The sequence below is a fragment of the Diabrotica virgifera genome, chromosome 7 (genome assembly GCF_917563875.1).
Source record: "Diabrotica virgifera virgifera chromosome 7, PGI_DIABVI_V3a".
Taxonomy (NCBI): domain Eukaryota; kingdom Metazoa; phylum Arthropoda; class Insecta; order Coleoptera; family Chrysomelidae; genus Diabrotica; species Diabrotica virgifera.
Genome location: NC_065449.1, coordinates 46,711,623 through 46,855,801, shown reverse-complemented (window position 1 = coordinate 46,855,801; position 144,179 = coordinate 46,711,623). Strand labels below are relative to the sequence as shown.

General features: G+C 32.4%; 2 protein-coding genes across 3 annotated transcripts; both read left to right on the top strand.

The window, feature by feature from the left end:
* Positions 1-30,835: 30,835 nt before the first annotated feature.
* Positions 30,836-83,085, top strand: LOC114334938 (odorant receptor 67a-like). Its single transcript, XM_028285074.2, has 5 exons — positions 30,836-30,984; positions 37,252-37,351; positions 38,706-38,810; positions 46,264-46,419; positions 82,864-83,085. Exons 1-5 carry the CDS (start codon positions 30,836-30,838, stop codon positions 83,083-83,085), a joined length of 732 nt encoding a protein of 243 aa, XP_028140875.2.
* Positions 83,086-89,859: 6,774 nt separating this feature from the next.
* Positions 89,860-135,724, top strand: LOC114334932 (odorant receptor 49b-like). 2 transcript variants are annotated; one of them, XM_028285068.2, is made up of 7 exons: positions 89,860-90,263; positions 91,813-92,035; positions 109,244-109,457; positions 133,597-133,696; positions 133,754-133,858; positions 134,705-134,860; positions 135,557-135,724. In XM_028285068.2, the coding sequence occupies exons 1-7, from the start codon at positions 90,027-90,029 to the stop codon at positions 135,605-135,607; spliced, it is 1,086 nt and encodes a 361-aa protein (XP_028140869.2). In that variant the 5' UTR covers positions 89,860-90,026; the 3' UTR covers positions 135,608-135,724. The 2 variants fall into 2 exon arrangements, with proteins under 2 accessions (XP_028140869.2, XP_028140870.2); XM_028285069.2 differs by lacking the exon at positions 134,705-134,860.
* The last annotated feature ends 8,455 nt before the right edge of the window (positions 135,725-144,179 follow it).

Below are 144,179 nucleotides of genomic sequence, written 5' to 3'. Positions count from 1 at the left end.
AAGCTATACACTAAGTTTCAGACAAATCTGAGATCCAAAAATTTTTGTCTGAGTTATTTGACCTGGAATGTACCTTGTTTATAATCTAATATATTATATTTAATAAAAAGTTTCACTTAAAAAAACTAACCAATAACCAGATTAGTACATTCAAGATATAAAGAACTTAGGAATTACTAAACGGGAGTTTTACAACTTGTTATATGAAGAAATGAATCTATACGGATAGTTTGACTTTCGAACCGGAATAAAGCACTTTGTTACTCCGAGTTCTCGTTAAGGGGAAAGGTGCAAAATGTCCCCTGTCAAAATTTTCAATGTGTTTTAAATGTAGATATTCATTTTTTTTTTCGAATCCTGTATTTTAAAAAAAATTAAACTCAGAATGGAAGATTACATTATTACCGAGGGCCGAAAGTCCCTTAGAATAAATAATATCTAAGTTTCTTTTGAATGAAATATTTCAATTAATAATCACACTAAATTTTCCCTTTTATTTTTACTCTGTAACTTATTAAAATAAACATTATAGAAGTTTTCAGGGATTTTCGGCCCTCAGAAATAATGTAATCTTTCACGCTGCGTTTAAATTGTTCAAAAATATTTATTTGTTTTCTCAGGACTCGAAAAAAATAAATACATTTAAAACACATTGAATATTTTGACAGAGGAGATGTTACGCCTATGCCCTTAATGGTTGCCAAAAAATACTATTTGGTTTATCAATGGACAATTCAAAATAAAAATCATTTTGAGTTTTTATGACTTTCTTTCATTAACAGAGGCATTTATCTCATCGAAATAAACATCTGGCATCAACCTGCAGTTTCCTAGAAAACACGACAATAGAAAAGTATTTCTAAAATTCTAAACTGACCATAGGGTTATTGGTTTTACAGGCTACAAAATAATGTTATGTTTGGGTTTAAATTTTAAATAAATCAATATAGATGCATTAAGTTTTCTTAATTATCCTAAATAGCGGGTTTATTGGGTTTAATTTGTCTGTCTGTGGTTTAAATATCTTCTTCTTCTTCTTTCTCGAAACTTCTTATGGCCCTCAGGGGCGTCGGAGGTTTTATTCATCCTCTATCCATATCTTCCATTTCTTGTGGTCCTTTGCTAACTCTTTCATTTGTTGATGTGTTTTTCCTTTTTCCTGTCCAATTTCTATAATCTGATCGATCCATCTCTTCCTTGGCCTCCCTTTCCTTCTTTTACCATATCTTTTTGATTCCATCACCTGCTTTGGTAGTCTTCCCTGGTCCATTCTGTTAATGTGTCCATACCATTTTAATTTTCTTTTTTTTATATCTTGGTTATTATCGATTCCTGTTTCAGTTTTTGTCTAATATCTTCCTTTCTTATTCTGTCCAATTTCGTTTTTCCTGCTATTTTTCTAATCTGCTTCATCTCCGCTGCGTTTATTGTAGTGTCTATTTTTGCATTGTTTACCCATGTCTCACTTGCATATATTTATTAAAGTTAGTACAGAGATTGCGTTGTATACCTTCAGTTTTATTTCTTTATCTATTTCTTCCTTTCCAAATATTGTTTTATTTATGTATATATGTATGAGATTTCTTGATACATATATCTTTCCATCTTCAGATATTATTACTCCAAGTTATTCATTCAAACGTCGAGACTGTTTCTATTATTTCATTTTTGCACCTAAATATCATTTGGTTTATTTCTTCCATCTTTCTTTTGGGTTACTATCATGGTCTTCGTTTTCTTTACATTTACCTTTATTTTAAAATTTTCTATTTCCTCCACCCAGATATCGAATAATTCTTGCATTTTCTCTTTATTGTCTGCTATTATTACTAAGTCATCTGCATATAGTAATCCCTCCATTCTCACTGGTACTAAATTCCTGTACCCTATTGTTGACTGTAATTGCCTTGACCTTCTTTTAGCGCTCTTCACTACTCTATTCATTACTAATATAAACAAAACTGGGCTGGGACTGTCCTCTTATTTTATTCCTCTCCTTAGGTTTATTATTGGCGATCTGTTTCCGTTTATTTGTACTTTAGCAAGTACGTTTCTGTAATATGTACTTTTTACCACGCTTACTATCTTTTGCGGGATTGGCAAATCTTCCATTACTGACCGTATTACTTCTCTATTTATAGAATCCAAAGCAGCTTTAATATCTATAAACGTAATATATGTCTTCTCCTATTTCATTTTTCCTTTCAATTATATTTCTCAGTATGTATATATTATCTGTTGTTACTCTTTCCTTACTAAAAGCCGCTTGTTCTTCTTCTAGTTTTCCTTCCAGTTATTTTCTGAACTTTCTTTCTATTATCCCGGTGTAGACTTTATATGCCACTGATGATAAGCATATAGCCCTATAGTTATCACATTCCGCTTCATCTCCTTTCTTGTGTATTGGCATCAATACATTTTCTTCCCAGTTTTTCGGTATCTTTTCTGTTCTCCATGCTTCCCTCATTATTTCCAGTAGCCAAAGCTTGACACGTTCTCCCACGTACTTCATCATCTCCAGATCTATGTCATCGGCACCTCCCGCTTTTCCAATCTTTATTCTTGCCAATCCTTCTTCAATATCTTTGATATGAATTTCGTCTACTCGATTGTCCCTATCCTCTTCTCTTGCCTGCTGTCGTCTCTCCTCATTTTGTTGGTTGCTTGCCTCGAATTTTTCGTTATAGTGCTTAATCCATATGGTCAGTATGTCTTGTATGTTTGTTTTCAATTCATTTCGCTAATTTCTAATTCATCTTATTTGTTTCCATTTTGTTCCTTTCATGCTTCTTATTTTATTCCAAAACTGTTTATTGTTATTCCCAAAATCTTCGTTCAATTCTTCACCGAATTCCTTCCAGCTCTTCTTCTTCGCATCTTTTACTAGTTCTTTCACTATATTTCTCTGTCTTCTGTATTCGTCTCTGTTTTGCTCTTCATTTGTGTTTATGTATCGCTTCCACATTTCTTTCTTCTTTTTTACTGCTTGCTTTATTTCCTTATTCCACCATCCAGTTCTTTTATTATTCTTGCCATTCTTTCTTATTTCACATACTTGTTTTGCAGTGTTCCATAACGTGTCTCTCAATTTTTTCCATCTCGCTTCCATATTCCATATTGCCTCATTGTTTTCATGCTGTTCCAGTATTTTATCTGTCTCTCTTTGGTATGTATAACTTCCTCATTTCCATATTTTTCATCTTATGTATTGCTATTCTTGTATATTGAGGACTCTCTGTTATTTCCATTAGTTTCATGTTTATCTCTGCTGTTGCTAGTCTGTGTTGGGTACCGAGTTCGGCTTCGTTCTCTGTTTTTATATTTTGTATCGTTAGTTCTGCGTCTCGAGGATATACTATGTAGTCAATTATGCTTCTTGCATTTCTTTTTTCTGCTGCGTATGTGTATTTTTCGTTTCTCGGTTGATACCAGAAAGAGTTTATATTTAGACATCTATGCTTGGCTTGTTTATTACGTTCGTTTTGAAGTGTGTGCTTTGTGAGATACTAGGGAGTTTTTGTTGCTACGTAACGTACGCATCTCCGTATACGTAAAGCAACTAACGTGTCGTAGAGGATGAATTGTTAAAATAGGTAGTTTTTGTAACTGCCTTAACGTAACGCAAAGCAAATCGTAAAGTCATTTTTAAATTCCGTTGACATTTAAAAAAATAAAACAATGTTCACACAATATACAATTAATATACAAATGTAAAAAAAGATAATTGAATGATAAAATTGTATGGTTTTAATTGCTTCTATTTAAATATAAAAATATTATTTTTCCTTAGGTTAAATTTTTTTTATTTTTGTTTATACCTACTTTTTAGTTGTAAATTATTGTATACCTACATCAGAATTCCAGTAGGTATAATGTAAATAGTGTGGTAATATTTATTTGAAAATTTTACTGAAACTAGGTCATTTGTTTATCTAGTTATTAATTGTGGTGATCACTGTATTTCTTAAATTAATACAAGATTTGTTTGTTTTGCTTTATTAATAGACAACTTAAAAACAATAAAATTTTAAATCTATTATGAAGTTCCAATTTCCAATTACAAACACAGAATAATTATACTCAAATAGACTAAACCAATAACCAATATAACCTTAAAATGTTTATAAACGGGTAGTACGCTGATGAAATGTTCATTTGGTAGGTAATCGGGCAAGATCCTCGTGTGCATTCGGTGACTTTCGGCTCGATAGGGATGCGTATGAACCTAACGTACCAGCCCGTAACCTTAGGTAATACGTATCGCGATACGGAAGTTCAACCATTAATGCGCAAGCGTATATGTCAAAAAGATGCGTTACGTTTACGTATTTGTGTGCACAAAAACTCCCTACTATCTGAACCTGGATATTTTTCGGCTCAGAATAAGTACCAGAACAAATTGAGTCTGATTTTGAAGGTATTCCCACTGCACAAATTAAGAGAAACAATCTGTAGTCGAAGCAGTATTAATAATTAAGAAAAATAAATATACTGATGTATTTGACGTAAGGCAGGTAATTTCAAAACAATGAAAATTGCAAAGTGCGTAATATGTAAAAATAAAGAACAGTGTTATAAAATGACACATAGTGAACTAATACTTTAAAACAAAATTGAAAAGTTGCAAAAAATGCGTTAAACCTACTCTATTAAAAATATTATATTTTGTTGTTCCTTCATAAATTTTTGTTAAAGTAGACTAAATTACACTTGGTATGATAAAAAAACCATTCAAAGAATTCTTTGTTTTAATCTAGTAATAACACAAAAATATAAAGAAGTTATCGATAAAAGGAGACTTGCAAGCAATTCTAAGCATACAACAATTAAATCACTTTTAAGAAATTTATTACCCTGTTTTGACTAAAATCGCTTCCTATATCAAGTTACTTTTATATGGAACTCATTGTATTATTAAATTTCTTATCTTAATTGGCAACTAACATGTCTATCTCAACAAAAAAGTGTATCTACGAAATAAATTATTTTTCAAACTTTATCAAACTAGTTTGACAAACAGTTTGAATTTTCAAACCTGTACGATTGACCAGTTTGACTTGACTTGAATTATTTGTGGGAAGGATTGACTTGAGTTTGACTTGAAATTAAGTCAAACTCAAGTCAAGTTCAAACATTCAAGTCAAACTTGTGCAACTCTATATCTTATTCTTTCTCTTCTTTTTCTTCTGTTAATAGGACTATGTCATGTTTCTTCTGTTACAGTCTCTGCTGCGATCCGGACCTCCAGCTATCGTATTTACCATCGTTCTCTATTTCAGGGTCCATCCGATCTATGTGGTCTCATTCTCCATCTCACTACGTCTTGTTATATGTTAACTATTTGTTATACGTTTATAAATATGTGTAAGGCAATTAGTTTTAAATGACTTTTCTGTAGCTTGTTAGATGTTGATTTGAATGAAGTAAAATGGTGCTTACATGCGAGACGGTAGAGGACAAATATTTTTTTCATACCTAGATAGGTTAGAATTGACAAATGTGAAATTGTAATGAGAATTTAATTAATATTGACTGTTAGTTAAAATGTAATTATATTATATAAATCCATGTTCAGATGTCTCAGATGTTACCTACCTTTTATATCGTAAACAAAAGGAGAAAGCTAACAAATAATTATAAACATATTGTATAGGGTGAGGCGGAATAACGGCCAATTAGAAATATCTCGTGAGCAATAGGTAACTGAATCAGGAAACTTGGAATGAAGGGGGTTTGAAGAGTGAACTATTTAATGAAAATATTTTCATCTATGTGCTACTTCTGCTTATACCAGAAGTTGCTTATAACTTCGTTTTTTTTTTAATGGGACACCCTGTATATTTTTACATTTTTGGATTCTCCTTAATTTCTTCTTTCTTTAAAAATTAGGTTTTGTAATATTGGACGGGGTAGTTTAAAAGATATTTACGTTTTTTTTATTAATTTTGTAGCAATATTCACATCCCGTATAATTGTAGTGATTTGACATCAAAAACTCAATTTATTTTCAAATTATTTTTGATATAGTCATAGTTTAAGAATAATGGATAACGGATGTAAAGCATACAATAATTGACGATAAAAAAACAAAGCCACTAAGATGGTTTGGCCACATACAACGTATGGAAGACTACAGATTACCTAAGCAAGTACTACGATGGGCACGAAAAGGATGGCGGAAAAGAGAGGCTTGAACGAAGACATGTGTCACGATAGAGAACAATTGTGATTGGGAATCAGAAGACGTCGTAGAACGTTATGAACTGATTATATATATATATATATAATATATAGTTTAAGAGAACTCAGAAAATACTCATTCCGAGTTTCGACCAACTCTTTATTATTATTGTAATCATTTTTAACAATAGTAGACTGTATTAAAAATAATTTTAAGAGGAAACAGTAGCGATCAACAGGTAGCAAAAACGCGTTCCAAGATTGCGGCTGTAATTTTGAATATTTTTTCGAGATATTTGGCACACGTATTCGTAATATAATAAAGAATGGCGGTACAGAGCCCAATTTGAAAGATATATTAATATGTGGAAATTACTCTCTAATTAAATATAATATTAAAAAAACGAGCCTGTACCGCAATTAAGAAAAACAAGAAAATACACTTTCTTCAAATAAACTTTTTTATCCGATGCCTAGATTTTGTGTCATTTTGGAACTACTAAAATTTTTTATTTCATTAGTAGTTCTAAAATGACACAAAATCTAGGCATCGGATAAAAAAATTTATTTGAAGAAAGTGTATTTTTTTGTTCTTCTGAATGGCGGTATGGCTCGTTTTTTTAATATCGTATTTAATTACAGAGAAATTTCCACATATTAATATATTTTTCAAATTGGGCTCTGTACCGCCATTCTTTATTTTATTACGAATACGTGTGCCAAATATCTCGAAAAAATATTCAAAATTACATCCGCAATCTTGGAACGCGTTTTCGCTACCTGTTGATCGCTACTGTTTCCTTTTAACATCAATAGAGTTTTTGATATCAAATCACTACAATTCTACAGGGTGTGAATGTTGCTACGAAATTAATAAAAAAAACGTAATTATCTTTTAAGCTGCCCTGTATCATATTGCAAAACTTTATATTTTCAAAAATAAGACATAGATGAGAATCCAAAAATGTAAAAATCTGCAGGATGTCTTATTAAAAAAAAGGAAGTAATAAGCAACTCCCGGTATAACCGGAAGTAGCAAATACATGAACATATTTTCATTAAATAATTCCCTCTTCAAAACCCCTTATTCCAATTTTCATGATTCAGTTACTTTTAGTTCTTGAGATATTTCTAAATGGAAGTTTATCCGCCTCGCCCAGTATAAGTTTACAATCAAACTTTGCCAAATTTAACGAATATACCTATATTTTTTAGTTTTCTTCCTTTTGGTCCAGTTTTTCATAGAAGATATATTACTGTTGTATGTTTTGGTCACTAACATAAGCAAAGAATATTACTACATTAAAATAAGTATAGCATTAGTTTGATTTGAAAATGACTTATGAATAGTTAGGTGACGAAAACTATACTCAACCAATTTTATAAATATAAGTTAATCAATTTTGTTAAGTGTAATAATAAATTGTATTAATAAAATATTTTGAAAAATTTTCATTTTATCCTCAACGTTCTTCCTCTTCTTCTTTCTCTTCTTCTCGACTCATCCTTATACCTATTAAATGTAAAGGGTGATTCATTTCGAGGTACTTTTTTTGGTGGTGATTTAATGGGAGATCGTGAATGAATCGTATCAGCTGACGTTGTGATTTTATTTATTATTGTTTGACATTTCATCCTGGAAAGACTTAGTTCGGCACAACGTCTAGAAATTATTCACCTGTATTACGAAAATAAGCGTTCAATGAGCAATGTGTTTCGTGCGCTTATGGTCCACATAATTGTTTGTCAACGAGGCCCATTTTTGCCTTAATGGGGATGTGAATAAACAAAATGCCCATATATGGGTTGATGAACAACCCGGAATTGGATAAAATGACTAATTCTAAGTAACTTTTGTTGTATAGAGTCTTTTTACTAAGTCAATACCTTTTGAGTTATTTGCGAGTGAATATGTTCATTTTTAACAAAAAAAAACATGTTTATGGACGGTTTTTCGCAGATCACTCAAAAAGTAGGTACTCTAGCGAAAAAATATTCTTAGTAGAAATATAGCTTATAAAAATTTGAAAGAAATGGTGTACGCGTGAGGTCTGTAGACCCAGTATAAGCAGAGTTGTAGCTAATGAAAAGTAGGTTCTTCTTCGTCAAATTCCGAATAGAATATTTCAATGTGAAATAACCAAAAAACAGAGCACTTTTCGGAGAAAATTCATTTACAGTGTTTAAAAAAAGGTTTATTTTTGTTATTTAAAAAAAATTTCTAACATTAAAAATAAGTGAGTTACTCTCAAAATATTGTTGGTCCCTTTCATTTTTTGGTACAAAAATCGCGAAAATCGCCCCCTAATTAGATTCCCAAATAAAATTAATCGTAACCGCTTCACAAGTTACTTTACTTATGTATTGTTTATACAGGGTGTCCCGAAAAGATTGGTCATAAATTATACCACACATTCTGGGGTCAAAAATAGTTCAATTGAACCTAACTTACCTTAGTATAAATATACTCATAAAAAAGTTACATGATGAAAATCGATTTTTTTCAATATATCGAAAACTATTAGAGATTTTTTGTTGAAAATGGACATGTATCATTATTATGGCAGGAACATCTTAAAACAAAATTATAGTGAAATTTTTTCACCCCATAAAAATTGTATGAAGGTTTGGTTCCCTTAAACCCCCCCCCCCCCGAACTTTGGTGTACGTTCCAATTAATTCATTATTGTGGTACCATTAGTTAAACACAATGTTTTTAAAACTTTTTTGCCTCTTAGTATTTTGTCGATAAGCCAGTTTTTATCGAGATGCAGCTTCTTTTTTAATATGTTTACATGAAAATTTTAAGGGAGTTTTGTTCCATTAAACCCCCCAAATATTTGTGTACGTTCTAAATAAACTATTATTGTGTTACCATTAGTTAAATACAGTATTTTTAAAACTTTTTTGCCTCTTAGTCTTTTTTCGATACGTCACCTTTTATGGAGATGTGGCTTCTTTTTCAAAATATACCTAAAAATGTAAATTATAAATAAATTTTCAGATTATTATTAACAGGTCACTACAATCGTACTTAACCATATACAAATATGTGGTGGATTCGACAAATATTCAAAATATCTCGATAAACACTGGCTTATCGAAAAAGTACTAAGAGGCTAAAGAGTTTTAAAAATATTGTGTTTAACTAATGGTGCCACAATAATAATTTAATTGGAACATACTCAAAAGTTTGGGGGGGGTTTAATGGAACAAAACCCCCATAAAATTTTTATGGGGTGCACAAATTTAACTTTAAATTTTTTTTAAGATGTTGCTACCATATTAGTGCCACATGTCCATTTTCAATAAAAAATCTGTAAGAGTTTTCGATATATGAAAAAAAATCGATTTTCATTTTGTAACTTCAAAGGGCTGTAACTTTTTTTGTGTGCATTATTGTATATAGGTAAGTGAGGTTCAATCAACCTAGTTTTGACCCCAAAATCTGTGGTATAATTTATGACCAATCTTTTCGGGACACCCTGTATTATCTATTAGTTTCATTTGTTCAAAGTGCTCAGTTTTGAAAAACATTGGGTTTAAAATAAAACATTTTTTTTTTATTTGAAAAAAAAATGGAATTATTTATGGAATTAACTTAAAAATTATTAGTAATACCAAAAATCTTAAAGAGTAATGAAATGTACGTTTTGCTTTTCTGAATATTTTTCCTTTTTTGTTTTCTTGTTAAACTAAAACTGATTATGCTATGGCTGTTCAAAATTTGCGTAAACTCGTGATTAGTTACTCGTTCAAGCCATTTACCTACAGCTTTTTCAAAAATAAGCATTTTGAACCAATGAAACTTACAAATCATATAAATAATACATAAGCAAAGTAACTTGTGAAGTGGTAATGATAAAATTTATTTGTGATGCTAATTAGGGGGTGATTTTCGCGATTTTTTTACCAAAAAATAAAAGGAGCCAACAGTATTTTGAGCGTAACTCACTTACTTTTAATGTTACAAGTTTTTTTTAAACAAAAATAATCCTTTTTTTAAACACTTTTAAAAAAAGTTGAAATGAATTTCCCCAAAATGTGCTTCGTTTTTGGGATATTTTACATTGAAATATTCAATTTGGAATTTTATGAAGAAGAACCTACTTTTCATTAGCTACAACTCTGCTTCTGCTGGGTCTACAGACCTTAAGCGTACACCATTTTTTTCAGTTTTTTATAAGCTATATTTTTGCTACGAATATTTTTTTCGCTGAAATACCTACTTTTTAAGTTATCTCCGAAAAACCGTCCAAAAACATGTTTTTTTCTGTTAAAAATGTACATATTCACTTGCAGATAACTCGAAAAGTATTGACTTAGGGAAAAAACTCTATAACTTCCAGACTTATTGTGAATATATATTTTTCACCTCCGAGAGGGGGTATTCCCCTCTATTTTTGATAAATGGAGGGGATGTAGAATTGTAAACTTTTTCTTATATAGGGTGTCCCAAAAGTAGCGGAACGGTCGAATATTTCGCGAACTAAACATCGGATCGAAAAACTGAAAAATACGTGTTCAATAATTTTCAAAAATCTATCCAATGACACCAAACACTAATACCCACTACATCCTCTGGAGGTGGGGTGGGGGGTAACTTTAAAATCTCAAATGGAAACCCCCAGTTTTGCTTGCAAATTTGGATTCGTTACGTAAAAGTAGGTAACTTTTATTCAAGACATTTTTTCGAACTGTCGATAGATGGCGCTATAATTGGGAAAAACCATTTATCCTGATACCATAGGTAAATTATAGAAACGGTCTAATATCTGACGAAATACACTTCCAAATGAGAAACCAAAAACAGATTTTTAATCTTTTTCAAAAACCTATCGAATAACACCAAACATGACCCTCCAACCCACCCCCTGGAGGTGGGGTGGGGGTAACTTTAAAATCTTAAATAGCAACCCCCACTTTTTATTGCAGATTCAGATTCGTCATAAAAAATTAAGCAACATTTATTCGAAACATTTTTTTAAAATTTCTGATAGATGGCGCTAATAAATCGTATTTTTCCAATTAAAGCGCCATCTATTAACAATTCTAAAAAATGTTTCGAATAAATTTTGCTTAATTTTTCGTGACAGATCCAAATCTGTAATAAAAAGTGGGGGTTGCTATTTAAGATTTTAAAGTTACCCCCCACTCCACCGCCAGGGGGTGGGTTGGAGGGTCACGTTTGGTGTTATTCGAAAGTTTTTCGAAAAAAAATTAAAAATCGTTTTTTTAGTTTCTCATTTGGAAGTGTATTTCGTGAGATATTAGACCGTTTCTATAATTTACCTATGGTATCAGGATAAATCGTTTTTTCCAATTATAGCGCCATCTATCCACAGTTCGAAAAAATTTCTTGAAAAAAAGTTGCTTACTTTTACGTAACGAATTAAAATCCGCAAGAAAAACTGGGGGTTTCCATTTGAGATTTTAAAGTTACCCCCACCCCACCTCCAGGGGGTGTAGTGGGGATTGGTGTTTGGTGTCATTGGATAGATTTTTGAAAATTATTGAACACGTATTTTTCAGTTTTTCGATCCGATGTTTAGTTCGCGAAATATTCGACCGTTCCACTACTTTTGGGACACCTTGTATAATAATAGACAATTTCAACTACATATTCCCAAATATTCATCTTTCCTTTATTTTTTTTTTTTTTTTTCGGAGTCAGATTGTTCTTTGATCTGGCTATAGAGCACACAGTTAGAAAAGTACAACCAGAAGTAATAAATAGCCTTGCTATCCAGGGAGCGAAGATACTGTTAGCTTTGGCTGGCAATGTTGACAGCATTGTGAGATGCAAAAATAGTTTTTACCCTTTTTGAAACGTGGACAGGGAAATTGGTCATAACGGCAACAAATTTAACACCAAGTACATGGTAGTTACCAAAAATCGAAAATTAGACAAAACTTTAAAGTTATCAAAGAATTAAATTACTTGAGAGAAGTGATAACAGTCAAAAACATTTATGAAAGAAATGAGAGAGAGGAGAATGAAGGTAATTTCTCCCTAGCGTCCCAGATATAAGAATTCTACTGCAAATATATTTAAAAATTGAATTTTGACTTTGTTTATCTATCTAACCTATCAGTGGAATGTGCTTTACAACTGGTTTTAGTTTCGCTATAATCGGAGTTTTGGGAAGATCGTTATTTATAGTTTATTATTTGTTGTTTGCGGTTGTGGACAATATACGCCACAATTATAGTAATATAAGTACATATTTCAATTGTTTTTTAGTCATTATGGCACAAAATATATTTATCTACTCTATGTCATATTATGTATAAGTTTTTGGTTTGTGAAAGCTGTCATTATAGATATCAGTGCGTGAAGGGTTTAAAGTGTGCGTGAAGTAACAATGTATTTTAAATGGTATTTACTTTTTCGCACACTTTCAGTGGATTTTTTGGCACACTTTCATATAATCAAATATCCTTAACTTTTGCGTTGTCATGGTGATGACACTATGAGCAATGACTTACAACAACATTTTTGACAGTTTTGTGGTTTGAAAGTAGTTAGGATTTTTAAATGTCAAAGTTCTAAAAATTGTAGAATAGAAATTAATTCCAGTGAGGAAGAGTTACAGTTTTTTTATTTGTTTATCGTAGATAAAATATTGTATGAAACTGTGCGTGAAGTACTTTTTGCGAACTTACGCGATGTATAGCACTCGCTCCGTTGTCGCTCGTGCTCTAAAAATTGCGTGCGTTCGCAAAAAGCATACTTCACGAACTGTTTCATAAATAACTATTTTCTTTATAAACAACACTTTTTGTCATGTAAAAAATCACATTTCAAAAAGCTTTTTATTAGTAATTTTATTTATCATGGAATCAGATTCCAGTTATATGTAAATACCAATTGGCTTACTGAGAAGGAACTACAAATATTTGATGATGCCGAATAAGGTTTATAACAAAGAACTAAGTGTATTTAAAAAAAAATAAACAAATCCGCTGTTTTTAAGTGTATTTTCTTGTGGAGTATAAAGTACGCCACGCGTGTAGTTATCTTATAACTTGATGCACGGGTAGTTAAAGGTTAAATCAAAATTGCTCTAAAATGCAGCTAAAACCGAGGTATATAAAATTATATTCGCCTCATAGGTAATAAAGTAAGGAAGTAATTCGTAAAAACTGATCCAGCGTAAAACAACAAAATTATTAGTCTTAGAGCGAATCTGGATGATCTTTGGGCCTTGTGGAGACGAGTAACAGGTGATGAGAGACGAAGACATACTTAAAAAAATCTATGAAGACAAAAATATAATACGATATACGATACAGCAAGGCAAATCGTAAAAGATGGGCAGGACTGAAATCGGGAGATGAAAGACTGGATACTAAATAACACCCTCTGGAAAACGTCAAATGGTAGAAGATAAGTTGGTCGCCCAAAGAAAAAATGATAGAATGCCGTAAGGAGTGATCTAAGTAAAAAAAGTAGCAAGTGCGGAGAAGACTTAGAGTTGTAGAGCAAGAAAGAATGAGAACACAAAAAAATATTTTTACGTCAAAGTTTTTGATTTAATTGATATAACAGTCTCAATGAATTCTAAATAGTTCAAGTAATGAAGCTTAAAATAGGACAAAACCTCGCAATTTTTACAGAATGGATAGTGGATATTCCATGGATCAAAATCTATATCATGCCAAAAGGCGCTTTTACCATGGGGGGTGGTTGCCACCCTATCTCGCGGGTGGAAATTTTATTATATTTTGACCGTAACAGTTGGTAAAAATGTTCATTATAAGCAAAAAACGTTCTATACATTTTTTTGATAAAATTAATAGTTTTCGATTTATTCGCTATCGAAAGTGTTAGTTTTATATCGAAAAAATCAAAGTTTTTAATCAGTTTTCTGCTAATAACTCAAAAAGTTTTCGTTTTATCAAAACAACTTTACTTCACAAAAATGTACCTTTTGAAAAATAAATAAATCCTTTTTTTCCTATTTTCTTTAAGACCAATAGTAATCGAGCTATACTTTATTATATATTGGCTCTTCTTCGTCAAATGCTAAATATTGTAGTTTCAAAGTCAAACGACGGGAAAACTATGCATTTTTCGAAGATAACTTGTTGATACTAATTTAAAATATTTAAAAATATGTATCTCCAGCAATAAAAACAAATCTCTAGTTAAAAAAATTAAGTGACTTATAATGAAAAGAATGTCAGTCCCTATTTTTTTCAGCAAAAAAGTGATTGTAAACAACCCCTTAATCACCACCCTAATTAAAATTTGTCATTGACCTGATTTGATTTTCTTGATTTATATATTGTTAATAGGTTCTAGAAGTATAATCGGCTTAAAATGATTGGTTTTAAAAAAAATGGAGTTAAAAGCGAATAACGAGTTGTTGTAGTTTGGTAAAAAATGCCCTTTTCTTCAGTATAGAAAGATTAGCATCAGAAATACGAAAAAATATTTAAATATGAAATTGTAACTTATTTAATTCCCAAGAACTTGGTGTGCAAAAATTGAGTGAACCATTGATAATTAAAACTTGTAATATCATGCAAAAACCACCTTTACCAACCCTTTCAATGCCACCTCTTTTTGTGACAGAATTTTAAAAGGATTTAATATTAATAGCCTTATAGATCTTGTAAAAACCTACAAAAATTTTTTAACGAACTATTTAAGATAAAAATTAAAAAAGTTGGAGTTACAAAATTAATATATTTTTTTGAAAAAAAAAAAGGAGAAATCCAATTGGAAGCCAAAATAATGTAAGTTAGCGGTGTTTTTAGTCATTGGCCTTATTTATTCTTTATTACTTATGTATTAATTATAGATTCTAGAAGTTTAACTGGCTTAAAATGATTAGTTTGTAAAAAAACTGAAGTTTAAAGCGAATAACGAATATTTGCAATTTGGTAAAAAATGCCATATTATTCAGAATAGAAAGATTAGCATAAGAGATACGAAAAAATGTTTAAATGTGAAATTGTAGGTAATTTAATTTCTAAGAACTTGGTTTAATAAAATTTGTTATACGGCAAAAATTGAGTGAATCGTAAATGAGTATACCATCGAAAAACATTGATTTTTTAGATATAAAACTTTCGATAGCGAATAAATCAAAAATTATTAATTTTATCAAAAAAATGTATAGAACATTTTTTGCTTAGAATGAATGTTTTTATTAACTTTTGCGGTAAAAATATAATAAAAAATTTCCACCCACGAGATGGGGTGGCAACCACCCCCATGGTAAAAGCGCCTGTCGGCATCATATAGATTTTGATCCATGGACTATCCACTACTTATTCTCAAATTTTCAAGCAAATTGATCCATTCTGTAAAAATTGCGAGGTGAAAAGTTTTGGTTCCTGGACTAAGACTGTATTATTTTAAAACTATTTTTATTATTTTTGTATTTCACCAACAAAACATGGGCGAACTTTCCGAACCAGTACAGATTTATTGATTAATATAAATGACACAAATAATTCAAATTCACATGTCTCAATAATTGTATACTCTTTTGTGCAGCAGAATCGTCAAATTAAAAATGTAGAACTTAAATATATGTTAACACTCATCTAAATGTTTAATCAATTAAAAAGACGTTAGTAGGAAACATAAATAAATAAATAACAATCATTGAAACAAAGTATGGAACATCAGGTTTATAAATATTTAGAATAGAATACTTAAAGGTGTCCTATTTTATTTTGTGTATTTCTCTCTGTATCTCTTACAAATGCGAAATACTTCCTTATAAGTTATTTATTCTTATAAAGTCGTATTTATCTTATCTAGAAATACAGTGGAACCTCGATGAGTCGGATTAATCGGGACCGCGTCCGATCCGGGTTATCGAAAATCCGGGTTACCCGCAGAATATGGTAAAAATTAATAAAACACTGTATAGGTACTTACAAGTCAACTCTATTATAATTGTGAAAACGTGAAATACATAAATATGGACAATACATCTAAATTACGTACAGTTGTATACAGTATTGTTAATTTCTTGGTAAAAAACTCAGTCAAACTGAAAAAAAGAATGTGTGTACTTTGTACGCACGTAAGAAGTTATACTTCTATTATATGATTTCAACGAAATCAATGTACTTTAAACAGTTTCTCTACTACTTTCCAAAATTTTTTATTAAAACAATACCAAAAATTAAAAAAATAAAATATAAAACACACTAACACATTGGAAAATGCCACAAATGATTTCTGAACAACAATTGTTGTCAAAAATTTTAATTACGTATTTTCTGAAAAAAATTATATAATAATATACTTACAATCATAAAATCTATAAAAAAAATTAAAAAAAATGATATAATTTGCATTGGGCTTGAACCTACTTCCCGTGTATCCCGCCGTACGAGAGTCGGAGCGATTTCAAACTGCACCACCTTCGCGTATACGTCATGTGGGAATATACACAAACTGAACAACTTTTTGACATTTTGTTTATATGAATTTTTATTAGTTTGATTTTTGTCGAATTAAAATACAACAATATATAGAATAAGAAAACGATACATTAGATGAAAATTTGTAGAAAGTTTGTTCGTAATCAGATTATGTAAATTAAAGCATTGCCTACTAGGGGTATATCATAGCAAGTACTAGGTAAGTACATTATTATTTTTACATTTTCCAAATTGGTATGAAGATAATTTTTTATTGGAATACAACTGAAACATTTAGAATTACGTACCGGTGGCTTTTCAAAACTATTTAAAAAGTCACTATAATTATAAATTTGATTTTATTTCTGTCCTTACAACAATAAAAACTAATATATTATACAACATTTTTGTTTACCGATAACCTCCATATTGAACAATTATTGACAGATCATTTCAACACCCAATCAGAGCCCGTATAAAGACTAATACCAAACTGTCGGTGTGCGCATGCGCGCAGATCAATATAAATTCACCCTCAATCTCAATCGCGCCTAAAGAAGTATAACTTCAAAAATGTTTGTTTTGTCTGATGAAAATCGGTCCGGGTTAGCCGAACTTCCGGGTTATCGGAGGCCGACTTATCGGGGTTCCACTGTACTTTTAATTAATTCAAAACACCAGAAGAGACGACGAACGAAGAAATAAACATTAAGGAGGGAGATGTAAAGGAAGCATTAAGGTAATAAAAAGAAGCAAAAGAAAAAAGTGTAATTATATCAGGATAACAGGCCTAGGACAAACTAGTTTGTCCTGAAATCGGGTTTGGCCGGTAACATATCTATCTTCTACCGAAAACTTAAAAGAGTATCTACCTGATATCCTTGATATTTTTTAGGGACATTCTATCAAGAGCAGTTCATATAGTAGTTTGAATAATTATTGAAAGAACGGATATTTAATTACTAGTATAAACTAGTTTAATGACAGGTTTTGATTGCATGTAACGTTTTATTCCTCGTATGGTATTTAATTATACAACACCAACCTATACCGTATAAGTATCTAAACAATAATTTTAACACACAAACGGCTTCTGTCGTTAAGTGAGGCAAAATGTACCCAGATACAGATTTGAACTGTCATAATTATCCAGACAACGTATTTCACGCAAATGAAATATGTTATAAAGTCGCAGGAATCTGGATCCCACCAAAAACCTGTCACATTTTTATTAAAATAGCGTGTCTGATTTACTCTTTAGCTCTATATTCATTTGCGTTTTATTTTTGTTTCTGCGAAATTTGGGTTTTCTTTAGTGAAGCCATGATGGTGAGAGAGAAGATTAGTCATCTCGGAAAGCTTTTTACGCATATTGTTGGAATAATAAAGTTGTTTGTTCTGCTTTTCAATAATGAGAAAATTCATTTTATAATGGAAAGTTTACAGAACAAAAATTTCTTTTACGAACAACTGAGGAAATTTTCGCCTGCGAATTTTTTGATGAAAGAGAAAAATCGAAATGCAAAATTTGCAATGACGGTAAGTTGTGTGTGAGGGTGTTAAAGCCAAAGTGGTGTAAGTCATATTTTTGTCCAGGGCGCATCTGTTTTAAGATGGACATTGAGAGGTGACTCATATTTTTTTGCAAAAATGGCTTGGAATTGACTCATATAGTAATAATTGATTTATCCTCCTACTCAAAAAGGTCCGGAACACTTAAACAATCAAAATGTCAAAAAATTAAGGGAAAATTTGATTTTTTTCTTCATTTTTCGATTATAACTTTAAAATAATTTACTTTCGAGAAAAGTTGCACAACATAAAAGTTGCTTAATTAAATTTCCTACAATATAGGATTGCTTAAAAATTTTAAAAACTGTCACCCTTGTTGTAAAATAGCAATAATTGCGAAAAAACCATAAGAACCAAGTATTCGCATATTACGTTTTTCAACCATTTACGCTACACTTAGGACCTTCATGTTGTACCCAGAAAAACTTTATGATACAGTAAAATAATACTGTAAATTTCATTAAATTAGGTTCAACAGATTTTGCACAATAAATTTTGCAATCCAGCTTTCGCAAAAAAATTCATTTTTTCAAAATGTTGCAGGACTGAAAATAAATCAGATACAAGTTGAATTTTTTTACATATAGAAGAAAACCATACATTTCATTTGCAATTTGTAAAATTAAAATCGGTTAATTACGATGGCGTCAGGAATTTTTTTAAATAACCATTAATTTTTGGTGCCTCGCGCAGGACAGCGGTGTTCGATTCACACAAGTTGATTTCCACCAAAATGTCTTCCAATCTTTATTTAATATATTATTTTCTTACTCTATATTTTGTTGTATTTTAATATTTTAATTCCACAAAAATCAAACTAATCTTATTATTATTTGTGAAATATTGTTTAAACAATTGCATATTTTTAAAAGTAATAAACTATTATGCTCTAAGTTACAATATATGGACAAATAAAGTTTTTGCTAAATAAGTGTGATTTCAAAGGACATAGTATATGTTTTTATTTTGCAATAAACAAATTTATTTATTTATATCGAAATGTACTAAAAATTAAAATTATCAATTATTATCAAAGGTCATTAGAATGCCTAATCAGAGCAAACGTATCCGCGTCCTGCGGGTAGCACCAAAAATTAATGTTTATTTAAAAAAAAATCCTGACGTCGTGGTAGTTAACCGATTTTAATTTTGCAAATTCCAAATGAAAGGTACAGTATTCTTCTATACGTAAAAAAATCAACTTGCTGTCTGCTTTATTTTCAGCCCTGCAACATTTTGAAAAAATGAATTTTTTTGCGAAAGCTGGATTGCAATATTAATTTAACCGATCTTAATTAAATTTACAATAGTGTTTTATTATATCATAAAGTTTTTGTGGGTTAAATTAAAAGGTCCTAGGTGTAGCATAAATGGTTGAAAACCGTAAAATGCGAATACTTGTTTTTTATAGTTTTTTCGCAATTATTGCTATTTTGCAACAAGGGTGACAATTTTAAAAAATTTTAACTAATCCTATGTTGTAGGAAATTTAATTACGCAACTTTTATGTCAATCCAACTTTTCTCGGAAATAAAAACTTTTTAAGTTATAATCGAAAAACGAAGAAAAAAATCGATTTTTTCCTTAATTTTTTGAGATTTCGATTATTTAAACAATGTTCCGGACCGTTTTGAGTAGGAGGATAACTCAAATATTATTATGTGAGTTATGTTCAAGTAATTTCTGCAAAAAAATATGAGGCACCTCTCAACATCCAAATGTACTAATATATTTACAGATGCCCCCTGGTCTATTTTGAAATGATGTAGTCTTGCTTTAAAATTTTGCTATATAGACTTCTTGTCATCAGGAAAATCAGAAAAAGTGGTGTAATTTTTTTATAATAATGCACTATGGGGGAAAAGGTGTGGTCAAAATAGTAAGAGATAAATCAACAATCGGCAGAAGAACCTTCCAGTGACAACCTTTCATAGGGGCCATCAATCCTACAATTTACCAACAGAATTACTTATACAGATAATGAAGAAGAAGAATTAAACTCCCTATATTATTCAATTTTGAGATTGTTGAGAATATTCTAGACATATGTCATGTGCAATGTCCTATGCTAAACCTATCTTAACTCTTTCTGAAATAACTCGTGTTTTCAGATTTATTCAAAAAGGTAACATTAAAAAAAGAAGAAAATTATTTGAGTGCAGAAATTTGCTACAACCCACTGAAAATTTAATAAGTGATACTGTTTATGTCTTCATAATATCTCTTTATGTTGTTTATTTAATGCTAAAATCTAGTTGACACGTTGACGGACAAAACGTCTAATTTCCATTGATGTAATGTAACACAACGTCCATAGATGACATTTTTAAAATAAGGAGTTATTACAAAAAGTCGTGTCAAAAAATGTTACATTACATCTACAGATGCGTATTAAATGTAACACGATGTCCATGGTCGTCGTCCAGATGTTTACAAAAAATGTTAAAAAGCTCATTGTTTTCATAAACCATTAGGCAGGCCGCACATCAAAGAAACATGAAACGTAAATTACGTTTCATGGAAATAAAACACTGCTAAACAAATATACGTCCGGCCATTTATGAAACTCTCCGAAAATAAAAATGTGTCATGAGCATGAATCACACTTGTTTCATTGGTAGGCGGGCTTTGAGATTTGTTTAGCAGTGTTTTATTTCCATGAAACATGTTTCACGTGTCATGTTTCATGTTTTTCGTTTCATGTTTCTTTGGTGTGCGGCTTGCCTAGGAGCTAAAATAAATTCAGCAATTTCCCTATTCTACTTTGCAAAATACATTATAGTGTCACAAAACTTGCTTATACATTCGACGTACTGTCCGTCAACGTGTTAAATACCAATCAGTAACTTTTTTATAGTGGGTGTCCACGTATATTTTCCTCCATTTTATCTGCCTATAACTTCTAAACGGCTCAAGATAGAAATATGCGGTTTTAACTCAAATGTTTTATTTTAGTAAAAGTTTTGTCTAAATAGATTCAGTTTTTTATATTGCTTTCAATTACGAAAAAAAAATGAATGGCGGGTTTTTGAAAAAAAATTTGTTGACTTTTTTTTAATGGAACACCCAGTATATTCTTTTGGAAATTGAAAGAACAGTCATTCACCTATCAAGCGATATAAAGTTTTTTAGATCGGTTGTCAAATGACTGAGTAATTAATTTTTAAAATGAGAGGTGCAACGTGTATATCACATAACTAAATAACATAACTAAGCCAATTGACATTATGTTATGTGATTTCCACATTGCATCTCTCATTTTAAAAATTAATTGCTCAGTCATTTGACAACCGATTAAAAAAAAAACTTTATATCGCTGGATAGGTAAATGATCGTTCTTTTAATTTACAAAAAAAATACTGGGTGTTTCAATAAAAAAAGTCAACAACTTTTTTTCAAAGATTCTCTATTTTTTATTTAAAAGCGATATAAAAATTTCAATCCACTTAAACAAAACTTTTACATGCTTTTACTAAAATAAAACATTTCAGCGAAAACCGCATATTTCTGTCTTGAGTCGTTTAGAAGTTATAGGCAGTTAAAATGGGGGAAAATATAAGTGGACACCCGGTAGATCCTAACTTAACATAATATGTTATATTATATTTCAATCTAAGAATTACCCAGTGGTATACTCCTAGCTCGTTATAGTGTTTAAAGCACTTTTTTCTTATGCGCCAATCACAATAGTTTTTACTTTCAACTCGGCTAAATTGGTTTAGACCAGACCGTACTAGTTAATCCTGAAGTGGGAGTCTTTATTATATCATGATAAACTAGTTTGGCCTGAAGTGTGTGTATTTATATCAGGATAAATTAGTGTGGCCATAACATTACTGTGAGCGGCCGTGGAGTAACGGCATAATCGCTGGCCTCATACGCCAGTGCACGTGGGTTCGAGCCCTGCCAAAGACAAACCATTTTCATTTCCAATAATGATTCGAGCCGTCTCACCATGCCTCGGAGAGCACGATAAGCCGTCGGTCCCCCTGGGCTAGTGTACATCGGCACTAGTTACTTAACCCGCGAGTAGTCGCGCCGTTAGATAGAATCTCACATTTTATCCTTTTTCGCTATTACTTGATGAAAAATTTTGCAATTTTGAAAAAATTTCGTAAGTGCCTCGAGGACGGGTGTAGTAATGCGTAGGAATGTTTTTTTTCTTTTTTTTTTTTTTTCTTCTTCTTCTTCTTCTTTTTGTGGAATTTATGGCTTTGGGGAGAGCCAATTAGCTTTGATAATTGTTAGAAATAGTATTTCTAACATAACAAGTAAATAAAAATACTATAAAATAAAAATTTGTTGTAAATTCGTATTTAAATTCGTATTTTGAGATAGAATCTAACACGCGACTATTCACGTTACAGAAGTGAGCGCGACTATTCCCGGGTTAAAACGGGGTTAAAGATGTAAATGGCGCCGGAACTGTCCGAAAGGATCTACCCGGCAAAAATGCCATACGATATTATTAATATAGTGTGGCCTAAGCCATACTAGTTTATCCTAACGCGCTTAGGATAAACTAGTTTGTCCTTGCCCAAACTAGTTTGTCCTGAAATCAGGTTTGGCCGGTAACATACACTCTCTAATGATTTGTATTAAGAATGAAACTTGTTAGGGTGTTTATGGGGCTCTCTGAACGAACTGAAATATAATACGTATCTTGTTTTCGTTTTCTTGTTATTATATGTAATATTAAATAAAAAAACCAAATTATATCATAACTTTTAATCATTTTAGCTAATGACCATATATACTGTTAATGGAATTCTGTCACATATCGCTTCAACGCTGATTCTGAATTTAAGTATTAAAGGAGATTCTTTTGAGGGAACAAATAAAACATGTCTAGATTTTATGGCTTACAAAACTCACGTCCCATTTCCCCAAGAAAGAAAATCGGACTGTCAGATGACTTTTCTTTTCGTCGATATTGGCCTAAGTGTCTACGCTTTTCTAATAGCTTGTAAGTACAATATTTTTATTTTTCACTAAAGTGGCTTCCACAACGGCGCATCGCATATCGCACCGCAGCTACCCTTGATCACCTTGACCATAGCCACGCTAACGCAAAGTAAATGCAGGCATTGCCGTAAATGCGCGTGGCCACAACGACGCACCGCACCGCCCTTCGCACATCGCCGGGTACAAATGCCTCGCCTACGTAAATTTAGCTTATAGTGCAGTCACTGAAGGTTTTCACCTCCGATTTCGTTGAACCTCCATCGATATTCATGAAAATTGGTGAGCAGTTAGAGAATACCTCAAGGAACAAAGGTGACATGATGCCAACTTGGGCTTTTACCCTGGGGGTGGATGCCAATTCCACCCCTTTTCTGGGGTGAAAATTATTTTATTAAAAATGATACCATAAATCGATAGAGGGACAAATTCTAAGCAAAATTTGTTATATTAAGTTATTAACATAAATCAATACTTTTTGAGTTATTAAAGATCAAAGATTTTATTTTTTCGTAAAAAAATGCATGTTTTAAAGCTGTTTTTCACGTATAACTCAAAAACTATTAGCTTTTACAAAAAATTTGATGTTTCTCAAAATTGAAGACAATAAAAAACTGAATACACTATTTACTCAAAGTACTAAACTAATGTTAATTCAAAGTGAGTTACAGGTAATTGAATGTATATTTTTTTCGACGAGTACTCAAATCTAAGTATTCAAGCTTAAATGACGGGAAAACGATGCATTTTATAAAATATACCTGTTAAACACTTAGCTGTTTAGCTAAGCTCCAGAAGAAGTTAATGGCAACAAAATTAAGCAAGTTATGATGAAACTAAAAGAACTCTTTCGAATTTTTTTGGAAAAAATGAAAAATAAAACATACGCCATTTCCACAACAATTAAAATGTATAGTAATCCTTACAAAAATTTCTTTGTATTAGCATAATTAATGATTTTAACAATTTTCACCGGTTTAGAATGCATATTTAAAAAAAGATATAATTTAGAAAAATCAGAATTTTAAAATTATCGTCATTTTCATTCTCTTTGGATAATAGATATAAAAATACCCAATATACGTAAAAAATGGTAAATAACCATATTTTAGTTCTTTCTATATAAAATATTTTACCTTTTTTACCATTTCTGTAGGGTGAAAAGTAACCGAGATAGAAACGTTTAAAGCTTAAATTTTGCTGCGTGAACCATGTAACAGTGGCCATTTATTCTTTGATTTTTTAAAAAGTTAAGTTGAACCTGATATCTCAAAAATTAACGAGGTTAACGTATTCAATTAACGTATTCAAACATATACGATCAACTTGATACCAGGGAAGGCGAAACGAAGATATATAAAATAGCCAAACAGAGAGCAAAGAAAGCAAAAGATTTTAATCAGATTAGATGTATCCGAGATGAAAATAATAAAATACTAGTTCACGAAAGGGATGTCAAAAAGAGATGGAAAAAGTACTTTGACAGCTTATTAAATGAAGAATTTGACAGGCAGCCTGTAGAGTCAACGGAGACAGTAGCAGCAATGGTCACCAAAATAACCAACGAGGAAGTAGCTCAAGCGCTTCAAAAAATAAAGAAAGGAAAAGCGGTAGGACCAGATGATATTCCTGGGGAAGTATGGAGAGCATTGGGAGAGACAGGAACAAGGTGGCTAGCAGGTGTATTTAATAGAATTATGGAAGTTGGACAAATGCCAGACGAATGGAGAAGCGGTATACTGGTACCTGTTTACAAAAACAAGGGAGATATACAACAATATACAAACTACAGGGTCATAAAACTGTTTAGCCACACCATGAAAATATGGAAAAGAGTAATTGATAGACGGATACGTGAAGAGACCGAAATATCCGAGAATCAATTTGGCTTTATGCAGGGTAGATCAACAACAGATGCAATTTTCATTATAAGGCAGTTGATGGAAAAATACAGGAGGAAAGAAACAAACGCTCATATGGTATTCATTGATCTTGAGAAAGCATATGATAGAGTTCCTCGAGAGATTCTGTGGTGGGCACTCAATAAGAATGGAGTCCCTGGTAAATATGTAAAGATTGTGAGGGATATATATCAGGAAGTAACGACTAGTATTGGGACAGGTGTGGGAGAGACTGATAAATTTCATGTGAAAGTAGGATTGCGTCAAGGTTCTGTGCTTAGTCCGTATTTATTCTCATTAGTTTTGGACCAGATAACAGCGAAACTGCAGGGTAACATTCCATGGTGCTTAATGTATGCTGATGATGTCGTGTTAGTAGGAAATAGTGAAAGAGACTTAGAACAAAAACTGGAACAGTGGAGACAAGCCCTGAAGGAAAAAGGTAGAACAAAAGGAAAGGTAGAACAAAGGAAAAACTTAGTAGAACAAAAACAGAGTAAATGGAATGTTCATTTAAAGATGGAGCTACTACAAATAAAATGGTATCTTTGGATGGTGAAATGATTGTGAAAAGCAATAGTTTTAAGTACCTAGGATCGGTATTACAAAGTAATGGAGAAATAGATGGAGATGCATGCAGTAGAATTAGGGCTGGATGGATGAAGTAGAAAGAAGCGAGTGGTGTGTTGTGTGACAGAAAAATCCCAATGAAGCTGAAGGAAAAATTCTATAAAACAGCCATAAGACCAGCTATGATGTACGGAACTGAATGTTCGGCAGTGAAAAAGAAAGAGGAACAACGAATGCATGTGGCGGAAATGAGAATGCTTAGATGGACGAGTGGAGTGACAAAGAAGGATAAAATTAGAAATGAGTATATTAGGGGAAGTCTAGGTGTGGCACCAACTGATGCCAAAATGAAAGAGCATAGGTTAAGATGGTTTGGTCATGTTCAACGTTGAGACGTTAACCATCCAATACGGAAGCGGACCCCGCATAGGGATAAGGCAAAGAGAATGATGATAAGTAGTTCGGGTATATGCTTAGAAACTACATATATGAGACGCAAAAAGATATGTAACAAAAATTTGGAAAATTGAACTTTGCACATTACGAACAATACCATAAAATTAGCGAATCAAAATATCCATTAAAAGAACACTTGATACATTTGACACCTACCTACTCAGAGGTCATAACTACAATACAAAAATAATAAAATATTTTGTACATTCTATCCCAGCAGATGATTTCTTCGCTCTGAAATGAATTGTCCATATTTTGAGATTTGCAGCCCTCTAATCATAAAAAATAAACTTCTTGAGTTGCGAAGCCGCGCCGCGCCGACAGTAATATCGTATCGAAACTTTCTTAAAATAAAAATCCACAAGGAAAAAGTTTTCCTGTAGTTGGCTGTATACCATGTAATACAAAAAACAGTAAATCCTGTATAAAAGGTATATATTTAAAATACCTAAAAAGGGCTACACCACAGTCACATAACTAGTTTTCGACTGGTTTACCAGTCATCATCAGTGCTTACCTAAAATGAATATAACCTGATAAACTAATGCAAAGACATTGAAATTTTGACTATGGTTAAAAAAGCTGTCGGTTATACTCACGTGAAGTTTACATGCTAACCACCAAGATATAGTTTAACAAAAAATATGTGGGTCAAAGCCCTGTATAAGTGGTCCGTTAAGGAAACATCGGTGAAAAATGCCAATTAAAGCATGTTTAAAGTTTAAAGGATGTTTAAAATATTTTAGTATTATGCCCCAGGTAACATCTGAGCTGTGGTTTGACTTGATTACATGGTGAAAGTCTGGCAGCAAATGACAATGAAATGGGTGGAGACCTCAGAACGATGACAAGACAGAAATTACAGTTTCACAGGAAAATGAAAAATTAGCCTGTCATATTTAAAGACTATGCTGTACAACTTGTTAAAATTAGAAATGATGTAACAACACACTCCATTGTGAAAATTATCGTTTGAAATTCAGTTAACTGAATGTTGTAGTTAAAAGTGTATTTGCGTATACTCTTAGTGGAGGTGGATATGCAACCCACATTACACAAATGTTATTACATATTCGATAACTGAAATCAGTAATAAAATCTTTTTGTCAAAAAAACCTAAGATTAGTTATCGAATTTATTTAACTTATTGAGAGCTGTTGGGATTTGTGTAAATTTAAAAGAAATCACAACGGAGGTGACTGAGGTGTAAAAATGTCTTAAATAATCTAGGGGGATGTATCATTAAGAAAGCACAAGCTCAAACTTAGGCGACTAATTCCTGAAGACTTCGCAGGCTGCCCGGATCCCTACGGGTCCAAAAACCAAAACCGACGTCATCTTACGCTCATGATCGAGATAGTGCACCAAAATTTGGGAATAAGTAGGTCATGACGTAACTAAGTAAAATCTCCATGGGCGAAAAGCTGCATGGGCGAAAAGCTGCGTGGCCGACAAAGAGGTGGGTGTAGGGGTGAATATAAAAATTATAAGGGGTTTTTTGTGACGTTCCTGATCGAGATAGTGCACCAAAATTTGGGAATAAGTAGACCATGACATAACTAAGTCAAATCCCCAGAGGCGGAAACCAGAGTGGGGGACGAGGGTAGTTATAAAGGGTCAAAGTCGCCGTTTTTATTACTTTTAGTAACCATACAGTATAGTGGACCAAAATTTGGTAATAAGGTCATAATGCAACTAAGTAAAATCTCTAGGGCGGAACGCTGCGTGGCCGACAAATGGGTGGGGGCAGGGGTGAATATAAAAATTATGAGGGATTTTTTGTAACGTTCGTGATCGAGATAGTGAACCAGAATTTGGGAGAAAGTAGATCATGACGTAACTAAGCAAAATCTCCAGGGGCGGAAACCAGAGTGGGGTACGAGGGTAGTTATCTTCTTCTTCTTGTAGTGCCTATCCGTTTCGGATGTTGGCGACCATCATGGCAGGGTAGTTATAAGGGGTCAAAGTCGCGGTTTTTATTATTTCTTTTGTGACGCTCATGATCGAGATCAACCAAAATTCGGGAGTAAGTAGATCATGGCGTAACTAAGCAAAATCTCCAGGGACGGAAACTAGAGTTGGGGATGAGGGTAGTTTTAAGGGTTCAAAATCGCCGTTTGTATTATTTTTTATGTGACGCATCACAACATTTGTCCCCCACGCATCGTTCCGTCACTGGAGATTTTACTATTTAATAAGTAATTAAAATATAACTAATGTCAATATTATTATTTATTAGTAGCCAACTTTTATTTTTCGTTGTATACACAATATTTTCATAAAAATATTTACCTATTGATCAAACAACCGAAAATAAATTAAGATCAGCAAGGCTTATGTCAAAACATATGCCTTCTAGATCATATAGCAGTTATTCTCCAATATATGGTACAAGAGACGTAAATTGACTTAAGTCTTACTGCCATACCATATTGAACAATCATGTTTGTGACCTTCATATCATCGTGAATCACTTTGAATTATAATGTGGTAGACTTAATCCGTCTGTACCAATAAAAAGAGCTGATTTTTTGGTCCAGAAGGCATCAAAAAAATTTTTTGCGAAATTCTGAGTTAAGCCCTTTTTCCCAAACATCAGAGAGATATTATAATATACTATATGGGTGATTCGCCAAAGTAGACGGCAATTTCGAGGTAGAGAAATTTAATTTAAAACATGGTTTAGAATTAGTTCATTTTTAAAAAAATATTTTTTATAAAATGAGCTATTCAACTTACCCATGATACCAGCAGAGATCATTTTTAAATATTTTCCGAAAAACGGAAATGTGAGTTCGGAGTCGACTAAGTGTCCACGGTGTTGACGTAATTCTCTGTTAATTGAAATTTATGATCGTAACAATTAAATAAAAATTGGTATGTAATAAAACTATACAAAACACTTGCATTTTAATATAAACTACTACAGAAAAACATGAAAAATGGGTAAAATATCAATTGCGTCGGAGTTGATTTAGACCGGCCTTCGTGTTGACAAAACTTTCCAATATCCGTGTCTTCTCCGTTATACTTCAAAAATCTAATCTGCTTTTGAACACAATCTTGGCATTTCCTTTCTATACATTCTTCTGTCTTTTCTGCTCAACATAATGATTTGTTATCCTCTTCCACGCATGAGCTTTATGTTTTCACATAATGTGCATACATAGACAGATGTCTCTTTTATCATCAACATTAGAGAAGACTACCCAAAATGGTATATTCTTACAGAAATAAGCATAGCTGCATGAAATATTACTTTCTTTCATAAAATCTTTATTTAACGATTTTGGGGGGTTTCGCCTTCATTTTTCCGTCGTACTCCAGTGTATACGAGCCATTTTCTATAAAAAGAAGATAATATTACCAAACCGACCGAAACATCTTGAGAGCTTAACCAGTAACCCTTTTCCTATATCAGACTAAATTTAAATTGTATTTTTTTAGTTTAAGAATGACCACTCACACACTTTCAACAACTCCGAGGCACGTGAGTTAACTCCGAGGCACGTGCGTCAACTCCAAGGCACGACTGGGCTTCGGAGTTGATGGCTTCAGTGTTGATGATTTCATACATTTTTAATTCTACTTTCTACAAATATTAAAAATAATTCTGCTTTATTCATGGGGTGTCAAGAAAACTTTATAGCGCATACTCAAAAGAAAAACTTATTAAAAAAATTAGCAAAATTAAGTTTTTACGAAGGCTTCGGTGTTGACTGTATAAAAACATACGCTTAGCTTAAGACACTTTGAAAAATTTTCTATCGCTTAACGATATCATGTTCGTCCACTTTCTTCCACAATTTGGGTTAGACTGAAGCGTTTCTCTCTCTTGTCAAGCTGCCTGCAATACAGTATAGTGTAATTTGGCCTAAATTTGCATATATTTTCATGAAGCCTCGGTGTTGATGCACAAAGTTGGTTACAGTTTTTAGTAGTAAATTTTTATGGTTTATTTTTAAAAATGAAAGTTATTAATTTTACAGTTTTATATTACATTGGGATTTTAATTAATTATTGATAAAATTAATAATCTGCACTTTTGTAACTTTTCAGTGTGTAATACCATAAAACAGGTCAAAAAACAAGGTGGGTTACAGCCTCGGAGTTGATATTTTGACATTAAAATTGCATAAAATGCTTGTAAAAATACTTTTTTTAAAATTAATGTTAAGTGGCTTATATTCATCTATTGTATAACTTAACGTTGGCAACATAATTTGAAACACAGTATGTAAAGGACTTAAGAAAAAAGCGAGTTACACAATATGCCGCTTATTTTGGCGAACCACCCATATAAAGAGTCTACCAGATCAAAGATTTCAAAATATTGCGATTGATAAAATACTTAAAAATTGCAGGAGTACGAATTTTTCTGTAGATTAAGAAACATCCGTCAATGGACAGGGCTAAATTTTGAACAGCTAATAAGAACAGCTGAAGACAGAGAAGAGTTTGCAATCGGTGTAGAAAAATTTTTATGGTGAGAGGGCATTTTAAAAAGAAGAATTCTGTAGAATTAAATTAAACGTTATATACATATGTATGTAGTAGTTAAATATGGCTATCACCAATTTTAGTTACGTACCAGCTTTATTATTTTTTTTTTTTTTTCAATTAAAAGAATATCTCTTCTTAAGAATTAATCAATATTATAAAAATACCGAAAATTAAAAAGAAATAATAATTTCAAGCAATAATAATTTTTTTGCTATTTCTGAAAATCATTCGTAGGTTATGACGGACTAGTGCTCTCCCTATTGAGCATTTTAAAATGTCAACTACTCATTTTGGGCAAGATGTTTTCGTCTGTCAGAGAACAAAGTTTACAGGCACTTCACCTCCCAAGATATTTTGAAATGTTACATGATGAAGAAAACCAAGCATTTGAAAACGAAATGTATCATAGGTTGTGTAAATGCACTGCTCATTTACAATTATTATTTAAGTAAGTATATATTAAGTTTTTTAGATTAGCAATGTAATAGATAAGCAAATAATTTAAAAAATATGCGACTATTTCAAATTGATATTATTAGATCACCTTTTTATTTTTTTATAGCTGTTACAGATTTTGTAACATATTGCCAAAACATATTTCTTTTTTAATTCGGTCCTAATTATAATTCTTCATTACAGAGAGTAAGGAGGTAGTCTATATTAAAAGACTAAGTTTTCAATCTAATAGCATATAAAATAATACCAAAAATATTACTCTACATACCACCAGACTGAAAACAATGGGAACCTTTTCTGGTTACACCTCCAAACCTTCTAAAATTTACAAGCCATAACGGATGCTGAGACTGAAGAAGATGAGGGAATTTTACAATTTATAATTCACGTTCCATCTGCTCAGCGCGGTAAAGTTTCAACGAGAATAGTTCCCTTAGTACTCCAATCAGAGTAAACATGTAAATCAAAAATGAATAACCATTTTCAATTTCGTTGCAACACGAAACTACAGCCGCATTATATTCTAATTCAATCAGAGAGTGCAGCAAGCACCTCTACCGGTTTCGAAACTTATTAGTCTCTCATCAGGAGGCACATATGCTGCTCTCTCTGACCCAACCAGAACAAACGCCGGCGTGTAGTCACGCATTGCAACGAATGAAATGGCAGGGATGCCCTAGCGGCAACTGCTAGCAAAAGACTAAGTTTTCAATACCAAAAATATTAGTCCACATCCCACCAGACTGAAAACAATGGGAACCTTCTCTGGTTACACCTCTGAGGCTCTTCTAAAATTTGCAAGCCACAATCGCCCCCCCCCTCCAATTAAATTGAAACAAAAATTGATCAGTACAAAAGGTAAGTATTAAGTACCTATACATATTTACATACGTATATTATACATTATGTAAATGTAAATATGTATAAATATTATGTGATGGTAATCAAAATGAGAAACGGATATATGTAAAAGAATTGTTAATGGCTTACTTGGGCCTGGTGTCCCCCACATAATTTCTTTATGTCTGGCTCAGTGTTGGTTAATAGCAACCTCAAACCCCCTCTTTCTATTATGTCGAGCCTATTTATTTGTTTGTTTTTCAATATACATAGAGAACTAAAACCTTTCTCCACTAGATGTATTGTGAGGAATTCCAATAAGAATAATTTGATTGCATTCCACAATAGTGGATACACCTCTTTTATGCGCGGCCAAAATCTGTCATACCAACACTCCCGAAACAGACTTTCAATTTCAACATCATTTTTCAAAGCAATCAAGCTTTCTTGAAAAGAAGGACATTCCGTTGAAACTTCCACGCTGAAAGGATTGATAAACCAAGTTTGCACTTGAAGACTTGTCAAATCTTGGAATCATCGGGACTGCAGATCTTCTTCCAATGTTTGAAGGTGGAGGCAATATGTTTGAAGATCCTCAGAATCGCCACAAGAAGATTTAAGGTTGGGGAATTTGGTCAGATCTCTTCTCTGCATATTTTCTTCAAAAATATATAGTTGGTGAATGAATGCTCCAACTGCTCCCTTCGCTTTGACCATATTTATGTTCTTTCCTTGTAATTGTAGGTTCAAATTTCATTTAATTTTTTTAAAATATCTGATAAGTTTTTCTAAAAAAGGAAGTAGATAATATCATTTCGCTTCTCTTGTAATGCTGTACTCAGTGCGGGGTCAGTGGTATTAAAAGATTCAATTACAGTATCTGTTTTGTAAGAGTTTGTCTGGACTAATTTACGGTTTTTTTGATATCAGAGGACTTGGTATTCACACAATGTTGCCAAACTGAATTTCGTTATAATCGGTTTAAATTTTCTAGTCGATTTGCGAAGTGACTATACCTATAGAATTAAATTGTAATATGATTCCTACCTCTCTGTTATTGTAGTCCGTCCCACCTTGACTTTACAGTATAGGGAACATACGCAATGAAGTCCTTATAAGAGTTTTTAGCGCGGTGATGCCGATTTTATCAAAAATAATTTGTAATCGAATATTAGAGAGATTAAATTAAAACTGTTTTAGAAATAGTACGTTCTTTAACGGTAAAATATTTCAAAACCTCTAAATTTTAAAGAACCGCTTGGATTGACATGAAATTTGGCATACGCATAGCTAATAAGTCAAACAAAAAAAGTGATATGTGCCGATGTGTGCTTTTTCCCTGGGGGTGGTTTTCACCCCCTCTTGGGGGTGAAAAAATATTCGTCAAAAGTAAGTCCGGAAATGAATAAACTGACTAATTTTAAGTAAATTTTGTTCCATAGAGTTTTTTCACTAAGTCAATACTTTTCGAGTTATTTGCCAGTAAATATGTTCATTTTTTCAACAAAATAACCACGCTTTTAGACGGTTTTTCGCAAATAACTCAAATAGTAAGTATTTTGTCGAAAACACATTTTTAGCAAAAATATAACCTGTAAAAAAATTTAAAAAATGGTGTACATATCACGTCTCTATACCTAGTAAAAGCAGAGTTATAGCTAATGAAAAATATGTTCATATTCGTCAAATTCCAAATGAAATACTTTAACGTGAAATAACCAAAAATGAAGCACATTTCGGGGAAAACTCATTACAACGTATTTAGAGTGTTTAAAAGAAGCTTCATTTTTGTTTTATAAAAAAAATTTCTACCATCAAAAGTAAACAAGTTACGCTAAAAATAAAGTTATTTAAAGTTATTAAAATTAAAGTAATTAGTATCTCAAATGAACTTAATCGTTACGACTTCACAAGTTTCTTGACTCGCGTATGTATTGTTTATATGATCTGTAAGTTTCCTCGGTTCAAAATCCTTATTTTTGAAAGGGCTGTAGTTAAAAGGGGTTGAACGAGTCACTGATCACGAATGTATGCAAATTTAGAAACACCAAATCTTAATCAATTTTTGTCCAACAGAAAAACAAAAAATACATGACACTCGGAAAAGCAATGCTGACTTTTTTTGTTTTCCGAGGTTTTTGGTATCCCTAACAATTTTTATGTTATTTTGAAAAAAAAGCATATTTTTCAAAATTAAAATATTTAAAAATTTTACTTTAAAACCAATTTTTTTCAAAAATAAGCACTTTGAATCGATGAAACTTACAGATCATATAAACACAACATAAGTAAAATAATTTGTGGAGCGGTAACGATTAATTTCATTTAAGTTGCTAATTAGGGGGTGGTCTTCCCGATTTTTTTTTGCCAAAACCAAAGGGACCAACTTTATTTTGAGCGTAACTTGCTTAAATTTAATGCTAGAAACTTTTTATAAAAACAGAAACAAAGCTTTTTTAAACACTTTAAAAAAGTTATAATGGGCTTTCCCCAAAAAGTGCTTAATTTTTTGGATATTTCACGTCGAAATATTCTATTTGAAATTTGGTGAATACGAATCTATTTTTCATTGGCTATAACTCTGGTTCTACGAGGTCCAGAGACCTAACGCGTACACCATTTTTTTTTACTTTTTTACAGGCTATATTTTTGCTAAAAACGTTTTTTGACAAAATACTTACTTTTTGAGTTATTTGAGAAAAAACCGTCGAAAAATGTGGTTGTTTTGTTGAAAAATGAACATATTCATTCGCAAATAACTCAATAAGTGTTGACTTCTCGAAAAAGCCCTATAGAATAAAAGTTACTTAAAATTAGTCAGTTTATCCATTTCCGGACTTATTTTGGACATGTATTTTTTCACCCCCAAGATGGGGTGAAAGTCACCCCCGGGGCAAAAGCACACATCGGCACAATATCACTTTTTTTCTTTGACATGTAAGCTATGCGTATGCGAAATTTTATGTCAATCCAAGCGGTTCTTTAAAATTTAGAGCAAAAACCGTGAAAGAATGTACTAAAAGGCAATCTTAGGATTCAAATGTATGCGTAATAACTATAATATATCAAATAAACTTAAACGAATGGATAGTGATATCCGATCGACAGTATTGTATTTTTTTCTCAGTTACCCATTTCTCGTTTACCGGAAGCTAAACTCCCCCCTTATCGCTCTCTTTTCTCTATCGCCCCCAATATCACCCCATTCGCTCTATCGCCCCCCTGATAATCTCAAATCGCCCACCGGGAGGCAATTGCCCCCGGTTGGGAATCACTGCTCAACTGCTCTAGCAGTTGGTTTTCTCGTCTTATTTTTGGCCTCTCTTTAGTCTGTTTATTACTGGTTTCCAGTTCGTTATTTTCCTTATTAGTTCGTCTTCTCCTCTTTTTTGTGTGTGTACTTCCAATAGGGAACTTGCACTAAAAATTTTTTTTGCATAAAATTGTTAATTTATGCTTTAAAATGTTATATTCAAAATATTACGTCTTAACAATGAATAGTGTACGTACAACATCTAATCAAAGTTCCGCGCCTAACCGTTTTAAACAACTTCAAAAGCGAGACCTGAGGTCTGAGTCACAGGCCACTCGTATCGTTTGTCCGTTCGGGGTGGGCCATTGCATTTAATGCAGTTTGCCCATAGATAAATAATATAGTTGAAATATCTTGTTTTACTCTGTGGCAAAAATGATTTTTTCTGTGACAGGCAAAATATTAACATTTTATCTCTGTTGACATGTATCAAAAAGTTCTTTTTTATGAAATTACTTTGTTCGTTTCTTGTGTTGAAGAACAAAGAAGAAACAAGTAACTTAAAAATAAACAAAACTTTTACTAATAAAAGTAAGAGTAACTAAAAACTATAGGTGCTACTATAGTATGCGGCCTACAGTCGGGTTTCTACTATAGCTTGCGGTCTACCGAGGGATGCGGTGTAAGTATAAGCTGAGATGAACTTGTAAAATTACAATAATGATTCTTCTTATTTATGCGTATTATTAACTTTGTAAAGAAGGATTTTGTTGCTGCTAATCACCATAATCTTTTCTCAGAAGGCTTTGAACACAATCATAAAGGCTCCAGTAGGTACTAATAAACATTACAATAAAATATAATCTTTATTATAATGCAAATTACACCGTAATCTTTTCCAGGATATACGAAATCCTTCGATTAGAGGTAGGTAGATCAAACCCACGGGGTAAACCGTATAAGTACTATAATATAATGGTACCAAACTATTGTTATAAACGGTTTAAACATGCTTATTAATAACTCTTACTTATTTGCCTTGACACCTCGCATTTCTCCATATGCTTTTACTACTTTTTATGCTTTTAAAAGTTGCCACGATGAAGACATCAACGGTAGGTAAGTTAGTCAGATTGACATTTTGAAAAACCCTCGTCCGTCATATTATGCGTTTTAAACTCTTTACAAGGTAGCACTCAACTTTATCAACTTCAGTTTAAAACTAAGCTGATTGGGGAACTACTTATTACAATATATAAGATGAACATAAATAATACCTAGGAATTTTTCATTAAAGACGATTAAAATGTAATATACCCGTGATACCTACCTTAATCGCGTTGTTTCCGCCGGTTCACCGTGGCCGGTGACGTCGAACCAATAGAAGGACGTTCAAGAGCCTCCTAAGATATTTGAATTTTATAGCATTTTCAAAACGTCGTAATTAGCGTACGGGTTAAAAATATTTGTTTTTTTCGCATGCAAGCGTTTTAAGATCATGTTACCTTATGTTTTTTAATATCATTTTAATATTTAAAAATTTTTGCAAGTTCCCTATTGAAAGATGTGTCAATAGTTATGAAAGAAACTGATAGCAAAAAGAGAAAAATAATAGAAATTGGCGTATTAATAAATGGTGAAGCAAACTCAAAGAAGAAGCTATCAGCAAGAATGTACCTACAATATTGAGCCCTCAGAAGGTTAGCCACACAGAACCAACAATATACCTACACATAAAAACCAGAATTTGACATCAATCAACGGAATAGTAACAGCTTCTAAAAGTTGCAGCTCTAAAAGTACAAACGTAGCTGATATATCGAGCCTAGTAGTCTATATACCGAGATCAAGTAAACTGTCAAGATTTCTTCTCTGTGACTGCCAATTGAGACTATAATTTAAAGTTTATCATTTTTTTTATTTTATTTCAGAATTTTTTTTATATCGATTTCCAGATTGGAAACCAAAACATCAAAACAAAACAAAAGATGTAACTTTTACAATTTATTTTGGTATTTTTGGTATTATTTAACTATAAAACATTTATCATTTATTATGTTGTCAGTAGGTATTTTATGGGAAATTTGATTATGATTCTATGTTTAATTTATTATTAAAACATTTTTTGTTGATATTAGAGGCTTAATTTTTTGTTGTTCTTTTTAGGGTAAGAGATGCAATCGAAGAAACGTTTTGCCTTGTTATTTTGGCACAAACTTTGTCTTCTTTATTGATACTTGGATCATGCTTATATAATGCAACAATGGTAACTTTAATTTAACAAAAAAACAGTAAAATCATATATAGAGGGTATATTTGAAAACCCTCAACAGGGCCACATCAAAATCGCAGCATAACTAGTTTTCGACTGGTTTACCAGTGATCATCAGTGCTTACCTAAAATGAATATAAGCTGATAAAATGATAAAAAGATATTGAAATTTTGACTACGGTTAAAAAAAATATCAGTTATACTCACGTGCAATATACATGCTAACCGCCAAGATAGTATTTAACAAAAATATGGGGGTCAAAGCCCAGTAAAAGAAGTTCGTCAAGGAAACATTGGTTTAAAAAGCTACATTAAATATATAAATCATACCAACGTATGATTTTTTTGTTTAAGATGTTGAGAAAAGGTAGAGGTATTCTCTCTTTTGGTGTGTTCAGGAGAGCGAGAAGCAAGTGGTCTACAAGTTCTTCCTATGTAAGTAGCATCACAGTCAGAACATTGTAGTCTATAAACACCACTACGATTCATGTAATTGATGCTATCTTTGGAATTGGATAGAGAATGTCCTAAGTTGTTGGATATTTTAAATGAAATTCGGATGTTGTCTACTGATCTTTTGATAATGTTCGAAATATCCCCAGATAGCCTATCTTGGTGAAAGAGTATAGAAGCATAAGTAGATTTGGTTGTCGAATCCCTAGGGAACGCAGAATGTCGTAAGACTTTAATCTGTCTTTTATGAATGAGCTTGGCTATGGTGTGTGGATCGTAACCGTTATTAAAGGCTATTTGACGAAGTATGTTTAATTCTTTATTGTAATTAGATTGTGACAAGGGAATGGTTTAAAGGCGGTGTATGTAACTGTGAAAGGCGGCAAGTTTGTGTGACATAGGGTGGTTAGAGGATAGTGGTGTGACATGGTCAGTCTGTGTCGGTTTCCTTAAGATACTGAAATCGAAGTGGTCATTTAAAACCAATGGCTTTTTAAACCAATGTTTCCTTGACGGACTTCTTTTACTGGGCTTTGACCCCCATATTTTTGTTAAATACTATATTGGTGGATAGCATGTACAATGTACATTGCACGTGAGTATAACTGATAATTTTTTTTTAACCGTAGTCAAAATTTCAATATCTTTGTATCATTTTATCAGGTTATATTCATTTTAGGTAAGCACTGATGATGACTGGTAAACCAGTCGAAAACTAGTTATGCTGCGATTTTGATGTGGCCCTTTTGAGGGTTTTTAAATATACCTTTTATACATGATTTTACTGTTTTTTTGTATTACATGGTATACAGCCAACCACAGGAAAACTTTTTCCTTGTGAATTTTGATTTAATAGTATAAAGTTGCATTTAATTTTTATTTGTGTATCTTTTAGGTACCTTTAACCTCGATTGAATTTTTCGTTCAGATGATGTTTTTTGTGTGCGTTTTAGTACAATTTTCGTTATTATGTTGGTATGGAAGCGAAGTTACCAGTGCGGTAAGACAATAGTAGTACCTATTTATATACAGTGTAACAATTTCATGATATCAGCTCACATAAAATATTAGACCAAGAGTGGAACTGATGAGAAAAAATTGTTCGCTGTAGTATTCACTAGTCATTACATTTGTTAACATATGGGCATGTTAATAAATTTATTTGATTCAACTATGTATATGCTGTTATTCCTCAGATCTGAAGGATCTAGGGAGTCAGCAGATTTAAGCTCTATTCCCTTCTGACGCCCAGATGTGTCCACTACTACTCTTGCTGTCAGTATAATATACTATCTGGGCGTGTACTATATATAGTATAATATATAATATACCATCTGGGCGTGGTGACGTAATCGATGATTTTTTAAATAGGAATAGGGTTCGTGTAGTAGCTCATTTAAAAAGTTGTTTAATTCTTTGGTCGGTAATATAAACAGTAACATAATCATAATAGTCTCCCGTTTTATACCGCTGAGACGCGGCTTTGGGATTATAGCAGGGTTGTCTGCTATATCTAGGGCTTACAGTATACAAGGAAGGTAACAGGGCCAGTGGTACGCTTAAAACCGCCTATTATTACCCCTGGTTTTACCCAAGGTAAACATTTTTTTCAGGCTGAGTCGACCTGGGGCTTATAGACATTTTCAAAAATGTCTAGCTGGGTCTCGAATCCCGGCCTACCAGCATGCGAGTTCAAACATCCTACCGCTGAGCTACGCCGGCCCACATAAACAGTAACATAATTAATTATATAGGGTAAATTAGAATATAGGGTAAAGGCAAGAAGAAGAATGTATGTAATTTATTTAACTTAAAGTACATTTTAATGCTGCCAGAAAATAGGCAAAATGTTTATTTGGGAAATAAACATTGCTTTTTGCATAAATTAAATGTTCAAATTGCCAGAGGCAGGTAGGAGGCTGTTTAACGTTTAATTTAAGCGAAAATTAATGTTTATTTTTGCGTGACCGGGCCCAAAACAGCCCAGTCAAAAAGCCCCGTCAAAATAGCCCGGATACAAAATAGCCTCGACCAAATTGCCCGTAAACAAAATATCCCCGACAAAATAGATCGCACACAAAATAGCCCCGGTCAAGTCAGCCCCGACTAAAACAGCCCCGGCGCCCCAATAAAAAGTTTTACCTTTTAACGAAGTACCATTTATTTCAAATCACTTTTCTAATTGGGAAATAAGCCACAATTTAAATTTAAAAAAATGATTTAATTAACGTTTCGACTTCCACTTCGGACATCGTTGTCAAAATACAAAATATTAACAAATTAAAGAAAAATTTTGTTGCTTAGTAAAAAAATTCTAATAAGTTAATATAGTCTGACTCATTCATATCGGCAATTCAGACATAAATATATTATACATTTTAAACTAGAAGACTTTAAAATATTATTGCCATTATTTATGAGTTGCATTCCGGGAACAACTATATTGAAAGATAGTTCATTCAATTATATGAAATCAACTTTAACTTAAGAATATCCGTCACAAAAAATCATAGCATCTGATCTGTCTTTAAATACACAACCATACGCAATGGTGACAATAAAATTCTCGTGTTAGTGATTCCATAATAAATCACGAGGAAAAACAAGGAATTTCTTGTTCCTGGTTTTTCCTAACAGAAGACACAGGGTTCGAGTTTTCTGAAAAGATCATTTTTATTTAATGTGGTTGTAAACATCTGAGTAGAGGATAATTACCATTTCCGAAAAAATGTATTTAATCGGAGCCCTTTTGTGTACGGGATATTATGTCGGGGCTATTTTGTCGGAGCTTTTTCGACGGGGCTATTTTGATGGGTACCTTATTTTTGAAATAAACGTTTTTTCCATTTTATGACTGCAGTAAAATGTATTTTGAGTTAAATAAACGATATGCATTCTTAATGTTGTTCTGAAGCTATTTCCTTGTGGCATTTTTATGATTAATTATTTATATGGGAAATAAGCCACAATTAAAATGAAAAAAAATTTTTTCATTTTAATTGTGGCTTATTTCCCATATAAATAATTAATCATATGCATTCTTCTTTTTACGTCAATTAATTTAATTAAAAAATTATTTTTTTGACCATACTGTATAAAAAAGATAGTAATGTTTATATTACTGAATATAGCATTGAACAACCTTTCAAACGACCTACTACACGACCTCTATTCTCATTTAAAAAAATCATTGATTACGTGATCACTCCCAGAGGGATTACGTCACTGGTACGGCATATATGCCAAAAATTATAATTTAAAAATAAATATCGACCAGTTTCGGGATTTATCTCCAAAATCGCCCATTCTAGAGAAAATGAATTTATTCCGTAATGTTCCCCCTCACTATATGTGCAGACGATATTTTATACAGCCTATAGTGGTTTTTTTCAGTAACCGTCAACAAATTGACTTACTGTAGGCACATCTTTCATACATTTATGATACCCATATCAAAATGGAAAACTTGTACCAGCTTGATCTAGTGTTTGGATACCACATGTTTTGAAAATCATTTCTTAGTTTTGGAAGTTGTCTTTGGATCCGCTTTGGACGTTTTTTTCGGTCACAGGAAGTCAACATCATCATTATCATGGTATCTACATTCATTGTATTAGATTCGTTTGTCATAGGTCATTAGTCCGCATAAATTTTTGGTTTAAGATTTGTTATGACACTTGGCATTCTCTACAATATTTGTTCATTCTTTCCTGTTTTTTCATATGGTTAAAGTTAAAGTCGTTGTTCAGGATTCTTGGCAAATTTTTCAATCGTCATGTTAACAGTATCCATTTCTAGATCTCTGGGTGTCTCTCCAACAGTGTCACCATGGGTGACACTGTTCCTATAGTACCAGGCATCGTTGACAATGCTCCTTAGCACATTATTTTGGAATAGCTGGATGATGCTTACATTACTTTTACTATCACAACCGCTCAGCTACATATATGTCCAAATAGGTTTTAAAATCTTTTTATACAACAGTATTTTTTTGTTAGGTAGTGATCATTTTCTTCTGGTTGCCAATATAAAAGACGTGTATATAAAAGTGGGACAAAGCAAAAGCTAAGCATAGAACATAAGGATTCAAATTATAGGGGGTGCATACAGAGCAATCTCAAAAGTCAGAGGCGGCTTTACCTGTTGTGCAGGGTGTGCGGTGCACACGGGCGCCGGGATGTTGGGGGGCGCCGATCGCCAAAGAGCGAGTCCTTTACTTTGTTTCAACATAAAATATGCTTTAAAACGATTAATGAAAAATTACATTGGCATTTAAGCGCGATTTATAGATTGCCGCCCGCCCGGCTGTCCGTCCGACGCACGGACGGCGATCTTTTGATTCGTTTGAAGGCATACCGACAATGGTTCCGAAATCTGTTGTGGAACCTATAAAGGTCAAATTGCTTGGAACTTGTCGGGCATTTTCAAAGGCGTTTGTACAGGTGTCGCGGGATAATTTTGCGGAATAAGCTTTGACGGAATGGATTAAGTATTTTATTTAAGTTAACATGCAAATATAAAGTAAAGCGGCTTTTCATTTGATTAAAATTATTTAAAAGAAAGATTTTCTTTTATTACTACCACAACTTACCGAAAATGCGAAGAACAAATTGCGCTCAATATCAGTTTGGATTTGTGAACGCTGTTGGTACGAGGGAGGCTTTATTTAGCGTGTAGGTGTTGTTTTCAGAAATGTAGAGATGTCAGCTGTGATGTTTTTGCATGCCTGATTGACTACAAGAAGGCTTTATATAATAAATCATTAGAAGAATTTTTTACTAAGCAACAACGTTTTTGTTTATTTTAGTAGTATTTTGTATTTTGACAAGGACACCCGATTTTAGCGTCGAAACGTTAATTTTTTTTTTCAATTTAATTGTGGCTTATTTCCCCTCTAAATAGTTAATTAAAAAATGCCACAAGGAAATAGCTTCAGAACAACATTAAGAAGGCTTTCGATAGAGTCGAGCATGAACAAATGATGGAAGTGCTGAAGAGGACAGATTGACGGAAGAGACCTGAAAATAATAGCTAACCTGTATTGGAATCAATCAGCAGTGCTCCGAGTAGATGGAGAGTATATAGATCAGGTCAAAATCTTAAGGGGAGTGAGACAGGGATGCATAATTTCACCGCTGATATTCAATCTGTACTCAAAGCACATGTTTGAAGAGGCTCTAAACTCTAAAAGATATCGATGAAGGCATCTGAATAAAAATGGAATTAAGCTCAGTAACCTGAGGTATGCAGATGATACAATAGTGTTCTCCAATACCATAGAAGGGCTGCAAAACTTAATGAACAAAATAACGGAAACAATAGGCCAGGAACCGAAGCTTTTCACCTCGCAATTTTTACCGAATGGATCGATTTACCTGAATATTGAAGAATAAATAGTGGAGAGTCCAAGGATCAAAATCTATATGATGCCGAAAGGCGCTTTTACCATGTGGGTGGTTGCCACCCTATCTCGGGGCTGGAAATTTTTTATTATATTTTGACCGCAAAAGTTGATAAAAACATCCATTCTAAGCAAAAAATGTTCCATAGATTTTTTGATAAAATTAATAGTTTTCGATTTATTCGCTATCGAAAGTGTTAGTTTTGTATAGAAAAAATCAACGTTTTTCGATATACTCATTTACGATTCACTCAATTTGTGCCGTAGAAAATTTTTAGTTTACTCATTCTCAAATTTTCAAGCAAATCAATCCATTCTGTAAAAATTGCGAGGTTTTGTTCTATTTTAAGCTTCATTACTTGGACTACACGTAGAACATATGGACTAGATATAAATACCAGCAAATCCAAGCTAATGATCATCAGAAAGCAAAACATAACTGGAGCAAATCTGTATGTGAACCAAATGAGGATTGAACGTATATCACAATACAACTACTTGAGAACTATAATCAATGAGTCATGGGACAACGCTCAAGAGATTAGATGTCGCATCGGAAAGGCAAAAAGTGCATTCTTGACTATGAGCTCTGTGTTCAAGAGCCATGACCTCATCCTAAAAACAAAAATAAGGCTCCTTAAATGTTACGTGTGCTCAGTGCGTCTATACGGAGTAGAAACGTTGACATTGAAGGCAGAAACTCTATCGAAACTTCAGGCTCGCGAGCTATGATTGTACAGAAGGATCCTGAAGATACCATGGACAGACAAAGCCACCAATGAAGAAGTACTACGGAGGATGAACACAACTACAGATTTAGTCAACATCGTGAACGCCCGTAAGCTGCATTACTTGGGACATATAATGAGAAATACAGGCAGATACGAGCTACTCAATGCATTTTACAAGGTAAAATTGAAGGAAAAAGGGCCCCAAGACGAAGAAGAATATCCTGGCTTGCTAACCTGAGAGCATGGTCTAGAAAGACCTCAACACAACTATTCCGTATAGCAACCAACAAATTCATCATAACCAGAATGATCGCCAACGTTCGGAACGGGCAGGCACCCTAAGAAGAAGACTATCAAAATTATTGCGACTTTCAGCGGAATCAGAGCTCCTCAAAAATTATCCATATTAACAATTTGTTGTTGGTTTTTTTAGGTAATATGTACCGAAAATACGTAGTATGTAGTTTACCATTTTATCAACCTCAACCAATTTTCAACCTTACCTCATAGATAAAAAGTTCATTTTTATTAATGAAATATTTTTAACAGATTTGGGTAAATTATTCTGACGCCGTGAATATCTATTGGCTCTCGACATCATTTAATATTGCAATATTTGCATCTGGATTTTTGTTTACATTATAAGAGTATCTAATACCCTATATACAAGTAGTAGGTAGGTACCTATTCGATTATTCCATTTTGACTGCGCGTCTACCAAAGGGCGCCAGGGCGTCGACTGCACACGGGCGCTACATGGGCTAGAGCCGCCTCTGCCAAAAGTTAAATAGTATCTGCGGTTATCGACTAGTAGAACCCTTTTTTTACCTGGCAATTGGACTTGTCCAATTTATTTACAATTGATGGAAGACGTGAGTAGTCCTGCTTTGACTGATATTATTAAAAATGATCAACAATATGAAGAAGATCAGTTGAATTTTCAACAGGACGATAATCCTCTGCATTATCCTTAACTTGTTCATCAATATTTAGACAATATTTTCCACAGAAGTAGATTGGGAAAAGAGGAAGCAGCGAATGGTTTCCTTGGTCACCAGATTTGTCTTCCTGGATTTCTATTTGCGGAGGCACTTGATAAAAAGTAAAATTTATAAAACACCACCCGCAATGTATGTCAGTGAAGTGTCAACAAATGCCGACGAATCTTCATTCGGAGATTTTGGTAAAATACAGTATAGCCCGAAATAAACAGTACTGAAACTAAAACATAGGTGTCTCTTTGTGCGCGCTGTCATACCCAAATTAATTAGTATAGACCTGTCAAGTACTTCTTAAACAATTAAGTAGTAAGGCCTAATTGTTAGAAATGGTGTTGAATACAGAGAAGGAACTGTTTCTGGTGGAACATTATTTTCGCTCATACGGAATCAGCCGATAATATTAAATATTGAAGGACGGGACAACTTGCCATACTTTTGAACAGTTCATCAATTTCATCAGGGACATTTTCCAAGCCGATTTAGTTCATGATTTACTGACTTGCCTTATCTTTCACATTCTCCAGACGCATCCATCTGAGGCATGTCTAAAACTGCCGTTTTTGTGCCGTCAGAGACCTCTTAGTAAATCTGAGACAACCCTTTCTATAACATGATGAGAAACTTGGAACATCGGTATGAAGTCTGTCTTGAGCGATGAGGAGCACATTTATGTGTTTACCTTCGGATGACCTTCGGAACATGTGTTAACCTTCGGATGACCAAGCGGGGGAAATTGTGACCCCAGCGTATGTTTTTCTTTAATAAATTCAAAAGTAGTTTTAATTTTTAACTCATTATTTTCTTATTTGACTTTAATATCATTCTAGATATCCTCATATTTTGAAATAAAAAAATTCCCTATATTTTACGAATAAAAAATATATTCTGAAGTTGATGTTTAGTAAAATAGCGTCTATTATGTGTAATTACAAGTAGTTTTACGCTAATGACGTCGACTTTGCAAAGTAACAAGACACTTACTCAACATACACACTACACTTGACACTAATACTCATGTTGTGACTGGCTGAATGACATAGAGCCCATACCAAAAAAAAATTAAAAATTAAAAAAAAACTTTCTTTTTTTGTTAATTGCCATTTTTGACATTTTTGACCTGGGGTCATTTTCCCCCCTTGGTCATCCGTGTAACAAAAAAAGGTTGGTCATCGGAAGGTTAATAAGTAATAAAGTGTCAATAATATGTATTTTGTAAAACACTAAAATACATCAGTAGTACCTACTGTTTCATTACTGATGTTCAGTACTGTTTATTTTGGGCTATACTGTATTTAAATAATAATAAGTTTTTCTTTTTAGAGTGAATTGATAAGAGTATCAATATACGAGTGTAATTGGCTAAGTAGCAGCAGACGCTTTAAAACATGCTTGATTATAAATTTAATGAGAACGCAGAAACCTGTTTACCTTACGATTGGAAAATTTTCTCAACTAACTCTCGATACTCTCGTTGCGGTAAATAATGAAACAAACAAATTAGATCACCCGCAGATTATTTTTAAAATATTTTTTTAAAAAATTGATAAAAACCTTATAACCCAGTAAATGAACGGGAAATACTGCGAAACCGTGTAATCTTCAGGGGCAACTCCGAACTGTATGAAAATTTGAATTTAGGTTCTACTTACCCTTCATTCAAAGTTGAATTTGTGCCGTTGGTTGCTTTTATTTGGGCGGTGACAGTCACCCCCTCTGGGGGGTGAAAAACATACGTTTAAGATAAGCCCGGAAATGGATAAATTGACTGATTATAAGCAACTTTCGTTCTATAGAGTTTTTTTATATAATTCAATACTTTTCGAGTTATTTGCGATTGTAAATGTTTATTTTTCGACAAAAAACTACGTTTTTAGACAGTTTTTCGCAAATAACTCAAAAAGTACCTAAATATTTTATCGTAAAAAATAGTTTTAGAAAAATATTGCTTGGAAAAAAACGAAAAGAGTAGTGTATTCTTAAAGTCTATAGATCCAGCAAAAGCAAATTTGTAGCTCATGAAAAATACGTTTTTATTGGTCCAATTCCACATCGAATATTTCATCGCGAAATAACCAAAAAATAAAAAACCTTTCGGGAAAAATACATTTAACCTTTTTTTTTCTACAACCGTGTTAAAAATGCAATTTTTAGCAGTCCATAGGAGCGTTAAAGATGCTACTTTAAAGCACTAGTGCTTTAAAAATTTTAAGGTGCTGCAGTTAAAAGTGAATTGTCAAATTGTGAAACGTTAAAATATTTATATTTCATTTAACATTAATATTAATAGTCCATGCAACTTGCGCAATTTGAAAAAGGTGGTTTAAAAGTTTTTTTAAAATTTAATTTAAACTGTATTATTGAATTTTTAACACGTGTGTAAATTGCGTTAATACCAAACTTGACTGGCTAATTGGCTATGCCAAGGCCATAAAAAAACACGTTTGTAGAAAAAAACTATTAAAATTTGTTAGAATATACCACAATAAAAGTATGTTATTCTATAGTTGTTATGATTTACGTATTGACAATATAGGCAGTTTTGATGTAATGTAAAGAAAAATATACAAATGGAATGTTAGTCAAGTTCAAGTAAAAGTTGTTGTAGGTATTTTTCTGTAATTGAGAATGAATAAATTATAATTGTTGATATATAAGACGTTCGTAGAAAAAATATTGTATGATATACGTGTTAAAAAGTACATTTTTAAGACACTCATGTGAATTGCAGAATTCGCTCGCTCATTCTGCAAACTTTCACATGCGTACCTTAAAATTGTACTTTTAACACTTACATCATTAATAGCTATTAAAGTATTTAAAAAAGCTTTATTTTAATTATTTACAAGAGTTTCTAGTATTAAAAATAAGCAAGTTACGCTCAAAAAAATGTTTGTTCCTTTTTTTTTGCAAAAAAACGTCAAAAAACGTCAACGAAAATCTCTCCGTGTTTAGCGCCCCAAATGAAATAATTCATTACCGCTTTACAAACCATTTATTTTACTTTTCCTTTTTTATATGATCTGTCAGTTTCTCCGGTTTAAAGTGCTTATTTTTGAAAGGGTTATAGTTAAAAGGGCTTGAATGAGTCACTAAACACGAGAGTATGCAAACTTTGAACAGCCATATCTTAATCCATTTTTGTCTTACAGAAAAACAAATTCAAACTATCATATTTATAACAGCAAATCCTATATTTTTTACTGTTTGAGATTGTTCGTATCACTAATACTTTTTAAGTTACCTATTTTGAAAAATGGAAATTTTGCTATAAAACCAATTTTTTTTCAAAAATAAGCAATTTAAACCGGTCGAACTTACAAATCATAAGCAATATTATACATAAATTTAAAGTAACTGTTGAAGCGGTAACGATTAATTTTATTTAGGGTACTAAATAGAGGGAGATTTTCACGATTTTTTTACCAAAAAAAATATGGTCAACCCTTTTTTCAGCGTAACTCGTTTCTTTTTGATACTAGAAACTTTTGTAAAAAACAAAAATAAAGCATTTTTTAAACACTTTAAAAAATGTTCATAAGTATTTCCCAAAAATTGCTTAATTTTTCGGTGATTTCAGGTTGAAATATTCGATTTGGAATTTGACGAATGGGAACGTATTTTTTATGAGCTACAACTTTGCTTTTATCCGGTTTATAGATTTTACTGATACACCATTTCTTTTTTAGTTTTTGTATAAGTTACACACTCTCTAAAAATATGTTTTTCGATAAAATATTTACTTTTGAGTTATTTGCGAAAAACTGTCGGAAAACATAGTTTTTTTGTCGAAAAATAAACATTTTCAAACGCAAATAACTCGAAAAGTATTGACTTACATAAAGAACTCTATAGAACAAAAGTTGCTTATAATCAGTCAATTTATCCATTTTCGGGCTTATTTTAAACACGCGTTTTCTTAGCCCCCGACTGTCGATCCCTCAAGTAAAAGCAACCAACGGCACAAATTCAAATTTGAAGTGGAGGGCAAGTACATAGATCATAAATCCAAATTTTCATGCAATTCGGAGTTGCCCCTGAAACTTACACCCAAAACGGTCATTTATTGGGCTATTAAACAAACCTAAACAAACAAATTGGAGCACCCAGTAGATTCTTTTTAAACTAATTTTTATAAAAAAAAATTAGCACGTTGGCTGCGTTACGAGTCAAATAGACCTCGTACTAAACTAGAAACGGTTGGCTGCGTCGACTGTTTCGTAACGCACGGTGGCAAATGGGGTATACTGGAAGTATGCTTCATAATAGTCTAAGAGCTAGTGAACCCTCCGACTAACGGTCATCCTGTAAGGCTAGAAATTTGTCTAGTGATAATTCATAGCACACCAAGGCTAAAAACCCTGACCTGGCAGGCATCAGCCGTGCACGTGTATCTACCAGGTGAATCGAAAAGTGCAAATTTAGGGGGTAAAATAAACTTTCACCTGTAAAGGCTAAATTTAAATATGTGTTTGAGTAAGTCATTTAGAAGAAATGTGTACAATGACAGGCGATTCTGAAGAGCATAAGACCTTGTCAGGCGAGGGAAAAGATTATGGGTTTTTCCTAAAATTATTTTTTTTGCATCGAACAAAGTTTTTTTAGGTTTTTTGAATCATTCCAAACAGAAAAGGTCTTTAATGACTTTTCTCTTAGGTTAATAGTTTTTGTTATATAAGCGATTAAAAATTTTGAAAATAGCGAAATCGGCCATTTTTAACCCTAAATCGGACATTTAACTAAAAATTTCAATATTGCCAAGGTAGGTGGATATTCTATAAACATTGATTGATGAAATCCCGAAGAGTTTTTTGCAATACAATATCGAAAACCCCTTTGTTTTTTAATTGTCAATCAAGCGGGCGCTTAAATCCTCAGACAGGTCGATTTTTATTCTTAAATTAGGACTTTTTGGCATATATATATATATATATATATATATATATATATATATATATATGTCTTCATATCAAGGCGAGATCCGTTTGTATCATAAGCTATACAAGATGAGATCCGTTTTGCAAGGCGAGATCCGATTTTGGATCTCACCTTGTATTCACGTGTATATAGTGACATCTCGATGTAACAATGGTTAGGGTACAAGGAAATCGATTTCTGTCTGGACCTCATTTTGCACCCCTTTTGGTGAATTTTATATTGCAGTGGTTCCACTAAATCCGCTGTAGAGGGCAGCGCGCGCGATCCGTTGTGTATATGGTAAATATATATTTTGCAGACAACCCGAGATCCGGTAAATTTGGAAACATCGCAAATGAATTTCACGGTCAGCTCTCTCACTCGGCTTATGTCTAGCTTGAATAAGAATGTTTACATTATTTAAGGGCTCTGTCCAGAAAGGCGATTGTCAAATATCTCGAGAACTAGACGGCATATCGAAAAAACTTTGGAATGCTTTTTGAATGGTTTTTCAAAATCTATATACTTATGCAATAGCAGGGTTCTTATTCTGCCTGTGAAAGCGGTGGGTGTAGCAGCTTTGAATTTTCAACTGAAACACTTTATTTTTAATTAAATAGTTGAAATTTAGAATTAAAAATACACAACTTTTGTTTGAATCGATAATAGCTTCTTTAATCCAGTCGGAAGAGCTTCAAAATCGTCGTTTTGATGACATTTTTAGGGTTTAGGGGTACCTCAGGTAGTTAGCTTAAAACGTAAGAAATAAATTTGAATAGTTAATGTTTATTGATAAACAAAGCTCCAATTCTATTTTACTTCAACTCATTTTAAGGCTATTTCAATAAACTAATCGGTTCTTTTTTCAGTTTTTTGGTAAAACATTGTAACTTATAGACGAAAATTCTTAAAATCGGCTATTTTTCATTTAAATTGTCAATAAATAATTAAATTGAGAAAAAATTGGTCAGATGTACATAAATTTTGTTATTCCGTCCATATAGAAACTAAAACAATTGTTACGTAGTTACACTGAGTGTCATAAAAACCGTGTATTTTTACTCATTTCTTTGAGCTATTTCACGTAATATCGAGATATAAGTTGTATTTTTTACATAAGTTATATTAACGACCCGTATTGAGCTGGCCCCCCCCCACTTGCAAAAATTAAAAAACAAATAGCCCTGATTTATGAGCTATTTATGAGCTCTCATATTCCGCAAACTAAAAATTTTGAGCTCGTTCCACTGAGCAGGAATTTAATACCCTAGGCGTAGGTAGAGGGGGGGGCTGACTCAGCCCCCCCTCTACTTAAAAATAGGAATATTGAATCGGTTTTTGCGGCAGAATTACGAGCTATTTATAAGCTCTTGAAATTATATAGTTTAGATTTTTGAGCTCATCCCCTTCACCCCCAAACAACCCTTTAATTGATTTAACTTAAGAGAAAGATGCTGAGAAAACTTAAAATATATCGTATTGCGAATATAATTCCTATAGCTTATATACTCTAAGAATAAACTATTAAATCAAGAGCATTTCGATTATTGAGCTACAACCCCTTCGCCAGAAAACCACCCTATCTTCCCGGCTTAAGAGAAAGTTGTACTTAAAATGCGTTAAACTAATTATTTGGCGACTACATAATATCATTTAATAATTTATAACCTTCCAAATTACGCGCATTTAGATCAGTAAATTGCAATTTATTTTGTATAGTGCAGTCACTGAAGGTAAAAATCAACGATTACCTTCAATTTCGGTGAACCTTCATCGATTTTCACGAAAATTGGTCAGTGGTTAGAGGATACGTCAAGAAACAAAGGTGACATGGTACCACCTTGCGCCTTTACCCTGAGGGTGGATACCGCCCCTTCTCGGGGGTGAAAATTATTTTATAAAAAATAACTGCACAAATCAATAAAAGAACAAATTAAAAGCAAAATTTATTATATAAAGTTAATAAAATAAGTAAATACTTTTTAAGTTATTAAAGATCAAAGATTTTAATTATTTGTGAAAAAAATGCATGTTTTGAAGAGGTTTTTTGTAAATCACTGAAAAACTGTAAGTTTTTACAAAAAAGTTAATAGTAGTTCAATTCGTATAGCTTATATTCTAAGAATAAACTCTAAAATCACGCGCCTTTCGATTATTGAACTACAACCCCTTCGCAAGAAAACCATCCCATATTCCCGGCTTAAGAGAGGGTTGTACTTAAAATAATTTAAATTAATTATTTGTCGACTATATATTGTTTAATAATTTATGAGCTCGCAAAATATACGCATCTCAATTATTGAATTGTCATTTTCTTTCTATAGTGCAGTCACTGAAGGTAAAAATCAACTATGACCTTCGATTTCGGTAAATCTCCATTCATTTTCACGAAAATTGGTGAGCGGATTTTGATACTATCAACTTTTTCTGGATCTTATTTTTCATAGGTATTTCTAAGTACTTTGACAAGTATTTAGTACCTAAGTGTTATAAAATGCATCTCTTTCCCGTTATTTAAGCTTGAACCCTTAGATTTGAACAGTCGCGGAAAAAATATACATTTAATTACCAATAACTTACTTTAAATTAACATTAAAGGGTTTTTCAAGTAAGCAATTTATTATATTTTTTATTAGCTTCAATTTTAGTGATGAAAACTTTTTTGTAAAAACTTACAGTTTTTGAGTCATTTATGAAAAATCGCTCTAAAGCATGCATTTTCTTTCCAAAAATTAAAATATTTGATCTTTAATAACTCAAAAAGTATTGATTTATTTTAATCACATTATATAACAAATTTTGCTTACAATTTGTCACTCTCTCGATTTGTGGGGTTATTTTTAATAAAGTAATTTTCACTCCCGAGAAGGGGTGACATATACCCCAGGCTAAAACCCCAAGTTCTTATTGTCAATTCGTGAAAATAAATGGCGATTTACCGAAATCGAAGGTAATAGTTGATTTTTACCTTCAGTGACTGCACTATAGAAAGAAAATGGCAATTCAATAATTGAGATGCGTATATTTTGCAAGCTCATAAATTATTAAACGATATGTAGTCGCCAAATAATTAATTTAAATTATTTTAAGAACAACTCTCTCTCTTAAGCCGGGAATATGGGGTCGTTTTCTTGCGAAGGGGTTGTAGCTCTATAATCGAAAGACGCATCTGAGTTTATTCTTAGAATATAAGCTATACGAATTAAACTACTATTTAACTAAGTTAACTACTATTTAACTTAAAGTTTTTCAGTGATTTACAAAAAACCTCTTCAAAACATGCATTTTTTCACAAATAATTAAAATCTTTGATCTTTAATAACTTAAAAAGTATTGACTTATTTTATTAACTTTATATAATAAATTTTGCTTTTAATTTGTTCTTTTATTGATTTGTGCATTTATTTTTTATAAAATAATTTTCACCCCCGAGAAGGGGCGGTATCCACCCTCAGGGCAAAGGCGCAAGGTGGTACCATGTCACCTTTGTTTCTTGACGTATCCTCTAACTACTGACCAATTTTCGTGAAAATCGATGAAGGTTCACCGAAATTGAAGGTAATCGTTGATTTTTACCTTCAGTGACTGCACTATACAAAATAAATTGCAATTTACTGATCTAAATGCGCGTAATTTGGAAGGTTATAAATTATTAAATGATATGTAGTCGCCAAATAATTAGTTTAATGCATTTTAAGTACAACTTTCTCTTAAGCCGGGAAGATAGGGTGGTTTTCTTGCGAAGGGGTTGTAGCTCAATAATCGAAATGCTCTTGATTTAATAGTTTATTCTTAGAGTGTATAAGCTATATGAATTATATCCGCAATACGATATATTTTAAGTTTTCTCAGCATCTTTCTCTTAAGTTAAATCAATTAAAGGGTTGTTTGGGGGTGAAGGGGATGAGCTCAAAAATCGAAAGTACATAATTTCAAGAGCTCATAAATAGCTCGTAATTCTGCCGCAAAAACCGATTCAATATTCCTATTTTTAAGTAGTGGGGGGGCTGACTCAGCCCCCCCACTAGGGTATTAAATTCCTGCTCAGTGGAACGAGCTCAAAATTTTTAGTTTGCGGAATATGAGAGCTCATAAATAGCTCATAAATCAGGGCTATTTGTTTTTTAATTTTTGCAAGTGGGGGGGGGCAGCTCAACACGGGTATATTAACGTTAAACTGACTTAATTTATAGTTTTATAAGCAACAATTAAGTATAGCGAAATTTATAAAACCTTGTTTAAATTGTTTTACATGCTCTATAATGCGGTTATCTTAAATTTTGTTTTGAATGTTTTTCTTCTTACTGGTAGACAAAAAATGGCAAAATGTGCATTTTTGACATCAAATTGTTGATAACCAACATAGTTACTACTCAAAATATTAAAAAAACTAACCGTCGGTATAACAGGTTGCCTGGAAACCAGATGCAGAACAGTACCATAAATGTTTTAGACTTTTTAGCACTTTCTTTAAGTGAAATTTAAAATCATTTACCACCCATGTACACTCATTACGGAATCTGTTACAAGAATTTCAGCGATTTCAGCCATTTTTTCAAAATGTATTTGGATTTTCTCTAGTAATCCTTCCAAAAGACAATACATAAATGGTGAATACCTTTTACACCAACTTCAAGGAGGGTAATTTATACAGGTACATACCTGGAATTATTATATGGACCGTTCACTCTTGTTAGAGTATAGTTCGATCAAATATGAGCTCTTTTAATCCATTTCACGCGGTAAGTTAGTCCGCTTTTCCTTTAGGTCTTAGTTCATAGGTTGTGATGTTTTTTTGCCCTCTCTACTATCTTCTTCCACTCTCTCCGGTCCTGAATCTTTTCTCTCCAGTTTGCAATTTCCATCTTTGATATATCGTCTAGCAGTTGATCTTCCCATCTAATTTTTGGTCTTCCTCTTGGTTTATTTTTTACTGGTTTCCAGTTCATTATCTTCCTGATCAGTTCTTCTACCCCTCTTCTTTGTGTGTGCCCAAACCATCTGAGGCTTTGTGCTTTAATGAATTTTACTATATCTTCTCCTTTATTTATATTTATTATTTCATGGTTCATCAGCTTTCAATATTCCCCTGTTTCTGTCTTTACTGGGCCATGTATCCTTATAATTTTTCTCTCAATTATTTTTAACTTTTCTTCGTCTTTTTTCGTAAGGCACATTACTTCTGCTCCATAGGCTATCACTGATCTGATTGCTGCTGTGTATATTTTTGATTTTGTTTTTTTTTTGCTCAGGTTTTTGTCCTTGAGTAGTTGGTGATATTTCCAATATACTCTATTACCTGCTTTAATTCTGTCGTTTATCTCTATACTCCTTCCGTTTTTGCCGTCCACCATCACCCCCAGGTATTTGAAGCAATCTACTCTCTGGAATGTATTTTCACCTATCTTTATTTCTGCTATTCTGTTTACATTGTCTCGTGTGCTTATAAGATTTTTTGTTTTATTCTGATTGGTTATTAGTCCTCTCGTCTTTGCTTCTCTTACCAGGGTTAAAAGTGCCTCTTCTAGTCTCTTTTTATCTCGTGCTACCAGTCCCAGTTCATCTTCATATCCTATGATCTGTGTTGAGCTTTAAATAATTGTCTTTTTCAGCCCTGTGTCCCTAATTACTCCTTCTAGAGCGATATTAAATAGTGTCGTTTGTCGTTGACAGACTGTCTCCTTGTCTTACTTCAAGTTCTAATTTGATGTCATTTGTATCGCCCTCATTTGTTTTAACTTTTGCTGTTGAGTCTTTTATTGTCATTCTAGTTAGTCTTATTAATTTTGCCGGTATCTCCATTTTTTTCATTTCTTTTAATAATTGTTGTCTGTATATGCTGTTGAAGGCCTGTTGGAAGTCGATGAATAGTGTGTGTAATTCTATGTCATGTTCATAGCTTTTTTCAATTGTTTGTGCCAGTACGTGTATTGCATCTATTGTTGATCTTCCTTTGATCTATTGTTCTAAAACCCTGTTGATATGGTCCTATAATTTTTTCTGTGTATTGATTTAGTCGGTTTCTTATAATTGTGGTCAATTTCTTATACGTTGTATTTAGTAGCATAATTGGTCTGTAGTTGCAGCACTTAGTTGGATCTCCTTTCTTAAAGATTGGTGCGATGTGTCCGTTTTTCCATTCTATTTGCATGCTTTCGTCCTTCCAAATTGTAACCATTAACTTGTGCATTCGCTTCGTGAGCTCCTCTCCGCCGTTGATGATCAGTTCGTTGTTGATTTCATCTGGCCCTGGCTATCAACAATATGTGGTCAGTGCCTCCATTTGTCCCTCTATATGACCTTACGTCTTGTACTATTTGTGTCCACTTTTTCGAAATTAGAGTATGATTTATTTGGTTTCCATCCATTCTTCCTGGTATCATCCATGTTATTTTGTTTTCTTTTTTATGTTTATGCCCAGTACTAACTATATATGTATTTGTTGCTGCTGCTAGGTTGCAGATTTCTCCTCCATTATCATTCGTAGTTTCATGAATAGTTTCTTTGCCAGCTACATTACGATTATAGTCCTCCTTTCCGATCTTTGCATTGAAATCACCCAATTTTATTAATATCTCATTCCTCGGAATATTTTCACAGGTTTCTTCCAGGATGTCTTAGAATTCTGTTTTATCTTCTTGGTTTGCTTCTTCGGTGGGTGCATAGCAATTGACTATCGAGATGTGGGCTTGTTTATTTTCTTATGTAAAATATCCTTTCATTAACTGCTTTGAATTGTATCAGTTTTTCCCTCATTTTTTTGTTCACCATAAATGCCGTACCATTCGTTCCCTGTTTGTTTTCTCCCGAATAATACATGCTAAAGTTTTTCTTCTCAATTTTTCCTTCTTTCTTCCATCGTATTTCCTGTACGGCTAGGATTTCTAGTTGGTATTTTTTCATTTCAAGAGCTATTTCTTGCATCTTACCTGCTGCCAGCATGGTTCTAATATTCCAAGAGCCCATTCTAATGGGTTTTGTTCTTTTCTTCTTATTGAGATTCTTTCTTTATTTTGTGTGCGTTATTTTGTTTTCGTTAACCGTTTGCATTTCCGAGTCTTTTTTTGCCATGTCAATATCATATTTCAGCCGCTGTTCTTCGTTTATTAGTTTTTTGAATTTTCTATCAGCTGTTCTCTCTCTTCGTCCCATATCTAGATTTTGCCGTTCACTATTAATTTCTTGTAGCCGATTTTCGTTTGCTTACCTTTGCTTCTTTCGTCCTTTGCTATTTTAGTTATTTCCTTTTGTATTTCTTTTTCTTTCGATGTCCAATCGTTGTTTATATAGATACGATCTTTATGCTGTTTTAGTTTACGTTTCTTGTTTAGGATTTCCATTTTATCCGTGAGGGCTTCTGTTTCTATTGCGCATACTCTTTCTCCTATTTTTTTTGCACTTCTTAGTTTTATTTGTATTTGCAACTCTTGGGCTCTGAAATTTTTCATTTCTTCTTTTAATTTCTTATAATCATTTGTTTCTACTTTCAACCCAGTTACGATCAAGCTTTTCTTTTTGCTAAATTTCTCCAGTTGCTCCATTCATTCATGTAGCTGTTTTACTTCTTTTTTTTAGTTTTTGTTTCTCTGCTTTTACACCCATTAACTCTTTATTGGTTTGTTGTTATTCTTTCCTTATTGGTTTTATTTCCTGAAGCATTTCATCGTTTTTATTCATTGGCTCTTTCATTATTGTAATCATAACATTTTCCATGTCTTCCTTGTTTTCGTTGCCTGCTTTGCTTGGTGACCGTTTTTTAATTTTACTTCTATTAAAACAATCATCCAAGTTTTCTCTTTTGCGTTTCGTTTCATCATCGGTTTCACTTCCTGTGACATTTTTTCCATTTTCTAGGAGTGCAGCGCTAAATACCTGGAATACCGATATTAGATTATCAACAATACTTAAAAAATGAAAGTTACCAATTCACCGGTAGTTAATGCGTTATTTAAAAATTACCTGCTCACCAGAGTTGCCAGTTGGTCTGTAATTAGGATGGGGATTAAAATAGATACGAATTCACCGGGACCCGGAAATATGCACACCCTGATATTCTAGTTACGTAAGCTCGTCCGATTGGCGCATGACGTTAACAACAGAGTAAAGCATAGTCCCGTCTATGCGTTCGTAATACGAACGCGAATGAAATTTGAGAATAGCACAAATGAATGAATTATGACTAAAAGAAACTAACAGCCGGTTTCCGAAACGTTATTCAAATCTCCGATCATCTAATCGGCTGTCAGATTTGATCAACTGTTAACCTGTGATGGGTTTCTCAAACGCCAATTATTGTAAAATTGCATGATCATAGATCATGTAATCGATGATCTGACATACGATTTGGTAGTGATACTGTCACAATTGGCTGTTATCCTTCAAAATTTCAATTATATTAACCTCTAAATCCAAACTTGTATCTTTAGATTCTAAAGGTGCATTCTCTCTTACGTACTGTCACTTTTGTTTGGAGCAAGAATTGAACGAGAGCATTTTAAAAATGAGGCTAGGTATTGTGACGAAAGTTGGAGATATAAAATAGTTTATTTATGATCTATAATATTTTATAATCTTATTTTTATTTTTGGTCTATATATTTACTTTTTATATTTATTTTTAATTTATTTACCGGCTGTTTTATTGTCTTCAAAGTTAGCTGATATAATTTCTCACACGTTTTCCCTCTTATTTACATCGCTATAATCATTATGTTCTGCTTTTTAGAGCTCTGGCCTCTCAAAAAATAGCTCCATGAGTCTAGCATCCTTGTTACCTTACATTGTTAAAAGAAAAAAAATATAAATTATATAATCAAATATAAAAAATGTCCGAGATATCCATGTTCTGCAAGTTAAATAAATATTTTAAATTATTTCTTCCATAAAAAATCTTATTTTTATTGAATAATATGATTTATATCATTTACATATGTGTTATTTGACAATTTTTTCCCGGAATTTGTTAATTACAGTAATTAAAAAACTAAAAACACTCTTAACAGCCCGTTAATCGACGGATAGTCGCAGATTAGGTAACAGTCCATTTTTACCGCCGTTTGACAAGCGAAACTGGTTAATCGATCTTTAGCAGACTCAAAACACTCATGATCGGCTGTTAACTAACGATTAATCTTTTGTCAGGTGATCTACTGTTGTAACGCCCGGTTTCCGAAAGGATGATCATCTCAAAAATTATGTAATCGACGATTAACAATAGATTAAATGCGTCAGAAACGTCAACCAAACTAGTTTTAACAATAGTCGATCACCTGACAAAAGATTAATCGTTAGTTAACAGCCGATCATGAGTGTTTTGAGTCTACGAAAGGTCGATTAACCAGTTTCGCTTGTCAAACGGCGGTAAAAATGGACTGTTACCTAATCTGCGACTATCCGTCGATTAACGAGCTGTTAAGAGTTTTTTTTTTTTTTTAGAGGCTGGATGATGAAGAGTTTTTTTAGTTTTTTAATTACTGTAATTAACAAATACCGGGAAAAAATTGTCAAATAACACATATATAAATGATATAAATCATATTATTCAATAAAAATAAGATTTTTTTATGGAAGAAATAATTTAAAATATTTATTTAACTTGCAGAACATGGATATCTCGGACATTTTTTATATTTTATTATATAATTTATATTTTTTTTCTTTTAAAAATGTAAGATAACAAGGATGCTAGACTCATAGAGCTATTTTTTGAGAGGCCAGAGCTCTAAAAAGCAGAACATAATGATTATAGCGATGTAAATAAGAGGGAAAACGTGTGAGAAATTATAGCAGCTAACTTTGAAGACAATAAAACAGCCGGTAAATAAATTAAAAATAAATATAAAAAGTAAATATATAGACCAAAAATGAAAATACGATTATAAAATATTATAGATCATAAATAAACTGTTTTATATCTCCAACTCCCGTCACATAACCTAGCCTCATTTTTAAAATGCTCTCGTTCAATTCTTGCTCCAAACAAAAGTGACAGTACGTAAGAGAGAATGCACCTTTAGAATCTAAAGATACAAGTTTGGATTTAGAGGTTAATATAATTGAAATTTTGAAGGATAACAGCCAATTGTGACAGTATCGCTACCAAATCGTATGTCAGATCATCGATTACATGATCTATGATCATGCAATTTTACAATAATTGGCGTTTGAGAAACCCATCACAGGTTAACAGTTGATCAAATCTGACAGCCGATTAGATGATCGGAGATTTGAATAACGTTTCGGAAACCGGCTGTTAAACTAGTTTGTTTGACGTTTCTGACGCATTTAATCTATTGTTAATCGTCGATTACATAATTTTTGAGATGATCATCCTTTCGGAAACCGGGCGTAAGTGATTTTTATAGTTTAGAGGAAAATTATTAAACTATTTACTTTTATTTAAATTGATTTTCAGTTATTTGTAAAGTTCCCAGTTTCTTGATTATATTGGTATCCGGAAAATAAAAATATTCATATAATCGATATCTACTAAAATTATTATATTTCGTTAGTTGGCAAAAATTGATTAGTGGCCTACACATTAGTAAATATAATTTTTACCAAGGGGAAGAAAAGCCCAAAAATAAAACCATAAATTTAATGGATTGATAAAAAAACAAAATTTTTTACTTTTTGAATAATGTATTTCATCAGATTTAAGTAAGAGGCGTGGAAAAGACAAAAATAAGTTTTACAGTTTTCATGCCATGCACTTTATTTAAATTTTGTGCATGTGAAATAGACGTACATACAGCAACTATGTAGCAGTTTTCATAATTTTTCTTTTACGCAATGTCAGGTTGTTAAGAGACTTGTTTAATTCTTTAATTCGGAAGTACATCCGAGACCTAAAAAATAACTTGTTCGCTTTGTTAGAACAGTCTACAGTTACACTTTTGGACATAAGGTTTTCTAAATAATTTTTAGTTACCAAAATGGAATCACCATTCATGTGGAAGGAAAAATTGTCTCCAGTTACTTAATATATGACAAGAGAGTGTCTGATGGTTTACATAAACCACACTTACTCAAATGATCAACCCACGTGTACGTTGAAACATCTTCGGATTGAATACTGGAGTCCTTCAATTTATGGCAGATATAACCAGCCAAATTATCCAAACCATCATACTCGAGGTCACTAATGTTTTTTCATTCTAACTCTCATTGAAAACTTGAAAATCCACAACTGTTTCGTTGTTAGAATCCAGCCTTTGGATCAATTGTCCAGAAATTGGTAAATCTGGGATGTCGTCTGTTTAAACGTTCGAAAATTCGTTCCGTTGTCTCTCCTACCCGTATATAACTTTTATAAAATAAAATAAAGCTTTTTGTTAACACTTTAAAAAAATTGTAATGGGTTTTCCCCGAAAAGAGCTTCATTTTTTGGTACTATGTATCACGTTAAAATATTTGATTTGGAATGTGAAGGATAAGATCGTCTTTTTTATGAGCTACAAATTTACTTTTACTGGTTCTATAGACTAAGAATATACCATTTTTTCGTTATTTTTATATGCTACATTTTTTCCAAGAATATTTTTTCGATATAATACTTACTTTTTGAGTATTTGCGAAAAACCGCCGAAAAACGTGTTTTTTTTTTGTTGAAAAGTAAATATTTTTAGTCGCAAGTGACTCTAGTACCTACTACTAAATTAACCTAGTACCTAAGTTAAAAAAACTCTATAGAACAAAAGTTGCTTAAACTTAGTCAGATCTGTTTCCGGACTTATTTTAAACGTATATTTTTTCACCCTCCAAGTAAAAGCAATCAACGGCACAAATTCAACTTTGAAGTGGGGGATGGGTAGAATCTAAATTCAAATTTTCATGCAATTAGGAGTTGACCCTGAAAATTATGTGTGTTTCTTTTTATCTTGTAAATCATTTTACTTAAAATCATTTTTTAACTATCAAATAATAATTACATATTTAGTTATTTTATTTTTTAAACTTTAATAATATTTATAAAAAAATTTACTTTCTTGTAATGTATTTTTAAAACAAGCAATCATTTAAATAATTATTTTGTAACAATTTGTATTATTTAAGAATATAATAATTACATTTTGGTTTCATAGTAAGTGTTTTTTAAGAATATTAATGTATAGTTTTAAAATATTGTATTGCAAATAATTATCATTATTAAATGGTTATTATTTGTCAAGTATTCTTTTTCTTTTTTCACACCCTTATGTATGTAATAAAACTAAGGGACTTTCTGAAAGGTCAATCGTAGACTTTAAAGACACAAAAGAAGCGATACTTAAAAGTTACGCCCATTATATATCTTTATATCGTGGGAAATATACAATACAACACGAGCTCCAACCGCTCGACTAATACTCTTTAGAGCTGGCATCAGTGTGTGATCTCGCGTTGAACGGTAAATATCTAAAATTTCGTATATAAGTCCTCCCCTTTACTTTTCAGCGACGGATCTCGTTTCGCTGTAAATTTATCAGAAAAATTTAAGTACAAAAATCTTTTCCCCTCTAAGTGTGCCATGATTAATATGTTAATTATAAAGATATTTCCTATTGGTGGATCTCGGGTTGTCCTCGATTTAGTCGGATCTCGCCTTGATATGAAGACGTATATATATATATATATATATATATATATATATATATATATATATATATATATATATATACGTCTTCATATCAAGGCGAGATCCGACTAAATCGAGGACAACCCGAGATCCACCAATAGGAAATTAATTATTGGAGTATATTGTTCATAAGTATCTTTATAATTAACATATTAATCATGGCACACTTAGAGGGGAAAAGATTTTTGTACTTAAATTTTTCTGATAAATTTACAGCGAAACGAGATCCGTCGCTGAAAAGTAAAGGGGAGGACTTATATACGAAATTTTAGATATTTACCGTTCAACGCGAGATCACACACTGATGCCAGCTCTAAAGAGTATTAGTCGAGCGGTTGGAGCTCGTGTTGTATTGTATATTTCCCACGATATAAAGATATATAATGGGCGTAACTTCTAAGTATCGCTTCTTTTGTGTCTTTAAAGTCTACGATTGACCTTTCAGAAAGTCCCTTCGTTTTATTACATACATAAGGGTGTGAAAAAAGAAAAAGAATACTTGACAAATAATAACCATTTAATAATGATAATTATTTGCAATACAATATTTTAAAACTATACATTAATATTCTTAAAAAACACTTACTACGAAACCAAAATGTAATTATTATATTCTTAAATAATACAAATTGTTACAAAATAATTATTTAAATGATTGCTTGTTTTAAAAATACATTACAAGAAAGTAAAATTTTTTATAAATATTATTAAAGTTTAAAAAATAAAATAAGTCAATATGTAATTATTATTTGATAGTTAAAAAATGATTTTAAGTAAAATGATTTAAAAGATAAAAAGAAACACACATAATTTTCAGGGTCAACTCCTAATTGCATGAAAATTTGGATTTAGATTCTACCCATCCCCCACTTCAAAGTTGAATTTGTGCCGTTGATTGCTTTTACTTGGAGGGTGAAAAAATATACGTTTAAAATAAGTCAGGAAACAGATCTGACTAAGTTTAAGCAAATTTTGTTCTATAGAGTTTTTTTTTTTAACTTAGGTACTAGGTCAATTTAGTAGTAGGTACTAGAGTCACTTGCGACTAAAAATATTTACTTTTCAACAAAAAAAAAAACACGTTTTTCGGCGGTTTTTCGCAAATACTCAAAAAGTAAGTATTATATCGAAAAAATATTCTTGGAAAAAATGTAGCATATAAAAAAAAACGAAAAAATGGTATATTCTTAGTCTATAGAACCAGTAAAAGTAAATTTGTAGCTCATAAAAAAGACGATCTTATCCTTCAAATTCCAAATCAAATATTTTAACGTGATACATAGCACCAAAAAATGAAGCTCTTTTCGGGGAAAACCCATTAAAATTTTTTTAAAGTGTTAACAAAAAGCTTTATTTTATTTTATAAAAGTTATATACGGGTAGGAGAGACAACGGAACGAATTTTCGAACGTTTAAACAGGCGACATCCCCGATTTACCAATTTCTGGACAATTGATCCAAAGGCTGGATTCTAACAACGAAACAGTTGTGGATTTTCAAGTTTTCAATGAGAGTTAGAATGAAAAAACATTAGTGACCTCGAGTATGATGGTTTGGACAATTTGGCTGGTTATATCTGCCATAAATTGAAGGACTCCAGTATTCAATCCGAAGATGTTTCAACGTACACGTGGGTTGATCATTTGAGTAAGTGTGGTTTATGTAAACCATCAGACACTCTCTTGTCATATATTAAGTAACTGGAGACAATTTTTCCTTCCACATGAATGGTGATTCCATTTTGGTAACTAAAAATTATTTAGAAAACCTTATGTCCAAAAGTGTAACTGTAGACTGTTCTAACAAAGCGAACAAGTTATTTTTTAGGTCTCGGATGTACTTCCGAATTAAAGAATTAAACAAGTCTCTTAACAACCTGACATTGCGTAAAAGAAAAATTATGAAAACTGCTACATAGTTGCTGTATGTACGTCTATTTCACATGCACAAAATTTAAATAAAGTGCATGGCATGAAAACTGTAAAACTTATTTTTGTCTTTTCCAAGCCTCTTACTTAAATCTGATGAAATACATTATTTAAAAAGTAAAAAATTTTGTTTTTTTATCAATCCATTAAATTTATGGTTTTATTTTGGGGCTTTTCTTCCCCTTGGTAAAAATTATATTTACTAATGTGTAGGCCACTAATCAATTTTTGCCAACTAACGAAATATAATAATTTTAGTAGATATCGATTATATGAATATTTTTATTTTCCGGATACCAATATAATCAAGAAACTGGGAACTTTACAAATAACTGAAAATCAATTTAAATAAAAATAAATAGTTTAATAATTTTCCTCTAAACTATAAAAATCACTTAGTTTCTTTTAGTCATAATTCATTCATTTGTACTATTCTCAAATTTCATTCGCGTTCGTATTACGAACGCAGAGACGGGACTATGCTTTACTCTGTTGTTAACGTCATGCGCCAATCGGACGAGCTTACGTATAGTCGCCTCGTATTTCCGTGAGACTGTGTAAAAATATATTGTATCTGTAATAAAAGCGAGCCATAAAAATGAAAGCAAAAGTACCCTACCAGGAGTAGTTATTAACTGCAAAACTATCAATGACTAAGATGTGTAAAATATAAAAGTTTTAAGGTCTACATTCAGATACTCCTGGTATGATATTTTAAAATACGGGCAATCACCTAGGTAAGTTTTCATCGAACTGTTGATCGGTCCACGTGGACAAAGAGCCACTCAAAAAATCGGATATTGCTGTTATGACCAATCATAATGCGTTATCTTTTATCGGAAGAACTACTCACCCTTCGCTCAAGATATAACAATATTTGGCTGAGCGAGGCCATGCTATAAAATAGTTTATCACAAAGTGTCATCTTTCGGCCGCCAGCAGCCGTCCAGTGGTGTGCACGTGGTTAGGTATATTATTTTATTTTTAAATTGAGGCAGCGAAGCAGATTTTGCCAAACAAGAAACTGAGTTGAATTCAAATAGTGCATTGCAAGTGAATTTAATTGTGACTTCATCAGTGTTCTTTCTAAATTTCTTTTAACATTTTATGAAGACACTTTCCAAATGTGGCGTCTGTGGTGCAATAATAATTCTGCAGCTAAGAGCCACTGGACACCTCTAATCAATTGGAAGATTTACAAAGCTGTGTAATAAAACGTAAGCGACGTTTTCAATAACTCTATGATGATGTCAAACAATACTTCGATTAATTTTTAAAGCCAATAATTTTAAGTAGGTACAAAACTATATAGGTCTGGATCTCGCGCATGAAAAAAAAGTTGATTAATAGCAAGCTGAAAATTTGTTAATAGCTTAAGGGTGTCTAGTCGGATAAACTTTCGATATATGGGAACACTGGAATAGGGGCAGTTTTAATTGTGGAACAGGTTAAAAATTTGGGACGGTCAGACCACGAAAACGGCACATTTATTTTGTCCGACAGAATAGACTTAAACTCCCCGAACAGAGATTAAACTCTCATGCAAAAATCAGACTGCTATTTATCACCTGTCATAATTCCTGTCATTTGACATATTCTACATGTTCCACTCATTAAAACGCCTATTTGGTGATAAATAGCAGTCTGATTTTTGCATGAGAGTTTAGTCTCTGTTCGGAGAGTTTAAGTCTGTTCTGTCGGAAAAAATACATGTGCCGTTTTCGTGGTCTGACCGTTCCAAATTTTTAACCTGTTCCACAATTTAACCTTCCCCTGTTCCAGTGTTCCCATATATAAAAGTTTGTCCAACTAGACACCCTTAAGCTATTAACAAATTTTCAGCTTGCTATTAATCAACTTTTTTTTTCATACGCGGGATCCAGACAGATACTAATAGGCTAATAGATAAGCACCAGACTATTGAAAAGTATTACTAAGCTTTGTTTTTAAACCAAGAGGAGTACACTAAAAAGACATATTCACACCCAAGAAAGTCACTAGAAATATCACCAAACACATCTTCCTTTTTGGTTAATCATATCGGCCTTCGATGGTTATCCATAAATATTATATTATACTAATACGTCGCTAAAGAGTTACAATCTAAAGGTCGATAAAGGTATATCTATCAATGGAGAATTTTGGAACAACTTACGTGTTGCAGATGATACAGTAAAGGCCGGGACTCACATATCCGCACCGAGCCCACACCGAGCACAGACAGCATGCCCAGCCTTGCTATCTCTGCTCGGTGCGGGCGCGGTGCGGACACGGTGCTGGTTCGGTGCGGATATGTGTGTCCCTGCCTTAATAATAACGGATTAGGACAATGATTTAGAGAACGTAATGCAACGCCTTAGTGAACGCTGTCATAAGTACGGACTGAAGATTAATTTAAAGAAAACTAAATGCATGACCATGACTAAATTAGCACACGCAAACATCCAATTGACTATTGAAGATACTGTAATTGAGAGTGTGGATACTACAAATAATTAGGAACATGGATAACATTAAATGTGGACCAAAGCAAAGAAATTAGGGAGCGTTCAAGTATTACGTAACGCGGTTTTTGAAGATTTTTGACCACCGCTCCCACCTTCGTAACGCACCTTAATGGGGCGTTCACGTATTACGTAACGCAATTTTTGAAGATTTTTAACCCTCCCCTCTTACGTAATATTTGAACGGCCCTTTACGACACGTATTGAAATAGTACGTGCATCATTCATTAAACTTAAAAAGTTTCTTTGTTATTAGGATATAAGGTTAGAACTACGCCTAAGGATGCTTCGGTGTTACGTGTTCTCTACTCTTCCTTATGGCTTGGAAGCGTGGACACTAACAAGTCCATCAATTAGTCAAAAGATTACAATAACATGAAAGTTATCAGAGATAAAACAGGAAGGTTTACTACTTATGAGCAGTTGTATTACTAAAACGTATAAATTTGATCATACTTACTGTTTAATTATATGTGATAATTAATGTTATTGACAATTTTTTATACAGATATTATTATTTTACAATAAGTTCGGTTCAGTCGAGTCGATTAGTGTTATCACTATGTACCTAGGTATATCACAGATGTTGATAACACCGATATTTTTTTATTTAAACTTTTTCGTAAAATAAAATATTTACTGATACCCACAGAATTTGAGGAGATGCGATGGTCTCATTTACAATTTACACTTAAAATCAAATGTTTGCAAAATAATAACTTTTATTTAATTTAAATTAGATATCTACGCTACTGTTCACTAAATTATCACCCTGGTCACTCTTAACAATATTGCCATTTTGCTAGTATCTTGTCCGCTCTTGTTAGCGTAAATTTTCCAACGGAATCCCGTCTTTACCATAACTAGAATATCAGGGTGTGCATATTTCCGGGTCCCGGTGAATTCGTATCTATTTTAATCCCCATCCTAATTACAGACCAACTGGCAACTCTGGTGCGCAGATAATTTTTAGATAACCCATTAACTACCGGTGAATTGGTAACTTTCATTTTTTAAGTATTGTTGATAATCTAATATCGGTATTCCAGGTATTTAGCGGTTGCACTCCTAGAAAATGGAAAAATGTCACAGGAAGTGAAACCGATGATGAAACGAAACGCAAAAGAGAAAACTTGGATGATTGTTTTAATAGAAGTAAAATTAAAAAAACGGTCACCAAGCAAAGCAGGCAACGAAAACAAGGAAGACATGGAAAATGTTATGATTACAATAATGAAAGAGCTAATGAATAAAAACGATGAAATGCTTCAGGAAATAAAACAAATAAGGAAAGAATAACAACAAACCAATAAAGAGTTAATGGGTGTAAAAGCAGAGAAACAAAAACTAAAAAAAGAAGTAAAACAGCTACATGAATGAATGGAGCAACTGGAGAAATTTAGCAAAAAGAAAAGCTTGATCGTGACTGGGTTGAAAGTAGAAACAAATGATTATAAGAAATTAAAAGAAGAAATGGAAAATTTCAGAGCCCAAGAGTTGCAAAGACAAATAAAACTAAGAAGTGCAAAAAAAATAGGAGAAACAGTATGCGCAATAGAAACAGAAGCCCTCACGGATAAAATGGAAATCCTAAACAAGAAACGTAAACTAAAACAGCATAAAGATCGTATCTATATAAACAACGATTGGACATCGAAAGAAAAAGAAATACAAAAGGAAATAACTAAAATAGCAAAGGACGAAAGAAGCAAAGGTAAGCAAACGAAAATCGGCTACAAGAAATTAATAGTGAACGGTAAAATCTAGATATGGAACGAAGAGAGAGAACAGCTGATAGAAAATTCAAAAAACTAATAAACGAATAACAGCGGCTGAAATATGATATTGACATGGCAAAAAAAGACTCGGAAATGCAAACGGTTAACGAAAACAAAATAACGCACACAAAATAAAGAAAAAATCTCAATAAGAGGAAAAGAACAAAACCCATTAGAATGGGCTCTTGGAATATTAGAACCATGCTGGCAGCAGGTAAGATGCAAGAAATAGCTCTTGAAATGAAAAAATACCAACTAGAAATCCTAGCCGTACAGGAAATACGATGGAAGAAAGAGGGAAAAATTGAGAAGAAAAATTTTAGCATGTATTATTCGGGAGAAAACAAACAGGGAACGAATGGTACGGCATTTATGGTGAACAAAAAAATAAGGGAAAAACTGATACAATTCAAAGCAGTTAATGAAAGGATATCTTACATAAGAAAATAAACAAGCCCACATCTCGATAGTCAATTGCTATGCACCCACCGAAGAAGCAAACCAAGAAGATAAAACAGAATTCTAAGACATCCTGGAAGAAACCTGTGAAAATATTCCGAGGAATGACATATTAATAATATTGGGTGATTTCAATGCAAAGATCGGAAAGGAGGACTATAATCGTAATGTAGCTGGCAAAGAAACCATTCATGAAACTACGAATGATAATGGAGGAGAAATCTGCAACCTAGCAGCAGCAACAAATACATATATAGTTAGTACTGGGCATAAACATAAAAAAGAAAACAAAATAACATGGATGATACCAGGAAGAATGGATGGAAACCAAATAAATCATACTCTAATTTCGAAAAAGTGGACACAAATAGTACAAGACGTAAGGTCATATATAGGGGCAAATGGAGGCACTGACCACATATTGTTGATAGCAAAACTTAAGATGAAAATAATCAAAGCAAATAATCATAAGGAAGGAAAAAGGAGGAAATGGAATATAGCCAATCTGAAAACGCAAGAAACAAAGCAACAATATACAGAAAAACTGGAACAGAAATTGGGTCAGTACGAGCACATAGAAATAGAAGGAGAATGGAAAAACATAAAGAACAGCATAATAGAGACAGCAGAACAAATAATAGGATTCCAAAAAAACAAAGAATCGAAAGAATGGTTTGATGAGGAATGTCACCAAAAAAGTCAACTGAAGCACCTCGCAAGAAACAAATGGCTACAAAGTGCCGAACAGGAACAACTGGACCAATATAGAAAAGAAAAACAAGAAGCATTGAAACTCTATAGAAGAAAGAAGAACACATGGATCTCTGAACAAATGCAAGAATTAGAAACGAATAATAAAGACAACAAGAAATTGTTCGAATAGATAAAACAACAACACAGTACCAAAAAATCTGTCACAAAAATAAACAAAAAAGATTGGGAAAACATTTCACGGACCTATACAAAAACGACAATAAGGCATATTCAGAGGATGAGGATATAAGAGATAACAAAGATGAAGAGGAAGTCGCACCTACTTATTAGCAATTCATGGAGGTATTAAAACAACTAAAAGTAAACAAAACGCCAGGGCCAGATGAAATCAACAACGAACTGATCATCAACGGCGGAGAGGAGCTCACGAAGCGAATGCACAAGTTAATGGTTACAATTTGGAAGGACGAAAGCATGCCCATAGAATGGAAAAACGGACACATCGCACCAATCTTTAAGAAAGAAGATCCAACTAAGTGCTGCAACTACAGACCAAATATGCTACTAAATACAACGTATAAGATATTGACCACAATTATAAGAAACCGACTAAATCAATACACAGAAAAAATTATAGGACCATATCAACAGGGTTTTAGAACAATAGATCAAAGGAAGATCAACAATAGATGCAATACACGTACTGACACAAACAATTGAAAAAAGCTATGAACATGACATATAATTACATATACTATTCATCGACTTCCAACAGGCCTTCAACAGCATATACAGACAACAATTATTAAAAGAAATGAAAAAAATGGAGATACCGGCAAAATTAATAAGACTAACTAGAATGACAATAAAAGACTCAACAGCAAAAGTTAAAACAAATGAGGGCGATACAAATGACATCAAAATATAACTTGAAGTAAGACAAGGAGACAGTCTGTCAACGACACTATTTAATATCGCTCTAGAAGGAGTAATTAGGGACACAGGGCTGAAAAAGACAATTATTCAAAGCTCAACACAGATCATAGGATATGCAGATGAACTGGGACTGGTAGCACGAGATAAAAAAAGACTAGAAGAGGCACTTTTAACCCTGGTAAGAGAAGCAAAGACGAGAGGACTAATAATCAATCAGAATAAAACAAAATATCTTATAAGCACACGAGACAATGTAAACAGAATAGCAGAAATAAAGATAGGTGAAAATACATTCCAGAGAGTAGATTGCTTCAAATACCTGAGGGTGATGGTGGACGGCAAAAACGGAAGGAGTATAGAGATAAACGACAGAATTAAAGCAGGTAATAGAGTATATTGGAAATATCACCAACTACTCAAGGACAAAAACCTGAGCAAAAAAAACAAAATCAAAAATATACACAGCAGCAATCAGATCAGTGATAGCCTATGGAGCAGAAGTAATGTGCCTTACGAAAAAAGACGAAGAAAAGTTAAAAATAATTAAGAGAAAAATTATAAGGATACATGGCCCAGTAAAGACAGAAACAGCGGAATATTGAAAGCTGATGAACCATGAAATAATAAATATAAATAAAGGAGAAGATATAGTAAAATTCATTAAAGCACAAAGCCTCAGATGGTTTGGGCACACACAAAGAAGAGGGGTAGAAGAACTGATCAGGAAGATAATGAATTGGAAACCAGTAAAAAATAGACCAAGAGGAAGACCAAAAATTAGATGGGAAGATCAACTGCTAGACGATATATCAAAGATGGAAATTGCAAACTGGAGAGAAAAGATTCAGGACCGGAGAGAGTGGAAGAAGATAATAGAGAGGGCAAAAAAACATCACAACCTATGAACTAAGACCTAAAGGAAAAGCGGACTAATTTACCGCGTGAAATGGATTAAAAGAGCTCATATTTGAGCGAACTATACTCTAACAAGAGTGAACGGTCCATATAATAATTCCAGGTATGTACCTGTATAAATTACCCTCCTTGAAGTTGGTGTAAAAGGTATTCACCATTTATGTATTGTCTTTTGGAAGGATTACTAGAGAAAATCCAAATAAATTTTGAAAAAATGGCTGAAATCGCTGAAATTCTTGTAACAGATTCCGTAATGAGTGTACATGGGTGGTAAATGATTTTAAATTTCACTTAAAGAAAGTGCTAAAAAGTCTAAAACATTTATGGTACTGTTCTGCATCTGGTTTCCAGGCAACCTGTTATACCTACGGTTAGTTTTTTTAATATTTTGAGTAGTAACTATGTTGGTTATCAACAATTTGATGTCAAAAATGCACATTTTGCCATTTTTTGTCTACCAGTAAGAAGAAAAACATTCAAAACAAAATTTAAGATAACCGCATTATAGAGCATGTAAAACAATTTAAACAAGGTTTTATAAATTTCGCTATACTTAATTGTTGCTTATAAAACTATAAATTAAGTCAGTTTAACGTTAATATAACTTATGTAAAAAATACAACTTATATCTCGATATTACGTGAAATAGCTCAAAGAAATGAGTAAAAATACACGGTTTTTATGACATTCAGTGTAACTACGTAACAATTGTTTTAGTTTCTATATGGACGGAATAACAAAATTTATGTAAATCTGACCAATTTTTTCTCAATTTAATTATTTATTGACAATTTAAATGAAAAATAGCCGATTTTTAGAATTTTCGTCTATAAGTTACAATGTTTTACCAAAAAACTGAAAAAAGAACCGATTAGTTTATTGAAATAACCTTAAAATGAGTTGAAGTAAAATAGAATTGGAGCTTTGTTTATCAATAAACATTAACTATTCAAATTTATTTCTTACGTTTTAAGCTAACTACCTGAGGTACCCCTAAACCCTAAAAATGTCATCAAAACGACGATTTTGAAGCTCTTTCGACTGGATTAAAGAAGCTATTATCGATTCAAACAAAAGTTGTGTATTTTTAATTCTAAATTTCAACTATTTAATTAAAAATAAAGTGTTTCAGTTGAAAATTCAAAGTTGCTACACCCACCGCTTTCGCAGGCAGAATAAGAACCCTGCTATTGCATAAGTATATAGATTTTGAAAAACCATTCAAAAAGCATTCCAAAGTTTTTTCGATATGCCGTCTAGTTCTCGAGATATTTGACAATCGCCTTTCTGGACAGAGCCCTTAAATAATGTAAACATTCTTATTCAAGCTAGACATAAGCCGAGTGAGAGAGCTGACCGTGAAATTCATTTGCGATGTTTCCAAATTTACCGGATCTCGGGTTGTCTGCAAAATATATATTTACCATATACACAACGGATCGCGCGCGCTGCCCTCTACAGCGGATTTAGTGGAACCACTGCAATATAAAATTCACCAAAAGGGGTGCAAAATGAGGTCCAGACAAAAATCGATTTCCTTGTACCCTAACCATTGTTACATCGAGATGTCACTATATACACGTGAATACAAGGTGAGATCCAAAATCGGATCTCGCCTTGCAAAACGGATCTCATCTTGTATAGCTTATGATACAAACGGATCTCGCCTTGATATGAAGACATATATATATATATATATATATATATATATATATATATATATATATATATATATATATATATATATATATATATAATACTAGTGACGTCATCCGTCTAGGCGTGATGACGTAATCGATGATTTTTTTAAATGAGAGTAGGGGTTGTTTGATAGCCCATTTGAAAGGATATTTAATTTTATATTCAGTAATATAGACATTAACATAATTATTTATACAGGGTGTACAAAAAAATTTTTTTTAATAAATTAATTTAGACAAAAGGGAGAAAAAAATTGTGTGTACACCCTGTATAAATAATTATGTTAATGTTTATACTAATGAATAGAGAACTAAATAACCTTTCAAATGAGCAATCACATAACCCCTACTCTCATTTAAAAAATCATCGATTACGTCATCACGCCCAGATGGATGACGTCACTAGTATTATATATATGCCAAAAAGTCCTAATTTAAAAATAAAAATCGACCTGTCTGAGGATTTCTCTTCAAATTGGCCCATTCTCGAGATAATGAATTTATGCAAACTCAAACGTCCTCATTTATACTACGGTGTCCCGCCCGCTTGATTAGCAATTAAAAAACAAAGGGGTTTTCGATATTGTATTGTAAAAATCTCTTCGGAATTTTATCAATCAACGTTTAAAGAATATCTACCTACCTTGGCAACATTCAAATTTTTAGTTAAATGTCCGATTTAGGGTTAAAAATTGCCGATTTCACAATTTTCAAAATTTTTAATCGCTTATATAACAAAAACTATTAACCTAAGACTAAAGACCTTTTCTGTTTGGAATGATTCAAAAAACCTAAAGAAACTTTGTTCGATGCAAAAAAGATAATTTTAGGAAAAACCCCTAATCTTTACCCTCGCCTGGCAAGGTCTTATGCTCTTCAGAATCGCCTGTCATTGTACACATTTCTTCTAAATGACTTAAACACATACTTAAATTTAAACTTTACAGGAGAAAGTTTATTTTACCCCTTAAATTTTGCACTTTTCGATTCACCTGGTAGATACACGTGCACGGCTGATGCCTGCCAGGTCATGGTTTTTAACCTTGGTGTGCTATGAATTATCACTAGACAAATTTCTAGCCTTACAGACGACCGTTAGTCGGAGGGTTCACTAGCGCTTAGACTATAACGCTCTTAATGTAAGTTTATAAATACCTCTAAACGCAGCCAAGGTGAAAAATCTGAACTTTTTATTAACTTTTAATAATAAAATATATCTATATATTTTTTTGTTTTTTTTTAGGTAATTAGAGGTTCTTTCACCTATATGGCTGTTTTCAAAACTATGCAATAAAAGAGCAGATGTTACTGGTGTTAAAAATTGTAAGATTTATTGTAGTAAAATCAGATTAAATAATAGTATGTAGGTCGGCATCAATAGAGTTGTTTGATTTATTAGACATATTTAAATTAAAAAACCTCAGGCATCTTTAAAATGTCCTTTAATATTATAATAATCACAAAAAAAACATAAATCAGCAAGTAAATATTCGGGAATTTGAATCATCTAAAACCTATACTAACTTCTTCTTCTTCATGTGCCTTGTCCGTTGCGGACGTTGGCTATCATCATAGCAATTTTAATCTAGTTTGAGGCGTTTCTGAATAACTCGATCGATGTTAGTCCAAACCATTGGCGTAAGTTTTGAAGCCTTCTTTCGTTGAAGTGTCTTCTTCTTCCGGGTCCGCATTTGCTTTCTATTTTACCCTGTATTATCAGTTGGAATATATGATATTTATCATGTCTCATAATATGACCGAGGTATTTAAGTTTTCGATTCTTAATTGTGGAAGAGATTTCTTTTTGTTTACCCATTCGGCGCAGTACCTCTACATGGTGTGAGTGATCCAGGATATTTTGAGGATACGTCGATACTCCACATTTCGAATGCCTCCAGCTTTCTCATTATTGTTTCCGTTGGTGTCCAAGCCTCTGCGCCATACAACAAGACTGGAAATAAATAGCACTTTAGCAGCCGTATTTTTAGTGGGAGAGATAATAAGTCGGAATGGATGAATATATTTTTCATGTTGTTAAATATTGCTCTGGCCTTTTCAATTCTAGATCGTATTTCGGTTGTTTTATCCCATTTCGAGTTGACGACTGTTCCGGGGTATATATACGAGTCAACGTGTTCAATTAGTTGGTTTTTATTTTCAATTGTCTGGCAGGTTTTTGAGTTTTGCTGACCAGCATCCATTTTGTTTTATTTATGTTGAGGTTAAGTCGTCTTTCTTCACTCGCTCTTTGTACACTGTCCATAACATACTGAAGTTCATCGATACTACTGGTAAGTACGACTGTATCGTCCGCATATCGGATGTTATTTGTCAATTCTCCATTGATTTTTGTGCCTTCGTTTGCTTCATCCAGTGCTTTTTTAAAAATTTGTTCAGAGTAAATATTAAAAAGGAGAGGGGAGAGAACACATCCCTGTCGCACACCTTTTCTGATATCAATGCTCTCTGTTGACGCATTGCCGACTTTTACCCTGGCTGTCTGATTCCAGTAGACACTTGTCACAATTCGGATGTCCTTATCATCAATTCCTATGCTTTGTAGAATTTCAATTAGTTGGTCATGTCTCACATTGTCAATGGCTTCCGAGTAATCTACAAAGCACATGTAGACATCCTTGTTCATACCCCTACACCTCTGTACTAATACTTGCAGACAAAACACTGCCTCCCTTGTGCCCAAAGCGTTCCTAAAACCAAATTGTGACTCATTGATTTCCGCTTCACACTTATTGTAGATTCTGTTATATATGATATTGGTGAAGACTTTGGTGATATGATTAATGAGGCTTATCAGTCTATGTTGGTCACAAAATTTAGTGTTTGGTTTTTTAGGAATGGCCGCGAAGGTTGATTGTAAGCAATTTTCCGGAATTGTGCCGCTGTCGTATACATTATTAAAAAGAGTGGTTAGGGTTTCTAGGAATGAGTTGTCCGTTTCGCATAAGAGTTCTAGAACTTCAGCATGAATATTGTCAGGTCCTGAAAATTTGTTATTTTTGAGGGAGCATATTGCTTTGTCTACCTCTGAATTGAGAATACATATACTAACTATGTATATAAAATAAAACATAAAAGGAAATTGCAAGATTACAAGTGCTAAAGGACAACAGAACGCCAAAAACCGAAAAAATGTTAGGTATTGATCAGAGTCTTGATTGATTGAACCTCATTTATTCTCATTGGGCAGTCTAATATCTTTTCAATGTTTTATTCTGACTAAATAGCATGTCCCGCCAAGATTTACCTCGGCGAAAAAATGAACATCATATCAATTAGAACCTACAAAAGGTGTCGAATTTAAATCGTAATTGACAGATATTCCCTTTTTAAATGCTTTTCTTTAGTTCAATCGATTGGGTCAAATCTTTAGACGTTAATTTAACTGCCTTTTCTTTAATACACGACATATTATACATTCGCGGGAACAATACACGAATAGTCAATAAAAATAATTTTTATGTTTATTTATTGTGTAAATAAAAAAACGATTTTAATGGAAAATATTCTCTTGTGTTTTACAATGTAGAAACTTGAAATTTTTAAAAATTGTAGCTAATTATATGAACTATACATAATTTCACTTTTTACGTTAATTGTTTACGTTGTGTTTCATAAATAAACAATAAACTTTCAAATTTTTTGCCGATTTCGACTACTTTTGATGTTTATACATCATGTTTATAAACATCCTAAGCGGCGACGATTTTGAACGTTGATATCTTTCTTTATATATAAACATCGGCGCTTATTCGTGTTAAATTTCAATACGATAAGAAACAAAACTTCAACCAAAACTCAAATTCAAAAAGTTCGTGTTTAACGTAGTCTTAGAAAATCCACCGGTAGGGACGTTTCGTGCTACAATTAATATTAGAATTCGTTTTGGCGTATTAATTCAAAGTTTGTTACGAACCATTAAACATATTCAACGGTCATTTTTGAACAAGTGTGTTTCTGTCACCTATGTACTGTGAATGTTAGAGAATGAAGAAATTACAGAAAATGTACAATGTATGTATCAAATGTTGAAATAAATGCAAAAAATGTGTCTATCATATACATGTAAAAGAGTAAGACTAAAAAGTAAAAAATATAAAAAATGAAAAAATTCTTTTAGGAAACGCTTTTCTTTAGTTACGAGTGACTAAAATTAAAACTATTATAAAAAATCAATTAAAAAGCAAAAAATAAAAAAAATCAAAAAGGATTATTCGAAAAAAACTGTTAAACAGATTAAGTATAAAAAAATCTCACACATTTGTTAAAAAATTGAAAAAATCTAACACATTCGTTAAAGAAAAGAGTGGGGCGCCTCTTCATCGAATAAACGGTTTGAGGATAGATACGTTTTTCTTTTCTCGTCCCATGGTTTTTTTAACGAATGTGTTATATTTTTTAATTTCTTAACAAGTGTGTGATATTTTTGTATATTTAATCTGTTTAACAGTTTTTTTCGAATAATCCTTCGAGTTTTAATTTTTTTTAAGTTATACTTCTTTAGGCATTAGTGTGAATTTTTACATTCCCTGGCGCATGCGCACACCGACGCTATCTTATTAGTCGCTTAAACGTTATACGGGATCTTGTTGGGTGTTAAAATCATCTGTCAATAATTGTTGGATATTATGGATTTTGTGTATATTAGTTTTTATTGTTGTGATGGCATAGAAAAAAGCAAGTTTACAATTGTAGTGACTTTTTAAATAGTTTTTAAAAGCGACAGGTACGTACTAATTGTAAATGTTTCAGTCTCCTAATAAAAAATTACATAGGTACCTACCCATTTGGAAAATTTAAAATGAACATACCAAAATAGTGTGTAATGCTTTGATTTACATAATTTGATTACCATCAAAATTTCTGTCAATATTCACCTAATATATTGTTTTATTACTCTACGTGTTGTTGCATTTTAACATTTCAATATTCTACAAAAATCAAACTAATTTAGTTAACCCTCGTAAGGCGGTGCTTAGATTCTTACGTAAACAACGATGCGGGGTGCATTTGCACCCCATTTGTATATCCATTTTTTTATATGTGAATGTCGGGGAAATTAATTTGAAAGATAATTAGGACTTAATTATTATAGTACAAAACATAATGTTCCAAAAAAAATACTCATTTTTTCTTTAAAAAAATTATTATCGTCGGAAGACAAACATATGAAATTTTTCACAGAATGAGCAACACAAAGTTTTTACACACAATACAGTTATGCTGGGACTTTCGGTCTTTTTTCTCTGACATAAGTAACACCGACCTTATCCCGTAGCTCTGTTAGTTAAAGGTGGAACATCAGAAATGTCCAATTCATGATACGAAATTTTCATCATTTACACCCAAAAGCAATTTTTTCAAAAAAGCACGTAAACGCAAAGAATTTTTAATGCAATAATGGGTGGAATACGTTTAGAATTATTGAGTTTAATACGAATCAAAAAATGGACAAAAATCAAAAAAATTTATTAAAAAGATAAGCGAGAAAAACGAGGTCTGGGGTGCAGCTGCACCCCGCACCGCCTTACGAGGGTTAAATTCAGAACTGTCAAAATTTAAACCGTTTAGTTCGTCGATCTTCCCACATAATGCATGTGCCTCCGTGGGTAAAAGTGTAAGATGAATGAATTAAAATACTAACTGCGGGTATTGCTAACAATAAGCGGGTTCGAACCCCAATAGAAACTGTTATCTTTTTTATACATTTTATGATTGTCAGTATATTTATTATATATAGTTTTTTCAGAAAATACGTATTTAGTTAAAAAAATTTCCGACAATTATTGTTCAGAAATCATTTGTTGCATTTTTCAATGTGTTTGTGTGTGTTTTATCCTTTTATCCTTTTTAATTTTTGGTACTGTGTTAATAAAATTTTTTGAAAAGTACATAGTAAGTATTAAAATTAGTTTAATATTTAAATCAAATATAAATAAACTGTTTAAAGTATATTAATTTCGTTGAAATCAGATAATAGAAGTATAACTTTTTACTTGCGTACAAAGTACACAGACATTATTTTTTATTTTTTGCTTTTTAGTTGATTTTTTATAATATATTTTAGTCACTCGTAACTAAACAAAAGCGTTTCATAAAAAAAAATTTCATATTTTTTATTTATTTTAGTTTTTAGCATTTTAATGTATTGCATATTGCACTAAGTTTTATTTTTTTATATAGATAATATGACGTAAGATATTATATGAAATCGGATATTCCGATGGCATATATTTAAAACTTTCCACTATTGATTTATTCAGAATTCTGGTTCAGAAAATAGTGTATAATTATGAAGGTGTGGACGAGAACTGAATTTAAATTATTAGTAGCATTTAAATAATCGATACATTTGCACTGGTTCGCGAATTCTGTCTACGCTTTTTTCGAGAAGAAAAATATTTGTGTTTTTTTTTGTATAAAACACAACCAAAACAAAGATATGCAGTTTGCTTCCGATGGATTACAAAACATATTTGGAAAGAAGATTAAGTTCAACAAATAAGTATCATCATTTTTTAAAATTCATATCTGTACAATTTACACTACTAAAAAATAGTATATTTTCCTGTAAAGTAAAACGTTTATAAAAATAATAAGGAATTATACTGAAATACAATTGTAAATGTAACAATTAATTTATTGATAAGCAAATCCATTGAGGAAGGTTTCGGAGCCATGAATAATTCTTTCTACCAATTCCGCTTTTTCCATCAGTATTTCCGTTGAGCATTAACTGCAGTATTCAGTATCTACTGCCTCTCATTATATGCCCCAGATATTCAAGTTTTCTTTTTTCTATCATCTTAATTAAGTCAATTTTACCTTGACCTATTCTGTGTTAATACTTCTATGTTTGAAATGCGTTGAACCCATGATATTTTGAGCATTCTACGATATGACCCCATCTCGAAGGCTTCTAATTGGTTTATCATATTAACCTTTGGACATCGTAGGACATCGCAGTGTAGGAAATCCCCGAAAAGGAAACAATACTGAAAAAGGGAGCTACATTTTTCTGTGAATTATTATAATCAAAGTAATTGGAAATAAACTAAAAGACTAAGTTTTCAGTAGTAATTACACAAGAGCTCTAAAATTATTGAATTTTTCCCGAGTGACACTCTGACAGTTTTAATTTCACGAGCCGAAGGCGAGTGAAATTATGTCAAAGTGTCACGAGGGCAAAAATTCTATATTAATTTTAGAGATCGAGTGCAATTTGTTGCGATGATTTCATGAATAAAACTGTTCAAAACCAAAATGTTATTGTGATTTATTTATGTAAGTACAAATTAGTACAATTAAACACACAGTTGTTATAAATATTTGACGCTTGAAAGTCATCACTTTTATAACTTTTAAAACATTAATTGTCATTAATGTCACTGAATGTATTTTTTCATAGCAACTAAGGGCATCTGACGTAATATACTTGACGACGGGCAATTATCAAAAATTATCAATTTAATTTAGATTTCTGTAGCTTTCTATTGGTCAGAATCTCCTATGAATGAAATAATCAATCTAATAACACATAAAACAACATCAAAAAAAATGTTACTCTACACCCTACCAGATTGAAAACAATGGAAACCTTCTCTGGTAACACCTCCGAGGCTTCTACAATTTGCAAGCAATAACGGATGCTGAGACTAAGGAAGATAAGGGAATTTTACAATTTATAATCAACGTCCCATCTGCTCAGCGTGGTAAAGTTCCAGCGAGAATGGTTCCCTTCGTACTCCAATCGGAGTAAACATGTAAATCAAAAATGAATAACCATTTTCAATTTCGTTGAAACACGAAACTACAGCCGCATCATTATTCCAGTTCAATCGGAGAGTGCAGCAAGCACCTCTACCGGTTTCGAAACTTATTAGTCTCATCAGGAGGCACATACGCTGCTCTCTCTGACCCAACTAGGACAAACCCCGGCGTGCAGGGATGCCCTAGCGGCAATTGCTAGCAAAAGACTAAGTTTTCAATCTAATAGCACATAAAACAACATCAAAAAAATGTTACTCTACATCCTACCAGATTGAAAACAATGGGAACCTTCTCTGGTAACACCTCCGAGGCTTCTACAATTTGCAAGCCATAACGGATGCTGAAACTAAGAAAGATGAGGGAATTTTACAATTTAGAATTCACGTCCCATCTGCTCAGCGTGGTAAAGATCCAACGAGAATGGTTCCCTTCGTACTGAATAGCTGATCAGGGTACACTGAGCAGATGGGACGTGAATTATAAATTGTAAAATTCCCTCATCTTCCTTAGTCTCAGCATCCGTTATGGCTTGCAAATTGTAGAAGCCTCGGAGGTGTTACCAGAGAAGGTTCCCATTGTTTTCAATCTGGTAGGATGTAGAGTAACATTTTTTTGATGTTGTTTTATGTGCTATTAGATTGAAAACTTAGTCATTTGCTAACAGTTGCCGCTAGGGCATCCCTGCCATTTCGTTCGTTGCGATCCGTGACTACACGCCGGGGTTTGTCCTAGTTGGGTCAGAGAGAGCAGCATATATGCCTCCTGATGAGAGACTAATAAGTGTCGAAACCGGTAGAGGTGCTTGCTGCACTCTCTGAATAAACTGGAATAATGATGCGGCTGTAGTTTCGTGTTGCAACGAAATTGAAAATGGTTATTAATTTTTAATTGGAAATAGTTTGATATTTTATGAAACGGAATGCGCCATGGAGGTTATACACGAAAAGAAGTAAAAACAAAGAAAAATTGAAAAGTATATCAGTCATAAATCCCAAATAAACTACTTTCAGAACAACATATTGAATAAGTTATTAACTTTATCTAATATTCATACACATGAGAGTCCCAAATCGTCAAAACCAATCATTACTACAAGTTCAGAGTTTCGTATGTTGGTATGAACATTCTAAAAAAATAAATGTAGGAGGAAAGTTTGTTTGCAAACTGTATTTCAACTTACATGGAAAGAATGAATAAGTAACAATGATTCCGATTAAATTATAATGACCCATGGAATAGATTACATAAACTTTCAGCATCATAAACGGTTCGTGCTAATAAAATAGCACTTTAATACTGACATTTATTTTTTTTAATTCATCTAATGTGATTGTAAGATACAAAGCTGATTAACAGCATTTATGAATAAAACTAACAAATGTATTATATACAGACAACATAAAAACTGTTAAAATATGTATCGTATCTAATCCTATCCAAATGCTTCCAACAATTTCTTACAATAAAGGCTTTTATGAAACCTGCGAAGCATATTAATACATATTTTTGTTAACCTTGACATTTTCGGCTTACAACCTGGAGTGTGAATAGATACTAGCTGATCCCTATCCTACTTTTAGTAGTTTGTTGTACGAGAATAAGAAATGAAACACGTGCTACGTGCACTTGTGAGAAGAATTAAAAAGAGCATTGTGGACACTTTTTAAAGCAACTGGAGCACGATGTTTATGGTTTACAAAAAGAAATATGGCGCCTTGTAGGAGGTCAAAGAGCAAGGGTGAAGGAATTAATAGACTCAAAACACATTAAAAAGGATGCATGGATAGACTATCTAAAGAAGTTATATACAGAAGAACAACATTTGGCGTTTGAGCCAGAAACACCAGAAATTACTATAAACGAAGAAGTTGACATGAGCAATCATGAGTAGGTAAAATGACACTTAAAAAATAAATAACAGAAAAGCTACAAGTAAAGGATAAATTGTTGAAATATGGTAGAGTGGTAATGACAGATCGGAGCAGGAGAAAGCAAACAGGGTCGCAATGGAACCGCCTTTCTAGTTGGTAAGAGCGTAAGAGACAAGATTATTAACTTTAAAACGCTTGATGGAAGAATAGCATATATAAGAATGAAAAATAAACAAGCAAATTTAACATTTGTTAATATATACGCCCCTACAGAGAATGCTCCCGAAGAAGAAAAGAATGAATTCTATGAGAAACTTGAAGAATTGTACGAAGAAATACCAAAGAACGACATACTAATCATGTTCTTCTTATTCTTGTACCACTTCTATCGGAGCTTGGAAATCATCAAGGCTACCCTAACTTTGTTTACAGCTGACCTAAAAAGTTCATTAGTGGTGCAGCCAAACCACTCTCTCAAATTCCGCAACCATGACATTCTTCTACGGCCTGGATTCCGTTTTCCTTCTATTTTTCCTTGCATTATATTTTGAAGTAATGCGTATTTATGACGTCTCATCAGATGACCTAAATACTCGAGTTTTCTTCATTTTATCGTTAACAAAATTTCTGGGTCTCTTCCTATCCTTCGTATTACTTCAAGATTTGTGATTCTTTCAACCCAACTTATCTTCAGCACTCGACGGTAGCACTAATCATGTTAGGAGACTTCAACGCAAAGATAGGGAAAGAAGACATGAACAGAGAAATCGCAGGAAAAAGACTATCCATCAAAATACGAATAACAATGGCAGGAGAATATGTAATCTAGCAGCAGCAAACAAATACTTTTATTATTAGCACCCAATTCATGCACAAAGTAACGTGGCTAATACCTGGAACAACGGACAGAAACCAAATAGACCACATCCTAATCTCAAAAAAAAATGGAGAACAATTGTACAGAACCTAAGGTCTTACAGGGAAGCCAATGCTGATTTGGATCACATTTTGGTGATAGGCGACATGTAACTGAAGATACTTAAAGACAAAACCGACAGATAGAAAAGAAAGAGGTGGAATCGGTCAAAACTAAATGCAGATAATGCAAACAGAAATATCTGCACCAAGTTGGAAGAAAAACTACTAGTCCTAAAACCATCGAACATAGATGAAACATGGGAAGGCATAAAAGATAGTATCTTAACAACAGCAGAGGAGACGATAGGACTAATGGAAGACAATAAAAGAAAGGATTGGTACGATGAAGAATGCGAGCAAGCTAGTGAAGACAAGGACAAATCAATAGATCTACATATACTGTTTATTGACTACAAGCAAGCCTTTGACAGTGTAATAAGGGAGGGGCTAATTGATGATATGGATCAACTAGGCATTCAAGAAAAACTAGTATGTCTCACGAAAATGACGATGAAGGAATCCAAGGCACGAATCTTAACAAGGGAAGGCCCGTCAGTAGGAAGGGAAGTACAAATGTAGGTAGGTGTGAGACAGGGAGACTCCCTGTCAACAACATTATCTAACATTGCCATAGAGGGAGCAGTAAGAGCAGCCAAAATTAGGGGAAATATTATCGAATCTTCAGCCCAACTGACAGCGTATGCAGACGATATTGCACTGGTTACTAGAGATTTAAAAACCATGCAGAATATAATAGTAATACTAGATAAAGAAGCAAACAAGAGAGGGCTAGTAATAAATCAAAGCAAAACAAAATACCTCAAGTGCTAAAGAGAGAATACGAACATCGAGAAAGAAATTAAGCTTGTTGCATATACGTTTGAAAGAGTACACCGTTTCAAATACTTGGGAGTGATGGTGAATGGCAAAAATGATAGAACGGATGAAATAAATCAACGCATCCTACTGGGTAATAAAACCTACTGGAACTACCAGAAATTCTTGAAAGAAAATCACATTAGTAAGACAACCAAATTAAAAATTTACAAGACTGCGATCAGGCCAGTGATCACCTATGATGCAGAGACGATGTGCCTAACACAAAAAGATAAAATGATGTTAGAAATCTTAGAGAGAAAGATAATTCGACGAATAATGGGACCGGTGAGGATAAGTGTAGACGAATTTGGAAGACTCACCAATGAAGAAATTAAAGAAGTCATCCAGGGTGAAGACATAATCAAGTTCGTGAAGGCGCAAAGGCTCAGGTGGCTGGGACACACAGAAAGAGCTAACCCAGACTCTACGGTAAAGCGAGTAACTGGCTGGAGACCAACAACAAAGAGACCAAAGAGAAGACCCAAAACAATATGGAGAGATCAAGTCTTAGGAGACATAAAGAAGCTGATAATCTACAATTGGAAGGAGCGTTATGCATGAATCAGAGAGCCCAAAAGGGCGGCAAACACTCCGCCAAGAGTAAATAAACCATAATGATGATGAATCAATTTGCTAAATACTACCATGAGACTTACAACTAAATTTTGCATGAACCAATCGATTAGCACATAAACTTAGCAGATTAGCAATAGGGTTTCCGTACGCGAAGGTCATGTCGTGTACAGTTGAAATATTCGTCATAAAACAGATTACAGTGACAATAGACTCCCATTCCTATATTCGATCGACTTGAAGAAGACCTTTGACAGAGTAAGACTTAAATATGTACTACATCCCTTAAAGACTGAACAAAAGAAACAACAACAATACATCATGGTTCAGAAAAGAAATAAAAGAGAAATGTAAAGAGAAGCGAGAAGCCTACATGCAGTATAAAACATCAAACACTCTAGAATCCAGAGACACCTATAGAAGAATACGAAATGAAACAAAGCAATTGGTAAAAAGAACAAAAAATGAACACTGGGAACAGTTTACAAAAAGGATGGAAAGCGACTTCTACGGAACACAAAAACGAATATGGAGATTCATAAGAAATTAACGGAAAAATGGCAGAATTGAATGAATACAATAACATATCAGCAAAAGAATGGGAAAGAGACTTGACGGAACTGTTTAAAAGAAAGGAAAATAATAATCAAAACAATAACCTACCTGAATTAAGACACGAAATAGAAATCAGTTTTCAGGAAGTAGAGATAGCCATAAATTCACTCAAAAACAGAAAGTCACCAGGACCAGACGGAATAACCAACGAGCTTCTAAAATACGGAGGAGAAAGTATATCCCTAGAGATGACAAAACTTACACAAAAACTAATATTGCACTGATATATAGAGAAATATCAGACACAAAGAGAAACAGCATAATGATACCAATGTTCAAGAAAGGAGACAAAGAAGACCCCAACAATTATAGAGGTATAAATCTACTGAACACTGCACTTAAGCTAACCACAAAAGTCCTAACTAACAAAATCAATAAACTAACAACTTTATCAGATGAACAACAAGGATTCAGATCCGGAAGATCCTGCGTAGACGCTGTATTTGTACTGAGACAAATCACAGAAAGGCCATTGAGTACAATAAACCAGCATATCTATGTTTTATAGACCTAACAAAGGCTTTCGATCGCATCCAAGTCGAAGACGTCTTACATTTACTGTACAGAAGAAACATACCAATCAATGTTATACAAACCATCAAAAACATCTATTTTCGTAATCGAATACAGGCAAAGATGAATGGAAAACTAACGCAGTTTATACCAGTACAAAGCGGAGTCAGGCAAGGTGACTCATTAAGCCCACTGCTCTTTAATATAATAATGAACGAAATAATAGAAGCAGTACGTAAAGGTCATGGTTACAGAATGGGGAACAAAGAAATCCAAATATTATATTATGCAGACGACGCCGCAATAATCGCCGAGATAGAAGACGATCTCCAAATATTAACACACATCTTCAATACAACAGCCAAAAAATAAAATATGATAATATCAGCAGAAAAAACTAAATGTATGACATCTAAATACCCACTACGATGTAAAATCGAAATTGATGGGAAAATAATAAAGCAGGAAGCAAGGTTTAGATATCTGGGAATAGATATAACCAGTTACGGAGATGTTGAAAGGGAAGTACGACAACAAAGCTTAAAAGCAAGTAAAGCGGCGGGATCCCTTAATGACACAATCTGGAAGTACAAACACCTAAGACAAGACACAAAAACAAGAATCTATAAAGCAGCAATTAGACCTATATTGGCATACACGGCGGAGACAAGATCTGACACATCTAAAACGAGACGGCTACTGAGATGAAAATACCCCGAACAACAGAGATGAAAACAACAGAGATGAAAATACTCCGACGAATATTAGGGAAAAGTCTGTTGGATAGGGACAGAAGCGAAAACATAAGAAGATCATGCAATGGAGAAGACATTAATGGATGGGCGACAAAACGGAAACAGGAATGGAACGAACACATTAGTAGAATGTCAGAGGATAGCATAGTACGAATAGCAAGAAATAAGTCACCAAATGGATGAAGAAGTATTGGCAGACCAAGAAAAAGGTGGTGCGATAACTTAAATAATTTAGGATGCTAATATTGAAGAAGAAACAGGCTTTAAAGCCTACATACAAGAAGGAAGAAGAAGAAGATCCCTTAAAGAGATCCCGCTGGATAATATTAAAACAATAATTGAAACCGTCTATAAAATAATGGATTTGAACAAATCTAACAATTAATTTTTAAAAGCGGAAGTCTAGATGCGGAAGAATAGATCGACAACTGAGAGAACCTACAGATACATGAAATAGAATAGGACAGGGGGATTCACCAGGCCCTATGCTGTTCAATCTAATTATGGATGAAGTCATAAAGAGCATCAATAACGAACGAGAGGGCACTATATAGAAAAAAAGAATGGAACAATCATCGGCATCGAAACAAGTATAGGCTGATAGGCAACAACCGCCGATAAACAAGTAAAATAGTAGAATAAAACAAAGATAATGACAAATCTGGTACCTAACCAGGACATCCATAATGCTAGACCAAAAATAGAACTCGTAGATAAATATAAAGACACGAAATTAGAATTAGCACGGATAATAATTAGGCCCAACAACTAAAAGAGAAGAATCGATTTTGGGTGGGTAGCGTATGGAAAACTAAGAGAAACTTTTAAAAGTGAGCTGCATATATTCCTGAAAAGAAAAGTGTTTAAAAATATTTCCTACCAATGTTGTCATTCGGAATAAAAACACGTACCTTAACAAAAGCTTCAGATCTCAAATTGAGGGTCACAGAGAGAAGAATGAAGCGATTCAAGCTAGGAATTACTCTACAAGACAAAGTAAAAAAAGATTAGGAGAAGAACCAATATGACTGACAAAATGAAGAAGGGTGGGACACATGGGCATTACCACCTACACGACTATTTAAGAAGGCTTAATAAAAAAAGGGATGCAAATAAGATAAATGTGGTTGAAAACACGAGAAAGAGGCCTATGTTCAGCATTAATTTTTTATGATCTTTTTATATTAGGAGAAATCGTGATAACATTTTATAATAATTAATAATATACTTATTTTGTTAATATGTAATAACTATCTTTTTATTATTAATATGTAGTTTGTAACGATATGATGCCAGAGCGAAGCGATGGGCCGGTCGACCAGAGACAACCGTAGGAGCAGCCGTGTTGGCGCATAGCACCGCTGGGGAAATTCAGTCATTGCTAGCGTGTTGAACTAGCAATGGCTCGACAGTTGTTGCTAGCGTGTAGAACTAGCACTAGCTGGATGGGCAAAGATGCACCGTTTGTGAGGTGGAACTATGCCTAGGCGGACGCCAATGTGGTGAAGTGGAGTCTTGCCATGACCGTTACCGCAGTGGGCGGTAGAAGCGAGGAGCGAGTGACTACGTGCCGCATTGAAGTGAAATGCGGTATATGCGGTATATGCGGATCGGAATATATGGCTATGTTGATTTAACGCAGGGAGATTTTTATTGTATATATTGTGCTGTTTATCGTATCATTTTAATGTTGCTATTATGATCGGATGACTGTCATAAAGTTTAATATTGTTTTTCCTTTTCAGAAGAAGGAATTATATTTTATTTTATTTGTTTTAAACTGTATATAATTATCTTAAATATGTTTACTTTATTTTTAACCTGTGTTTTACTGAGTCTGTCGTGCTGAAAGAGCTACCCGTTACAAATGGCGCCCGAGCAGGGAGCCAGGAAGCAGGTAGTCTTGAAGCGACAGCTCTGGGCTCCACAACCAGCCAAGCGAGGTGAGCTAGGCAGGCCGACCTGAGAACTGAGGCACCATGGTGAAGTGATCTCGCAAGCTAAGGCAGGCCAACTCGAGCCGCAAGGTGTACCGTGGTGAGGTAATTTGCGGCTCATAAGTAAACGGTGGCAAGCTTGGTGAGCGAGCTCCCGATTTTATATATTTGAATAGCGTGACTGTTGTGTAAACTTACACTGTGCTGAGGTGTAAGAACGTTTCGCATTATTGTTAATTTTGCTTTTCTTTTTCAGACGTCTATCCGAAGGACTTCGCTGCGACTCGGCGACGAATAGAATGATATTTTATTTTTATTTCTTTTGACCTGTAAATAATTAGATCGAATATATTTATTTTGTTTTAACCTGTGTTTTACTGAGTCTGTCGTATTAGAAGAGCTACCCATCACAAATTGGCCAATAAAATTTTATAAATGTTTTTAAATCTGTGCGCCAATGACATGAACATATAACCAACAAAACACAAAAGTTTTGGACCCTAAAATTACATATGATATACAATTACCCTATTATTATACGAAATCTACTTGTATAAATACACCTAAAAACGACAAAGTCATATACAAATATAAACAATGTCTCTCAAGTATGGTTATGCCGAAAATTTCTTCAAAGCCAATGACGTAGTCAAATATGTGGCAGGACTTGGACGTCCAGGAAAAAACATTAACTTCCTCCTACGTTTCGTCTATTATCTGTACGTATTCTTTATTTATTTTATTGGCTTCGCCTTCGTAGTGTATGAGTATATGATATTTAATGAAATGCTTAACAATATTTCCAAATTGCTGAGCTACATAGGAATGTGTTTAACTCATACTTTGGGCATGATAAAACTCAGTATATATGTTTTCTTTCAAAGAAGAGTTAATAAGATACGAAATAATTTACAAGACGATAGATTTAAGTATACATCTCTTAATGAAAATGGACCCAGCGCTTTGTATGCGGCTGAGATGAAGATCAGTTCAACAGTTGCTTTTTTAGTAAGTATGAATAGGCATATTCATAGAATAGGCAGAATAGGCAGAATATTATAATGTTTGATAAGTTATTTATAAAATATATTAATAAGTATGGCTCTAAAGCTATTTTCTTGTGCCATATTTTCTTCGGTGGCCTGCATTAGTGTCGAAGTTTGGAATCTTAATGTTGACCTATTGAGAAAGCTAGAAGCTTTTGAGATGTAGCTTTTCAGAATAATTTTGAAAATACCGTGGACCGATCATATTACGAAGGAAATGGTGTTGCACCGAATGGGAAGAGACAGAGAATTTTTGACCACCATTAAGAAGAGAAAAACAGCATATTTGGAGCACATACTTAGAAATAATAAGTACGAGTTGTTACAGCTAATTATGGAGGGTAAAGTCGAAGGAAAAAGGAGTCCTGATAGACGACAAAAATATCCTGGCTGAAAAACATTCGTGACTGGAACGGGTTAAAAGATAAGATTTTCAGAAAAGCAGAAGGTGTTGATTTGATGACGAATTTGCAATAGTTATAGCCAACCTTCATTAGTGAATTCAGCAATAGCAGAAGAAGAAGTTCTACATTGGTTAAATCATAGATGGAGACTAAGAGAATCAACATTTACACAGATAGCCAAGTGGCTATTCTGACAGAAAATGACCCACTCACCAAATCAAAATTGGTGAAGAATGCAAAGATCTCCTCAATAACCTGGGTTCCTCCTCCTCAGTCGTTTCCTCATTGCTGAGTGTCGTGATTTCCTATAATACGAGCAACTATCTCTTTCCAGTGGCTTCTATCCTGAGCTTCCCTCATGGATTCAGAGAATATTTTTCCACTGGCTTTCTGTACTTGATCCGTCCATCGAGTAGGTGAGCGACCTCTACTTCTGCGCCATTCAACGTTTCCCAAAATTATAAGTTTCTCAAGATTATCATCACTTCTTTTTGCAATATGGCCGAAAATGTTTAAGACGGTGGAGAGGCAAATAGAGGAAAGTCGAGTCTGAATGTTAAGCTCTTGGAGGACAGAGATTTGTTCTGTGTTCCGTCCATGAGATCCGAAGCATTCTTCTCCAGCACCACATTTCAAATGCGTCAATCCTTTTTTGTCGTCCGATTACACAATAACCTGGCAAAATACACCAAAGTGTCTTTAATGTGGGCGCATGGGAATGAACTAGCAGATCTGTTGGCAAAACCAGGCTCAAGAGAAACCTTTGAAGGCCCAGAACTTGTCGGTGGCACCATAAAGATACATACTACGAAAAAGAGGTTCAAAAATAGCTGATAAGGAATCATCAATAGAAAGGGAGAGTCATTCAGGGGCAAATCCAGACTAAAAAATAATCAAGAAAAACCTCTCGAATAATTTGATGAAGCTCAATAAACGAGAGACCAAAACGATCACTGAAATACTGCCATACACTGCCATGTGACTGCCATACACATTATATACCATTGCAGTGTGCTAACTAAAGTTTGAACCAGAAGAGATAATATCTATCGCGGGCAATCCGGTTGAATAAAATCTATTAAAAACTAATAAAAATTTGCATTTCAGACCCTAAGTATGTATGGTGGTGTTGGCGCATCTGCTCATGTATCAACCGTAATGGCTATAGACAAAGAAACGGAGGGTAATGATTTTATAGGCAACACAACTTGCTATGATGTGCTACCATATTACTTTGTTATTCCATTCCCTGCAGAAACAAAGGGAATGTGCATGCTAGCAGCTACTTTCATGGATATTGGATTTGCAACTTGGGCTTTTGTTATATCGTGTAAGTACAATAGTTATATTTTTATTATTATCTTTTCTATTCATAAGTGTAAAAAGGTGTCATAATGTCTTAACCCTTAACCACTAATGTGGGGTAAGTATGCCATAGCGCGCCAAAAATATATTTTGTTGTAAAAATTGTTGTATAAAAGATTCCTAGAACATCATCTGGGGACCTTCAAGTGGTGTGTAATTTTATCTGCTCCTGACTGCTGCAGGCGGGGCATTCATGATCTGATTTGTAGTACCTCTAGTGGTACGACAAGAGAGAGAGAGTGATATGTTGGATCTAAAGGGCCTCATTCATGATCTGATTTGTAGTATTACTAGTGGTACGACAAGAGAGAGAAAGTGATATGTTGGATCTAAAATCAGACCGTGAATGGGTTGTAGTACTACTAGTAATACCACTAGTGGTACGAATAGCGGTATTACAAAGAAAGTTGGAGCGTGAATGCCGATGTTGAATGTTGGATTAAAAATTTCCACTACACTGAGAGTCATAAGTTAAGGATATAGAAAATGTATGCTCATTTTTATAGTTTATTTTTTCGTGAACAGATTAACGGATTTCGCTCATTTTTGTTTTTATTATCTTAGATATTTCTTTAGTATTTACACAGTTGTGCAAAAATTTAATTAAACTTCTTTTTTGTACTTATACCGGGTGGAAGAAAAGTAATGTTTTTCTTATGTTAAGTTTGAAACACCCGGTAGAGAGAACGAGGTACAAATCTGTGTATAGATCGGAACCTTATTGTAGTCTTATGTTTTGTGAACATTTTGTTTTTTGAATCTCCCTGATATCTTTAGCTTTCTAAAGATAAAGAAAATAACAAAGAGAATAGGTTGTTTTACTCCTTACCATGTATTTTTACTGAAACAAAACTAAATTAACACTAACAAATAACAGTTAACAAAACTTTAAAAACAGAAAGGCACATAACGTAACGTTTTTCTTTAAACACTCTTTTTCTTTCGCACTATATATAGGAAATAATGTCGTCTTAGTGGTATGATAAGACGTGACCTCCTCACGTATCGCAGTCGTCAGTTAGAACACATATTAAATAGTAAAACGGTCTAGTTTCTTTGTTATTAAAGATATCAGAAAAATTTTAAAAATAAATGATTCACAAAAGATGAGACTACAACATAGTATCGATGCATAACCACCATTTTACCTCTTCCTCCCTAAAGGGTGTCTCAAACTTTAGTTTCGGTTAAAACACAAGTTAAAATACATAACCGTCTATTTTCTTTGTTTCTAAAGATATCAGGCACATTCAAAAAAAAAAATTCACCAAACATAAGACTACAATACGATTCCGATGCATTATTGTACCTCGTCCTCTCTACAGGATGTTTCAAACTTAACATAAGGAAAACATTTCTTTTCCTCCACCCAGTATAAGTACAAAAAAGAAATTTGACTAAATCTTTGCACAACTGTGATAATATTGTTCGTCCGCTATAACTTTTCCCATCTGTCACGATTCTTTTTCAAACAAATTAAGTCAAAACATAACGTCGATGTGTATATACATTTTGTATACTGTATACTATGTATATTATACTACACACATCGGCGTACGTTTCACTTTACGTTTTGACTTAATTTGTTTTAAAATGAATCGTGACGCATGGGAAAAGTTATAGCGAAACAATACTAAAGAAATATCTAAAATAGTAAAAAAAAAATTACCTGGATCCGTTAATCCGTTCACGAAAAAATCAACTATGAAAATGAGCATACATTTTCTATATCCCTAACTTATGCCTCGCAGTATATTACGTATGGGATGTCTACAAGTTTCTTTACGCAAACATTCCTATTTTGCAAATATTTAATAGAAAATAAACTGTCACAAAAATTACCCTTATTAAAATACACGATTATTTATTATCTACTTTTTGTTGGGACCAATCATTTTCCTTTTTGTAAATAAAGACCAGTTTCTTATTAATCTAAAACTATTTTCTTTTGGCATCTTACGCAAATTTACTATTCATTTTTAAATGCAAATCCCAGCTCCAGTTTAGTTTACTAAAATAGAATATAACTACCCTACGTCTTAAAAAGTCGTAAAAATTACAAGAGTCGTAAAAATTAATTAGTTCATATCAGCCCTAGAAAAATGATAGAGAAACGAAACTTATGGCATGCTTAATAATTATGAAACCTCAACTTATGTACCCAAATCCTCCGAATTATATTTTGCAGAGACTTTACTGGATACATTTTTTAGTGTACACCACCGTGAAAACAGATGGCTGAAAGGTAAGACCTTTTTTGGCGGCTAGAAAGATAAAATGTTGGATGGTGAATGGTGTTGTAGTACGACTAGAGGGACCACAAAGTAGTATCACTCTCTCTCTCTCTCTTGTCGTACCACTAGTGGTACTACAAATCAGAGCGTGAATGCCCCGTTTAAAATCAGACCGTGAATGGGTTGTAGTACTACTAGTAATACCAGTGGTACGACTAGTGTTATTACTAAGAAAGTTGGAGCGTGAATGCCGATGTTGGATGTTGGATTAAAAATTTCCACTACACTGAGAGTCATAAGTTAAGGATATAGAAAATGTATGCTCATTTTCATAGGTGATTTTTTCGTGAACGGATTAATGGATTTCGCTAATTTTTGTTTTTATTATCTTAGATATTTCTTTAGTATTTACACAGTTGTGCAGAAATTTAATTAAACTTCTTTTTTGTACTTATACCGGGTGGAAGAAAAGTAATGTTTTTCTTATGTTAAGTTTGAAACACCCTGTAGGGAGAACTAGGTACAAATCTATGTATAGATCGGAATCGTATTGTAGTCTTATGTTTTGTAAACATTTTGTTTTTTGAATCTCTCTGATATATTTAGCTTTTTAAAGATAAAGAAAATAACAAAGAAAATAGGTGGTTTTACTCCTTAACATGTATTTTTACTGAAACAAAACTAAATTAACACTAACAAATAACAGTTAACAAAACTTTAAAAACAGAAAGGCACATAACCTAAACGATTGTCGATCAGGTAAGTGGTATCCACAGCACAACATAAGAGAGACAAGATTGTTTAATGGAGGCTCTATGATGTTTTGGGGTGGAATTTCCCTGAAAGTAATACGGATTCGGTGTCTACCTGGAGGCTCTTTAAATATTGAGAGTTACATTACACATATTATTTTTCCTTGAACACTCTTTTTCTTTCGCACTATATGTAGGAAATAATGTCGTCTTAGTGGTATGATAAGACATGACCTCCTGACGTATCGCAGTCGTCAGTTAAAACATATTAAAAAGTAAAACCGTCTAGTTTCTTTGTTATTAAAGATATCAGAAAAATAAAAAAAAAAGATTCACAAAAGATGAGACTACAACATAGTATCGATGCATAACCACCATTTTACCTCTTCCTCCCTAAAGGGTGTCTGAAACTTTTGTTTCGGTTAAAACACAAGTTAAAATACAAAACCGTCTATTTTCTTTATTTCTAAAGATATCAGGCACATTCAAAAAAAAATTCACCAAACATAAGACTATAATACGATTCCGATGCATACTCATTATTGTACCTTGTCCTCCCTACAGGGTGTTTCAAACTTAACATAAGAAAAACATTTCTTTTTCTCCACCCAGTATAAGTACAAAAAAGAAGTTTGAGCAAATCTTTGCACAACTGTGTTAATATTGTTCGTCCGCTATAACTTTCCCCATGCGTCACGATTCTTTTTCAAACAAATTAAGTCAAAACATAAAGTGAAACGAACGTCGATGTGTATATACTTTTTGTATACTGTATACTATGTATATTATACTACACACATCGGCGTACGTTTCACTTTGTTTTGATTTAATTTGTTTTAAAATGAATCGTGACGCATGGGAAAAGTTATAGCGAAACAATACTAAAGAAATATCTAAAATAGTAAAAAAATTAGCGGGATCCGTTAATCCGTTCACGAAAAAATTATCTATGAAAATGAGCATAAATTTTCTATATCCCTAACTTATGCCTCGCAATATATTACGTAGGGGATGTCTACAAGTTTCTTTACGCAAACATTCCTAGTTTGCAAATATTTAATAGAAAATAAACTGTCACAAAAATTACCCTTATTAAAATACACGATTATTTATTATCTACTTTTTGTTGGGACCAATAATTTTCCTTTCTGTAAATAAAGACCAGTTTCTTATTAATCTAAAACTATTTTCTTTTGGCATCTTATGCAAATTTACTATTCAGTTTTAAATGCAAATCCGAGCTCCAGTTTAGTTTTTTTTAAATAGAATATAACTACCCTACATCTTAAAAAGTCGTAAAAATTACAAGAGTCGTAAAAATTAATTAGTTCATATCAGCCCTAGACAAATGATAGAGAAACGAAACTTATGGCATGCTTAATTATGAAACCTCAACTCATGTACCCCAATTTTTAAAAACACAAATCCTCCGAATTATATTTTGCATAGACTTTACTCGATACATTTTTTAGTGTACACCACTGTGAAAACAGGTGGCTGAAAGGTAAGACCTTTGTTGGCGGCTAGAAAGATAAAATTTGGGTGGTGAATGGTGTTGTAGTACGACTAGAGGTACCACAAAGTAGTATCACTCTCTCTCTTGTCGTACCACTAGAGGTACTACAAATCAGAGCGTGAATGCCCCGTATTTAGTCTTTGAACTACTTTGACGTAAAATTTTCTTGCGGTATCACGTACCACATGTAAGTAGGGATGGGAAAAACCTACCGGTTCCTACCGGTTTTAACCTAAAACCTGTTTTTTACTTCGCAATAACCGGTTTTACCGGTTGTTTTTTTGTCCCGGTTATAACCGGTTTTTTTTTAAAGTAAAAACCGGTTATTAGGTTTTTACGGTGATTAGGATTAGGTTAGGTATTATTTAGGATCCCAATCATAATTATTATTCTCAAGTAATTATTCCAAACAAAACCATAATTCAAATTTTATTTTATAAATACAGAAGCAAACTGAAAGTGCAAACTCACATCAGCCAGAAACAATTAAGTTTTATTATAATATTTGGTTTTTTTTTTGTGTGAATTTGATGGCCTTGGCTGAGCCAATTAGCCAGACATTTTATTTTAAAAACAAATATTTTTTTTTCAATCAGAGGAATTTTTTTGTATTTTTAACACTAAATATATGTACATAATAAACTAACATACTACTATCTAAATAAATACATTATTTTGGATGTAAATATTTTTTTTGTATATATTTATTTTTTTTTGTATATATATATATATTTTTTTATATACAGGGTGTCCAGAAACTCTACCGACAAACGAAGACAGGAAATTCCTCAGATAATTTTAAGGCAATTTAACCCAATTCACCTAGTCCGAAAATGCTTCCTAAGGGAGCTAGAGCTCTTTGAAGATGGCGTCATGAAATTAGTTTTTCTTAAATACCTCCAGAACGCTTCTATTTAGAAAAACGAAAATTGGTATGCATATTTACTTTTCAGAGGTGAATCGATTCCATCTATTGCAAATTTCTAGTACCGGTCATAGGCGTGCGTTTTGGGTAGAGCAACGGGTATTTTATCGCATAACTTTTTTGTCCTTAACTTTTATGCTTTTTTGACACCTGATTATTAAATTGTGAGGTATTCTAGTACTAAAAGGTACTCTTCATTTAAGTCGGTAGGACACACCGTTTTCTAGAAAAATCGATTTGAAAATTTTTCGTTGTTGGAATTTGAAAAAAAATTGAAAGAACTTTTCAACAAAAAACGAAATATTTTACCAACATAAAGTAAGAGTAACTTTTAGTACTCGAATACCTCATAATTTAATAATCTAGTGTCAAAAATGCTCAAAAATTCAAGACAAAAAAGTTATGCTATAAAATAACTGTTGACCTACCCAAAACGGACGCCTATGACCAGTACTAGAAATTCGCAATTAATGAAATCGATTTATCTCTGGAATATAAATAAATGTACCAGTTTTCATCTTTCTAAACAGTTTTCTTTGTGAAATTTTTTTTTAATTCAAAAAGCGAAAAGTTTTTAAATCGATTTTTCTAGAAAACGGTGTGTCCAACCTTTTAGTACTAAAATAATTCCCAATTTAATAATCCAGTATCAGAAATGCATAAAAGTTAGAGATAAAAAAGTTATGCGATAAAGTAACCGCTGTCCTACCCAAAACGGACGCCTATGATCGGTACTAGAAATTTGAAATGGATGAATTAGATTTATATCTTGAAGATAAATACGCGTACCAATTTTTGTTTTTCTAAATAGAAGCATTCTGGAGGTATTTAAGAAAAACTAATTACAAGACGCCATCTTCAAAGAGCTCTAGTTCCCTTAGGAAGCATTTTCGGACTAAGTAAATTGGGTTAAATTATCTTAAAATTATGTGAAGAATCTCCTGTCTTCATTTGTCGGTAGAGTTTCTGGACACCCTGTATATATGTATATTTTTAATTGTTTTTTTTTTACTACGCTAAGACATAAACCCGATTTAACTTCGCGGAGGTTTACATCTTCTTAGTTTTTTTTCTCTCTTTTTTCTCTTTTTTTTTGCTCTTTTTTTTTCTTTCTTTTTATAAAGCGATAAAAAAATGATAAATAATAAATAAAAATAATAATAAATTTTTTTATAAAAATTTTTTTTTAATATTTGGTTGAAAAGGTATTTGTAACATCATCAATTTTTTACAGTTGACTCTTGACATTGAAAGTGGGTGAATGACTTTTTGTGATTACCAAAAATAATATTCTGACTATGAATATCGAATTACCGATTACGAATACGAATCTCCAAGGATTTCCCTACGTTTTCAAAACGATACACCCATACAGGAAGTATTAAATGAGTTAAAATGTACCTATTATACAAATATACAAACGTGTTAAAAGAAATAAATGATAATTTTTTTTGATGTTAGTAAAAATAAAAGATAAATTGCATTATTTAATTTATTTTTAAGTAAAATATTTATGTTGATATTATTTTTTTTTAATTTCATTTGAAAGAGTCTGGGAAATTTTTTATAAGTTGAAATGGTTGGGTTAAATTGTATATTATTGCAATATGTATATTAATCTTACTCTATATTATATTTAATAATAATCAATAAATATATAATAATAATAAAATAAGAAATTAATATACGCAATAATTAATAGAATAAAATGATTTTATTAAAAATTGTGTTTTATTTATATTGATATTGATGTTCTTTCGATAGTACTAATTTTGATCATATTGATATCGAGTATCGAGTCGAGTGGAGTATCGCAAACTAAAGTGCATTGTAAATGTAACATTGTAATAACTTATGGATTAAAAAAAAACCGAAAACCGGTTTTTGCAAAAACCGGTTTTTTTGGCCGGTTATAACCGCCAGGTTAAACCGTAAGCAAAAAAAACCGGTAATACCGAAAACCGGTGTTTTGTCAAAAACCGGCATCCCTATTGTTTACGTTTCTATAGTTAAAAGCAGTCCAGTGTATTCTTTCGCTATTAGTATGGCAGCAAGTTCATTTAGTTGTTCTGCATTCAAGTGCTTTCAATATTATTTTATTATTTTTTAATGACCAATACTCAAAATTTTTTTATAATCCGGTTTTAAAGGATTTTGTAAGAACCTCCACCATTTTTTTAATATCAGGTATGCGTTCATAATTTTCTTGTAAAAATAAAGTTTATTATATTTAGAGCAGTATTTTATTCGATAGTGCGGCAGATTCGTGCAAATATTATAAGAATTGTGCATTTAATGATAGAAGCATATAATTTGGACCACATATACTACACATATAAAGGTTCAAATTTAAATAGGAGGCCATCCCAGATTTTGTCTTTTACAAAAATGGCGGGATTCAAAATCGCGACTATACATAATATGTGACTAATAGCATGATAACTTTTGAACGAGACTTCAGATTTCAACCAAATTTGGTATGTAGGTTCTTTTTTTAATGTATAAGATCGAGGTCTTGAGCCGGAAAAATCGGTGTACCAGAAGTTGTGCTTTTCCTGGTTTTTATGTAAAAATATGTTGTTTTTTTTCAATTATTTCACCCTGTATGTATTATTTTTTCAAATAGTTAATACGGCCATTAAAAAGAGCGTAAAAATATTTTTTAGGAAATATTTTTAACTTTTTAGTTATGTTAATTGCCATTTATTAAGTGCAAAACGTATCTTCACATGTACCTATATGCGGCAGATTCGTGCAAATATTATAAGAATAATTGTGCATTCAATGGTAGAAGCATATAATTTGGACCACATATACTACACATATCGAGGTTCAAAATTAGATACGAGGCCATCTCAGTTTTTGTTCCTTTTACAAAAATGCCGGCCATTCAAAATGGCGACTATACATATGTGACTAATATCACGATGTCTTTTGAACGAGATGTCAATTTCAACCAAATTTGGTATATAGGTTCTTTTTTATGAATAATAGCGAGATCTTGAACCGGAAGAATCGGTTTACCAGAATTTGTGTTTTTACTGTTTTTTTTTATGCAAAAATATGTTGTTTCTTTTTCAATTCTTTCACCCTGTATATACTAATTTTTCAAAAAGGTGATACCGGCGTTGAAAATATCGTAAAAATATTTTTTAGGAAATAGCGTAAAAATATTTTTTAGGAAATATTTTGAACCCTTTAGTTATATTAATTACCATTTAATACATGCATAACCTATATTCACATGTAGGTACCTATGTGCGGCAGATTCGTGCAAATAATAATGTAAGAATTCCTCCTCCTCTATCCTTTATCCTTCGTAAGGATGTGGTGACGTTATGGTATTTGACGAATGGTTGCTATCCATTCTTCTCTCTCCTGGGCGCGGTGTGCTGCCTCAGACAGAGAGTAACCGGTGGCGCATTTTATTTGGTCTGACCATCGGAGTGGCGATCTTTCTCGAGTTCTTTTACCCTCTACCTTGCCTTCAACCACCAACCTCTCCATGCTTTCTCTTCGTCTGATAATGTGTCCAAAGTACTTCAATATATTTTGGTTGATGATGGTGGTAAGCCTAGTGTTGAAGAATTATTGTGCATTTAATGGTAGAAGCATATAATTTGGACCACACATACTACACATACAAAGATTCAAATTTAGATATGAGGCCATCTCAGATTTAGTCGTTTACAAAAATGGCAGGCATTCAAAATGAATCTGCCGCCCATAGTACATGTGAACATACCTTATGCATTTATTAAATGGTAATTAACACAACTGAAAAGTTCAAAATATTTCTTAAAAAATATATTTACACTCTTTTCAACGGAGTTATTACCTTTTTGAAAAATTTATATATACATGGTGAAAGAATTGAAAAAAAACAACATATTATTATTATTATTATTATTATTACATAGAAATAAGGGCTGGGGTCATGGAGACCCATAAGCCCATTTACAAGATAAATGAAATAGTACCTACATTACAAAAATTAGTTTCGCAAATAAACTATAGACTAATAGATTGTGCACAACACTAATCAGTTTACAAACAGATAACTGTCTAGTTGATTTTTGAAAACATTTATAGATGGAGAATTTATAATTTCCGTTGGGAGACTGTTCCATATACTAAAAATACGATTACACAGAAAATGTTGGCGCCTTATCGATGAAAAGGGTTCCTTCTTCAATTTCAAACTATGTCCACGTAGTCTGCCGTGATCATCTAAAATAAACAAGTTTTGCAAATCTCCATATCCATACTTTAAAATTCGAAAGGTGATAATTAAGTCACCACGGAGTCGACGAGCTTCAAAAGTTGGTGACCCTGCTAAAGAAAGTCTTTGTTGGTAATCTGGCCTTCTTCGTTTGAAAGATAGTCTGGTGGCCTTCTTTTGGATATTTTCGAGAAGAGTTCTATCGCGCACTAATTCTGGGCACCAAACCGTTCCACAGTACTCCAGTAGGGGTCGGACATAAGTTTTATACAAACGGATAGAACCCGAAAATGATATTTTTGTAAAAGTCTTACTAAGAAGGTATAACTTACTATTCGCTTTTTTAGTAACGTTTGAAATATGCTCCGACCAACTCAAATTTTCAGTAATTGTTACACCAAGGTCACTATATGATTCCACGGTATCCAGTAAATGCCCGTCTATCGAGTAAGACAAACGAGGGTTATTTTTTCCCAAATGTAAAACCACACACTTATCTCTATTTAGAGGTAACATCCAATCCGAACACCACTTGAAGATCGAATCTAAGTCACTTTGTAAGTCTTGCCCATTGAAAAGTGGGTCAGCAAATATTTTTGTATCGTCTGCGTAGAAAGCTTTCTTAGATTTGATATGAGATTCAAGATCACTGGCATACAACACAAATAGTAGTGGACCCAAAACAGATCCTTGTGGAACACCACTTAAAACCGGTTTTTTAGATGACAGCGACTTGCCAACTCTAACACAAAACTCCCGATTTGTTAAAAAATCATTAATCCACTCAAGAAGTTGTCCGCGAATGCCGAAATGTTCCAGTTTATACATCAATTTTCTTCTTGGTACTCGATCAAATGCTTTTGCAAAGTCTAAATATATTACGTCCACAGGTCGTTTTTTATCCAATGCTGCTGTCCATTCATTAACACACCACAGTAAATTAGTCATGGTTGATCTACTTTTCACAAAGCCATGTTGTTGTAGAGGAATAATATTTTCTCGAAGTAAAAATTCTGAAAGACACTCTGTGATTATTGATTCCATAACTTTACAAATAACAGGTGTAAGGCTTATTGGTCTGTAATTATTGGGATCTAACTTATTTCCTTTTTTAAATATAGGTGTCACCGAAGCGCTTTTCCAAGTTGAAGGCAAAGAGTGTGCATTAAAAGATGAACGCATCATTAGTGATAGTGGAACAGAAAGGACATCTGAACATTTTTTCAAAAATAATGTAGAGATTTTATCGGGCCCTGGAGATGAGTTGTTTTTTAACTTGTCAATATGGCGCTGAATTATTTCAGGTGAAAAATCGATATAATCAATTTTGGGAATAACTCGTGGATTACTGATTATAGGAAACTGATTTTGAGACGGTTCAATAGCAAAAACTTTAGAAAATGTATCTGCGAGAATGTTAGCGACCTCATACGTATTCTGACAAATCGTTTCATTATTCTTTTTTAACAGTGAAATGGACACTTTAGAAGACATAGCAGACCTAACATATTTATACAGTTTTTTAGAGTCGCTGCAGCTTACAATAGATTCTTCATATGACATTCTGGCTTCATTAATATACTTTTTTAAAATTCCTGTGTAGTTTTTGTGAGTTTGCAAGTCACGTGTATCACCTGTACGTTTATATTTTCGCCATAACTTTCTTTTGTGTCTTATAAGTGATATCAATTCACCGTTAATCCATGGCTTAAGTTTGTTCCTATAGTAAGTTTTTTTTGTAGTGTTGAGTCTTTTGTAGTTCTCAATGATGTTTATGAAATTATTCCAAACTTCTTCCGGATGTTCTAGACTTCCCAGTAATAACGGCCAATCAACATCACGCAATTGAAGAGAGAGGTTTTCAAAATTTGTTATTTCATGTATAACTGTATTTTCACTAAGATGATTATATTCCGTAATAAACTGTATGTTTGTCGTGATAACTACATGATCAGAATTGCCGACTGGAGTGCGAATCACCGGATCTGTAAGCAATTGGTCATCATTTGTAAAAATCAAATCTTACGTTGATGGCAAATTGTTTATTCTGAAACGAGTTGGATTGGTAATCAATTGGTGTAGATTAGAACTTTGAACAAAGTTTGTAAAAATGTTTCTCGCATTTGTTTGTTCATTGCTTATAATAGTCAAAGGCCAAGAGATATCGGCAAAATTGAAATCACCAAATAAGACAAGGTTTTCAAGGTTTGAAAGGTATTCCATTTTTTCAATCAGGATTCGGTCATCCTCTAGGACAGTACTACCTGGACGATATAGGCACGCCAAGTGAATAACAAGTGAATTAAGAGAAATTTTTAAACATAAAAGTTCAATGTTAGGTACAACAACATCCAGATGAGCAACAGAAAAAGTTTCAGAAATTTCTAATGACAGGTATATGCACACTCCTCCCCCTCTTCGATTCCTGCGATCAAATCTGTAAAGAGAGTATCCATCTATATTGTATAAATTGTCAGAATCTTTTTGTGTCAGCCAAGTCTCGGTGATTAGTATTATTTTAGGTTTTAAATCCTGAATATAACATAATAGTTCATTAAATTTAGAATGTAATGTCGCTAAATTGGTATAAAAGCAGAGCCAGTCGCAAAAGCAGGTTTTTTTAATATTATTGTCGAAAATTAGTAATTTTTGGTATACCACGTATGTATTTTATTGTTAAATTTTGCTCTCCGTTTTCTTTTCTAGTCTCTAACTCAGATCGCAATTTTTTTAAAACGTTAACTTGCATAGGTGTCTTATCGTCAACAATGGATACATTTTTTGTTTTTGATTTTTCTAAGAGTTTCCTTTTATTTCGTAGAATTTGCTTAGCTTCATACTCATTATTCATTATCATTTTAATCATTCTAGGAAATCTATCACCAACTTTGCCTACTCTAAAGAAAGTAACCGGAGTAGCATTACATTCTACAGTCGATAAAATTTCCTGCAAAAATTTTTTGTCTTCATCTTTTTTAGTTTGAATATCACCTGTAGATTCTGGTACGCCTCTGACGATAACATTTTTGGCACGATTAATACGATCGACGGCTTCATTGGCGATATTTTCAGCAAATTGTGGTGACGAATGTTGGTCAGCGGATGATAATTTAATTTCTAGATCATTGAATTTCGTTGAAATTTCAGCGACCTTTTCATCTATTTGACTAATTTTTAATTGTAAATCATCATTATATTCCTTAAGAATGGATTTTAAATTGGAAAATGCTTCAATATTGCTTGAGCAGCCGTTACAAATAATTTTAATTCCTCGCACCTTACATCTGGTTATGCGATCGTCTTGGAGAAGCTCGGTACATGCTAGGTGAATTCCTCTTTTACAGGCATCACATTGTAGGGCCGAACGTTCACGTTCGTCTATCGCTTTCAAACAATTAGCGCAGGTTTGACTAGTTGGCATGGTGGGAGTGATAGATAATAATTAATGTAAATAATGTAAATATATCTGACCTTGCAATACGATGAATTTAATAACACACAGGCCTGGATGCACTTTTCTGGAGCCAAATTCACCAAACTGACTGGATAACACTTTAACTTATGTGCACTACTTTTAAAAATTTAATTTCAGATAGTTTACCACTGCTAATTCCAAAATTAAACGGACTATCAAAATAACGTTTGTACCTTTCAACAGATACTCCACTAATTTCTATTATTGCATAAAAAACAATAAAACCACAAATTCTGGTAAATCGATTCTTTCGGTTCAAGACCTCGATATTATTCATCAAAAAAGAACCTATATACCAAATTTGGTTGAAATGTGACGTTTCGTTCAAAAGTTATCGTGCTATTAGTCACATATGACTCTTACTTACATAAGCGTAAACAAATTGTTCAGATTGACGAAATGACTTCCTCGTCTAGTGAAATAAAGTCAGGTGTACCTCAGGGAAGTATTTTGGGTCCATAATTATTTAGTTTGTATACATCAACATTTCATAAATGTCGTAACTACTGCAACTATCACTCATATGCGGATGATACGCAAATTTATTTGTCATTTGAACATTCTAATGTATTAGAAGCTGTTGAACGCCTAAAAACTGATTTGTTCAATATTTACAAAACGGCTACTGACCATGCACTTAAAATTACCCATCAAAATATGTAGCATTATTGTTTTGCAATGAAAATATACGTGAACATATTGGCTAACGTTTCACTTGAAATCAATGGTACAAATATTCCTATAAAATTAAATTCTAAAAACTTAGGCCTTTTATTGGATTCGAGACTAAGGTTTAAAGAACATATAGGTATCTCTTAAATTGAAGGCAGCTTATGCAACTTTAAAAATGATTTATGCACAAAGACATTGTTTATCACAGGACGTCAAAAAGCTTTTATGCGATTCATTAGTTTTATCGCACTTTAATCACTGCGACGTTGTATATTCTCTTCAGCCCCAAGAAAAAAGTTTTTATTATTTTAACAATATTTTCTATTTTCTCTCCTCATTTGTGAAAACAATAAACGAAAATCTATAAAAACTATAAAAAATTATTTGACAGACATAATATGACAGGTCCAGCATAATGGACATCAGGACTTAGCTTTCATATAATTTAAGTATGAAACTGAAAAAACATTCTGGTTCAGGAGAAATACACATAATATACATTTTGCATTTTGTACTAAAGAATCTCGTCTTCTTAGTGCATTCAAGAGGTTTAGGCAACGCGATAAGAATTTCTATTGCTGACAGAGCATATTGGCAAATGGTCATTACTGGTTTTTCTTACATCTATAGGCGATAACTGGAAAACTGTAGATCTTTTTAGAGGAATTATGGGCACTTCATCTTCAGATGTCTCCGATTTTCTTGAAATAGACGCACTAGCTTGTCTCCCACTTGCAGGCTTACCACCTAGAGCTAGTGACCTTCCAACATACAGCTTAAATTCCTGTAAATCAATTTCCTTTGATCATTATCGCTATCTTCACTGACGAAAAAATCGTTATCTGTCAAAATAGCCCCCAATGCACTTTCCATCAATATCCTTTTACTATCTGTAACTAAACTTAAAAATGTGAGTATGGTAACATATTTGGCTAACTAAGTCCCAATGTCCAAAATACTGGACAAAAAGTTCAGAGGGCCGCTAACGTGTCCAGTTGTAATTATTTTCAAATATATATTTACCACAAATACGTCCAATCATCAAGTAACATACATTAAAAACAATCAATACTTTAAAGTACAGAAAAACATTACAACTTACTGTATTTTGGGGAGCCCCCATCATAACTTAAAAAGTTTCACCACATGTAACAACAAACTACCGAGGTAGGCGCTGTTGTAAAATTTTTCAAACTAGTAAATTTTACTGATAAATAATAAGTCCAATATGCTGCAATATAGGACGCAGCGATGCCCAGCGAATAGTCACCGTGTAATAAATTAGTAAACATTGTCCAGCTGGCTGGACCTATGGACTGAGGAGGTTATGGTCCGTGTTTAGACAGTACTTATTCACCAAAGGTTCAAAAACTGCAAAACTCCTGTGTGCGTCTGATTTGCGGTATTAGAAAATTTGGCAGGATCTCGAGTAAATTCAAACAATTAAACTGGTTAAATATGTACAACAGACGGCAATTACATTTTAGTTGTTTATGTCATAAGGTATATTTAAAAAAAATCCCACCCTATTTACACAACAGGTTAACCTTCAGAACGGATATACAAAATTTAAATATCAGACGCAATACTATTCTTCGTGTTCCTAGACATAACAAGGTATTATTTCAGAGAGGTTTTTCCTACAATGTCGCAGTTTGCATTAACAACTTATTTAAATTAGATTCAGGTTTATTAACTACATCAGCATCATCATTTAAAAATCGATATAAGAACCATCTGTTAAATTTACAAAATATATGAACAACTTTTGCGTAAAGTTTTAAACGAACTACTCTCCTTTCCTTTGTCCCTTCGTTCTTTGTTCCTTTCTTCCTTCTACCTTTCTACAATTCCTAATATCTTTTTAATTATCGTTTTAATAATTATTATATTTATTGTTAGCTATGCTCTCGTTTCACTAAATACGTGTTTTAATATGGTAGGCACTGGTGGAAGAACAGAAGTGGACTGGGTAACTGGTCCACGACTGAACCAGTTGTAGCCTTTTATCCACTAACTCAATGTATGTAATTTATTGTAAGCATGTACTATGTTATTGTGGATAATAAATGTATTATTATTATTATTATTATATGTATAGTCGCCATTTTGAATGCCCGCCATTTTTGTAAAAGGAACAAAAACTGAGATGGCCCCTAATCTAAATTTGAACCCTTATATGTGTAGTATATTTGGTCCAAATTATATGCTTCTACCATTAAATGCACAATAATTCTTATAATATTTGCACGAATCTGCCGCATATAGGTACATGTGAAGATACGTTTTGCATTTATTAAATGGTAATTAACATAACTAAAAAGTTAAAAATATTTCCTAAAAAATATTTTTACGCTCTTTTCAATGGCGGTATTAACTTTTTGAAAAATTAGTACATACAGGGTGAGAGAATTGAAAAAAAAACAGCATATTTTTACATAAAAACCAGGAAAACACAACTTCTGGTAAACCAATTCTTCTGTTTCAAGACCTCTATCTTATACATCAAAAAAGAACCTATATACCAAATTTGGTTGAAATCTGAAGTCTCGTTCAAAAGTTATCGTGCTATTAGTTACAATGTATAGTCGCCATTTTGAATCCCCGCCATTTTTGTAAAAGGCAAAATCTGAGATGGCCTTATATCCAAAATTTGAACCTTTATATGTGCAGTATATGTGGTCCAAATTATATACTTCTATCATTAAATGCACAATTGTTTCACATACGACGGTAATGTGAAGAATTATTCCGTATTTGATGTAAAAACCAAATACGGTGATATGTATAATGTATAAGACAAATTCGTATTGGCCACAATGGAGAATAGGCAACGGTATGACATACCGCATATCAGAGTATACGTCCTGAAACATCGACGTCAGTAGTTAAGAGTTCCACGTCCATCATAGTTGTTCATAATTTGACCATTTCCTTTTTACTTCCTCTCTTGTAGTGTACATTACATTTTTTTCTACAAGCCCTTTTTTGTACTTGTGTTTGTACTTGTTGGTTACTTCCTACGCTCTTGTGTTTAGAGACTTCACGTTTTAAGTACCGATGCCTAGTATATTTTTCGCTTTCCATAAATTCGTTGTCCTTTTCTCGCATTGGTCATCATAATGAAATTATTCCTGTTTCTATGAGCGATGGTTTTAAAGCCGATCAGTAGGGTTCTAACCTGGCTGTAGACTCGTCCTTCTTTATCCTGGCTTGGGACCGCAAACAATTTGTCGAGCTACTCGATCCACCCAACAAAACTGCAGGCGGAGTTCGAAAAGATTTATTATTAAAAAATAGATTTTACGATTGCTACTTATTAATATTGAAGTATTAAGCATGTTAAATTTTTCGTCAAAATATATATTTTATTTTAGACTACGATGGAATGTTTGTAGCTATTCTAAGATGTTTAAAAGTTCAGTTAGTGATCGCTGGGCACGTTGTCGTAACACTACGTCAACGATGTTTGAAGCAGTTACAACTACGCGAAGATCTGGAGTTATTGCATGACAGTGAAAAGCCAGAATTGGAGCAAGAACTGCACCAGGAACTTGGACATGTCATCGAACACGTCAAACTACTTTTTGAGTAATTATACTATATTATTTATTTGGGTAAAACGTTTAAGCGTTTTATTTTCTAATTTTATTGTGATATTTACTTATTAGATGTATATGACACAAGTAGCAATGCAGAAATCAAAATAGCTTGAGTGATTATACTCAGGAAATAAAAGCTTTAATCTCCATTATAGAGTACCAAAAAAAGTTTATTAATAGCAAGCTGAAAATTTGTTAATACTTTAACGGTGTCTAGTCGGACAAACTTTGATGTACGGGAATACTGGAACAGGATAAGTTTTAATTGTGGAACAGGTTACAGGTTTCGAACGTCAGACTACGAAAACGTCCCATGTATTTTGTCGGACAGAACTTCCAATTGATTTGTTACCCTTTCATTAAACTCTCATACAAAAATCACACTGCTATTTACTACCAATATAATTCCTGTCATTTGACATATTCTACGTGTCGGACTTATTAAAATGTCCAACATATTTGTCGGACACACATTTTTTCAAATATTATCGGAGAATAGGCCATTTTTGGGAATAGCTATTTGTATAACAAGGGAGGAAAGTGCTACTTTTCCTCCCGAGAATAAAGTTTACTGCAGTAATTATTCAAGGGAGGAAAAGGCACTTTACTCCCACGTTATACATATGGTTTTTCCACCTTACTCAAATTATTAACAAGTCAATTTTTCATTTTTACTTTATTTATGTAACTAACCAACAAAATTTATTAAAACTAAAACTAACAAGTAGGTACAATGTAACTGTCAACTGTCAAATATAAGTCAAATTATTAATGTAAACATTAGGTGCGTTCGCGGGTACAGTTGACAAATTGTCGCCGACAATTTCTAACCTCACTTAATATAAATAATACCGTTAATAGATAAATTATACAGGTATATTTACTTTTAATTAATATTAATAACTTATTATTAAATTATACTCGGCAAATCTATTTTGTATATTTATCTATTAAAGATATTATTTATATCATTTTATAGTGCGCATGCGTTTTGCTGCTAATTTGTCGCCGACAGGCTTCCGCGAACGCACTTATTGTTAAATCAAAATAACAATTTATTGTTTTTTACCATTCTACAAAATGCAGGGTGTTTTACAAATAAACGTTAAAATGTATAGATAATTACGTAATAGAAAATAGATATTGTACAGAGCGTCAATAAGTTATATTTCATGAATGAAATACCATGACGTCACTTTTACCTTTCCTCCCTAGGGAGGAAAAGTACAACTTTGCTCCCTACAATCAGGTCCGGAAAGGTATACTTTCGGTAGAGGTAGGGGGAAAAAGTTATTTACCAGCAATTTTATTGCTGGAATCGAATCTTAAGATTCTATACAGGGTGTTTCATTAATAATTGTGCATATAGTAACTGGAGAAACCTTAGCAAAAAATACGAAGATTTAACCTAACACTTAAATAGAATGTGGTTCCTTACTGAGTTACAGGGTTTTTTTATCTAAAAATTTAAAAACTATTTTGCTTCGCATTTTAAAACTATTCGACGTATTCTTTTTATACTTAGCAGGAAGTATAGGTACTGTACAAACTACTAAATTATGTTAAATAAACGTTTATGGCTATTATTAGATGCGTACGTCGGGGGAAAAGTGAATGGTTGACCATTTCGAAATTCTACGCCACTGACGGAATTGCTATTTTAGTCCAATATTTGGGTTCCCCAATAGTTTCTATGAAAATAATGTACTCATCATTCGTAACGATAAAGTGATCAGTTTTCGAGATATTTGAAATTGAAAATGCAACGGCACAGCTGTTTTGGTTAATGTATTGTGCCCCTTCATTTTTAACGTCGAATATCTGGAAAACATCACTTTATCGTTACGAATGAAGAGTACATTATTTTCAAAGAAAGTATTGGGGAATAAAGATATTGGACTAAAATAGCAATTCCGCCTGTGGCGTATAATTTGGAAAGGGTCAACCATTCACTTTCCCCCGTCGTACGCCTCTGGTAATAGCCAGAAACGTTTGTTTAACATAATTTAGTAGTTTGTACAGTATCTATACTTCCTGCCAAGTATGAAAAGGATACGTCGAATAGTTTTAAAAAACTGAGCAAAAATAGTTTTTAAAGTTTTATATAAAACACCCTGTAACTCAGTAAGGAACCACATTTTATTTGTGGTTTAGGTGTTTTAGGTTAAATCTTCGTATTTTGTGCTAAGGTTTTTCCAGTTACTATATGGACAATTATTAATGAAACACCCTGTATATTAATAATATAGGTATGCAAAGTCCGCAGATAGTGTGCTACTTTTTTTATAAACAAAATGGCGCCACCAATTCGTGTTTTTCAATTTCAATTATTTTTCAATTTCAATTATTGCTCTATAACTCCAAAGATTTTAACTTTACACCAAAAACACCCAAATAATAGTTTTCATAATTTAGTTTAATTTAATAGTTGGCGAGATATTCTATTTGTTTATAAGCCAAAAAATTGTTTATAATTTTAAAATATTCCTGAGACCGCTTAGATAATCCAATTTCAATTCTGTAAAATACATTAGAACTTAGTAGAAAAGATATTATCACTATAATTAAGCGAAACCGCCTGCAGTGGGCAGGACATGTAGCCCGGGCCCCTGAATCGAACATGATAAAAAAGATTCTAACAGCGCAACCCGTGGATAAGAGAAGACGGGGTAGACCAAAGCTGAGGTGGATGGACGGGGTAACACAAGATACCGAGAAGATCGGAGTCGGCAACTGGAAAATGCAAGCAAGGGACAGAACAGAATGGCGTAGAAAGCTTGAGAAGGTCGAGGCCCTCTAAGGGCTGTAGCACCAAGATGATGATGAAAATGCATTAGATAGGTATAGTGCCTTTTTATACAAAAATCATAGTTATTCTTATCTATCATTATTATTATGGTTATTAAAGCGACCGTAAATTGTTAGTTGACAATTTAATTGTTGTTAAACTGTTCATTCAATTTCCATCGTCTTCCGAAAATATTAGCTATACCAAAAGGGCTTTTATGTCACCAAGTTATTTAATTATTAATAAATAATCACTTACCTAAAATTTTAGTTGAAAACTAAAGATTGTGTTGGAAAAACACGCATTTTCCGAGGAAAAATTTCGTCAAAGTAAATCGGGAAAACATGTCTCTATGCAGAATTTAATTACGGTAAATTTTAATATGGGTGTTTTTGGTGTAAAGTTGAAATCTTTGGAGTTTTAGAGCAATTATTGAAAAAAAACACAATTTGGGGGCGCCATTTTGTTTATAAAAAAAGTAGCACACGATCTGCGGACTTTGCATACCTATATTATTAATATATAGAGTCATAAATAGAGAGCGGAATATATTCAAAGTGCATATAGATGCATATATTGCATATTTTCAGACAACAAACACAACATTGCATATTTAAGCTAAACACGATTTATTTTGCATATTTTAAAAATAAATTATATAAAAGTTTAAAATTTTCCTCTCTTAGTTGGAATTTTATAACTTCGATATGAACGGGCTCGTTATTTATCTATCTATCGCTCATTATTATCTATCTGGACTTTCCCATTACTACCTGAATTTAACAATTATGGGTGTTCCCAGAAAAATATTATTTTATTAGCGTAGCAAGTCGTAAAAAGTATGTTTATTCGTACTTTGCCGAATAAAGTATACTATTTTTTCTTCAAACGTAGCAATTTTCAACCATAAATAGTACAATTCATACGCTATTTTTACTTGAAATTAACTGTGACAACTATCAAAGTCGTCTAGATGTTAGAAATTAAAATAATTAAGTTGTCGGTGGGATTTGCGTCTCCCTGGTTACAGTTGTTTGACAGTTGTTTGCAATTATTAAAGACAGCTTATTGTTGTTGCAACCGCAAGCGCAAATTTAGTGCGAAAATGGAAAACCTAAACGAAATTGAGTCCGCGGCTAATGATGCAGTAGCACGTTTGGGGCCCTCCAAGTCCGGAGTAAAGTATCGGTTAGCGTACAAGCACTTCCAAGAGTGGTGCGATACAAGAGGAGTACGGCAAGTTACCGAAGACGTTTTACTGGCATATTTTAATATAATGGAAAATGAAAATAAATGGAAATCTTCTACAATGTGGTCACGATACTCTATAATAAAATCCGAGTTAGTTATTAGAAAAAATGTGGATATAAGCAATTTTTTAAAGTTACGTGCCTTTCTGAAAAAGACAAGCGAAGGATATACTGCAAAGAAGTCTAAAGTTTTCACTAAAGACGAGTTTAATAAATTTTTTTTTGAAGCGCCAGATAAGTTGTATTTAGGATTAAAGGTAAAAAAATTATATTGCAAAGCATGTAGTATACTCTACTAAATTATAAAAATATTTCAGATTGTTTTGTTAATTGGGGTTACCGGCGCCTGTTGATGCGACGAAATGGTAAAAATGAAGACTGTGGACATTGAGGATAAAGAAAATGTAATAATTATCAAAATCCCAGACAGTAAAACACGACAAATTAGATCTTTTACGATAATTGGTCAAAACTACATTAAACTGTATAAAAAGTATGCATCACTGCGGCCTGAAAATTTCACAGAAAACCGATTTTTTATCAAGTACCAAAATGGAAAGTGTTACCGAAGCGTCATGGGAATACATTCGATCAGCACAGTAGCCCAAAAAGTAGCTAGTTATTTAAATTTAAACGATGCAAGCGCATACACGGGTCACTCTTTACGACGAACTTAAGCAACAATTTTAATTGATGGAGGCGGAAATCTAGAATGCCTCAAACGACATGGGGGCTGGAAATCAAGCACGGTTGCCGAAGGATATATAGAGGATTCAATAAGAAATAAGAACGATAATGCTCAAAAAATTTTAAACCCTCATGATTCGCCAACATCGGGAATGATTGCTGAAAGTTGTGCTCGACCATCAGTATCATCAACAATTACCAGTGCGTATCAAGAGTCGGGAACATTTTTGCACGGTTTCAATTTTGAAAATGCCTCATTAACTAATTGTACTTTTAATATTACTATAAATAAAAATGATGTTTAATTGTTGTTAATGACATTTGTATTGTTGCTTTGTGACATGTTTCATATTGTTGCCATGACAACATTTTTCCCTCCGCCGCACCGTAAAGAAATGGGAAAAAAAACTGCTGCCGGCGGAGACATCAAACTTTGACAGGATCAAGTTAGATAAGTAATGTCATCATTATTTGACGTTTGAAGAAAAAATATTGTCCTATAACATCAGTAGATGTAGAACGAACTTTTTCTGTGTCCAAACACGTTTTTAGTGATAGAAAGTAAAAGTTGCTAGTTGAAAATTTTGAAAAATATTTGATTATAAATTCATACTATAATTTAGATTCTTAATTTAAGTATAATATCAGTTTTTGTGTGTCATTTCATTTGTTTTTATGTGAAAAATAAATATGTATTAAACATAAATGTAGGTTGAATTTTTTTAACATAAATGTTTATATTTAATATATTGTTTTATTTTTGAGTATTTTTATTATGCATTTGCATATTTAGACAAATTTAGAAAAAATACCTGCATATTTCTAGTAAAAATAATGCATATATTTATATTTTGTTATATTTCTATTTGATATGAAAATTAAATTTTGATAATTATAAACAGAATTCAATTTAATATAAAATATTTTCAATTTTCTCAACCACGGGCATATAAATTTAGAACAACCTGTATACAACAAATTGTTATATTTAATTTTAAGAAGTGATTAAACAAAACTCAAGTGAAATCGATAATAGGTCATTATCGTTGTTCGCGGAAGGTTCGATCATTAGCCGATGCTAAATAAGAGTTAGTGGAAGTAGATAATAGATCATTAAATTTTGTAATTAGTAGAAAGTAATTTTAGAATGGGAATTAACTATTTTTCTTTTGAAATCCATTAAGCATATTTAGAAAGATTAAAAATTGGTTTTGAGGAATACTGCGAATGAGAGTTGGTGGTGGAAGTTTGATTTGTGAATCTGGAAGGGATATTTAGAAAGTAGGGGAATGAATGACAAATAGAGATCAGAATGTTTTGAGCTGTCGAGAAGTGAAGTCGAGTAGTAGACGGTAGTGTTCGAGGAGTGAGAAAGCCGGTGTAGTTCCGTGAGTGTGGAGTATTTATCGTGGAACGAGAAGTAGGCCAGGTCGAGAGCAAAAGAACCTCCTTGAGCCCAGAGTGTCCCGGTAGCTGATAGCAGTTTCGAAAAAGGTAGAACACAGCATCACGACAAAAGCAGGAACGAGAGCTATTCGAGCTAGTTTTTCAAAGGAGAACATCACTGGAAGCCAGGACGAGGTTTGATCGCAGCCAAGGATAGCAGGAAAGGGTCTTGTGTGAGGACATTTTCAGTTCACCAGGAAAAGGTCAGTCTCATTTGTTTGGACATGAATGTATGGGTTTTCGTATTAAATTCCACATAAAAAATTGAATAACATAATCAATAATATCAGAAAAGCTTCATCAAACTTAAATAGAGTTGTTCCTAATAACTCCTAATAGTTAAATGTTAATAAAAACTTTCAATTGAAAACCAAAAGGAAATAAGATTCCCATTTGTAAATGTTATGTTTAAGAATAATAAGAAATAGCAAATATTAAGCATTGATTGCCTTTTTAAATAAAATAAAAAATATTTTGATTATAATTGTAACCCATATGTGTATTTTTTTTACTCTTTTCTTTTCTATCCCGATTAGGAACCATTAAGAAATATTTAGAAGCCACGGAAGTAAGTAATTAATTTATAATTCGCCCTGAGATTGAAAACATATTGATATGTGATCTGGTTAATTAATTAGATTAGTATTAATACATTGATTAAATTAAGTAACATATAAGAATATTATCTCATATCAATAATAAAGATCACATCAACTGTCGTCCAACGTGGAAAGCATTGTAAAGTATTTCTAGTGGCAAATTTTAAGGATAGAAAGAGTAAAGCCGGTATTTGAAAATTTATATGCCTGTGGTAAAAAGTGAGATACTTACATTTGATAACATAAAATTTTAGATCTCTTTAGGTACAAATTTTACATAACTGATTTAATATTTTATTTTTACGATATTTACATTTCATATATTTATTGACAATTTATAATATTTGGGTGAGAAAAAGTTGTCTTGGTAACATACTAGTAAAATTTCATATTTGGCGGGGACAGTACTTCTTGAAAACAAATGTCTGTGACAAGAAGCCAAAGCAAAGACAACAGAAAACAAAAAGAACATTCAGACCAAGAAGATATTTTAGACACGACAATCATGGCATCAGAAAATCAAGAATTATCAGGAATAGATAAACTATTACAACTGATGCAACTCCAGTCACAAAAACTGGATGACAATCAAAGAGAAACACAACAAAAAATGGATGAAAATCAACGTGAAACGAAACAAGCCATGGAAGAAACATCAAAGAAAATGGATAAAGTGGATCAAAAAATGGATGAAACACAACAAAAAATGGATGAAACACAACAAAAAATGGATGAAACACAACAAAAATTGGATCAAAAAATGGATGAAACACAACAAAAAATGAAACAAGCAATAGAAGAGAACAACAAGAAAATGGAGGAACGCATAGGAAAGTATGAAAAGGAAGTAAAAGGATGTTTGACAATGATCAAGAACGATATGGGACAACAAGAGACAGAGATTAAAGAAATCAAAAGCAAAATAAAGGAAATAAAGAATTGCCAGAAAAAAGAAATGGAAAGTTTGGAAAACAAGTTGCAAAACGTTATTCAAGCAATCAGAGAAGAAATGGAAAGAAAGATTGCGGAAATCAATATTCAACAAAATGTAGGAGAAAGAAGAGAAATGGTTATACATAGCACAGATGACGTGAAGATAAGGTTTGGCGGGGATGTAAGAAGATTACACCCAGTGCCGTTCATAAATAGCCTGAAAAAGAAAATACAGCACATCGGAAATTTCGAGACAGCAAAAGAAACTATCAGAAACCATCTAAAATATGAAGCAAGCCTATGGTTCGATTGCAAAGAAGAAGAATTTGACAGTTGGCAACAATTTGAACAAAAATTTTTGAATTATTTCTGGGGAAAAGTCCAACAATTGGAAATTAACAAGGAATTGCAAAATGGGAAATACAATGATAGGATGGGTATATCAGAAAGGACATATGCATTACAAATTTACTATAACGCAAAACATTTACAATATAATTACTCATCGGAACAATTAGTCGAACTGATTGCAAGACATTTCGAAGAAACGCTGGAAGACCATATCACATTGCAAAACTACAAAGACATAGATAGTTTATGCCAATTCCTACAAATAAGAGAATCACGTTTAAGAGAAAGAAAATCAAGAAGGTCGCGAGAAGATTACAGGCCCCGAGAAACACAGGATTACAGAGATAGAAATCAAAATAGGAGGGACTATACAAGACGAGATTTTAATCCCAGAAGGGAAAACGAAAATAGAGACAACGGAAGAGGAAATTATGAACAAAGAAATAGGCAATGGAATGAGGACAGAAATCGAGAATACCAGAATAGAAACACCACACTCGCAAATCAAGAAAACAGAAATAATGGTAGACAAAATGAACAGGGATATCGAGAAAACCGAAACAGATCCGACAGACCAAGAGAAAATAGAAGAGAAGTAAATAATACCCAGACAGAAGAATATGACGGAGAGAGACATTATGACGAAAATATAAACAACGATGAGCAACCGGCGTCTTTTCACGACGGCGCTCACTAAAAACCAAAAATCAAACAGGAATCTTTTGTAACCCCAAGGAGTTTATTAAATTGGCAAGAAACAACGAAAAGAAAAATGGAGTTAATTTAAAATTTGTGAATGGATTTATCAACGAGAAACCAATTAAAATTATGATAGACACTGGATCTGAAATAACATTGGTCAACAGAAAACTAATAGAAGAAGTTAACTTAACAAATTTAATTTACAAAATACCTAGGGTAAATTTAGTGGGCGCAAACAAACGGACATTGGCAACTATAAATGAAGGCATACGAGTAATGGTACGAATGGGTAAGAAGATGTATGCACTACAATGTGTAATAATGCCAAACATGTCACATGACATGATAGTAGGAGTTGACGAATTGGCAGAAAAACATGTAGTGATAGATTTTAAAAATAATACGATGAATCTAACAGAAGAAAAAGAAGAAGAACAGGACAAGGAACAGGAGAAACAAAATACGGACGAATCAGGTAAAGAACAAACAGTGGAAATGAATTTGGCAACGAAGCAAGGACAAAGAAGAAAAGGGAGAAAAAGTCAGAAAAAGACAAAAGAAAATGAAACCTGTGGCTCCTCAAAAGAAGAGTTGAGCCCAGAAGAAGAAAAATTGAGAGTATCAAAAGCAAAAGAAAACTGGGATTCCTCAAAAGAAGAGATGAGCTCAGGAGAAGAAGAAATAAAGCTAACAAATGAAAGCGAAAAAGATATGATCGAAACAGTGGCATTTGAAGAGGAGGCATATGAAAACGAGGATGCAGAATACACGGTAAAAGTATGTGAAAAATCTGAGGAAAAAGACAGAAGATTGATATTGGAAAAAGGGAAAGACAACATAATAGCCGACACTCTAACACAGGATGAGGACACTGAAAATAAGGAAACAATTACTCTACAGGTGGGACTAATTAGAGTAATACAAGAAGAAGGGGTATAAGACGTAGATTAAAGTAAGGAAATATACAGGGAGTTGGTTTTGCCTCGAGAAAATTTATTTAAAAATGCAGATAAATTTTATCGAATACAAGGCGGGGATTTGTTATATTTCTATTTGATATGAAAATTAAATTTTGATAATTATAAACAGAATTCAATTTAATATAAAATATTTTCAATTTTCTCAACCACGGGCATATAAATTTAGAACAACCTGTATACAACAAATTGTTATATTTAATTTTAAGAAGTGATTAAACAAAACTCAAGTGAAATCGATAATAGGTCATTATCGTTGTTCGCGGAAGGTTCGATCATTAGCCGATGCTAAATAAGACTTAGTGGAAGTAGATAATAGATCATTAAATTTTGTAATTAGTAGAAAGTAATTTTAGAATGGGAATTAACTATTTTTCTTTTGAAATCCATTAAGCATATTTAGAAAGATTAAAAATTGGTTTTGAGGAATACTGCGAATGAGAGTTGGTGGTGGAAGTTTGATTTGTGAATCTGGAAGGGATATTTAGAAAGTAGGGGAATGAATGACAAATAGAGATCAGAATGTTTTGAGCTGTCGAGAAGTGAAGTCGAGTAGTAGACGGTAGTGTTCGAGGAGTGAGAAAGCCGGTGTAGTTCCGTGAGTGTGGAGTATTTATCGTGGAACGAGAAGTAGGCCAGGTCGAGAGCAAAAGAACCTCCTTGAGCCCAGAGTGTCCCGGTAGCTGATAGCAGTTTCGAAAAAGGTAGAACACAGCATCACGACAAAAGCAGGAACGAGAGCTATTCGAGCTAGTTTTTCAAAGGAGAACATCACTGGAAGCCAGGACGAGGTTTGATCGCAGCCAAGGATAGCAGGAAAGGGTCTTGTGTGAGGACATTTTCAGTTCACCAGGAAAAGGTCAGTCTCATTTGTTTGGACATGAATGTATGGGTTTTCGTATTAAATTCCACATAAGAAATTGAATCACATAATCAATAATATCAGAAAAGCTTCATCAAACTTAAATAGAGTTGTTCCTAATAACTCCTAATAGTTAAATGTTAATAAAAACTTTCAATTGAAAACCAAAAGGAAATAAGATTCCCATTTGTAAATGTTATGTTTAAGAATAATAAGAAATAGCAAATATTAAGCATTGATTGCCTTTTTAAATAAAATAAAAAATATTTTGATTATAATTGTAACCCATATGTGTATTTTTTTTACTCTTTTCTTTTCTATCCCGATTAGGAACCATTAAGAAATATTTAGAAGCCACGGAAGTAAGTAATTAATTTATAATTCGCCCTGAGATTGAAAACATATTGATATGTGATCTGGTTAATTAATTAGATTAGTATTAATACATTGATTAAATTAAGTAACATATAAGAATATTATCTCATATCAATAATAAAGATCACATCAATATATATATATATATATATATATATATATATATATATATATATATATATATATATATATATATATATATATTTGTACAAATATTTTCGACCGTACTGTGTTATAGTGGTTTCAAGTTTCAGCAATTCGGTCATGTGAAATAAAAGTCTATTTGTTATTTCTCAATATTTCGTCACACTTTTGTGACTTCTTCAGGAGAAAACTGTAAATTTATTAAGATTAGAAATTAACAAAAGCTAAATATTTAATTACTTACAACTATAAGAGTATTAATTTAGATTTTTTTAACATATCGTAAGGGACATTGACTTAATTTTGATTTTGACATTTATTATTTCGGATTTATGGTAACTGCAATAAACTTTATATTCATAGAATATTGTCTGATATTTAAAATTCTTTTTTTAATAATAAATAGGTCAAAGTAAACCAAAGAAAATATTAACGGAATTTTAAGGTGGAAAGGTATGATTAATAGTAGAAAAATTTTAAAAAGAGACTAGAGTATATTAAATTGATCTATAAAATGTAAGTGATGGTACATAGTGAGTTAGTATAAGGCTGATATTTTTCGAAATTAAACAAAAATTAAGATGGATTAATTATTAGGTGAATAATTGAGTAATTTGTTTGAATTTTTACACTTTTTGAAAATATTTTAAAGGTTATTTATTATTTAGAATGTTACAGTAGATATTACTCAAATGGTTAGTATCAGTCTTATAATTAATAGATTCTGGAGTTTTGATAATATGTACCATCTCAAGGAAGAGTCGTTTTTTATAATTGTCAACTTGTTCCAAGATTTTTACATTGTTAAAGTCAAATTTATGTCCCGTTTTTAAATGGTGTTCTACCAAGGCACAACAGTTTTTTCTGATATTACAGTCACTTTTATGTTGAGTGACACGTTGCTTAAGCCACTGTTTACTTTGACCTGTATAACAACCTTGACATTCAATGCAATTTATTTTGTAAATTATGTTGCTCATTAATCCCTTTGGAGTATTAGCTTTAGTTTTCGAGAACAACTAAAGCTAATACTCCAAAGGGATTAATGAGCAACATAATTTACAAAATAAATTGCATTGAATGTCAAGGTTGTTATATAGGTCAAAGTAAACAGTGGCTTAAGCAACGTGTCACTCAACATAAAAGTGACTGTAATATCAGAAAAAACTGTTATGCCTTGGTAGAACACCATTTAAAGACGGGACATAAATTTGACTTTAACAATGTAAAAATCTTGGAACAAGTTGACAATTATAAAAAACGACTCTTCCTTGAGATGGTACATATTATCAAAACTCCAGAATCTATTAATTATAAGACTGATACTAACCATTTGAGTAATATCTACTGTAACATTCTAAATAATAAATAACCTTTAAAATATTTTCAAAAAGTGTAAAAATTCAAACAAATTACTCAATTATTCACCTAATAATTAATCCATCTTAATTTTTGTTTAATTTCGAAAAATATCAGCCTTATACTAACTCACTATGTACCATCACTTACATTTTATAGATCAATTTAATATACTCTAGTCTCTTTCTAAAATTTTTCTACTATTAATCATACCTTTCCACCTTAAAATTCCGTTAATATTTTCTTTGGTTTACTTTGACCTATTTATTATTAAAAAAAGAATTTTAAATATCAGACAATATTCTATGAATATAAAGTTTATTGCAGTTACCATAAATCCGAAATAATAAATGTCAAAATCAAAATTAAGTCAATGTCCCTTACGATATGTTAAAAAAATCTAAATTAATACTCTTATAGTTGTAAGTAATTAAATATTTAGCTTTTGTTAATTTCTAATCTTAATAAATTTACAGTTTTCTCCTGAAGAAGTCACAAAAGTGTGACGAAATATTGAGAAATAACAAATAGACTTTTATTTCACATGACCGAATTGCTGAAACTTCAAACCACTATATATATATATATATATATATATATATATATATATATATATATATATATATATATATATATATATATATATATATATATATATATGCGCATATTTTGGTAATGTGTTGCATATATTCCGCTCTCTAGTCATAAACTTATCAGGATGACACGTTCCACAATTAAAATCATGTTCCACAATTAAAACTTTCCCTGTTCCAGTGTTCCCATATAAGTATCAAAATTTCTCTGACACCGTTAAGATATTAACAAATTTTCAGCTTGCTATTGATCAACTTTTTTTGGTACGCGGAATCCAGGCCTATTACTGTTTGTGGTTTTACAAATAATATTGCTGATTTACATTAAGACTGCACAAGTCAAAGTTGTTACATATATTATGGAAGTGAAACATTGACTCTACATCAGCGGGAAATAAATAAGCAACTGGTATTTGAAATGAAGGTTCTCAGAATGATATTTGGCCCTGAAAGAAATTAATTGAGAGGAGAGTGGAGAAGGCACCGCAATGCTGAATTGATGACTTTGTATGTTACTGAAAGCATAGTCAGACATATCAAAGAAAGAAAATAATCGTTTCGTTTTGATTCACTTCGAATCTCTGGCCATCCTCTGACACCTCATGTTTCGAAATCTATTCCTTGTTAAAGAGGCTTTGAAAGAAGACTGAATTGGACCATAACGAAAGGAAGAAGATGGTGCAAATATTAAAATATTTGCACCGGAGTATGGTTAGACTGTCCTCTAACGGGGAACGATGAAATGAGTGAAAAATAATTTCGACCACGAATCAAGTAATCTGTTAACCGATGTACACAGTACTAAGCGGCGCAGCTAGGAGAACACTCCAATAATGCGTCGCAGATTACTTATCGATGACTTAGTATGAAAACCTCGTATCTCATTATATTACAATTTTACAGGAGAGGCAAAAAACTGATTTTCTGCGTAATATAACCTAAAACCAAAAATTACGTTAGGTATTTTTAATTCGAGCACATTGAGACAAATATTTGATAGTGGCCCAGAGCTAAAAGTGTTAAATGTTGCTATTAAATTGTAAATACAAATATTAACTATGAAAAACACGTAAATATCCTTGCAGTATATAGAGCCGTTGCCCAAGTAACTATGAAAACCTCGTATATCTTGATATAGTATATTTACTACAAAAGCGATATTACGTAGGTCAAAATTTTTGACGTAAGAGAACTGTCAATACATTAGAATGTGACTTTTCACGTATCTTCACGACTTTATAATAAACATGACAATAACGAAAAGTCACATTCTAATGTTTTGACAGTTCTCTTACGTCAAAAATTTTGACCTACGTAATATCGCTTTTGTAGTAAAAATACTATATACGTGTTTTTCATCTCAAATGAGATTGTGTTTATTATTAATTACGAGGTTTTCTTTTTTTCATAGCTTATTGCACACCTCCAAATACTAGGTCGATACAATACAAATCTTTTGATTTAAGGTTAATAAAATGTTTCTATATGCCGGACTACTTTTTGTTGTTCACAAAAAACAATTCTGCAAGTCGAATCTCTCAAAAAGACACTCCAAATTAAGTACTCTTCGTTATAAATATACGTGGTATTCACACTAAATCAAGAGAGCAATTGATATACGTGGTTTCTTTTTTCGGCTGTAGAAAATAGTCTAGTGTATTTGGATTTTTTCTAACAGTTGTAAATCGTGAGATACAAGGTTTTCAAACTAAAACCACCAAAATGTCATTTTCGAAAAAAAAATGAGATACGAGGTTTTCACACTAAGCCATCGTTATATGAAACGTGGTCATTTTGTACTCTAATACAGAGTATGGTATGACAAGAAAGAAAATAATCGTTTCGTTTTGATTCAATTCGAGTATCTGGCCATCCTCTGACACCTGATGTTTCGGAATCTATTCCTTGTCAAATAGGCTTTGCAAAAATACTGAATTGGACCATAACGAAAATAAGAAGACGGTGCAAATATTAAAATATTTGCACCGAAGTATGGTTAGACTGTCCTCTAACGGGGAACGATGAAATGAGTGAAAAATAATTTCGACCACGAATCAAGTAATCTGTTAACCGATGTACACAGTACTAAGCGGCGCCGCTAGGAGAACACTCTAATAATGCGTCGCAGATTACTTATATGAAACGTGGTCATTTTGTACTCTAATACAGAGTATGGTATGACAAGGAAGAAAATAATCGATTCGTTTTGATTCAATTCGAGTCTCTTGCCATCCTCTGACACATGATGTTTCGGAATCTATTCCTTGTCAAAGAGGCCTTGCAAGAAGACTGAATTGGACCATAACGAAATGAAGAAAATGGTGCGGAGTATGGTTAGACTGTCCTCTAACGGGGAACGATGAAATGAGTGAAGAATAATTTCGACCACTAATTTCTTTGACAAGGAATAGATTCCGAAACATCAGGTGTCAGAGGATGGCAGGAGACTCGAATTGAATCAAAACGAAATGATTATTTTCTTTCTTGTTATACCATACTCTGTATTGGCCATGAGCCGATGGGTAGAGGGGATTTGACAGCTTTCGCCAGCGCTGTTAGTGGCAGTTTTGTGCATTTATCTGATAAATTTAAATGGCGCGCCATGGGTAGAGGAGAGGGGATTTGACGGTTTTCACCAGCGCTGTTAGTGCAGCGTTGCCACATTTAGTAGATTTCTACTTTTTTGGTAGATTTTTGATATATTTTAAAAAATTCTAGTAGGCAATATTTATTAGTAGATTTCTGGTATATTTCAACATTTTCTTATAACTAAAATAAAATTTGCTTTTTAATAGTATTTACCCCATTTCTAAATTAATTTTTAGACATTTTGTTACAATTTCCCAATGTCATTACCGAAAATAAGATTCAGTGGTAGTATTTCTGTGTACAATCGCTAACACCGCCGACCGCTTTCTATCAATGTCAATATATTTGAATTTTTAGTTTTAATTCAAATATTTTCTTGTTTTACTAAGTGTCTGTTCAGCATCAACTAGCAAAATTAGAAAATAATTCAATTATAGCTAAAAATTCAAATATTTTCACGACAATTGATATCGATAGAAAGCGAAGTGCAGATATCTACAGTGCACGGAATCTAGCCCCAGGACGTAGAAGATGAATATTAAACAGAAATGAAACTGGATTCTGGTGTAACAAACTTGCAGATTTCAAGTAGCAGTGCAATCAGTACCTATTTCAGATGTTATTGAAGAGTTCTGGTATTCGGTGAGCCTGTTAGAAGCTAACGATGGAAAACTAAAATATAATATATATTATATAATATATATTATAATTATAATATATGTAACTTTGCAAAACAACAAATGTTGTGTTTGCGTGTTTCTAATGTAAAATGCGAAATAATTGTTTGAAGAATGTGATCCAGACATGCAGATGTTAAAATCAGTGAATGACAAAATATTATATACAAATATTAAATATGAAACTGATAAAAATTAATTATAGTTGGTCATTTTATTCCCCAGTTACAATATAAAAAAGTTTGGTTTTTGTTTACAAACAGTCATATTAAGTTCTAGTTAAACTCCCTCTGCGGCTCAGTGGTAAGAGCGCCTACCTTTGGATCGAAAGGTCCGAATGGTCGTGAGTTCGAATCTCACCAGGGTAGAGAATTTTTCGTTTATTATAAATTAATAAATGAAAATAGTTTCTATCCTTGTGAGATCGGTACCCACCGGAGGGACCGTAGACGTTCGGATACAATTAGCGTCTCTGCAGAGACAATGACATCGACTTTGCAAAGTAACAAGACACTAACTCAACACACACACTACACACAACACTAGCTACGTAATTGGTAAAATCCACTGTACCATCACCATGCCAATGCCCATTAGTTGTCGAGGCATTAGCTAAATAAAAAATATTTCTAGTTAGTCAGCTGTTATTTTTATTATAAAAAGTCCTAAATTATATACAAATATATTAATAAAGTATATTTTAGTTTTTGATAAGTAAATTTTAGTAAGCTAAACTTACAGTAGATTTTCTAAATAAAATGTGGCAACGCTGTGTTAGTGGCAGTTGGCTGGCAGTTTTGTTTTGTGCATTTGATAAACTTCACAAACTGAAATGGCGGATAATGTGGATTTTTCAAAAAAGAAAACAATATATTGCAGCTGTTGTATTGATTCATGTAAAAATATTGAATATAACAGTACTGGATGCAGTTATTATATTCGGAAACATTGCGTACATGTCCTGTATCAACTAAATCCTTTCCTTTTTTGGTGTTGCTGATTGAAATTGGATATCACGGGAAATAAGACTTGAATCCAGTATAATGTTTAATATCTATTTTGATAGAATTCAAACAAATTGCAATTCATACAAATTACAAATTTTAATAAGCAAAGCAGTAAGCACACAAAAATAAACAGAGGTAACCTTTAAAATGTTAAATAATTCATATAAACTTATTCTATTTCTCAATGGTCTCTTGCGTAAGTAGTCATCCAGTCGCACGAACTTATATATTAAATATTAAAATTATAATGAATAAAATAAAAAAACATAATTAATTTTACTATTAATTCTGTGTATTCGTTTAGTAATCAGGTTACAATAATATTTCAGTTCATAATTTGTGCCTTTCTAGATAAGTATCTATTTTTCTCGTTTTGCATATTTCACATACATAAATTTTATCAGAAAAGTTTCAAACCGCGAGATAGCGCTACCGTCGAAACTCACAGCCAATTAGAGTACAAAATGACCACGTTTCATATAAGTAATCTGCGACGCATTATTGGAGTGTTCTCCTAGCAGCGCCGCTTTTTACTGTGTACCTCGGTTAACAGATTACTTGATTTGTGGTCAAAATTATTTTTCGTTCATTTCAGACATATAAAAGCTAACCGGATACGATGGGTAGGTCATGTGGTAAGATCAGAGGAAGACAATGTGTTAAAGATTGTATTTTTTGAGAGATCCGACGCTAGAAGAACAGTAGACCGTCCCAAAAAAATATAGAAGGATGATGTTGAAGCCGATTTATCTAGGATTGAGATACAAAGATGTGAAATGGAAGCGCAAGATAGTAGAAGATGGAGGGCTATAGTGGAGGCGGCGAAGACTCACCCCGAGTTGCAAAGTCAATCAAGATGAAGAAGACATTATAGTTTGCATGTATAATTCTTCATCTTTTAGGAAAATTTCTCTTCATATGTGTTATTCTTCTTTCTTCTATTCTTCGTATATATTATTCCATTATCAAAGAGAGCTAAGTAAATGGGACACTAAGATGAGGATAGAGCATAAAATTTTGGTGGAAGCTAGTAAAGATTTAATATTTTTAAACACATTTTCCTTGCAAATGTACAACTAGCTTTAGATAAAGAAGAAATTTGGATTTAAATCGATGTGCATAGTTACCTAAAAGATTAATTAATTTGTTAAAATCTGCCTTAATAATTTTGGGGTATTATCTAAATGTAAAACTAAGTGACATCTGAGATTAGCTCAGGAGATAACACTCTAGATTATATATTATTTAACTTAAGGGCGTAGGCAAAATCTCGGACCAATGCATTTTAAATGCATTCATTTTATTTCAAATCCTGAGAAAACTATTTAGTTCAGAGAAATAAAAAGCGGATTAATGTGAAAAAATCGGACCAATGCATTTTAAATGCATTTATGTGTTTTCAAATCCTGAGAAAACTATTTAGTTCAGAGAAATAAAAAAAATATCCTGTTGGTGACACAACCCCCTTTAGACCCAAACTAAATTTTTTGAGTAGTATGGACATCTACAATAATAACCTATATGTTTCCTGCAGCCGATTTTGATGACATACATAGTTATAAACAAATGAAGATCAAAAAACGGTAAATTTTCGCTTTTTTCGTCTATTACCAAAAAGTTAAGCATTCTAAACAAAGAGAGTAAGAAACTCATAAATCGTATAAAAAACTTGAATACGGTGTTCGCTGAATATGTCTGTCCTTATTGGTTGCTTAGAAAACTGCAAAATAAATCATAAATTTTGAGTTTTTATAAATATTCATAGCTTATGTGAAAATTAACTTAAAACCTTATTATTATACGGAATGCTGAGACTTTTGGTGCTTAAATCATACCCTAAATTTCAAAGCAATCGGTCGAATAGTTTAAAAGTTATTTAATTTGTTTTTCCCAAATTAATTTTTTTTGCAACACTAAAGTCAGAAAATGATGAAGTTATAGTAATACTTTTGATAGCTTATAAAAGAAGAAGATTTACACTATTAATCTAATTAAAAAAATGACAAAAAATAATTCTAAATATTGCAAAATATTTTGCAAGAACATGGGAATTAAAAAAGGGGGAGCTAACTTCGTCCCTAATTATCCTAGGACAATTGTTTTTCTTTCTAAATGTGTCTAAAAATTCAGTCTTTCTAAATATGAAAAAATAATTTTCTACTGTAACGGTTAAAAAGTTATTTTAATTGTTTTTGAGTAAGCAAAAAATCGACATGTTTTTGCAAAATAATTTTACATTGTTTAAAATTACGTTTTGTCATTTTTTTTAAATTAATTAATAGTATAAATGTTTTTCTTTCATAAACTGTCCGGAGAATTACTGTAATCTCATAATTTTCTGACTTATAGTGTTGCAAAAAAAATGAATTTGGGATAAATAAATTAAATAACTATTTAAATAAGTATTTGACCAATTGCTTTGAAATTTAAAATATAATTTAAGCACAAGAAATTTCAGCATTCCGTGTAATAAGAAGGTTCTTAACTAAAGTGTTCTAACTTAAGTTATGAACATTTATAAAATCTCAAAATTTATGACTTATTTTGCCATTTTCTAAGCAACAAATAAGGATAGATATATTCAGCGAACGCCATATTGAAGTTTTTTATATGATTTATCAGTTTCTTATTCTCAAAGGTTATAGCGGGATAAGATGGTAAAATCTGCACTCGGCTGGAATCTTAGTTGGGATTGGGCAATCGAAAGTACATAATTGAAAAACCCCCTAACCAAATTTTTAGCTCCCTATGGGGCCCCAGGTGTCCCCTATCGAAAAAAATGTGTTTTTTCGAAAAACATTTTTTTGGAGCGATATTTTGCTTTAAAAAATGTCAAAAAAATTGTGAGTGTACATTATTATACCCAAAATCACACTGATTTTTGTCAGATTTTTTGGATCAAAATTGACGCCAGAAAAAATTTTTGAATTTTTCAAAAAAATTTTAGGTTATGTAGGTAATTTTTGGCTAGCTCCGACAAAATTTTTTTTAGTGTATTTTTTCCGTTCTTTTGAATGACAGGGACAGTTCTGCCATTTTCTCGTCGGAAATTGCTCAAAATTCGAAAAAACCCATTTTTTTGGTTCCCCCCCTCATATTTTTAGTGTTTACTGAGCCATCTTTTCTTTAAAAAATCTGAAAAAAATTATGAACATACATTGATGCCCAAAAATATACTGTTTTTTTTTTCAGATTTTTTGGATCAAAATTGAAAAATTTTGAATTTTTCAAAAAAATTTTAGGTTATGTAGGTAATTTTTGGCGAGCTCCGAAATAATTTTTTTTAGTGTATATTTTCCCGTTCTTTTGAATGGCTGAGATAGTTTTGCCATTTTCTCGCCGGAAATTGCTCAAAATTCGAAAAAACCCATTTTTTTGGTTCCCCCCCTCATATTTTTAGTGTTTACTGAGCGATCTGTTCTTTAAAAAATCTGAAAAAAATTATGAACATACATTGATGTCCAAAAACATACTGGTTTTTTTTCAGATTTTTTGGATCAAAATTGACGCCAGATAAAATTTTTGAATTTTTCCAAAAAAAATTTAGGTTATGTAGGTAATTTTTGGCTAGATCCGACATAATTTTTTTTAGTGTATTTTTTTCCGTTCTTTTGAATGGCTGGGATAGTTTTACCATTTTCTCGTCGGAAATTGCTCAAAATTCGAAAAAACCTATTTTTTTGGTTCCCCCCCTCATATTTTTAGTGTTTACTGAGCGATCTTTTCTTTAAAAAATCTGAAAAAAATTATGAACATACATTGATGCCCAAAAATATACTGTTTTTTTTTCAGATTTTTTGGATCAAAATTGAAAAATTTTGAATTTTTCAAAAAAATTTTAGGTTATGTAGGTCATTTTTGGCTAGCTCCGACAAAATTTTTTTTATGTATATTTTTCCGTTCTTTTGAATGGCTGGGATAGTTTTGCCATTTTCTCGCCGGAAATTGCTCAAAATTCGAAAAAACCCATTTTTTGGTTTTCCCCCTCATATTTTTAGTGTTTACTGAGCGATATTTTTTTTTAAATAATCTGAAAAAAATTATGAACATACATTGTGATGCCCAAAAACATACTGATTTTTTTTAGATTTTTTGGATTAAAATTTTACCCAGAGAAATTTTTTGAATTTTTAAAAAAAAAATCGGTTATGTAAGCCATTTTTGACAGACTTCGAAATAATTTATGTATTTTTTTTTTCGCTCTTTTGAATAACTGGGTTAGATTTGCCATTTTCTCTCCGGGACTTCCTCACAATTCGAAAAGAGCCATTTCTTTGTGTCCCCCTATGTGTGCACATAAACTCAATTGCATGTCAATAAATAACGATTTTTGATGTCAATAAATAACGATTTTCCGTTATTTTGAATAGCGTGATCAGGTTTTTTGAGAAGAGAAGGTAGCCATTTTGAGAAGAGAATATGCATAAAATACGACAAACTCCCTTTGTTGATATTTTTCCTATGTTTTTAGTAGACAACCTTAACCCTTAAATATAGGTACATGGCTACCTTAATTACATTATGTATAGATCAATTCATAGATATTTCTTCGTCTTAGTTGTGTTTTCCGATTTCTCAGTTGAAACTACCATATTAATATTACCTTTTGCGTATTTATTAATTAAGTTAGGTAATTGAAAGTTAATTTTTTGATACGCTAGAGTACCTATTTTTACGCTTGATACGCTTAATTATTATTGATACGCTTAAAAAATATATCAATATTAAAAATATTTAAATATATATAGACATTATTAATATTATTAACAAGTAATTATAAGTAACTAATAAGTAATTAATAAGTAATAAGTAATTATTAAAAACGTTTTCACAGCATGAAATGTGTCATAAAGTTATAGGCAAATGTTTATTTTCAACTTTATTTGTTTTATTAATTTTACTTTTCAAAGGTGTAAAGTAAATAAAATTATTCGTTAAAAGTTACATTTTAAATAAGCAAACACGTTTGCACCGTAATCAAGTTATTTCCATAAATGTAGCTTACTAAATAAGTATGTGAATATCTACATATTTATATTTTCAATCCATAATATACATAGATAGAATAATAATACAATAATACTATATACAGTATATTTTTGGGCATCAATGTATGTTCATCATTTTTTTCAGATTTTTTAAAGAAAATATCGCTCAGTAAACACTAAAAATATGAGGGGGGAACCAAAAAAATGGGTTTTTTCGAATTTTGAGCAATTTCCGGCGAGAAAATGGCCAAACTATCCCAGCCATTCAAAAGAACGGAAAAATATACACTACAAAAAATATGTCGGAGCTAGCCAAAAATTATCTACATAACCTAAAAATTTTTTGAAAAATTCACAATTTTTCAATTTTGATCCAAAAAATCTGAAAAAAAATCTTTTTATTTTTTGCATCAATGTATGTTCATAATTTTTTTCAGATTTTTTAAAGAAAATATCGCTCAGTAAACACTAAAAATATGAGGGGGGGGGGAACCAAAAAATGGGTTTTTTCGAATTTTGAGCAATTTCCGGCGAGAAAATGGCAAAACTATCCCAGCCATTCAAAAGAACGGAAAAAAATACACTAAAAAAAATTATGTTGGAGCTCGCCAAAAATTACCTACATAACCTAAAAATTTTTTGAAAAATTCAAAATTTTTCAATTTTGATCCATAAAATCTGAAAAAAAAACAGTAGATTTTTGGGCATCAATGTATGTTCATAATTTTTTTCAGATTTTTTAAAGAAAATATCGCTCAGTAAACACTAAAAATATGAGGGGGGAACCAAAAAAATGGGTTTTTTTGAATTGTGAGCAATTTCCGGCGAGAAAATGGCAAAACTGTCCCCGCCATTCAAAATAACGGAAAAAATACACTAAAAAAAATTTTGTCGGAGCTAGCCAAAAATTACCTACATAACCTAAAATTTTTTTGAAATATTCAAAAAATTTTTCTGGCGTCAATTTTGATCCAAAAAATCTGAAAAAAATCAGTATGATTTTGGGTATAATAATGTACATTTACAATTTCTTTCACATTTTTTAAAGCAAAAGATCGCTCCAAAAAAATGTTTTTCTAAAAAACACATTTTTTTCGATAGGGGACACCTGGGGTCACATAGGGAGCTAAAAATTTGGTTAGGGGGTTTTTGAATTATGTTCTTTCGATTGCCAAATCCCAAGTAAGAGTCCAGCCGAGTGCATATTTTACCATCTTATCCCGCTATAGCCTTTGTTTAGAATGCTTCACTTTTTAGTAAGAAACGATTTTTGATCTTCATTTGTTTATAACTATGTATATCATAAAAATCGGCTGCTGGAAACATAATATAGGTTATTAATATAGATATCCATACTACTCAAAAAATTTTGTTTCGGCCTGGAGGGGGATGTGTCACGAGAAAAATCTGATCTCTCTAGACTAATTGTAATTTTGAAAAATTTAAACGAAGAATTAAAAATTACATTTTTACCGAGGACGCAAAGCCCTTAAAAACTTCTACAATGTTTATTTTAATAAGTTAAAGGGGTGACAAAAAAAATTTATTAGTTATTTTTAATTTCAAATATCTCATTCAAAAGAAACTTTTTGTTTATTCTAAGGGATTTTCGGCCCTCGGTAAAAATGTAATCTTTCATTTTGCGTTTAAGTTTTTTAAAAATATTTATTAGTTTTCTCAGGATTTATGAAAATTGAATGCATTTAAAATGCATTGGTCTGAGATTTTGCGCCTACTCCCTTAAAGTGATATTGTCAAGTGATAAAAGTGATAAAGTATACATATTTATTTTATATTTTAGGGTTCGAGACGATGTAGAAAGTCTATTTACATTTGTAACATTGATACAAACATTATGTTCTTTATTTATTTTTGCATCCTGCATGTTTGTTGCCTCTATAGTAAGTAAACAATTTGTATAATATAAATTTATTTTTTAAATATTTCTTAAATTTCAGGTACCGATGACGTCTCCTGATTTTTTTGCTCAAATGGAATTCTTTCTTTGTGTTCTGGTGCAACTGGCAGTAATGTGCTGGTCTGGAAATGAAATTACAACTGCAGTAAGTTCCTATTTCTTCTTATATTCTCAGTCAAGATACGAAAGTCTCTGGTACTTCATCGTAAGACCGTTGTATCGCACCCTCCCCTTGCATAAAACTTTATCAAGAAGTCCCATGCTTCTGATGAAAGGAAGCGAGCAGCTTCTTTACTGAAAATGTAAGGCCTTTATTTGGTTTAATTTTTGTACGGCTCGGGTCACTAAGTAAACTATATTAAATTACATCAAATCACAAACAATGTGTATGGCAATTTCTTCCTTCATTTTGCATTTTTCACGTTTCTTATTTACCTTATCTAAGGTGTATTGATAATGTTTAGGGCCACAGTCTCCAATCACTATTCTTGTAACAATTTTTAATCTTAGCTCATTAATGTTTATCAAATTACTGGAACATCATCATCATTATCACCTCCCTCATAAGTTTCCATCTGTTTTCATCTTGTGCCTCTTGCATTCAATTCCTATGGCAATGTTTTAGGTAGTCAGTCCAATGTGTTGGTAAACCTCCTCTGTTCCGCTAGGCATTATCTCTTGATCTCCATTCCAGTATCTTCTTTGTCCATCAAATATGTTGTTTCATTCGAAAATTACTGGATAGTCTTGTACTGATACTAGGTATTTATTAGTTTATTTGTATATATTTATTGTTCTGTGGCTCTCCTTTTATTTTCATGGATAATTTCCAGCCAATTTTGGACCTCATATCTTATAGTTTTTTGGTGACACACACGACATATTCAAGACCACAATGGTCACGAGTCACGAGTAATGAGACTGCTTGTTCGTTCCCTTGCAACATTTTACAGAAAAAAAAAGAAATAAATAAAATTTCATTTATTTGTAGGGTTACGATTTTGGTCAGGCTTTATATAATAGCGACTGGTTCTCGTGTAGTAAAAGATTTAAAAGCTCTATGGTTTTAACGATGATTCGTATGCAACGACCAATTGTTTTGTCTATTGGCAAATTTACCCCTCTAACGATTACAACACTAGTAAATGTAAGTTTCATATTATTATGTACAACATTTTTTTTATTCGATTATTTGTGATAAGTCTTGTTTCGTATCGTATTGAAATTTTACACGAATAAGTGCCGATGTTTATCGTCGGTGTTCATAAAATCTTCGCCGCTTAGGATGTTTGTAAACATGATGCAAAAAACATAAAAAATAGTCGGAATCGGCCAAAATTTGAAACTTTATTATTTATTTATGAAGCATAACGTAAACAATTAACGTAAAAAGTGAAATTATGTATAGTTTATATAATTAGCTACCACCTGTAAAAGTTTCAAGTTTCTACATTGTAAAAAACAAGAGAATTTAAGCATTTCCTATTAAAATCAAAAATTTATTGACTATTCGTGTATTATTCCCGCGAATGCATATGTCTGCAAATTTTCATTCATTTGTATTGAAAAAAAGGCAGTCAAATTAACTTCTAAAAATTTGACCCAAACGATTGAACTAAAGAAAAGCGTTTAAAAAATGGACCATTAACTTGGCTTGTCATTTTCACCCTGCGTGCTTTTTACACGGCGCTGTAATAGAACAAGGTTTTAACATGTAAAAAGCTCCCTAGACAGTAAACAATATTTATGAACGGCAAGTCTAAGTAGTTGGTACATAATAAACTTAAAACCACCAGTCAGTCATAATACAATGATAATACTAATTAATGAAATGTTTTTTTAGGTCTGTCGAGGATCATTTTCGTATTTTGCTGTATTTAAGAGTGTAAAATAATAATGTGTTAATGTTAAACATTACTGAAAATCCCAATGTTTTAAATGAAATAAACTTTATAGAAAAAATATAGTTGTATAAGAAGGCATAATGCACAGTTTCCTTTGTAGGGCACAAAATATTATTGAATAAAAACGTTATTGTAAACAATACGAGTATAATTAAAATATCAACTAAAACAAGTATGATACTTTCTTCATTTAAATAAAAGAAATGTTTCTATTAGTTTTACTTCTGAGTGTGGGGGATCATTTTTCATTGGAATTTTTTCCGCTCTGGACAGGGTAGAAGTAAAATGTAATTATTAGATTTCCCTCAATCATCTATACTCCGGCATTCTTTTGGCTTGCAAATTTTAGAATCCACGAAGGTATTACCAGAAATATAGTCCCAATAATGTTTTATTTGGATATCATTTTATATTTTATTGAAGTAAAACTTTCACTTAAGAAATACCACTTGGCAAACGAAAGGTACTGTATCTACTTCGTTTGCGGTGTTGCTAGAGCGTGTGACATATCGAAGGAGGTAAGACATTCCAACCTAATAAAAACTATTATCAGTTACCGCGCTGCTATCCTGAACTTGGATACAGAATAGTTTCTGGTCAATTGAGTAAGGTAAACTAAAATGTAAACAGCTGACAAATGTAAAAGAAAAAACTGGAGGTCATCATCACCTCTTAAACCTTCCAGCGATGAATAATTTAAGATGAGTGACACTCAATTTGGATTTCGAAACGGATTGGGAACACGAAAAGTTCTTTTGCCCTAAATTTGTTAACAGAAAGATGCAGGGACATGAATTTAGATGCACGTGCATGTTTTATTGATTATAGAAAAGCGTTTGACTGTGTCAGCCATCAAAAAATGATCGAAGTTCTGAAAATAGCTGGAATTAACGACTAGGACTTGCGAATTATCTCAGCACGATGCACCAAAGGGCAACCATTGAAATGGAGTACACAATATCCAAAAATATTCAAATCCGACGAGGATTGCGACAAGGTTGTGAACTTTTATTTCTAATTTTATATCATCACTCTTACAGATTTTGTTTTATTTGGCGTAAGCTGATCTTGCCTGCTCGATCCTTATTTTAATTTCTCTCGAGTGTTACCAATGTTCATTCCCAAATATTTGACGGTACCTATTTTAAATTTTAGGTGCCTATATATAGAAAAAATAAAAAAAAAGAATGTGTGTGTACTTTGTACGCACGTAAGAAGTTATACTTCTATTATATGATTTTAACGAAATCAATAAACTTTAAACTGTTTCTCTACTACTTTCCAAAAATTTTTATTAAAACAATACCAAAAATTAAAAAAATAAAAGAATAAAACACACACAAACACATTGAAAAATGCCACAAATGATTTCTGAACAATGATTGTTGCCAAAAATTTTAATTAAATACGTATTTTCTGAAAAAAATTATATAATAATATACTTAGGGCCGGTTGTTCGAACGCTAATCAACAATGATCATTATTAAATATTTAATTACTGTCACCAAAACTGTCAATGTCAACTTTGTTTGGGTCGCTGAAAACATAATTAATTACAATTATGAGATTTATTATTAATTATGTTAATAATTATTGTTATATTAATTGATTATAGTCTCAGAATTGTAATTAATTATGTTTTAACAATTGACATTGACAGTAATTAATTATTTGATAATGATCATTGTTGATTAGCGTTCGAACAACCGGCCCTTATAATCATAAAATCTATAAAAAAAAATAAAAAAAATAACAACTTGCTTGGGGCTTGAACCCACTTCACGTCTACCGCGCCGTACGAAAGTTGAAGCGATTTCCCACTACACCACATTCACGTATACGTCGTGTGGGAATATACACAACCTAAAAATTTACACCATAAACTTTTTGACATTTTGTTTATTTATATGAATCAAATTATTAGTTTGATTTTTGTCTAATTAAAATACAACAAAATATAGAGTAAGAAAACGATATATTAGATGAAGATTTGTAGAAAGTTTGTTCGTAATCAGATTATGTAAATTAAAGCATTGCCTACTAATAGGTAACTACATTATTTTTTTACATTTTCCAAATAGATAGGTATGAAGATAATTTTTTATTGGAATACAACTGAAACATTTAGAATTACGTACCTGCGGCTTTTCAAAACTATTTAAAAAGTCACTATAATTATAAATTTGATTTTATTTCTGTCCTCACAACAATAAAAACTAATATATACAATATTTTTGTTTACCGATAACTTCTATATTGAACAATTATTGACAGATCATTTCAACGCCCAATCAGAGCCCGTATAACGACTAATACCATACTGTCGGTGTGCGCATGCGCGCAGATCAATACAATTTCACCCTCAATGAAATCGTGCCTAAAGAAATATAACTTCCAAAATAGAATTAAACGTACCTAATTTTTTGATATTGTGTAAAAAAATTTCAGTACTAAAAATCATAATATATAAAAAAAGACCAGCACATAGTTGACCTTTGAAAATTAAATTTCTAATTGACAATTAAATAAAAAATCTTCGCATTTTCCAAAAACATCAGATGTCAAGCAAAATATAAAAATAATTCAGCCGATAAAAGCATTATGAGGATTAAATTTTTTGCGGAAATCTAGAAAATAACAGTTAGAACTGTTTAATGTTTCACAAGATATTATTCAGAAGTAACACCTAAAATCTTTGGTTGTGAAGTCTACAATTTTCTTGACGTTGATGAAGGTATACTTACAATACACGCTCTGCAATACATGAATTATTATCCTTGACTTTTTGATCAGATTTCTCACTTATTTATTTAAATCCACAAGTCATTTTGGCGACTTTCCCACGACCGGAAATAATAAAACATTTAGACATTTTGACCATATATAAAGAGAAAATTGTCACTTGGGCTATCAATATGTACGAGTACCTTGTGAAAATTTTGAATTAGTTGTAAGTATGTTTTAAATATTTATAATAAAATGTAGCAGCAAAACTCTGTACATGTTTATAACATTGGTTATAAGAATAGTCACTTATGTATACTCCGTTTGAAAATTATTGATAGCACAGATTTTGTAAATGTGCAAAAAACAGTGACGAATATTTCCAAAATTATTTAAAATTTTCTTGTCTCAAATGTTATAGTAATTTTAATAAAACAATAAGGAGGGTATGGTATTGTTAGAATAGAATAGAGAAATATGCTTTATTGTCATGAAAAATTTAACAATTTTATAGACAAAGCTTACAAGAATCATAATAAAAAGCAATAACAAATACAATTTACTAAAATTATACAAATCGTCAATATAAATAAAACATAATAAAGTGAAATAAAAATCAGTAACAATCTATTGCAAAATTAAAAAAAAATTGCAAATTGCGTAACCTACTGCTAAGAATACTGTAATTTCTTAGTTATTGGTTAAGAAACTCTGCTATTAAATAATATGGTCTTTCAGATAAATAGGCTTTTGTCATTTTAGGGAACTTGGGAAAAGATGTTGCAGATTTAAGTTGTAGAGGGAGGTGGTTGTATAGTTTTTTTGCAGAATATAATATAGATTTTTTACTAACTCACTGGACGGGATAGGTAAATAGGATGTCAAAGGTAGAATTTCTGGTGGAATAGTCATGTCTAGGTCTTGCTGGAAAGACATGTAGATGTTTACGAATTAAGCAAACAGTTTCTAAAATATATAAAGAAGGTAGTGTTAGAATCCTGTGATCTTTGAAGTAGCTTCTGCAATGTGTTGTTCTTCTGAGGCCAAACAGATATCTTGTTGCTCTTTTTTGTAATTTAAAAATAACATCGGATTGGGCAGCTGTACCAGAACTACAAAAAGGCAGACCATATCGAAGATGGGACTCGAATAATGAAAAGTATGTTATTTTGGAAGAGGCTAAATTCATTTCCTTCGAAACAGATCTTATTGCAAAGCAAGCTGAGAATAGTTTCTTGCTTAACACATCGATATGAAGGGACCATTTAAGGTTGTTATCTAAAAAAATACGAAGAAACTTTACAGAATCAACGATACTCATCTGGCTGTTATGAAGAGATAAGGGTTGAAGAGTTCCTTTATAGGATAATGCTACTGTTTGATCTACGTTAAAAGAGAGTAAATAAGAATCGGACCAGGATTTTATTGTGAGCAGATCAGAAGTTATAGTACCATGAAGAGTTGCGATATTTGAATTGCTCCAAGTGATACTGGTATCGTCAGCAAAAAGAGAAACTTTTCCATCGATTTTTAAACTAGTGATGTCATTAATAAAGATCAGGAAAAGTAGAGGACCCAATACTGAACCTTGTGGTACCCCACATACAACATTTTTGAGACTAGAGTCTGTATCATTTGCTCTAACCAGTTGTTTCCTATTATCCAGGTAAGGTTGAAAATAGTTCAAAGAAATACCTCGAATTCTATAGAAATCTAGTTTTTCTATCAAAATGTCGTGATTTACACAATCAAAAGCTTTGGAATAATCACAAAAAACAGTGGCAGGGTGCAGATTATTGTTTAATGCTTAATAAACCTCATGTAGTACAGAAAACATGGCATCGGTGGTACATTTATTATTCATATCTCAATTCAAAGAATAACAAAAATGATATTTAAAAATGCAAATGCGTTAATCTGGGTATAAACTTTTTGGCAACTGGGTATTTGCCGGAATGGGACGTTTCGATGCCGCCGGTTCATCGCCGGCCGTTTCGATGCCGCCGGTTCATCGCCAGTCCATTTCATCGCCGTCATATCTCGCATTTCCTAGAATTCCTAATTAATACTAAAAATAACTAATAATTGTAACTGTCGAAAATTCGGAAATATATCAGATAGCAATTAATTGACTGGCGATGAATCGACCGGCATCGGCATCGAACTGGCGGCATCGAAACGGCGGCGATGAAACGTCCTAGACCCGTATTTGCGGACAATAGAGATACCAAAATTTGAATTTTACTAGATAATCCAGACATACCCATTGACAGTAGAAAGGCTAATCTGAACACCTACAGTTGGTAAAGAGCGGCTAGTGAGATTAATAGTCGTGAATTGTGTTTGCTAGTGGTGAATAATAGTGAATATGTCCAAACGAAAGATTCAAACCGACATAATGCAGTTCATAAAAAAGCCATTTTCTGAAGTAATATCTGGGTCTACTAATGTTGCCGATAGTAACAATAGACCTATGTTAACTTCAGATGACGGAAAGTGCAGTATTGGTGTAATCACCAGAATCAGTTACGTGTGACACAGGTTCAGCAGACCCTAATTATAACGATATCGGTTGCTTTGTGGGTAACGAAGAGTTCAGTGACGAGTTAAAATATCGTATCCTATAATTGATCCTTGGGTTCCTGAAAGTAAATATAGATTTCCAAAGGCATTAGAATCGGGACACTCAAGACAATTCCAGCTTATGTGGTTAAATAAATTCCAGTGGCTATTTTACAGCAAAAAAGACGAACGTGCTTACTGCCGTGTTTGTTTTATTCGGGCTTAATTCTAAAGAGGGGGTCAAAGCAAAATCGCGTTACAAAACTTTACTTATTTTTAAATTAAACTAATTTATTTTTGAACTACAGTTACTAAGCCCCTTCGGAAGTTCAAGAAAGCGTGTGAAATATTAAGGAGCCGTTCTGATAATAACTATCATTAAACGGCTCACTTAAAATGTAGCAACTTTAAAAAAGTATCTAAAGGTAAGACAGAAACCGTTATCTTTCAATTGAATAATGAAGTTGCGAAAACAGTAAACAAAAATCGAATGAAACTTGTTTCGATTGTAAAAACAATTGTTTTGTGCGGTCGACCAGAGCCTATTTTACTTCAAATCGGGCTCGAGGCACTACGCAATTTTCAGGCCCCTAAATATAATTTAATAATAACTTTTTTAAAAATATTAATTTAATAGAAATATAGTTGAACCAGAAATTTAAATTGTTATTAACAATAAATAACATTTATATTTAAACAATTAAACATTGTTTAGTTGTTTAAATATAAATATTTAAACATGAGTAAAAATTGAATAGAGTACATTATTGGTACATAATAGATAACAATAAAACTTGAACGTGCTAATTAACGAAATTATTCAGCAGATCGAGATCTCGTGTTGAATAACTGTCCTAAATTGATATCTTCTCAGTCATTATACCCATCGGAAGTTAGAAGAACAATTTTCGTGGAAAACAGTTTACAAACGTAACAATAAATACGGATACATTTAGAACTCTACACTAACCACTCGCGAAGAATTTTTCCCTATTAGCTTTCGTTTTATTATTATCCAATTGTGTAATAAACTCACTAATTTTATCAATATTTTGATTCGGTCGATTATTTATAAAATATTTTCAAAATTCCAGATGTTTTGGATAATCCCCTATATCGCTAGGAAAAGAATTACTGACATTGTCGTTTTCTATAGACGACAGAGATGCACTTCTGCTAGGTGAAGTCACTTGAAGATCAACAGTGGAGTCATCATTTTCTTTGATTGCAACTCACCCTTCATTACATAATTTATTTCCACTATCACTAGTCATCACAGATTGATCAGAAACAAGATGGGAAGACGAACTTCCTTTTTGTGCACTGTTGTGGGGTGTAAAAAATGATAAAATTGTATTTTTTCGTGCCTGCCGTTCCTGTTCTCTTAATTTTTGCTTTTTTGTTTTTCACTGCCACTTAAAGTCGGAAAAATGAAAGAATACCCATGAACGAACATATAAAACACGCTGTATTTTCCTGTCACCGTGTCACAAAGAAAATTGCCCAGCTCAAGTACATGTAATAATAATTATTACATGTACATACTTGCGCTGGCCAATTTTTTGTATGACACGGTGACAGGAAAATACAGCGTGTTTTATATGTTCGTTCATGGGCATTCTCTCATTTTTCCTACTGTAAATATTTGCAACTCATGATAATAACAAAACGATTAGTTAAGAAAAATAAATGTTTTTTAATAAAACGACTAATGATTAATAAATTGATTAGTTGAACTTAAGAAGCACATGACTGAAAACTAATACAAGAAGCAAGACCTTATCTTTGCAGAAATCGACATCAAACTAAATATTAAATTTAGTGCATTTTGAATAAATACTATGCGTAGTATATTTATTTCTACTTAAAAGATAATAGTGAAGATACCTCTTGTTAATCCTTTGGAGTAGTGTCTAACAATTTTGTTTATTTTTATTGATGTCGACAAGCCAATCTACTCTTATTGTTATCATTTATCATTTCCTGTTCATAAAATCAAAGAATTTTGAAAAATTTTTGAAAATTTATTTTGAAAATAATTTTTTTGTGATTTTTCTGGGCCCCATTAAAATGCGGGCCCGAGGCAGGTGCCTCACGGGCCTAGTGGTAAAATAGACCCTGCGGTCGACAAAACATTCTTTTAGGCGGACACAGAGATTATGGTGCTATTGATTTGGAAATGGAATCGTCTGAATCAATCAATAATTCAAACGAAGGGAACTTCAGGGAACTCCTTAAATATAGAGGTGATGCAGGTGAGCAGATTCTGGAGCGCCATCTCAAAAATGCTTCCAATAATTCAACGCTAACAAGTAAAAAACGCAAAATGACCACATAGACTGTTGTGGCACTTGGCACTGTTATTGACAAAAAAATTGTTGAAGCGGTTAAGAGAAGCATATAATTTTCTATTTTGGCAGATGAAACAACTGATATCGGCTCCAATAAACAATTAACATTATGTGTGCGATATGTAGGCAAAGAGAAGAACTGAGAAGAACAAGATTTATTAAGATTAGTAGTGGTGCTGGGTTTAACTGGAGAGACATTGTCGAGCGTTACAATACAAGAACTCAGATACTTAGGGCTAGATATTTCAAATCTTCGAGAGCAAGGTTACAACGGCGGAGCCAATATGTCAGGAAAGTTACGTGGTAGTAAGCGTGAATTTTGAAAGAACAGCCTTTAGCATTGTATATGCACTGTATATCTGGGATGAATGAACTTTCCCCTTTGAGGGAGTATGAGCCGTATTGCTAAATCTGGCACTAGTAAGTCACCTACGACTTGATAACACGGAAAGAGTCCCACCAGAGCTCAATCCTTTTGAGGCCGTAGGTATCTGGGATAAGTGAATTTTATCCTTAGAGTAAGTGTGAGTCGTATGGCTAAATCTGGATAATATAATATTTGCGTAAGTCTGCCCCCCCCCCTATTATGAATTTCTAGATCCGCGCCTGTCTACGCCTCTCCTTTTTCGATTTGTCTTCTTGGTCTTCTAGGTGTTACTAAATTTTTAGGCCATTTTTGTATGACTTATGAATCATTATCTTTCTCTTGATTATTTTTCAAGGAAGTCTGATCATTATTAACTAGATTTATGGGAAATAAGCCACAATTTTACTAAATAATTTTTTTTTTTTATTATTATTAAACACAAGCTGTGTTTAGACTACTGAAATCTGGTCATCAGTTGACCAATTATCAGTTCTTCTTTAACTTATATTACTAAATGATACATAATCTAAGATCTTAACCCTATGGTGTCCTCTTATT

Bases quoted from the DNA above. Each gene is read 5' to 3' on its own strand.
- LOC114334938 (XM_028285074.2), top strand. From the start codon at position 30,836: ATGTTTTCGTCTGTCAGAGAACAAAGTTTACAGGCACTTCACCTCCCA. The intron at 30,985-37,251 runs GTAAGTATATAT...TGTTCTTTTTAG, and splicing joins CATTTACAATTATTATTTAA to GGTAAGAGATGCAATCGAAG. The intron at 46,420-82,863 runs GTAAATAATGAA...CACTTTTTAAAG, and splicing joins CTCTCGATACTCTCGTTGCG to CAACTGGAGCACGATGTTTA.
- LOC114334932 (XM_028285068.2), top strand. From the start codon at position 90,027: ATGATATTTAATGAAATGCTTAACAATATTTCCAAATTGCTGAGCTAC. The intron at 92,036-109,243 runs GTAAGTACAATA...ATTTTATTTTAG, and splicing joins TTGGGCTTTTGTTATATCGT to ACTACGATGGAATGTTTGTA. The intron at 133,697-133,753 runs GTAAGTAAACAA...CTTAAATTTCAG, and splicing joins GCATGTTTGTTGCCTCTATA to GTACCGATGACGTCTCCTGA.